Raw genomic sequence first — 142,201 nt, forward strand, 5'->3', positions numbered from 1 at the left:
GTGATCTTATCCCCATACTCAGCACTGCTGAGGCCACACGTGGAGCACTGTGTCCAGTTCCGGGCTCCCCAGTACCAGAGAGACATGGACATACTCGAGAGAGTCCATCAAAGGGCCACGAAGATGGTGAGGGGCCTGGAGCACCTGTCCTGTGAGGAAAGGCTGAGAGAGCTGGGGCTGCTCAGCCTGGAGAAGAGAAGGCTCAGGGGGCACCTCATCAATGTGTATCAATACCCAAAGGGAGGGTGCAAAGAGGATGGAGACAGGCTCTTTCCAGTGGCCCCCAGTGCAGGACCAGAGGCAATGGGCACAAAGTGAAACACAGGAGGTTCCCTTGGAACATCAGAAAACACTTTTTTACTGCGTGGGTGACTGAGCCCTGGCAGAGGTTGCCCAGGGAGGTTGTGGAGTCTCCACCTTTGGAGATAGTCAAAAGCCGTCTGGACGTGGTCCTGGGCAACCGGCTCTGGGAGTGCCTGCCTGAGCAGGGGGTTGGACCAGGTGACCTCCAAAGGGCCCTTCCAACCTCAACCGGTCTGTCATTCTGTGACTGCAGACATCATCAAAGACTGTTTGTCCTCTCTGCTGCCCACCTTAGAAATCTCTAGAAATCTCTAAAGGCACAAATAAGGAGCAAATCAACTTTGATTTGGATCCCAGTGAGACCCGTGTGTTTAAAGCGGACATTTCTGAACCACCCTTCAAGCTCTCCGTCTCTTGGACTGTAGATGAGGGGACTGATTCAAAATGTTAAGACAGTTTAGAAAAGTTCAGGTGCCTATTTGCTTCAGGTTTCCTCTTCTGAAAGCATCTGGTGAGCAATACACCATGTTGACGTTTCGTTGACATTGTAACAGCAATCAGTGATCAGATGAGAGGAGCAGGTGTAAACATCTTTTTGCTGAAGGAGATTTTCAGAACGGAGGAAAGGCTGTGAATTGCAAGATGCCAGACATTGTAGAATTGAGGAGAGCATCTCGTCACCTCTGTGGTGAACTCTGCACCGTGGCCAGTGTAGTATCATCACAGGAATGATTACAGTTCAGCATGAGATTGCCAAAGAATTGGTAAATTTCATTAGCAACATCAAAAGTCAGTTGGCATAGAAACACTCGGTAAGGATACTAGCCTTCCATTTTCTTACCCGGCTCCGAGCTTAACGCAGAGACGGGTATTTCCTACTGTGCTACAGGGCAGAAGTTTCCATGTTGCTAAAAACCAAGCCTAAGGCACCCCTGCCTGGAGATAACATTCTCCACATGCCAAAACACTCAAACTGTAAAACTTCTGTGCAGCCCCTGCAGAATTGGGCTTCCCGCCGTTCTGAAAGCCGGGAGGGGGAGCAGGCCATCAGGCAGGAGAAGCGGCCCCAAAGATGTCCATGGAGGGCTGGAGATGGTGGTCAGCCAGCACCAGCGCAAGGATGAGGCGTTTTTGATCACGGTCAAAACACAGACCGAGAACAGGCCAGCAAGACAGCAATCCCCACTTCTGGAAGGTTCCCAAATCCCAAAAGGGCAAACTCAGTGGAAGACGCTTCATTTTCTTTTCCCTCTTTTCTGCATGAGCTCTTCCAGTGTGGTAGGAGGAAGAGAAGCGATGAAGCAACAAAAAGTATGACTTGTGTTAAGCCTGAATAAATCTCAGGCATCTAACATTGCCGAGGGAGAGAGGCAGGGCTCTGGAGTGCACTGAAGGGAACGGAAGGTCCTGGGGGTCCACTGGGACGGGTGCACATGGGGCTCTGGGACAGCTGGAGAGCAACAGGGAACAGGAGGGCAAATGTGGGGCTTGGGGCAGCCCAAGAGGACGCAAGTGCCCGGGGCCGAGCGGGCCTCGTGCCACCCACAGGGGATATCCTGCCCCTCCCGGCCTGGGTGGCGGGTCACAGTGGTGCCCTTTGTGACGCGCCTCTGTGACACCCTGTGGCGCTGCATGTGGTCAACGTGGCCGCGGCCCCCACCCCACAGTGTCCGGCAGGACAGTGACGGGACAGGGCGGGAGCGTGGAGCTGGCGAGGAGCCCCCGAGCACAGCCCACGTCTTTCCCCGGCAGCCCTGCGGTGCCGAGGCATTTCGCCAAAGCTTCCCCCTTCCCCACCCTCACCCCTTTCCTCTGTCCCGCGGGATGGCGCAGAGACCCCCCAGCCGCCCCAGGCTGGCCTGGGAGCAGAAGGGGGCTCCCCAGGAGAGCAGCTCTCCACCGCAGCCCTACGAGCTGTGCGTGCCCAGGCCGCTGCAGAGCAGTAAGTGAGGGGCCCCGGCGGGCTGGGCAGGGCTGGGGCCAGCGACCGCACCCTCATCCACGTGGGCCAGGGTCCTGTCTCCCTGGCACACGGGCACTGGGGGTCCCACGGGCGGGGAGCAGGGCGCTGCCGGAATGCTGCTCAGGGCTGGGAGCCGCCCCCGTACAGCCTCCCCCAGGGCGGGAGAGAGCAGAGGCGACCCGGCTCCTGCTCCGCGATAAGATACGGGCAGCAAGAGGCAGCTGGCCTGGCAGGAGGCAGCGGTGCTGGGCGACGGGGACCTTTCCAGCCTGTCTGCAAGCGAGATCCTAAGCCCGCTGCACTCGTGGCTTTCCACGCCGCGCTGCGCTCCAGCATTGCAGCCCATCTGCCGGACACCCTGCAGCCTGGGCGCCCACGGGGAGACTGCGCCAGGGGAGCCGGCACGGTGCTGGACGGAGGGCAGAGCTCCTTCGTCTCCTCGCGTTTGCCTTTGGCCCCTCTCTACAGCCTTCCACGCTCTCCCCCTTTCCTAGGTGCCTCCTGGTGTGAGCGCAGCTGGCGGGCTCTCTGCAGACATGCAAAGCAATCGATGCAGTTCATCCGGGCTTTCCTGAAGAGCTCAGCAAAGGTAACCACAGCCATTCCCAGGGTCTCCTCCACAGCACTGCAGCACCAGTGCTCCAGTCCTGCTGGCCCTGTGCCTACCTTCTCACGCTCCCCGTTTGTCTCTCTGTCGCCCGGCTGCCAGGAGGAGGCCCAGAAGATGCGGTTCCTAGAGAGCGTCTGCACCCTGTGCAAAGCTGGCAGGCGCAAGGGCTTGTCACGGAGCCTGAATGCCTTCTGCCAGAGATTTGAGCTGGCAGAGAATATCAAGGTGAGGGGACAGCCGGCGGGCGTGGGGAGCGGGGCAAGGTCCCCAGGCACCGGTGGCACGCTGTGAGGACAGCGCATGGGCAGGGGGAGGGCAGGGACAAGCGTGCGTGGCCACTGAGCTGCCACGAGGGGACTCGGGTGTCGCCGAGAAGCCCTGCCAGCAGAGACGCCAGCACCGGGGGTGGCAGGGGGCACTCTGGGGACCGGTGCTGGGGCGGGGGCAGAGGGTGTCCGCCAGCCCCACCGCCTGGTGCTGCGTCTGCTGGCACTGGCTGCTGGCGGCTGCCAGGGCCCATGCCGCTTGTGCTCTGCAGGTGCTGCTGGAAGAGGAGCCCAGGGACCAGCTGCGCACAGCGGTGCGGCAGCAAGCCATGCTTGCCATCGCCGCCTTGAGGTACCTGCCCAGCCCCTGGCTTGGCTGGCACCTCTCCACAGCCCGTGGCCCTGGGCCTGGCCGGGGGCATCCCCCATGCAGGCAGAGTGCAGTGGTGCTGTCAGAGGGCCTCTGCTCTGCTCTGCTCTGCCCTGCCCTGCCCTGTTCGTGGCTCCTTGGGAGGGTGCAGGGGAGGGCCGAGGGCTCCTGCAGCTCCCCGCCATGCCTCGGCTCTTCCCCAAAGCGGGAGGCGGGAGGCTTGCCTGCCAGGACTGTCCTTTGGCCCAGGCCGTGGCGGGGAGGGAGGAGGTGCCTCCTGGCAGGGCTCCCTGCACACCCTCCATCCCTCTCGGGGACCCCTGCTCCAGAGGTCCGTGTCCACCTGCCCAAGGCATCCAGGCACCGCTCCCAGCGCCGGTGTCCGACAGAGCCCTCTCTCTCTTGGCAGCAAAGCGGGGACGGTGCTGGAGGGCAAAAAGAAAAGCCTCTTACAGGCCTGCTTCCGCAGCGTCTTCTCGCTTCCTGCAAAGGCGAACATGCAGGGCCTGGACGCTACTCTCTACTTGGACGTAAGTGCTGGCCACGCTCCAGGAGCCCCCGGTCCCTCTGGGCTGCTCCCTGGCCGCCGCGTGCTGAGAGACAAGCGGAGATCCAGGGCAGGGCAGGGGCTCAGCTTTGCTTTCCCACCCTCAGCCCTTCGGCCCCTTCCCGGGGGCCTGGCCACGTCCAGTGCCGCAGGCTGCTCTGCCCACAGCAGCTTGTCTGCCCCGAGGCCTCCCCTGGGCACTGCCAGGCAGCACGGCTGTCCTCCCTTGGCATGGGGAGTTCACATGTGTCTCCGGGGCTGAGAGGGACCGCAGAAAGACTGCCACAACCCTTTGTCCTCCTTGCAGACCCTGGATGCCATGGACACCATGCTGCGGACGTTGGTGCTCAGCTCTCCTGCCTCCGGCTTCACGGAGCTGCAGACAATCTTACAGGTCTGGCTTTGGCAAAGAGTGGGGGTGGCAGGGGCTGTTCCTCACCCTGGAGGGAAGGGAGTGTCCACTCTTGAGTGGAGGCTCCCCAGCCCAGTGCCACGCACAGAGCACACTGCAGGGAGGTTGCCCAGCTCCCTTGGGGGAGCCAGGGCTGGCCCACCATGCTCTGCTGGGAGCCCGCTGTCCCCTGGCTGCAGTCCATGGGCCTTCCCCTCTGCAGCCTGCTCCTGTGTCACGGCAAAGCCTTGCCCATAGCACTTGTGGGCCAGCTCCGTCCCCAGACCTTTCCTTGCACCAGAGCAGTGGGAGGCATTTGACCCCTCTGCTTCGGCACCACAGCGGTGGCAGCTCGTGCTGCTCTGCCCCTGCCTCACGGTGCCCCGTGCTTTCCTCCCCAGAGCTGACCGCGGCAGACGTCCACTGGGACCTGCCTGTCCTGCACAGGGAGCCCAGCCCTGCAGCTCTGTACGCCCGGCTCCCCAGGGGGCCGTAGCCCCATTCCCCCACTGCAGACCCCACAGGCAGGCTCCTGCCCAAACGCCAGCCTTGTCAGAGAGGAAACACAGGGCTGTGCTCTGGGGGAGGGCACAGAAAGGAGCAGACTCTGCCCTGGGGGTCGCATCTGCCTACCTGCCTGGCCTCAAGGACTGCACAAGTCCAGCCAGGACCTCAGCAGTGCTGCTTCTGCTGCCGCGGGCACTAGCTCCCAGGGCACATCAGCACTTTCTCTCCTCCCAGATGCTGCTGACCTTCGCCCAGTGCCAGAGCGCAGCTGTGTGTGAGAGGGCCGTCGGGAGGATTGGGAAGCTGAGCGATTTGCTGGCCAGCTGTTCCTCAGTGGAGGTAAGGAGCCAGGCACCCTGCAGCCAGGCTGTCTTCCCCTTCCCTGCACACCGGAGCAGCCTGCAGCTCAGAGACGCCTGCCAGGCAAGCCTGGGCACCGCTTGAGGCATTCAACAAGGCTCTGCCCTGGAGCGAGGGTCTGGGTTTCTTTCTTTTTCCCATGGTCTTCTCTCCCCAGCTCCCTCGCTGCCAGGAGCCGTCTCGGCCCCAGTCCTGTGCAGGACAGGACTGCCCAAGGAGCTTGGCAGGAGCCCAAGCCTGGCAGCTCTCCGTGCCCTGCTGCCCAGCTAGCTGCTTTGGGAGGGCCCTCCAAAGCTCTCACTCGCCGGGGATCCTTCCCAGGGCAGACTCGGGGCTTCAGGCCTTTGGTTGCAGCTGCTGCCCCTCAGCCCTTCTACCTGTCCTGCCTCCTTCACCCAGGTTTTCAGCATCTTTGGCGGAGACAATGACAGCCCTGCCTGCCACACAGAGATCCATATCCCCATCCTGGGACAGCTGCTGGGACGCCTCATCCTTTGCCGCACTCGCAAGGACTGGGAGATCAGCTGGGGGGCTTTGGATGCTCTTCATCACCTCTTCAGATTCATCCTGCAGCAAAAACGTAAGAGAAGCAGCTGTGGCGGGCTGCGTCCCTCCACACACAGCCAGCTCCTCATGTGCCTGCTTGTTTCCCTGAGGATTGCAACGGACCCTTCTTGGGCTTGCTGGAGGCTGTCCATGAAAGTCGGCCAGCTTCCCTGACCCCCTTTGCCCCTCACAGACGCTTCTCGTAGCATCCCAGCTATTGTTTTGCTGCAGCAGCTGAATGCTCACCAGAAGTCCAGCACCTGTTCTTTGCCGCTCTCCTTCCCCACTCCTCTCAGCACCTCTCACAACCCGGCTGTTTCGTGGGCCCCACAGCCAAAGCTACCATTGATTGCCACATCCCAGAAAGAATTCTTCCCTATTGGAGAGCATCATCACCCCACCCCGGCTGGTCCCTCCAGTGCCTGCAGCAAGAAGCTGTCCCTGACGCCCTCCAGAAACCTCCCTGACTGCTTGCGTCCTGCCATCTTGCAAGCAGGTCTCAGGGACGTTCGAGTTCCCCATGAGGATCCGGGCGTGTGACACGGACACTTCCCCACGCGCTTTCAGGAACACTTCACCCACATGCTCCCCCCCGAGCCAGGGGGTCTGCAACACGCTGCCACCACGATGTCACCAGCACTGCCTCTCCTCTGCTTCTGAGCCACGTGCTCTCTCTCAGGGTCTCGACCGTCCCGTATATCTGAGCTGCTCCTTCAAATACGAGGCACCCCTGCTCCTCCTCTTCCCCATCTCCCCCAGAGAGCTTGCATCCCTGCACCGCAGCACTCCAGCCGTGCGAGCCGTGCCCTGCACCTCAGTTATTCCAACAATGTTTTAGGTGTGTGACTGCATGCAGAGCTCTAGGTCCTTTGAAGTTCCCAGGCCATGAGCATTTGCACTTGAGGCAGGTGTAGAGACAGAGGTCCTTCTGCATCATCCCTGAGGTCCCTCTTGTTCCCTTTGCCTGTCACCCTTTGCTTTGTAGCCCTGTCCACCAGCACCTCCCCTGACTGTGGGTCGTAACCTCCCACCTCAGCCATTCCTAGTTCAAAGCTCTTCTCACCATTTGGCAAGCTTGTTGGCAAAGACGCTGTGTCCTACCGACTCTTCTGTCATCCCCTCCTGTTTAGGCGCGACGCTGCCCAAGGATAACCCAGAGTATCCACAGCGTCAAAGGGAATGGGAAGCTGAGAACACCTCCTGGCTTGCTTTGCCCAGCACCAGCAACATTACAATGGTAATGAGCCACTCCCTTGCTGGGACTCTTGGCCGCGGCATCAGCAGGAGCCTTGTGTGAGCAAAGGCATCCAGAATCAGCGGGCTTGGCATGGCCTCAGTGTCCCTGGGGAGAGGGTTGCTGCTGTCCCCGAGCAGGGACTACAAAGGGCTGCACTGCAGTGCCCCAGCAGCAGCTCCAGCCCTCCTGGCCGCCAGCAAGCCCTGCTCCTCTGTAGGGCCAGCACGCTGTGCCCACCACCCCAACCCTCCTGCCTCCCCCTGAGGGCCCTCTCTTCTCTTCCTCCACCACGCACTGACTGCAGCCCCTGCTTCCAGCTTTCCTGCAGGCACTGCTGCCAGCACTGCCGGGCCATCTCTGGCCAGAGCTGCTCTCACTGCTCAGCTAAGCAGCGCCATCAGGGCACTCGGTGTGACAGCTCTTCCCTGCCTTCCTTCCTCCCTCCCTCCTGCAGGCGTTTGGAAAGTACCTCCAGCCTTCGGAGAGGACAGGCGTCGTCCTCATGGCCATTGAGGCCATGAGAGACTCAAGCATCTACGACAAGGAGGAGGCGAGCAGCATCCTGGCTGTGGCCATGAGAGAACCTGCCTCCTGGCTGACGGAGGTAAGCGGCCTGTGGCTGCCCTGCCCCTGCCCTTGAGCCCTTTCAGGCGTTGTTCCTCCCTCCATCCCTCCCTCCCTAACCCAGGCGCCTCAGGCACCTTGAAGCCATTTTAAGCCAGCAGAGCAGGATGGCAAGGCCAGCACTTTCAGAGACAGTGGAGGAAATGGCTGCGCTCCAGTGGCAGCACCATCCTCACCTGTGTGCCCTCCAGGTGCCAAACATCGTGAGGGGCATCTATGAAAACATGGAGTGCATCCGCACAGTGTCAGCCCGGCACAGCTTGGACTTGCTGCTTCTCCTGATGACCGACCAGTGCCCCAGGGAAGCGGTCACAAGCCTCCTGAAGATCTCTCAGTCATCATGCGACAGGTGCTGACCCCAAAAGACTTTCTGCCTGCCAGACCCACGGAAAAGTGCAGGGCATCCCCGAGGAGCAGGGCCCTCCACGCCACCACGCTTTCCAGCCCTGGCGGGGCGGCCAGGCCCGCAGTAGCCAAAGCTGGCCAAGCCAGCCCAGAGCCCCGCCACGAGGTTCCTCCCTGCCCCACGGGGAACACTCTCTCAGCCGCCTCCTCCTTGCCCAGGCAGGGACCCGGGCACTCCAAGCCAGGGGGCGGGAAGGGCCGCGGCTGCAGCACAGCCTGGGTCTGGCGGGGCTGGCCCGGGCACAGTGTGGTGGCCGAGGCAGCCCCGCTGACAGAGCGCTCTGGGCCCGCAGTGCTGCTCTGGCCATGTGGGATGTGATGCTTTCCCAGCCCCACACGCTGGTGAAGGTCTTGAGGGAGCTGCTCAACAGGCTCGAGGACCAGCGGCTGCGCAGGATGTTCGGCTCCAACACAGAGGACGCCTGCATCCCGCACTTGGCTGTGAGTGACCAGACCAGTCCTTGCTCAGCCTCAGGGCTGTGCCTGCCTCTCCAGGAAAACAGGCACGGCCCTCTCCCCTCCCATCTACCCGCAAATGGTCACCTCCTCCAGGACATATGGGCACAGCCCCTTAGGGCCAGCGGGGACCTGCCCAGCACCAGGTTCCCCTGGGCGAGCCACGCAGGGCCACCCCAAACTGCTTGGGGCCCGGTGCACAGGCACAAAGCCCAGGCAGCCCCTGCCTGCCCAGGCAGCACTCTGCTTCCCCGCTGCCTGCATCCCCCCGCCCCGCTCTGCACACTGGAAACCTGGGGCAGGGCAAGGGCAAGGGCTGCCTCGGGGGCAGGGGCAGAGACGAGGCCATGGCCTCTGCACAGGCTGAGCGGGCTGCAAGGTTGGGGACAGGAGACACTCCTCACCACTCGCGTCTCGTGCCTCCTTTGTGGCAGCTCTTGCTCTTCGAGCGCTCCTCAGAGGCGTCAGAGCAAGAGGCTGCCGATGCTCAGAGGACAGGAGGAGCCGGCACAGACGACCACGTGGTGTGCGGCAAGGCGCAGGGCACGGGGGTGCCAAGCGGCCCTCCGCGGGCAGAGCTGCCCCCAGGACAGGCTGTCTGGCCCCGCTGCCCTTGCCCTGAGCTGCCGGGGGAACCAGGAGCCGCACGGTGCGGGGAGCCCTGCGGGCTCTGCCAGTCTCTCACTGCCGCCTTTGTTTCAGCTGCTGGCCTCCGGCGACATTAAATCAGAGGACTTTGCTGGCCTGTACAAAGTCCACAGGTACCTGAGGCGGCCAAGCCTGGTGCTGCTCTCGCTGGTGCTCAGAGGCCTCCTCACGCTGTCGCAGAGACCTGAGACGGTGAGCAGGGCAGAGTCAAGCGAAGCCCCACGTTGGCAGCGTGGGGCTGGGGCAGCGGGTAACACGCACGGGGGCTTGGCCTGGGCTGGCAGTCAGGAGGTGGGGTGACGGCTCCAAATGCCCTCGCTGTCCCCTTCCCGGGCCACAGGGTCCTTCAGGCTCGCACCTTGCCGCTGCAGCGCAAGGAGCAAGGCTCCCTCAGCCAGCTGCAGGAGCTCTCGCTCCTGGCGCATCCCCGCACTGTCGGGCAGGAGTTTCTGCTGCGCACCAAGGCAGCCAGCGCCAAAGTGCCTCGGTGGCGGGAGCGCTGTCCCCAGAAGAAGCGTCCTGCTGAGACGGGGACGATGAGGTACATACAGCCAATGCTATGGGCTGCCTCTGGGGCCTGGGGCAGCGGGCCTCTGTCACGAAGGGGTCACAGCCCGCTCGTTGCCAGCTTGGAGATCGCTGCCCTTCCCCGCACCCTGCGGTGCACAAGCCGTGGGGGTCCGCAGAGCGCTGCCATGGAGGGGCCTGGTGGCTGCCTGGGGAGCTTTCCAGGCCCGGAGGGTTACCAACCCCTGTGCCCGTTTGGGCCAGTTGGGAAAGGGGGTGGCTGAGCAGGGGACACGCAGCCTTTCTTCTCCTGCCCTAACTTCCCTCCCCGCTGCTATCCCCGTGTCCCCATCAGCGCGCCCATGGCCACCGCCTGCCAGGAGGCTGCTGCAGGGATTCCTGTGCCGCCTGCCCTGCCAGGAAGCCCGACGGGAGGCTGCTGCTTAGTGGCCAGAGCACTTTTGCCAGGGTGGTCTTTCACCGCTTCGCAACCAGGAAATTCTGTGCTTCACACAGGCAAGAAAAATGCTGGTCCTGCTGCCGGACATCCTGGAGAGCCAGCAGAACGCCAGCACTGACAACAAGAGGAAGGCCCTGCTTGTCTTCAGAAACGTCATGGGCCATATGAAGAGGAAGGAGGCCAGCCTCACCGCTCTGCAGCCGGCGGAGAAGCTCCTGCCGCTCTTTGATGACGTAAGGCTGCTGTGGGAGCCTGAGCCCCACTGACGGGCCCTCCGCAAGGACAACTGCCCGGCAGCCCAGCCCTGCGGCAGCCCTTGGCCAGGGCTCTTCCCCTCCTCACGCCCCCGGGCTCCCGTGGGGATGGCTTCTGGGCTCTGCAGCCCCGCACGCCTTCTCCCTGACAGCTTGATGCCTCCGGGCTACCTGAGCCCCCCGGGGCCATTCAGCCGTGGCTGCAGATCTGGCCCACAGCTCCTGTGTGCAGAATCCGACTCCAAAGCAGCCCCCCTCGCATCAGCCACGCTCACGCCCTTGCTCAGGGAGCGCCTGTTGCTTAAGTCCTCCTCTCCTCCTCCCTAGCAGGAGTCCAGCCAGCTGCGAGAGCTCTCCATCTGTCTCTTCAAAGACGTCATGCAGATGGTGGTGGGGAACGACAAGCGGCAGCTGAAGAAGAGCGTGCAGAGAAGCCTGCTCCCACTGTTCTTCCGCATGAGTGACCGGACCGAGAGCGTGGCCGAGGTACAGATTTCAGGCCCCAGTGGTCATGTGGAGAAGGGCGTGCTGACACCACAGGGGTGGCCTGGGCATCAGGGAGGGGCAAGGGCTGCTGGCAGTTGGACTCCGGGCAGAGCTCCCCTCCTTGCCTGCACCGCTCCCCCCACTGCCTTCCTCCTCCCTCTGTGCCTCCTGCTGCAGAGGAGGACAGGGAGGTGGGGTTCCCCTCCCATCACCGCTCCCCCCAATCTGCCCTCCTCCAGCACACCCCAGAGGAAGGCTCCCGCCATCCCCAGCGTGAGGAGGGGCGCAGAAGCTGGCACGGACATTTCCCACACCTGCCCTACCTGGTCAAGCCAGGCTCAGCAGCAGCCCATGGCCACCAAGGCCTGAACATGAGAGGCCCTAGAGGCTTCCCAGCTGCCCCTGCAGGTCTTGGAGGCCAGGCCTTTGAGCCCAAATCCCTCTCCACAAGCCCCCCAGTCCCTCTCCACAAGCCCCCCCCCCAATCCCTGTCCCCCTCTGCAGGCCTCTCGGGAAGCCCTACAGTTGGGCGCTCTGCAGGGACAGCTGCCCTTCAGCCCAGCCCTGTGGGCAGCACTCTGGCAGGGCTCCCCCCCTCGCTCTTCTTGCGTGGCCTTTCAGTGCTCTGGGGCCGTTCAGCTGCAGCTGCGGATCTGGCCCACAGCTCCTCTGTTTAGGAGCCGACCCCAGAGCACCTCCCCTCATGCCAGCCACGCTAACGCCCTTGCTCACCGTGGGCAAGGAGCGGCTGTTGCTGACGTCCCCCTGTCCTCCTCCCTACCAGGAGTCCAGCCAGGTGCGGGAGCTCTCCATCAGCCTCTTCAAAGACCTGATGAAGACTGTGGTGGGGAGAAAGAAGATGATGAAGAAGAAAGCGCAGGAGGTCCTGATCTCCCTGTTCCTCCACACGAATGATCAGGTCGAAAGCGTGGCCAAGGTGCAGTGACCAGCGACCACTGTGGTGGGGAAGGGTGTGCTGACGCCACAGGGGTGGACCTGGGCATAGGGGGCAAGAACTGCTGGACGTCAGAGTCTGGGGAAGTGTGTCACCTCAGTGTCCCACTGCTCCCCTCCTTCCCTGCACCGGTCCCACCACTGCCTTCCTCCTTCTGCCCTGCTGCCTGCTGCAGAGGTGGATGGGGAGCTGGGGTCCCTTCCCAGCCCCGCTCTCCCCATTCAGCCCACCTCCAGTGCAGCCCGTCAGAAGGGTCCCTGCAGACCCAGCACGAGCCGGGCCGGAGAGCCTGGCACAGACGTTCCCCAGACCTGCCCTGCCAGACCTGTCCAGTAGGGCTCGGCCATGCTGGCCCACGGCCACCGAACACACAAGTCCCTACAGACTTCCCAGTTATCCCTGCAGGTGTGGGAGGCCAGGGCTTTGAGCCCCAATCCCTGTGCAGGACTCCTGGGGGTCTCTGCAAGCAGTGGGGGTTCACATCTGCTCTGATTCCTTCTCTTGCAGCCCTCCTGCCCTTGAGGAAAGACACTCAACTCTCGGGCAGCTCCCTGGCAGCTCAGACCGTCTTTGTCCTGACAGGAGCCATACCAACATCCAAATGTTTGGGCCAGGGCACGTCCCAGCTCCCAGAGAGCAGGATGGCCCCAGGAACAAAGCCCTGCTCACCCAGCTCCCTCGGCATTGGGCCAGTGAACTTGGTCTGTGCAGAGGGGGGCAGCACTTACAAGGGGTGGAGAGCCAGCCAGCTTGTTCCCCAGCCTGGGGCAGGGACAATGGTGGGAAGGGAGATGCAGCCAGTGGCGAACTGGCCCTGCATCCTGGGATCAAAGCTCTGCCCACCTGGAGCCTGGGTGTGAAGGATCTGGGGCAGCCCCGGCTGGGGAGCCAAGCGTGCTGCTGGGGGATGTCCATGGGAGGTGCTGCTGGCTCCATCCTGCCCCGGTGTCTCTGGGACTCTGGCCCTCGCTGCCTACAGCTCTGGGCCCACAGCTCCTTTGCCCTTCAGTCTGCCCCATCCCTGGCAGCAGCTCAGCAGCTCTTGAGGATCTCTGTTCTGCTAGCCAGCAGCACAAGATACCTGAGGTGGTGGCTGCCTCATGTCCCTGCCCCGGGCACTGAGCCCAGTTCAGACTCTGTCCCTCGCTGCTTCTTCCCGTAAGGGGCTGGGAATGGCTTGGAGCCTGGCCAAGAGGAGGAGGATGCCAGGTCTCCTTCCCTGGGCTGCGGTGCCATCTCCCAGCCTCTGCTCCTCTGCAGGCCTCTAGGGACACCCTCCTCACCTGTGCAGAGTTCCTGGGGCGGAGGAAGCTCAGCTACCTGGCCGAGACAGGTCAGACAGAACTGATTGGAGAGTGCTTGGTAAGGACGACCCCCAAGCCCCAGGGCTGGGGCTGGACGAGGGCTGCCCCATGTGCCCATGGGGAGGGCTGTGCAGCTGTGCCTCGCCTGCCCTGCTCCAGCCCGGAGCCCACAGCCTGGAGCTGCATCCTCCTTCCCTGCCCTCAAGCATGGAGCCCCCAAGGGCTCTTCTCCACGCCCCTCTCCCTTCCCTGCCCCCAGGGTGCTGAAGGAGACCGTGGCACTTGTAAGCCCTGGCAGTGGGACAGAGGGGTCTCGGCACCCCCGGGGCCTCCCTCCTGTGCCTGCGGCTGTCTCTGAACCTCAACCCCACAGGGCTCCTGACTGGGAGACGGGAATCACGGGGAGGGAAGGGGGGTGCTGGTAGGAGGGAGTACTCTGGGCGTGCGGTGAGGGTCTGTACCAGCCCTGTGCCCTTGTGCTCTCTCCAGCTACTGCACAACAGGAGCAGGGTGGAAGAATGTGTGCGTCAGAGCCTGCAGTACCTGAAGACCACTCAGGCCACCTTGTGAGAGGCAGCCGTCAGGTTCATCAGTGAGTTACAGCCCCTGGGGACCCACTTCTGGCAGCCTGGCCCCAGTCCCCGCCACAGCACTGGCAGCACTTGGCAGCAAGGGGCAGCCCTGTGGCTCCCAGAGCCCCGGCTGCCCCGTGCAGAGCCCACCACACAGGTGGGCTTGCTGGGAGCCTTGCCCAGTCCCACCGCCCTTGGGTGGGGTCAGCCCTGCTGGGGGAGGGGAGGGTGCGCAGCCAAGCTGGCAGGGCCAGGGGCTGTGCTGCTTGTTGTGCGCGAGGGAGCAGAGGTCTGACAGGAGCTCTGTGCTTAGGGCTTGCCGCACAGCACTGGAGGAACCTGAGCAAGAAGGGTCTGTTGGATACCTGCAACGGTGAGTAGGGGGAGCGCTGTGCTGGCCGGGGCTAGTGGGGCAGTGGACAGAGCCTGGGCCTGGGCAGTGTGCTGCCATGCCTGGCCCTGCTCCAGGAAAGTGCTTCACAGGGCAGAGGAATGCGCCAGGGGCACATGGGGCATTCCTGTGCAGCAGCTTCCAGCTGGTCTGTTTGTCTCACCTGCTCCTCCTGGCCAGGGAACGAGATGGGTGGGGCTGGCATGGTCTGGAGGGGACTCCTGGGGGTCTCTGCAGGCAGTGGGGGTTCATGTCCGCTCTGATTCCTTCTCTTGCAGCCCTCCTGCCCTTGAGGAAAGACACTGAACGCTTGGAGAGCTCCCTGGCAGCTCAGACCGTCTTTGCCCTGACAGGAGCCATACCAACATCAAGATGGAGCCTGCAGTCACTGTGCTGCTGGCCCTGCTGAGCCTTTGAGAGATTAAATTCTCCTCTCGAAAATGGCCGTATTTGAATAATGTTGTTTGGGGTTTTTTTTAATAAAGCTGGAACAAAAAGCCCCGTCCCATGGTGTCCTTCTCGTGGGGACCACCCTGAGTGTGCTGAGCAGACAGTGTCATTCCTGGCCTCTGGTGGTGCCTGCAGGACAGCACACCCGGACCCAGGGGGTCCTTGCAGCAAAGCCCCAGCTGCCCCGCTAGACCGTAACACGCGGAGGGGAGGAGGAGAGAAGCTTTAGCCCAGCCTGCCCCTCCTGAGACATCTCGGGGCACGAAAAGGCACCCGCGCTCTGCCAAGCTGGCGAGTCGTCATTTGTGCCACCGTCAAAGTCCTTCTCTTGTACTGGGGAGCTGTGCTGGGTTTGCCTGACAGAGAGTTAATTTTCTTCATAGGAGCTAGTATGGGGCTCTGGTTTGGGTTTGTGCTGAAAACCGCGTTGATAACACAGGGATGTTTTTGTTATTGCTGAGCAGTGCTTACACAGAGTCACGGCCTTTTCTGCTTCTCGCACCACCCTGCCAGCAAGTAAGCGTCAGAACCAAGAGGTGCCCCTTGTTTTCAGGGTCCAAAACATCAGTTTTAGCGCCTAGCCCACCCTTTCGATGCCCAAAGCCTCCTTTTTCGGGCTGAAATCCTCATTTTTCAGGGGCCCAACCTGTCTTTTATGACCCACAGCCTTTCCTTAGCGCCCACAGTTCCATTCTGAAGGCCTAAACCCTAAAGGCGCAGCCAGCCGCCTGGCAACGTCTGCCCACAAGTCTGCGGGGAGCCAGTGGAGCCAGGACAGCCAATCGCATTTGAGGAGGCGGGGGCAAGGCAGGTGATTGATGTGTAAGCAGGCAGCCAACCAGAGGAAACATCCCCGCAGGGTAGGGGTGGGCCCCAAATGAGGGCAGAGTGCCAGCCCAGGTGTCCAATCAGAGGTCAGACCTCAGCTGAAGGGCAGGCACCGCGGCCCAGCAGCCTGAGCACCTGGGCCCAATCAGAGGCAGCATCACCTCAGGGGAGGAGGCTGACAGCCCTCCCAGCCAATGCCGGCGAAGACCGAGCTGAGGCGGCGGCCACCTCTGCCCCCGTCTGCCCCCTGCTGTCGCCAGCGCCCAGCCCTGCCAGAGGGCCGCTGTCCTCACCTGTGAGTCCCTGCGTGGCCAAGGCAGGGGAGAGTGGTGGCACTTTGTCCCGCAGCCTCATTTGTAGAGTCCAAAGGTTTTATTGGAGGGTCGAGAGCCTTACCTTCAGGTCCCAGTGCCTCATTTGCAGGCTACAAACCCTCATTTGTGAGTTCTGCCCCCGCCTTTTCAGGTTCAACGAGTCATTTTGAGGTCCCAGAGCATCATTTTGAAGGCCCCAAGTCTGATTTTGAAGGTCCAAAGCCTCAGCTGTAGAGGCCAAAGCCTTATTTGTAGGGTCAGAGGGGTTATTTTTAGCTCCCAAAAGCTCTTTTTCAGGGACCAAAGCCTCATTTTTAGAATTCAGTCCACAATATGGAGGGCCCAAAGCCTCATTTGGAGCCTGCAAAGACCTATTTTTTGGTGGGCAAAGCCTTAGTGTTTGGTACCAAAGCAGCATTTTAGGGCACAAAACCTAATTTCCTTTCCAAAGCCCAATTTTTAAGGCCCAAACCCCCCTTCTGAGGGTCCAAACCCTTCTTTTACAAACCCCTCTAAGCCTCCACTGGGGTGCCCAAAGCCCTGTTGTAGGTAGGGACTGAAGCTTCATTTCTTGGGGCCTTAGAGGAAGCAAGAGGTTCCCCTTCTTTGCAGGGTCGAAAGCCTCCTTTGTAGCACCTGCCCATCCTTTTTAGTGCCCAAAGTCTCATGTTTAAGGCCAAAATCCTCATTTTTAGGGTCCCAACCTGTCTTTTATTACCCAGAGCCTTTTTTTAAGGCCCACAGTTTCAGTTTGAGGGTCTAACCCCTCAGTTGTCGGGCAGAAAGCCTCTTTTTAGGCTCCAAAGCTACATCTACAGTGTACAAATCATCATGTTTAGTTTCCAAAGTCTTAGTTTTGGCTTCCAAGGCCTCCTTTTAGGCTCCAAAGCCTCATTTTTATTGTCCAAACTGTTATGGGTTTACGCACACAGGCCACTGTAGCAGGGTCCAAACCTAGGATCCCGCTGAAAATGCAAGGTCTGAGTGAAGGCTTCCAGTTACTCTTTTACTAGTTCTCAGGCTATAGCTCCATGCACTCTGGTTTGAAAATTGGAAAAGGGGCTTCTTGCTCACCAGCACCATCATATGCCCGTTCCTTCCTCAGTCAGTGGGGGGCCGGCAGCAAGCAGGCGGGTTCTGTGGGAGCACAGGGTCTGCCTCGTAGGTCTAAGGTAACTCTGGGGAGGTGCGTCAGGGCACCACACGGGCAGTGGATTTCTTTCTTTCTGGGATCTTGGCATTGCTGTCTTTTCCTTCCCACACTGCAACTTTCTTCACAGCCGCAACACTGCTCCCTCTCAAAGCATCCCACCTGGACCCATCCCATTTGTCCGCCTTTGGCCGTTCTGCCTTTTCAGCCCTCCAGGAGAGCCAGCCTTTGGGAGGCCCTTAGCTGTCCCCTCAGAAGGGGGGTTCACCACTGTTCTGGTCCTTTCAGGAGGAATGGGCAGGACCTTTTCACAGCTCTCTTTGCAGCACATGGCGGTGGGCATGGAGGACTCTCCCCTGTGGTGTCAGCACGCCCTTCTCCACATGACCACTGGGGCCTGAAATCTGTACCTCGGCCACGCTCTCGGTCCGGTCACTCATGCGGAAGAACAGTGGGAGCAGGCTTCTCTGCACGCTCTTCTTCAGCTGCCGCTTGTCGTTCCCCACCACCATCTGCATGACGTCTTTGAAGAGACAGATGGAGAGCTCTCGCAGCTGGCTGGACTCCTGCTAGGGAGGAGGAGAGGAGGACTTAAGCAACAGGCGCTCCCTGAGCAAGGGCGTGAGCGTGGCTGATGCGAGGGGGGCTGCTTTGGAGTCGGATTCTGCACACAGGAGCTGTGGGCCAGATCTGCAGCCACGGCTGAATGGCCCCGGGGGGCTCAGGTAGCCCGGAGGCATCAAGCTGTCAGGGAGAAGGCGTGCGGGGCTGCAGAGCCCAGAAGCCATCCCCACGGGAGCCCGGGGGCGTGAGGAGGGGAAGAGCCCTGGCCAAGGGCTGCCGCAGGGCTGGGCTGCCGGGCAGTTGTCCTTGCGGAGGGCCCGTCAGTGGGGCTCAGGCTCCCACAGCAGCCTTACGTCATCAAAGAGCGGCAGGAGCTTCTCCGCCGGCTGCAGAGCGGTGAGGCTGGCCTCCTTCCTCTTCATATGGCCCATGACGTTTCTGAAGACAAGCAGGGCCTTCCTCTTGTTGTCAGTGCTGGCGTTCTGCTGGCTCTCCAGGATGTCCGGCAGCAGGACCAGCATTTTTCTTGCCTGTGTGAAGCACAGAATTTCCTGGTTGCGAAGCGGTGAAAGACCACCCTGGCAAAAGTGCTCTGGCCACTAAGCAGCAGCCTCCCGTCGGGCTTCCTGGCAGGGCAGGCGGCACAGGAATCCCTGCAGCAGCCTCCTGGCAGGCGGTGGCCATGGGCGCGCTGATGGGGACACGGGGATAGCAGCGGGGAGGGAAGTTAGGGCAGGAGAAGAAAGGCTGCGTGTCCCCTGCTCAGCCACCCCCTTTCCCAACTGGCCCAAACGGGCACAGGGGTTGGTAACCCTCCGGGCCTGGAAAGCTCCCCAGGCAGCCACCAGGCCCCTCCATGGCAGCGCTCTGCGGACCCCCACGGCTTGTGCACCGCAGGGTGCGGGGAAGGGCAGCGATCTCCAAGCTGGCAACGAGCGGGCTGTGACCCCTTCGTGACAGAGGCCCGCTGCCCCAGGCCCCAGAGGCAGCCCATAGCATTGGCTGTATGTACCTCATCGTCCCCGTCTCAGCAGGACGCTTCTTCTGGGGACAGCGCTCCCGCCACCGAGGCACTTTGGCGCTGGCTGCCTTGGTGCGCAGCAGAAACTCCTGCCCGACAGTGCGGGGATGCGCCAGGAGCGAGAGCTCCTGCAGCTGGCTGAGGGAGCCTTGCTCCTTGCGCTGCAGCGGCAAGGTGCGAGCCTGAAGGACCCTGTGGCCTGGGAAGGGGACAGCGAGGGCATTTGGAGCCGTCACCCCACCTCCTGACTGCCAGCCCAGGCCAAGCCCCCGTGCGTGTTACCCGCTGCCCCAGCCCCACGCTGCCAACGTGGGGCTTCACTTGACTCTGCCCTGCTCACCATCTCAGGTCTCTGCGACAGCGTGAGGAGGCCTCTGAGCACCAGCGAGAGCAGCACCGGGCTTGGCCGCCTCAGGTACCTGTGGACTTTGTACAGGCCAGCAAAGTCCTCTGATTTAATGTCGCTGGAGGCCAGCAGCTGAAACAAAGGCGGCAGTGAGAGACTGGCAGAGCCCGCAGGGCTCCCCGCACCGTGCGGCTCCTGGTTCCCCCTGGCAGCTCAGGGCAAGGGCAGCGGGGCCAGACAGCCTGTCCTGGGGGCAGCTCTGCCCGCGGAGGGCCGCTTGGCACCCCCGTGCCCTGCACCTCGCCGCACACCATGTGGTCGTCTGTGCCGGCTCCTCCTGTCCTCTGAGCATCGGCAGCCTCTTGCTCTGACGCCTCTGAGGAGCACTCGAAGAGCAAGAGCTGCCACAAAGGAGGCACGAGACGCGAGTGGTGAGGAATGTCTCCTGTCCCCAACCTTGCAGCCCGCTCAGCCTGTGCAGAGGCCATGGCCTCGTCTCTGCCCCTGCCCCCGAGGCAGCCCTTGCCCTTGCCCTTGCCCTGGCCCTGCCCCAGGTTTCCAGTGTGCAGAGCGGGGCGGGGGGATGCAGGCAGCGGGGAAGCAGAGCGCTGCCTGGGCAGGCAGGGGCTGCCTGGGCTTTGTGCCTGTGCACCGGGCCCCAAGCCATTTGGGGTGGCCCTGCGTGGCTCGCCCAGGGGAACCTGGTGCTGGGCAGGTCCCCGCTGGCCCTAAGGGGCTGTGCCCATATGTCCTGGAGGAGGTGACCATTTGCGGGCAGATGGGAGGGGAGAGGGCCGTGCCTGTTTTCCTGGAGAGGCAGGCACAGCCCTGAGGCTGAGCAAGGACTGGTCTGGTCACTCACAGCCAAGTGCGGGATGCAGGCGTCCTCTGTGTTGGAGCCGAACATCCTGCGCAGCCGCTGGTCCTCGAGCCTGTTGAGCAGCTCCCTCAAGACCTTCACCAGCGTGTGGGGCTGGGAAAGCATCACATCCCACATGGCCAGAGCAGCACTGCGGGCCCAGAGCGCTCTGTCAGCGGGGCTGCCTCGGCCACCACACTGTGCCCGGGCCAGCCCCGCCGGACCCAGGCTGTGCTGCAGCTGCGGCCCTTCCCGCCCCCTGGCTTGGAGTGCCCGGGTCCCTGCCTGGGCAAGGAGGAGGCGGCTGAGAGAGTGTTCCCCGTGGGGCAGGGAGGAACCTCGTGGCGGGGCTCTGGGCTGGCTTGGCCAGCTTTGGCTACTGCGGGCCTGGCCGCCCCGCCAGGGCTGGAAAGCGTGGTGGCGTGGAGGGCCCTGCTCCTCGGGGATGCCCTGCACTTTTCCGTGGGTCTGGCAGGCAGAAAGTCTTTTGGGGTCAGCACCTGTCGCATGACGACGGAGAGATCTTCAGGAGGCTTGTGACCACTTCCCTGGGGCACTGGTCGGTCATCAGGAGAAGCAGCAAGTCCAAGCTGTGCCGGGCTGACGCCGTGCGGATGCACTCCGTGTTTTCATAGATGCCCCTCATGATGTTTGGCACCTGGAGGGCACACAGGTGAGGATGGTGCTGCCACTGGAGCGCAGCCATTTCCTCAGCTGCCTCTGAAAGTGCTGGCCTTGCCATCCTACTCTGCTGGCTTAAAATGGCTTCAAGGTGTCTGAGGCGCCTGGGTTAGGGAGGCGGGGCAGCCACAGGCCGCTTACCTCCGTCAGCCAGGAGGCAGGTTCTCTCATGGCCACAGCCAGGATGCTGCTCGCCTCCTCCTTGTCGTAGATGCTTGAGTCTCTCATGGCCTCAATGGCCATGAGGACGACGCCTGTCCTCTCCGAAGGCTGGAGGTACTTTCCAAACGCCTGCAGGAGGGAGGGAGGAAGGAAGGCAGGGAAGAGCTGTCACACCGAGTGCCCTGATGGCGCTGCTTAGCTGAGCAGTGAGAGCAGCTCTGGCCAGAGATGGCCCGGCAGTGCTGGCAGCAGTGCCCGCAGGAAAGCTGGAAGCAGGGGCTGCAGTCAGTGCGTTGTGGAGGAAGAGAAGAGAGGGCCCTCAGGGGGTGGCAGGAGGGTTGGGGTGGTGGGCACAGCGTGCTGGCCCTACAGAGGAGCAGGGCTTGCTGGCAGCCAGGAGGGCTGGAGCTGCTGCTGGGGCACTGCAGTGCAGCCCTTTGTAGTCCCTGCTCGGGGACAGCAGCAACCCTCTCCCCAGGGACACTGAGGCCATGCCAAGCCCGCTGATTCTGGATGCCTTTGCTCACACAAGGCTCCTGCTGACGCCGCGGACAAGAGTCCCAGCAAGGGAGTGGCTCATTACCATTGTAATGTTGCTGGTGCTGGGCAAAGCAAGCCAGGAGGTGTTCTCAGCTTCCCATTCCCTTTGACGCTGTGGATGCTCTGGGTTATCCTTGGGCAGCGTCGCGCCTAAACAGGAGGGGATGACAGAAGAGTCGGTAGGACACAGCGTCTTAGCTTGCCAAATGGTGAGAAGAGCTTTGAACTAGGAATGGCTGAGGTGGGAGGTTACGACCCACAGTCAGGGGAGGTGCTGGTGGACAGGGCTACAAAGCAAAGGGTGACAGGCAAAGGGAACAAGAGGGACCTCAGGGATGATGCAGAAGGACCTCTGTCTCTACACCTGCCTCAAGTGCAAATGCTCATGGCCTGGGAACTTCAAAGGACCTAGAGCTCTGCATGCAGTCACACACCTAAAACATTGTTGGAATAACTGAGGTGCAGGGCACGGCTCGCACGGCTGGAGTGCTGCGGTGCAGGGATGCAAGCTCTCTGGGGGAGATGGGGAAGAGGAGGAGCAGGGGTGCCTCGTATTTGAAGGAGCAGCTCAGATATACGGGACGGTCGAGACCCTGAGAGAGAGCACGTGGCTCAGAAGCAGAGGAGAGGCAGTGCTGGTGACATCGTGGTGGCAGCGTGTTGCAGACCCCCTGGCTCGGGGGGGAGCATGTGGGTGAAGTGTTCCTGAAAGCGCGTGGGGAAGTGTCCGTGTCACACGCCCGGATCCTCATGGGGAACTCGAACGTCCCTGAGACCTGCTTGCAAGATGGCAGGACGCAAGCAGTCAGGGAGGTTTCTGGAGGGCGTCAGGGACAGCTTCTTGCTGCAGGCACTGGAGGGACCAGCCGGGGTGGGGTGATGATGCTCTCCAATAGGGAAGAATTCTTTCTGGGATGTGGCAATCAATGGTAGCTTTGGCTGTGGGGCCCACGAAACAGCCGGGTTGTGAGAGGTGCTGAGAGGAGTGGGGAAGGAGAGCGGCAAAGAACAGGTGCTGGACTTCTGGTGAGCATTCAGCTGCTGCAGCAAAACAATAGCTGGGATGCTACGAGAAGCGTCTGTGAGGGGCAAAGGGGGTCAGGGAAGCTGGCCGACTTTCATGGACAGCCTCCAGCAAGCCCAAGAAGGGTCCGTTGCAATCCTCAGGGAAACAAGCAGGCACATGAGGAGCTGGCTGTGTGTGGAGGGACGCAGCCCGCCACAGCTGCTTCTCTTACGTTTTTGCTGCAGGATGAATCTGAAGAGGTGATGAAGAGCATCCAAAGCCCCCCAGCTGATCTCCCAGTCCTTGCGAGTGCGGCAAAGGATGAGGCGTCCCAGCAGCTGTCCCAGGATGGGGATATGGATCTCTGTGTGGCAGGCAGGGCTGTCATTGTCTCCGCCAAAGATGCTGAAAACCTGGGTGAAGGAGGCAGGACAGGTAGAAGGGCTGAGGGGCAGCAGCTGCAACCAAAGGCCTGAAGCCCCGAGTCTGCCCTGGGAAGGATCCCCGGCGAGTGAGAGCTTTGGAGGGCCCTCCCAAAGCAGCTAGCTGGGCAGCAGGGCACGGAGAGCTGCCAGGCTTGGGCTCCTGCCAAGCTCCTTGGGCAGTCCTGTCCTGCACAGGACTGGGGCCGAGACGGCTCCTGGCAGCGAGGGAGCTGGGGAGAGAAGACCATGGGAAAAAGAAAGAAACCCAGACCCTCGCTCCAGGGCAGAGCCTTGTTGAATGCCTCAAGCGGTGCCCAGGCTTGCCTGGCAGGCGTCTCTGAGCTGCAGGCTGCTCCGGTGTGCAGGGAAGGGGAAGACAGCCTGGCTGCAGGGTGCCTGGCTCCTTACCTCCACTGAGGAACAGCTGGCCAGCAAATCGCTCAGCTTCCCAATCCTCCCGACGGCCCTCTCACACACAGCTGCGCTCTGGCACTGGGCGAAGGTCAGCAGCATCTGGGAGGAGAGAAAGTGCTGATGTGCCCTGGGAGCTAGTGCCCGCGGCAGCAGAAGCAGCACTGCTGAGGTCCTGGCTGGACTTGTGCAGTCCTTGAGGCCAGGCAGGTAGGCAGATGCGACCCCCAGGGCAGAGTCTGCTCCTTTCTGTGCCCTCCCCCAGAGCACAGCCCTGTGTTTCCTCTCTGACAAGGCTGGCGTTTGGGCAGGAGCCTGCCTGTGGGGTCTGCAGTGGGGGAATGGGGCTACAGCCCATTGGGGAGCCGGGCGTACAGAGCTGCAGGGCTGGGCTCCCTGTGCAGGACAGGCAGGTCCCAGTGGACGTCTGCCGTGGTCAGCTCTGGGGAGGAAAGCACGGGGCACCGTGAGGCAGGGGCAGAGCAGCACGAGCTGCCACCGCTGTGGTGCCGAAGCAGAGGGGTCAAATGCCTCCCACTGCTCTGGTGCAAGGAAAGGTCTGGGGACGGAGCTGGCCCACAAGTGCTATGGGCAAGGCTTTGCCGTGACACAGGAGCAGGCTGCAGAGGGGAAGGCCCATGGACTGCAGCCAGGGGACAGCGGGCTCCCAGCAGAGCATGGTGGGCCAGCCCTGGCTCCCCCAAGGGAGCTGGGCACCCTCCCTGCAGTGTGCTCTGTGCGTGGCACTGGGCTGGGGAGCCTCCACTCAAGAGTGGACACTCCCTTCCCTCCAGGGTGAGGAACAGCCCCTGCCACCCCCACTCTTTGCCAAAGCCAGACCTGTAAGATTGTCTGCAGCTCCGTGAAGCCGGAGGCAGGAGAGCTGAGCACCAACGTCCGCAGCATGGTGTCCATGGCATCCAGGGTCTGCAAGGAGGACAAAGGGTTGTGGCAGTCTTTCTGCGGTCCCTCTCAGCCCCGGAGACACATGTGAACTCCCCATGCCAAGGGAGGACAGCCGTGCTGCCTGGCAGTGCCCAGGGGAGGCCTCGGGGCAGACAAGCTGCTGTGGGCAGAGCAGCCTGCGGCACTGGACGTGGCCAGGCCCCCGGGAAGGGGCCGAAGGGCTGAGGGTGGGAAAGCAAAGCTGAGCCCCTGCCCTGCCTTGGATCTCCGCTTGTCTCTCAGCACGCGGCGGCCAGGGAGCAGCCCAGAGGGACCGGGGGCTCCTGGAGCGTGGCCAGCACTTACGTCCAAGTAGAGAGTAGCGTCCAGGCCCTGCATGTTCGCCTTTGCAGGAAGCGAGAAGACGCTGCGGAAGCAGGCCTGTAAGAGGCTTTTCTTTTTGCCCTCCAGCACCGTCCCCGCTTTGCTGCCAAGAGAGAGAGGGCTCTGTCGGACACCGGCGCTGGGAGCGGTGCCTGGATGCCTTGGGCAGGTGGACACGGACCTCTGGAGCAGGGGTCCCCGAGAGGGATGGAGGGTGTGCAGGGAGCCCTGCCAGGAGGCACCTCCTCCCTCCCCGCCACGGCCTGGGCCAAAGGACAGTCCTGGCAGGCAAGCCTCCCGCCTCCCGCTTTGGGGAAGAGCCGAGGCATGGCGGGGAGCTGCAGGAGCCCTCGGCCCTCCCCTGCACCCTCCCAAGGAGCCACGAACAGGGCAGGGCAGGGCAGAGCAGAGCAGAGCAGAGGCCCTCTGACAGCACCACTGCACTCTGCCTGCATGGGGGATGCCCCCGGCCAGGCCCAGGGCCACGGGCTGTGGAGAGGTGCCAGCCAAGCCAGGGGCTGGGCAGGTACCTCAAGGCGGCGATGGCAAGCATGGCTTGCTGCCGCACCGCTGTGCGCAGCTGGTCCCTGGGCTCCTCTTCCAGCAGCACCTGCAGAGCACAAGCGGCATGGGCCCTGGCAGCCGCCAGCAGCCAGTGCCAGCAGACGCAGCACCAGGCGGTGGGGCTGGCGGACACCCTCTGCCCCCGCCCCAGCACCGGTCCCCAGAGTGCCCCCTGCCACCCCCGGTGCTGGCGTCTCTGCTGGCAGGGCTTCTCGGCGACACCCGAGTCCCCTCGTGGCAGCTCAGTGGCCACGCACGCTTGTCCCTGCCCTCCCCCTGCCCATGCGCTGTCCTCACAGCGTGCCACCGGTGCCTGGGGACCTTGCCCCGCTCCCCACGCCCGCCGGCTGTCCCCTCACCTTGATATTCTCTGCCAGCTCAAATCTCTGGCAGAAGGCATTCAGGCTCCGTGACAAGCCCTTGCGCCTGCCAGCTTTGCACAGGGTGCAGACGCTCTCTAGGAACCGCATCTTCTGGGCCTCCTCCTGGCAGCCGGGCGACAGAGAGACAAACGGGGAGCGTGAGAAGGTAGGCACAGGGCCAGCAGGACTGGAGCACTGGTGCTGCAGTGCTGTGGAGGAGACCCTGGGAATGGCTGCGGTTACCTTTGCTGAGCTCTTCAGGAAAGCCCGGATGAACTGCATCGATTGCTTTGCATGTCTGCAGAGAGCCCGCCAGCTGCGCTCACACCAGGAGGCACCTAGGAAAGGAGGAGAGCGTGGAAGGCTGTAGAGAGGGGCCAAAGGCAAACGCGAGGAGACGAAGGAGCTCTGCCCTCCGTCCAGCACCGTGCCGGCTCCCCTGGCGCAGTCTCCCCGTGGGCGCCCAGGCTGCAGGGTGTCCGGCAGATGGGCTGCAATGCTGGAGCGCAGCGCGGCGTGGAAAGCCACGAGTGCAGCGGGCTTAGGATCTCGCTTGCAGACAGGCTGGAAAGGTCCCCGTCGCCCAGCACCGCTGCCTCCTGCCAGGCCAGCTGCCTCTTGCTGCCCGTATCTTATCGCGGAGCAGGAGCCGGGTCGCCTCTGCTCTCTCCCGCCCTGGGGGAGGCTGTACGGGGGCGGCTCCCAGCCCTGAGCAGCATTCCGGCAGCGCCCTGCTCCCCGCCCGTGGGACGCCCAGTGCCCGTGTGCCAGGGAGACAGGACCCTGGCCCACGTGGATGAGGGTGCGGTCGCTGGCCCCAGCCCTGCCCAGCCCGCCGGGGCCCCTCACTTACTGCTCTGCAGCGGCCTGGGCACGCACAGCTCGTAGGGCTGCGGTGGAGAGCTGCTCTCCTGGGGAGCCCCCTTCTGCTCCCAGGCCAGCCTGGGGCGGCTGGGGGGTCTCTGCGCCATCCCGCGGGACAGAGGAAAGGGGTGAGGGTGGGGAAGGGGGAAGCTTTGGCGAAATGCCTCGGCACCGCAGGGCTGCCGGGGAAAGACGTGGGCTGTGCTCGGGGGCTCCTCGCCAGCTCCACGCTCCCGCCCTGTCCCGTCACTGTCCTGCCGGACACTGTGGGGTGGGGGCCGCGGCCACGTTGACCACATGCAGCGCCACAGGGTGTCACAGAGGCGCGTCACAAAGGGCACCACTGTGACCCGCCACCCAGGCCGGGAGGGGCAGGATATCCCCTGTGGGTGGCACGAGGCCCGCTCGGCCCCGGGCACTTGCGTCCTCTTGGGCTGCCCCAAGCCCCACATTTGCCCTCCTGTTCCCTGTTGCTCTCCAGCTGTCCCAGAGCCCCATGTGCACCCGTCCCAGTGGACCCCCAGGACCTTCCGTTCCCTTCGGTGCACTCCAGAGCCCTGCCTCTCTCCCTCGGCAATGTTAGATGCCTGAGATTTATTCAGGCTTAACACAAGTCATACTTTTTGTTGCTTCATCGCTTCTCTTCCTCCTACCACACTGGAAGAGCTCATGCAGAAAAGAGGGAAAAGAAAATGAAGCGTCTTCCACTGAGTTTGCCCTTTTGGGATTTGGGAACCTTCCAGAAGTGGGGATTGCTGTCTTGCTGGCCTGTTCTCGGTCTGTGTTTTGACCGTGATCAAAAACGCCTCATCCTTGCGCTGGTGCTGGCTGACCACCATCTCCAGCCCTCCATGGACATCTTTGGGGCCGCTTCTCCTGCCTGATGGCCTGCTCCCCCTCCCGGCTTTCAGAACGGCGGGAAGCCCAATTCTGCAGGGGCTGCACAGAAGTTTTACAGTTTGAGTGTTTTGGCATGTGGAGAATGTTATCTCCAGGCAGGGGTGCCTTAGGCTTGGTTTTTAGCAACATGGAAACTTCTGCCCTGTAGCACAGTAGGAAATACCCGTCTCTGCGTTAAGCTCGGAGCCGGGTAAGAAAATGGAAGGCTAGTATCCTTACCGAGTGTTTCTATGCCAACTGACTTTTGATGTTGCTAATGAAATTTACCAATTCTTTGGCAATCTCATGCTGAACTGTAATCATTCCTGTGATGATACTACACTGGCCACGGTGCAGAGTTCACCACAGAGGTGACGAGATGCTCTCCTCAATTCTACAATGTCTGGCATCTTGCAATTCACAGCCTTTCCTCCGTTCTGAAAATCTCCTTCAGCAAAAAGATGTTTACACCTGCTCCTCTCATCTGATCACTGATTGCTGTTACAATGTCAACGAAACGTCAACATGGTGTATTGCTCACCAGATGCTTTCAGAAGAGGAAACCTGAAGCAAATAGGCACCTGAACTTTTCTAAACTGTCTTAACATTTTGAATCAGTCCCCTCATCTACAGTCCAAGAGACGGAGAGCTTGAAGGGTGGTTCAGAAATGTCCGCTTTAAACACACGGGTCTCACTGGGATCCAAATCAAAGTTGATTTGCTCCTTATTTGTGCCTTTAGAGATTTCTAGAGATTTCTAAGGTGGGCAGCAGAGAGGACAAACAGTCTTTGATGATGTCTGCAGTCACAGAATGACAGACCGGTTGAGGTTGGAAGGGCCCTTTGGAGGTCACCTGGTCCAACCCCCTGCTCAGGCAGGCACTCCCAGAGCCGGTTGCCCAGGACCACGTCCAGACGGCTTTTGACTATCTCCAAAGGTGGAGACTCCACAACCTCCCTGGGCAACCTCTGCCAGGGCTCAGTCACCCACGCAGTAAAAAAGTGTTTTCTGATGTTCCAAGGGAACCTCCTGTGTTTCACTTTGTGCCCATTGCCTCTGGTCCTGCACTGGGGGCCACTGGAAAGAGCCTGTCTCCATCCTCTTTGCACCCTCCCTTTGGGTATTGATACACATTGATGAGGTGCCCCCTGAGCCTTCTCTTCTCCAGGCTGAGCAGCCCCAGCTCTCTCAGCCTTTCCTCACAGGACAGGTGCTCCAGGCCCCTCACCATCTTCGTGGCCCTTTGATGGACTCTCTCGAGTATGTCCATGTCTCTCTGGTACTGGGGAGCCCGGAACTGGACACAGTGCTCCACGTGTGGCCTCAGCAGTGCTGAGTATGGGGATAAGATCACCTCCCTCAACCTACTGGCAACAGCCTCACTGCTTACAGAAGCTCTCATTCACTTCTGACTTCCCTGGAAAAGAACTCTTATTATTTATTATTGTCCAGAGCTATGACAAAGGGAAGAAAAATGAGATATCACATGCCTCTGGGTTGTCTCCCTTGTTTTCTGTTGTCTTGTAGATATTAAAAATGCCCAAAGGAAAAATAAATGAGTTCATTAGAAGAAATGAGCCACGGGAATGTGTCCTTGTTTTACATCTCTTTGTCTTCAAAACGGTTTCAAATGACACTGAAGTTGTAAAGGGATTGGTCTGGAGTCATCCTCTTTGTACTGATGGGCTGAGAGTGCCCCTGCTAAGACAGCAGGTGGAAACTGGCTGTGTCTATACTCCCGTAGGGACTCTCCTTTACTGTCTGCTGACCAACATGTGTATTTACTGTGTTAGATGTCAGCTTGCTGTCCACTTACGAATGGCCCTCACTGCAGATCACAGACCTGAGCACAGGTCGCGCATCCTTTGGTTTGTGTTTCTTCTTGCTCTGTTTCTTTTCCTTCTGAACATCCTTGCCGAGATCTACACAGAAATCTGAGCGTGACATCAGTTTGCCATCACCGTGCAGAAGGACGCTTGCAGTCGCAAACACAATCCTCTGTCTCCCTCCAAGTGTGGACAGCTTGAGGTAGACTGGTAGAAGATACCAGATCTTCTCTGGATTCTGTTTCGTTCTTTGCTCGTGAGACATGTCAGTATTTTTTTAGATATTCCTTAGGGAGACCTATTTCTAGCTAACATTCCCAGGATAATGAGAGGGGTGACTCATCGCCCACCCTATTGCTATTTTTATATGTTTATTGCTATTTTTATAGCATGATGCGACTACAGGGGAAGGCTCTAGAAAAGGATGTTACATGACTTGTACGTTAAGCTAAGAAGCAGAACTTTGACATGAAGTGCCTAGTTCTTTCTCATTAGTGCAGGAGAAGTCTACCTCCATTGACTGGGAAAAAAGTCAAATCTAACCGCAAAAGCAAACTTTCAGATGGCAAAAGTTAGAAAAGATGGCTCTGCCCATGGTATTGCTCTCCGGATTCACAAGCACGCCCACCTTCACGGATCCCTCAAATGTCAGCGTGGGCCCTCCGTCCATCCAACATCCCAGCCCAGATGCTGGGCCTTCTCACTTGGCGTGTGCGTCTCCTCCTCCTTGCCAGCTAGTCCAGTTTGACCATGGTTGCCAGCAAACGGGTGCATGCAGTCACCAGCTTGTCTCCCAAGCGCCCGCACACTCCTGGATCCCTGGAGGATTAGTCCAGGCTCTCAGCCAGCCTAATACCCATTCCCAGACCCCGGGCTCCCCTACCCACATCAGGCTCAGGCTTTGAGGCTTTCCAGATACAGATTTCCCCCCTGCTCGCAGGCTAATCCACTATGAATTTGCGAGTGATCTGTGCATACACCCCCACACACATGAGGTTAAATGTGCTAAGGAAAAATATAAACTCAGCCAAGTCCTTCCCATGACTGGTCCTTGGACCTGGCACACATACGCGCACGCACCGGTCTCTCCAGCTGCTGACACGCAGAGCTGTGAGCCCTGGGACCTGTGGCCGCTTCTCCACTTGCTGGCGTTTGGGCCTAGCAGCATGCACAGCTGGGACAGAGAGTGAAATTACACAGACAGACAGTTAAGAAAGGACGTCATAAGCTAGGATACACACTGCAGTGAGCAGGCACAGGGCTGTCGGACAGAAATACTGACTGGCCACATGAGACTCTATTCATCCTCCTCTCCATTTTCCATGCCATGTTACTCCCCTCTCCTCCGCTCTGCCCACCTTCGACCCTTCCCCTAGCCATGTGTTAGCGTACTGTGCATGGTCTCACAGGCCACCCCCAACTCTCCGTAATCCTCACAGAACAGAATAGAATACAATCATTTAGGTTGCAAAAGACCTTTAAGACCATCGAGTCCAACCGCTAACTCAACACTGCCAAGGCCACCACTAAACCATGGCCCTAAGTGCCACATCCAGACCTCTTTTAAATACCTCCAGGGATGGTGACTCAACCACTTCCCTGGGCAGCCTGCTCCAATGCTCCATAAGCCTTTCAGTGAAGAAATTTGTCCTAATATCCAATCTAAACCTCCCCTGGCGCGACTTGAGGCCATTTCCTCTCATCCTCTTGTTCCAGCTACAAAGACCAGGCTGACCCTCCTCAAGGCTGTGCCTGTAGGTCCTTAACAGCTCCTCAGCCAATTAATGGCCAAAGAGTTTTGGTCTTTGTTAGTCTTGTGGCTTATGCCCTGTAGTCACACACTTGCTCCCTCCCCCGCTCCCAGTGGGATGGGGGAGAAGACAGGAAGGGCAAAAGTGGCAAGGTCAGAAAGGTAAAATGCAGAGAGAGGTTGGATTGTTGTAACTGCCATGGTGAGGAACTCAAGGCTTCAAGAGGAGAAAATCAATGGAAAAAGCAATGAGTTGGAAGACAGTGACCCGGCAAGACTTCAGATCAGCCCAGTGCACGGAGCAGCGGACCCCCATCCTTCACCTCCTGCCTGAAGCCTGCCTGGCCAGCAAAGACTCTGAAGGCTCTCCTTCTGGGAGCATGCTAACACCTCGCATAATGCCTTGCTACTCTGTCCTATCTTTTGTGTTCACTCAAAGTGTAAAGCAGTTTCTTTGATTAAATTGCGTAGGTCCTGCTTGCAAAGCCTCTGCACATGGCACGAGATGCATCAAAGGCACCCAGGAAGGGCAAGTGACATCAGGTAGCTAAAGTGATTTTTTTCAAGGTGGAGAAAATGCCAAGTGGCTTTTTCATACTTAGCCAAATCTCAATGCTCTTGCACAGTTTTTGTTTGGGTTCCGTTCAGCCCAAGCTCAGGGAGAGTTCACTCATGCAAGCCTCTCGCCATGTCTTTGCTGGAAGTCTTACTAGTAATAGTACTAGACTGACTACACTCTCTCTCCTCTGCATTTTCTCTATCAGATTGGACGGTTAGCTGACACCGTACACTAACAAAGACCACAAAACCTCCAAAACCCAGCAACAACCACAACAGAAAGAGCATGTTAACAAGCAGGAGAGAGAGAGCATTTGGAGACAGAGCTGCGGGAAAATCTCAGGCAGCACAGAAACCTGGAAGAAGTAGTGGCAAAACAGCAGAAGAGGTATGAGGCCCAGGACACGCAAGAGTTGGATACCGACGGTGACCAGGCCGCCCGCATCCTCTGCCTCCAAAACGAACTGCTGCTGCAGAGGAGACTCTTCCTAAAGTACATCTCGGAGTGGTTTGAGGGCAGCAGAAAACCCACAAGAACTTCAAAGATGCTCGCCTCCAGGAGGAAGGGAAGAGTTTTGCTAGATACTGTGGGGCAAGACTTGGTGCCGCACTGCTTGGAATCCCCGCCACCAGGAAGGACCTGCAGCGGGCGGTCTGTGGCGGAGAGGGGTGTTCCGACGGTAGGGCAGCAGGACGACTGGCTGCCTGGTAGCACTTACATCAGGCTGCTGGAGCAGAACGCCCACCTGCAGAGTGTCCTGAAGGAGCCCGAGAGGCAATGCAGTGTCCTTCAAGAGAACTGTCTTCTGAGGAAGGCAAGCTCTCCTGAAGTGTGGGAGGAAGTGGAGAGGCTCAAGCAGAAGACTGCTAAGCTGGGTCTTATATGCAGATGACAAAATGAGTTCGTGCAGCACAAGTGATAGCACAGGACGGGTGAACATCCTCATGTGCAGAGAGACGGCTGCAGGCTCAGCCAGTGTCCCAAAGGGCCATGTGTGTGGAAGACCTTTGCTCAGCTGACAGGGCTCAGGCTCTAAGTCTCTCTCCTGGCTGCGAGGTGGCTGCTGCCAGCAGCTGCCTGCCTCTTGCAGGGCCCAGGTGCCTGCTGTATCACACCACCACAGTCAGAAAGCCCATGCGAGTCAGTAAGAGCACAGGCACTGGTGGGCCCATCCCCACGGAAGGCCCAATTCCTTCCCCTCACAAGTCTGCTTCCCCTCCAAAAAGCCAGGTGTGGTGGGCCAATCTCCTCCCCACTCACAGAGAGAGAAGAAGAAAAGACCAAAATCTGTCCAGGCTCAAGAACTGCATGCCTGGAGATCCTGGCCTCCCCCCAGGAGTGCACGAGCCTGCTTTCCCTTGGGAGTGAGCAAGTTGCCTCTCTCCTTCCTTTCGCAGAGGGAGAGGTACCCCTTTGTAGCACCCCTGCCTCATCGGCTGCACGCAGGCATCTGGCGAGCATGCACTCAGTTGAGTCCCAGAGAAACTCTTCCGTTATGAACCGGGACCTGCCTGAAACCTCAGGAGCCCATAGGCTACCACTGGGGAACATCGCATCCTTACCGTTCTTGGCCACCCGGCCTCAGCTTTTCAGGGGCTTTTCCCCTTACCCACTTTCAACGCACACCTCTTCTGCTTGGGACAGGACTGTTCCCAAAACCCCACCACCCACCACTGCTCCCTTGCACAGCGCCAGCCTGCAGGACATTTGGAAGCACAGCGCACGTCGACTGCAGGGAAGAGACAGTGAGGTGTCTCAGCACTGCCAGAGACCCCTGCACCCCCATGGGGCAGCCAGCCCACTGGCCACAGACCCATGGCATCCCCATCAGCCGAGCGAGCCCGGCAGGAGTAGGGAGAGATAAAAAGGACCTTTGGGATTCAGCATGCAAAGTTGCTGCTAGCCCCAAAAGAAAGATCCCACTGCCGAGTGCAGATTTCACAGCCACCAAGGAAAGACCCACAGTGGTTTGCAGATGGGGCTTTACTGAACAGATGGAAGCGTTGCTGTTAACAGCCTGGCCGGCCGGCACTGACACTCATCCTGCTGCAGGAGGCTCTTGCTGGATGGACATCTCTCTCGGGAACCTCTGTGCCTGAGAGGCTCTCCTGGCACTCGCTGATGTGGGCTAGGTCTGCTCCCAGAGCTGAGGAGTTGAATACAAAGCTCTGTAGTCTTGTGTGCACAAAGAAGGAGCAGAGCAACACTACAAGTCTAGTCAGGACACATGTGGTGGCATCTGCTTCTGTCTGGAGTGAGCAGGCCTACGGTCCCTGTAATGCAATCCAGCCTGCTGCTCTCCACGCCAGGAGGGCTGTCAGAAAAAGGCCCTCTTTGCCCAGGGGCTGCGGGGAGTCAAAGGAACGAAGGGGACTGCCACGCAGGGGCAAACAGCGGGCATGTTTGGAGATTCTTACCTCAGGGACGACTTCTCACTAGCGTGGCAATGGGCTCTTCCCTCCACCTTCTCGAGGAGGCGGGTCACTGCTCCTCGCAAAGCCTGGTCGGTCCGTGGGGAAAGGCTCCTACCACAGCAAGGACAGAGTCTCACATCTCGACTGAGACCCTCCTGGTTCTCCCAGTAACCCCCACCTCCATGGTCCCATTCAGCCCCACAGCCCCCTCAGTGCCAGCTGTGCTTGGGGCTGCAGAGGGCACCTGGCATCGGGGACTGACCCGTGCCATTCCCATGGCATGAGAAAGGAGAGGATGCTGTCCATGTCCAGCCCCGTGGCGCTGAGATTTGCTTCCTCCACCCACAGCTGGGTCACCAGCCCCCCGCTGGCCCAGGTCTGGCCTGAAGCTGGCCCACACTCACCTTTTCAGAGGTGAGCACTCGGACAGGCAAAGACTCAACTTGTCCTCTGGGCTCTCCCCATCCTCCACGGAGGGCTCTGTTCTGCCCTCTCCCCACCACTCTGGAGTGCCCCGAATGCAGGAGTCCTGCATAGAGAGAGAGGGGTGAGCACAGGAGATGTCGCTGGGCAGCAGGGAGGGCACCTCGAGCAGATACAGCCCCACACAGGACGGTCAGCCCCCACGCTCCTAGGGCTTAGGGACCTTCCCACCTTGGCTTCCCGGCAGGAGAGGAACGCTCTTTTCCTAATTGTTTTTCACTGCCTGCAGTACCTGGGCCGCCCATTGCTCTCGCTCTTCTGCCAAAGCCTTCAGGGGTGCCGCTTTTGCCCTTGCCTTCTGCTGGCACTTGCGCAAGGAGTCCCAGAGCTTGCGTCCTTCCTCCTCCGTGCACACGCGGGGCTGCACCTGCAGGGCCACGGCAATGCAGCAGCAGGCAGCGTCAGTCTCCCTGGCCCAGGGCTGGGGCATTTTAGCTCTCCCCCTCCCTCCTGCCCCTTCTTTTCAGCCCCTCCATCAGCCCTGCTTTGCTCACAGGCCTCACAGGCCCCACTGCACAGCCTTTCTGCAATGACCCCTGAGCCAAGCGGCCATGGGGCTGAAAGCAACCCAGCTGCTTGCTATCCCAGACAAGCCTGGCAGTGCCATCACCATTACAAACACCACCAAATCAAGTCCTTGGCTGTTTCTGGAGATGGCAGAAGCAAAGGCTGTCTGCCAAACGGACAGAACAACCTGCTACCTCTCGAGAAAGCCCAGGAGAAGCGCTTCAGCCTTCAGCTAAGCACACGGTAAGGGGTCTTTTAAGGCATATCCTCCACATAACTGTGCTTTTCTACAGGCAGATACGACACAGTCCCTCCAGGAGCCCGTGCCACGTACCGCTCCTGCCCTCCTCTTCCCCGGACTAGCAGGGGGTGCAGCTTGGGGTCCAGCTTCCCGCAGTCGTTGCCTGCTGCGTGCCTCTTTCCCCGACCGCTGCCACTGCAGCACTGCCAGCTCGCTGCAGACACACAGCGGGAGGGAGCGGTGTGAGCACAGGGAGACCGCTCTGCAGCCGGGGCTGCTGTGGCTGCAGAAGGCGGCTCTGCTGAGAGGCCAGTGCCAGGCAAAGCGCCTCTCTTTCCCAGAGCTGCGGGGAGCGAGAGGAAGGGCACTGTGCAAGAGGAAGAACTGCCCGTGTCTGCAGAGATTTACCACTTGAGCTTGTCCTGCAGATCCATCTGGTCATCCCTCTGCCCCCTGCGCTTGCGGGCGACCTGCCCCAGGACGCACGTCACCACCTCCTGCAGGGCCTGGTGTGTCCGTGGGGAAAGGCTCCTGCAACAGCAAGGACAACGTCTCTCTGACCCTTCAGCTCTCACCCTCCTGCCTCTTCCCGCACCCAGCCCCACACGTACGTGGCCCCATTCAGCCCCACAGCCCCTTCGAGGCAGGAGGAGTTTCAAGCACCTGCTCTGGCCCCTGCCATCGGGCTCTAACCCAGCTCATTCCCATGGCAGGAGAAATCCCCGGCTGCTCTGTGCGGCCCCATGCCTCAGGGGTTGGCTTCCTTGACCCACCACTGGTGGCTCAGCACCACCCCACTCTCCCAGGCCTTGGCTGCAGCCGCCGCACTCTTACCGCTTAGGTGGGACAGCGTCGTCCCCGTTGACCGTGGGTGGCTCTTCTCTGGCCTCTTGCCACTCCTCCATCATCATCTCCAGGAGGTCGGGGCTGGACTCCCCCAACTCCGTGCTAGTCGGAGGGCTGACTAATAATTGCTCAGGGGACTTGGATTCCTGCACAGGAAGAGACTCTCACACAACAGCCCCACACCTAGAGGGTGCTCTTTTTCTGCAGGAATTGAAATTACCTGGGTCCCCTGCGTCTCCTTTTGTCTCTCAGCTTTTGCTTTGGGCGTCTCCTTCTCTCTCTTATCCTTTGCTTTGGTCCCTGGCAGGGTTTGCCGTTTACTTCTTTTGTCTGTTGTCTTCTTTTGCACGTCGTCCAAGTATTTCTGGATCTCTTCTGGAAGCTCCTGCTTCTTCTTCTTCTTCTTCTTCTTTGAGTGTTTTATCTGGAGGGTGACCGAAATGCAACAGCAGGCAGCATTAGTCTGGCCTGCAGAGGCTGGAGCTCTTTTCATTCCTACCCTCCCTTCTGCCCCTTCTCTTCTGCCTTTCTGTCCACACTGGTTTGCTCCCAGGTTCCTGCAGGCTCCACCAACGAGCCTGTCTGTAATGACCAGGGAGCTAAGCGAGCGACCACCAGGCTAAAAAACCACCTGGCAGCTGGCTATGCCAGACAAGCCTTGCAGTTACGCTGCTGACAGAAACATCCACAAGTAAGGTCTTTGTGTGTGTTTCAGGAGAGCAATGGAAGTGAAAAGTATATTCTCAAATGGCAGAGTAACCCGCCTCGCTTCAAGTAAGCACCAAAGCAACTGCTCAGTGGTCCCGTGAACACACGGTGAAGAATCTTGTGAGAAGCGGCATGCATGGAGCAACGCTTCTCTACCATCCAGTATGACACGCTCACTGCAGCAGCCCATGTCAGGTACCTTTTCTCTCCTCTCAAGAGCTCTGGCAATGAAGTCTATTGTTCTGGGTATGACCAGAGGAATTACTTTCTCTTTCTCTTCCTTTTCCTTCAAGGAGCTCCCCTGGATGGGCGGTAGCTGCCTGCAAAGACACAACAGTGTGTGTTGGCAGGAGTGCGCGAGGGGCTCGTTCCACATCTTGTGCTTCCAAGTGGCGCACCTGCTTCTGCAGCAGAATGCACTCTGCTGGCCTCCTTGTGATCAAGTCCACAGAGACGGAGAAGACCCCAAGCTGTCAGACCCAGATGTGCCCAGCAGCTCCACTAAAGCTCAGGATGCCCAGGTCTAGGCCCTCTCTTGCCGGAGCAACAAGAGGAACAGGGTCTGATGCCCGGACATACTGCTACACCCTGCAGGTCAGTGCACTGGAGTCTGCCCAGTGGTCCAAAAGACAGAGGCAAGATCACAGGGTCACCCTCATCCGTTTATGCAAGTGTCTTACCTGGCACGAGGCTCACTCCCCTCAGCTTTCTGGCCCTGCTCTGGCCTTACAGTCATTGCAGGTAACCGCTTTGGAGAAAGCCTTGCTCGATGAAGGAGACGCTTCTCGGCAAGATCCTCTAGAAACAGGAAATGAGACAAGTCTTCAGAACAGCATCTTGGTGGTGTTCTGCGAACGAGGTACCTATTGTGTCCCAGTTCCAGCGAGAGTGACGAGTAGGTGTGCTCAAGCCTGTGGTAACACTGATGAAGGTGATCCTTTTCATCCCTTTGGATGAAAGCCATGCTTCCTGGGAGGTCTCAGGCCTTTTCGACACAGTTTTTTTTGTCCAGCTCCTCATGCCTACAGAGCACCAGGATTCCCTGTGCTGAAATGGGGGGTTCCCTGGGAGATACTCGTGGTCTGCAGGACTCATTCTGGGGAGGGGAATCATTTAGCACAAGAGGAGGCGGCTCTTGCATTTCTGGATTGGTCCCATGCACACAGATTTGCTGCTGGCGCAGGTTCACACCAAAGGAATTGCTTCTGAGACATCTGAGAACATGCTGGATAGAAGCAGGGTTAGTGCTTTGCACAGTTTGCAGCCCAGGCTGGGGAGCGGAGGCCACTGGGAAGGTGTCCTTCAGCAGTCCCAGCGGCCATTTGTGGTGCAGGGCTGCTCTGAGACCTTGTTGCGCAGTGGGTCACTGGAGCTTTACCATGATGGGTACAGTCACAGGAGGTGCCTCTCCCTCTTCCAGGCATCCTGGGATAACCTCAGCTCTAATCCCCTCCACTCGCGGAGGAAGGAAAACCTACAGCCCTCTGCCAGCAACCCGCTGGTCCCTTACCTTTCTTTCCACTGCCACCACCTTTTCCCCAGCCCTGCTCTGGGGTGGCCTTCACATGTCCTGTCAGGTCTGCTTTCACTGTTGGCATTTTAGGCACAGTCTCAAGCTTGTACCTGGAAAGTTGAAGAAGGCACCAGGCTGAACAAAGGACATTGCGTTGTTTCCCAAGGCAGCCCATCCTGGAGGACCACAGTAGGAATGCCAGTGCCTGGAGGGGCAGGCGAGGCCTCGTAAGCCTGTGCCAGTGTTTTTCCATCCTTCCCGTGAGAATGGCCGTCCTCCCACAAACCCCCTTGCTGCTTCCGGGGAAAATGATTCCTCTCTTACTCATACCGCACATGGAGAGCAGACTAAGATCTAGGGCTCTGATTATCCAACACCCTTCTGAATTCTGATCTTGTCCTCCAAGTTTCTTGTAGAGCCTTGACAGCATTGTCTCTCTGCCATGTTCCTCCAGATGAAGGCAAACTGAACAAGAGCAAGCAGGGAGTTCCCTGCCAACAGGGCCTCTGAAACAGTCCCCAGTGCCATCACGAGTACAGTTCTCGGTGCCTGGCAAGGCAGCCCTCCCACGCATGAGCTGAGAAGCTGCTCGCTCTCAGCCAAGAGCTGCCGGAGCAAACACACCTTGGCAGGATGATAACACGTCCAGAAGAGGTCTGGGAAGCAGCAGTGTCATGGCCTGAGATGACCGAGTCCCTCATCACTGGCATCTGCAAGGAGGACGGAGGCAGGTGATGGGAGATGGGGACACTGGGAGGGGCTGGCTGCTCAGTCCGCCTTAGAGCAACGCAAGCAAAGAGCCAGAGCAGCCAAAGGGCTCTGGCCTCAGCAAGCCTTGCTCTGCCTGTGCCTCTGCTCCTTACCCCGAGGGTGGGGCAAGCAGCGCTCCCCACCATCAACGCTGGCCTTCTGTCACAAAGTCAGGCCCCTCTGGGGGTATCTCTTGCAAAGCCAGACCATTGCACGCAAGGGAAGTGCTCTACAGAGAGCCTGCTCTACTGTAGACCACGAGGAGCCCAAGTGGCTGAACAAGGCACAGCAGGCCAGGAGAAAGCAGCCCCCAACCCCCATAATGCATCTCAGAAGAACCAGGAGTGCTGCTGGGAAACAGAAATCCTACCATGAGAACCGCTTGCAACATCTTGTCAGTCCCATTCAGCCTTTTCAAAAAGTCTGTGTAAAATTTCATTTTTACGTCTTTTCCCTGGATGATCAGCATGCCCACGTCCCTCCAAACCAGGGCAACGTTCTTCCTGTTCTCTACGCAGACAAGGAAAAGACGCGTGGTCCTTTCCATGCAAAGCTGCACTGTGCCCTCAGAGACGGCATTGTCTGAGGCTATCTGAGCATATGGCAGCGGCTCAAAATGTTGATGACCTGAAAAAGAAGAGAAGAGGAACACGTGGACTTGCAGAGCTGCTAAGCAGGCTACAATCAAAGGTCTGCAGCATCCAGGCCCTCAGGCAATACATTGCTACTGAGCTGTCTGCTACAGAGCCTGTGAGGAGAAGCTCGGGTCTGTCGCCCCTTCCCGTTAGAAGTGGAAAGTGAGGTGCAGAGCGGACAGCTCTGGTTTCTCGGATACAGAAAGGGAAAGAAAGAGTCTTAGGCGCTTGGCAGCAAGAAGAGCCATGACTGCAGGAGGTGGTGTGCAGATAGGCACCAGGCCTCACAGCAAGCTGGAGGGTGCCAGGCCATTAGAGCCGTGCCCACATTCGGTGCTCTCTTTGTCATTAGAGAGAAACGCACCCCAAATATAGATGCCAGCTCTTGGTGTCCCCCAGGGTCCTACTGCTGCAATGGCAGCAGCGACTAGAAAGCACAGGCATCATGGTCACTGGGGCTTGGAACGAACCATCTTTTGCCTTTGCAAAGAGGCTGTGAGAGCTGGGAAGAGCACTGGCATTTGCCTTTAGGAGGTCTAGAGCTGAAGCTGTTCTCAGGACTGCGGCGGGAGCTTGGTACTCCAGAGGCTCAGTCACCTCTGCACACCAGAGCACACCTCCCCACTCTGCTCAAGGGCAAGTGCTGCTTTCAGTCTGTCTGCTTACCAGGAATGTCTATGCAACCATATTGGAGGTCATGTTCCCGTGCAATAGCGTTTGCAAGACGAAACACAGGTCTCTCCACAACCACCAGATCCTTCTCCTGGCTGGCTACTCGTTCTCTGACAACCGCAAAAGTCCCAAGTCCAGGAATGTGGACAGCCTGAAAGAGATGAGATGGCAGATCAGAAGAAGTCTTGGAGGGACAGACGGATGACTTGTCAGAGAAAGGTGACGGTGCTCAGTGCCCTGCCTGAGGTACAAAGGAGCAAGATGGGCTCTTTGGAAACCTTGGGAGAAGACAAACAGGGTCTGTGCCTTTCCCTCTCACTCCCCTCCATCTTCACCTTCATGAAGAACCAGATAGTTCAGGAAAAGCTGACAAACACCCTTTGGCTCAAGAAGATGAAAGGCAGGGGGGATCCCACACTTGGAAGAAACCCTGAAGTGTCACAGGCTTCCAAGGTTTGTCATGCAACTCTGACCGTGGCAACTCCGGAAGCCCCAGAAAAAGTCCAACCCCTTTTCTGACACTAGGCCTGGACCTTATGGTACATCTGAATGGACAGAGGAGGTGGTCCGTCGCACATCTGTGCATTGTAATGTCGTGCTGGGGCATTGTTTGTGCTTTCAAAGGAGGGGAAGAACAATTGCACTCCATGGCAAAAGGCTGTCAGGACTTCATCAACTTCCTCAGGATGTGAGGGGAGGAGAAGGAGGTAAGTCCCACCTGGTGGAGAGCCAGCTTTTGGCTGAGGTACCATGATGCGCTGGCCCAAATCTTTGCAAACTCTGCAAAAACAAGGGAAAGAGGTGTCATGCTCTGAGGCAGCAACCTCAAAACCATTCAGCCCACTCCTGTCCAAGGACTGATGCCTTTCTAACACAAGCATTTCACATGGTCTCTCTAGAGCCTGGCAAGAATCAAGGACACCTCAGCCTGCCTCCGGGACGGCTCCTTTCCTTTCAGGTGCAGCTCTCCAGGGTGTGACCCACTCCCACAGGAAACCGGCAGTGGATTGCCATGCCAGCAAGGGCACGGTGCTGTGCTCCACAGAAGTCTTGGAGGCTCAGGACAGGCCCTGGTGGCTCCCCAGCAGGGGCCAGTCTCCTGTGTCGCAGCTCCAAACACACTGACTCCGCACAGCCCACGAGCACCTTCAGCTCTTCCACTCAGACATGAGCTCAGGGTGGGCAATGCCCACCAGCAGGCAAGGAGCAGCCCTTTGGGGCCAGGGACTTCTGCCTGGGGTGCCCCAGGAAGGCAGGGGCTGTGTCAGGAAGACAACCAGGAGCCCTGGCTGCCAAATCAGCTCCTCAGCCCTTAGGGATGGCCAAGCAGGTCCCTCCCTCAGTCACCAGTCCTGAGCCACCACCTCCGCAGCCCTCAGGGTTTCCACGCCTGTTTTCAGAGACGTCCTTGAGCCAACAACACTCATGAAATTGGGTCTCAAGGCCTTACCAGAACTCTTGAGCTTCTCAGTTGTTGGAGACAAGTGAGGCTGCAAGAAGAGGTCTTTTGCCATCTTACTTCCACTCTTGCTCCAGGTCAACAACTGCAGCAGGTGGCTGGCTGATGGCTTTCTTGCTCGCTGCAAAAAGCCTCCTCCTCCTTGCTCTCCTCCTCCTCCTCCTATGCCCTTCACCACCCCCAGTGCTGTTGTGCTGCCTCTCTCTGCCTTCTGCTCCTCGCTGCAGTGCAGCTCCTCCAGAGCAGAGCGGTGGCGCGAGCAGCCCCCAGCGCCTGGAGTCCCCTCGGCCTCGCCGGGGTGTGTGTGGCAGATGCTGGTCACCACGGGGAAAGGGGGGCTGTCCCCACTGTGATGTGGGGCTGTCCCACTGTGACTGCAGACCATGTCACAGAGGGGCTGCACACACCCGCCCCCCGTCCCCACCCACCCAGGCCCTGCCAGGGGGGCTCTGCAGTGGGGAGGGGCTTCAGGGAGCTGCCCTCACCTCACTGTCTCCTGACCAGGAGGGCTTTCCCCAGGCTGGGGCTTGGCCCTGCCATGTCCCCACAGGGGGACATGGGCTGTAAGTACTTATGGGCTTCCTTCTACCCTTCGCTGCTTCTTCCTGCCTGTCTTACCCAACGGGTCTGCAGCGAGGAGCGGTGGGCTCCCCTGGCTGGCGGAGCTTTGGCAGGCGATGGCTGCTCACGCCTGTTTCACAGCTGGCTGGAACTTTCTCCCACCAGCCCCAGCAGCACCTGACCTGCTCCCACGCGGGTCCTGCTGCAGCTCCCGCTGCTCACCCCTTGCCTCCCATGCCCAGCACAGAGCAGCCTTGCCCCTGCAAAACACGTGTTTAAGGAGCCTTGGGACACGCATCCGTTAGAAACTCCGCCTTTAGTGCCCTCACAGTGGAAATGAACTGCACCCCTCTGCCCTCAGAGCAGACCACAGCAGTTACTCCTAACAGTGGGGCACATATATTGCTGAGATCCTCCCCTGCAAACCCAGCTGCGGGGCTCAGTGTCATCACAGCCCTGAAGTTCATCAGCGCCCCGGACACTTTTTCCAGGGTTGGCCCCACTATTGCACTGCCAGCCTCATCCACCATGCTGATCTCACCTCTCTTTCCCAGCATATTCCTCTCCAACACAGGTCACTCCTTGACTGTCCGGGCATCCCACCACCTCATCAGGCATTGCCAGAGGGGCATTACCTGTGTCTTACGGCACACAGGAATGGCCAACAGCTGTGACAAACCTAGGTGCTAAGGGAGAGCCTCTCTGTGCCCATTTTACTTCAAAAAGAATGATAACTGGATTTTTTGGATCCACTCCAAATGTGCCGGGGAGACTGCACCATTGCCAAGAATAGAGTCGGCAAGGTTTGGAAGGAGAAGGAATACATTTGACTGGGAGAGCTTAGGGCTCTGGGATTTTGGCGTTTCTTTTTCTAGCCATATCAGTCCAGCTAATAAAACATGGCTTCCTCTTTGTATTATTATTACTTTTGTTGTTGTTGTTGTTGTCCTTGTTGTTCTTATTATTAGTACTACTGCAAACAAGTTCAAAGCTAGAAAGATTAGAGTGCTGTACAACACTTAGTAGCGCAACATGTAACCTTGAGGGCACCTGGTCTCTCCCAGAAAAATCACAGCCTTGAGCTGGGAGCCTAGGCTTCTGATGTGCTGCACGAGAACAATTAGATACCCAAGATGATACCCATGCGTGCAGAGCAGGAATCAGCCCCAGGAAACACTGAGAAACAAGTTGGTCTGCTCTTGACTTGGCCTTAAACAATTTATCCTGGGCTTCACAGGTCTCCTTCTTCCTTGGCAAGGAGGAAGTCTCCAAGTCTCCACTGTCGGAAGAAGAGACTATTTCCATGAAGTGCATGTAAGGAAACAGAGAGAGTAACTTTCTTTTATCTAGTAGCTCAGTATTGAAAATTCTCACCAAGATACCACAAAACTAGGATCATTTTCTTCCTTTGCCTGAGAGGTTGTAAATCCGTATCCCTCACCTCTTACAAACACTCTAACCACCACAGGAATTCAGAAGGGAGGACCCTTCCTGCCTCTTCTTGAATGGGAGTGCTCCTACTTCCATTGCAATTCACATAACATTTCCTTGGGTGATACGGAAGAATATATAAGCATAGCCCTTCCTAACTTGTCTGCTTATCGATTAAGTGATTTGATAGCACTCTGACACATTTATAAATTGGATTTTGGTTCTGAAAAGCCATCAGCGTTCCTTTAAGTATATCATAGGTTACTTTGCCTCAACTTGCCAACAAAAACAAGAGGCATCAATGGTAAGAAGCTGAGCTAGATGGAGCTATGGCTTGACTGAGCTATCGCATGCTATATCGTTTCTGACCTACCCAAACAGGTATTCTTTCATTAAACATACCACATAAACCCAACGTGATTAGATGCAAATAAAAATGGTAGTTTAAGCCATTTGAACAAGCCCTACCAGTCTAATTTTCCTTCAAAAGCATATCTAAATAACCGAGGACGTGTTATAACCCCGGGTGGATTAAACCTTTCCTCTCACCATGCCATAGTGTCTCAATTTCTTCTTTTATGTTACTACAGCAGTATGAATAGGAATTATTCATGCACGTTTGTTAAAATAAACCTAAACACTGGTGCTCACAGCATCTCCCAGCCTTTGTAAACTACAGTTAGCTGAATATTGGTGACAATCATCTTCTATAATTGACGTCTTTAGGAATTTCCTGTCATTGTTGTTTTCAATGGGCAGGGCACTTTTCACCCATTGAGGCTTTCCTTAAGGAACATTTTAATTTTTCTTCCATTTTTAAATTGTCTCTCCAGAAAATATTTAATGCTGGATTAGAACAGCCTGAGTTAAGGCACTGTGGCTTCTTAGACAGTTTCCAGTGATCCATTTTGCGTGACCTGATGAAATGCCTCATGAAAGGCAGGCCTGGGTTCCCATGCTTCTGTTGGCCTTTGTGGTCTAGGTGTGGTACGGTCTTAGCTGCGCTGGCTGCATCTCTCTTCTTGTTTTAACAACATGGAAGGAAAACTCACAATAGCTGTTCCATATGGAAGACTATAGAATCATAGAATTATAGAATCGTTTAGGTCGGAAAAGCCCTTTAAGATCATCCAGTCCAACCATTAACCTAACATTACCAAGTCCACCACTAAACCAATTAAGGGGAGAGAAGCAATTTCATGTTTCCTGGCCTGGTGGCTGGATTATTTTTAATGAAAGTAAAAACTAGGAATCATTAAGATTGGAAAGGCCCTCTAAGATCATTAGTCCAACCATCAACCCAACACCCCCATGCCCACTAAACCATGTCCCAAAGTGCCACGTCTGCCCGTTTTTTGAACACTTCCAGGTATGGTGACTCTACCACCTTTCTGGGCAGCCTGTTCCAATGCTTGACTACCCTTTCCGTGAAGAAATTTTTCCTAATATCCAATCTAAATCTCCCCTGTTGCAGCTTGAGGCCATTTTCTCTCGTCCTATCGCTAACTACTTGGGAGAAGAGACCAACACCCACCTCCCTACAACCTCCTTTCAGGTAGTTGTAGAGAGAGATAAGGTCTCCCCTCAGCCTCCTCTTCTCCAGGCTGAATACCCCCAGCTCCCTCAGCCGCTCCCCATCAGCCCTGTGCTCCAGCACCCCAATGTCCTTCTTGTGCTGAGGGACCCAAAACTGGACACAGTATTCCAGGTGCGGCCTCACCAGCGCCGAGTACAGGGGAACAATCACCTCCCTGCTCCTGCTGGCCACACTATTCCTGATACAAGCCAGGATGCTGTTGGCCTTCTTGGCTACCTGCGCACACTGCTGGCTCATGTTCAGCCGGCTGTCTACCAACACCCCCAGGTCCTTTTCGGCCAGGTAGCTTTCCAGCCACTCTTCCCCAAGCCTGGAGTATTGCGTGGGGTTGTTGTGCCCAAAGTGCAGGACCCGGCACTTGGCCTTGTTAAACCTCATACAGTTGGCCTCGGCCCATTGGTCCAGCCTGGCCAGGTCCCTCTGCAGGGCCATCCTACCCTCCAGCAGATTGACACTCCCACCCAGTTTGGTGTCATCTGCAAACGCCAAGCACTCCAACTGTGGCATGCTCAAGAGGAGAAACTGTCAGACCAAGATGGAATGAAACATGTCCACATTTTAAAGTTCAGTTTTCTCAGAAACTTTCATTTCAGGAAAAAAGAATGCTTTTTTGACTCCTCATGCTGATTAGGGATGAAAGGAAGATTTTAAATGGAATTTTCCTTGCAATGTAAATTGGAAGTTTGCATAGCTCCCTGCAACATTGAAAGATGTATTATGTGCGATTTTAAACTTCTTGCTGCACTCCTGTGGATAAAATGAATTACTTGGGTAAAAGCTTGGCGGCGGGAAGAAAAAAAACAGAACAGGGAAATAACTGTTTTCCTAGAAGGTAAAATCGAGATAAATTAATAAGATCTACTTTCTTGGAATATGAATGCTGATTCGGCTCCTCAAGAAAGCTGTTGAAATCAGGAAAAAATCAGATTTAATCTGTCACACTTTTCTGTATAATATAGACTACAGTTTAGCAACTGAAGGGCTGGCTGTGAAGATACAATTAATAAAGTGTCTTAAAATCCTTAGAAGAAAGCCAGACACAAGTGCAAAACATTTTTATGGAGCACACTGATGCTAGACCAGGCTTGTGATCAAACGACAAGTTCCAGGATGCCAGGAAACATGGACTTAATCAGAGTAAAGTTCTTCATGTAAATTTTTGTCCAAAATGGTACAATATTTTTTTTAAAATAGGTTGTGGAGTTTAGAACCCAAAGCATGAGTGCAAGCCTGTAGGGCTGGTGTTGCCAATCTCTTTGACACGGCTCAGAGTCTCACACAGACCTGTCACTGTTTGGTTGGGTTGTGCTAAAACACAAATGGAACTACATCAATTTTCTGGGGCTGAAGACCATAGAATCATAGAATCATCGAGTCCAACCGTAAACCCAATGCTGCCGTGTCCACCACTAAACCATGTCCCTAAGTGCCACATCAAGACCTCTTTTAAATACCTCCAGGGTTGGTGACTCAACCACTTCCCTGGGCAGCCTGCTCCAATGCTCCATAAGCCTTTCAGTGAAGAAATGGTTCCTATCACTTGTTACTTGGGAAAGGAGACCGACACCCACCTCACTACAACCTCCTTTCAGGTAGCTGTGGAGAGCTGTGGTCTCCCCTGAGCCTCCTTTTCTCCACGCTAAACAGCCCCGCTTCCCTCAGCCACTCTTCACAGGACTTGTGCTCTAGACCCTTTTTTCTGGTAAGCTACATAAGTCACACATGGCAACAAACAATTCTGCTGTTAATTGCATGGGAAATTCAACAAAAAAATCCAAGGGGAAACCCCACCAAACCCACAGAAGCCAAACACAGTTGGTTGTCTCCTCTGTTTCCAGCTGACATGACTTGGTCACCACAGTCCTCGCTGAGAGACCGTCCATAACAGAGCTTGATTCTGTCCAAGGCATTTTCGACTTCCTCTACTCAAACCAGAATAACCAGAAGCATCTCCCCAACTACCGCAACATCTCCAAAATCAAAACTGCCAGGGGAACGTACCATTGGGCTATGCCTGCAGCTCACATGCTTCATCCTTCTGCTGCCAGAGCTGAGGGCAACCCAGGGAAAACGCCGGTGTCAGAGGGTGCAGCCTCCAGCCCTCCAGCTACAGCCTTCCCTCAGCCCAGGCCGTGCTGCTCGAGAGAGCGCAGGCTCAGAAACCTCCTCCAGGGCTGGAGGCAGCGGCCACGCTCCTGAACCCAAGGCCCAAGGGCTACCACAAGACCAAATCTATCACTGTCTCAAATGCCCCAGGCGTCACGTTGAGTGCCGCGTTGCTCCGGGGCTGACGCGGGCTGCCAGAGCCTGGTGACTGAGGCCGGGAGAGAGACAACTGTCCTGCCAAGCCTCTTCCACCTCCTCTGTGCACCTCAACTCCAGTTTTGACGTGTTCTGCTCGTAAAAATAGTGCCCCGCTGAGATGAACTCTGCTAAGGGGGTGCTAAAGATACCTCTCAGGGCTCTTTTGGGTGTGATTTAGGGACTGGCTTGACTACTTCAATCAGCTCCCATAAGGCCTGACCCCCCAGTACAGGCCCAGTCCCCCCCAGGACTGGCCCAGTACCGGCCTAGTCAGGCACTGCCCCAGTGAGAACAAACCCCCCGACATGGGTAAATCACCTCCAGGGGCAGATAACCCCCCATAGGCAAATCTTCCCCCCGCAGCAAATACCCCCTGCCCAGGTGCATCTCCCCTGGCCAGGGGCAGATAGTCCTTGGGGGCAGATAGCCCTTGGGGCAGAGATCCCCCCTGGGCAGATCTCCCCTCCCCACGTGTAAATCCCCCACCCAGGGGCAGATCCCCACCCTGAGCTCTGTCTGGGGCAGCTGAGGGGGGGAACGCCCCCTCCCTGGCCTGGGGGGTGGGCAAACCCTCCCCCTGGGGCAGGAGCCAGGGGCAGAGCTGGGGGCGGTGGGGTGAATTGTCACTGCAGGGGTCAGGACAAAATTGGGGAGAAATTTACAATAAATGGTGACTGTCAATACCGTAAATGGATCCATTTGTAATAAATAAATAATTATTTTTAATAGCTTTTAACAACTTACAAAACCATTTATAGCAATAAACACTTTATAACAATATACGACAACACACAACAATTTTATTGTTACAATAAACAATTTAGACCTATTTACAAGTTTACTCTAACACATGAGGGGGACGCCTGCATCCCCCATGGCAGGGCTGGGACTCCTGGCTCCTCTCTACCTTCCTTGGAAGAGTCCCGGCCCCACAAGGAACATCACTGCCATATTTAAAACAGCAGGAAGGTGACACCTGTGGGGACAGAGGGGACACGAAGGACACGTCGGGGGGGACACACAACTCACTCACCCCCATCCCCAACCCCTCCATGGTGGACCCAGGCATCTGGGCCCCCTTACCCAGGCAGAGCAGGGCCAGGTCCCCCCTGAAGGTTCTGTGTGGCCGGATGCTCAGAGCAGCTCTGTACATGGCCAGGAAGGGATTTATTGGGAATAAGGGCTGGGGGGACACAGAGGTCAGCGAGGGGACCCAAGCATGTGGGGACTGGGGGTCCCAGTGGGACCCAGGAGCTTGGGCAGCCCCAGGCATGCATTGTGGGGACGGGGAGCACTGGGAGGGCTGGGAGCTGGGCACCAGGGATTGTGGAGCAGGGACCAGTCAAGGCGGCGAGAAGAACCTCAAGGCCACTCCTCGCCACCGGTTACCTGCCGCCAGTCACTACAGTGATGACGCATTTGGCTGGAGGGGGCACCAGGGCGGGCAGCAGTGCTCGGGCGTGAGGGCTGGGCAGCGGGCAGGGGCAGAGTGGCTGGGGAGACTCAAGGAGAGCCGGGAGGGAGGAGAGGTGCAGGGCGATGCCCAGGTGATGTCTTTTTAATAGGACAGCTCCCATCCAGATGTAGGTCCAAAAAAAATCAGCTTTCCATTGGTGTTGGCCTCCCGGGCACAAAGACGTGGTCGGCGCTGGTGGCAGGGACAGCACCAGTCCTGCCTGGTCCATTCCTCCTCCCTCATCCCCTTCCTGGTGCCCCCCGGGCCAGGACGGCTGTGGGGTCTCCAGGCTTGGTGGGGCCAATGGGTGCTGCCGTAGGGGGGAATTTGGGGGTTCAGATGAGGTTGCAGGATGATTTGGGGTTAACATCGGGGTGCTGCAGTTGGCTGGGGGCAGGGGTACTGCTGGGGGGGGCTTGGGGGGTCAGCTGGAGTTGCAGGGTCAGGGGCCAAGGTGGGGTGTCCAGGCTGAGTGGGGGGTGCTGCTGGGGGATTGGAGATTTGGGGGTGCAGCTGGGCCTGCGGGGTTTCCAGGGGGTGGCAGCTTCTGTCGGGGTGCCTACGCCTTGAGATCAGCCAGGCGCTCCTCCAGCTCTCTGGTCCTAGGATGACACTGGCCAGGGTGCCACTGGTACTCTGGGGGGAGATGTGTCACCCCTGGCCCCATGGGGACCCCATGGAACCTTCCATGCACCCCCCAAAAGGAACACCTCTGCAGACAGACCTCCCAGTGGATGCCCCCAAGATCCCACACAGATCCCTGTAACACCCAGACACCCATATCCACCTGAAAGCCCCCCAGATCCTCTGGGACTTCCAAGACACACACACACACACAACCCCCCCAATCCTCCCAGTGACCCCCCCAGGTCCTCCCTAGACAGCCACCCACCCCCAGGACACCCAAGGCCCTCTGCAGAAAATCCCCTGGGACCACCAGGGAACCCACCCAGTCCCCTCCAGGGATCCCCTGGCCTCTCCATATCCCCCCTGCAACACTGATTCCCCCCCGGGACTATGCAAAGACCACCCCAAGTTCCCTTGGGACTCCAATCATGTCACCCTGTGATCCCCCCCCAAAAAGAGTCTTGGGGCTCCCCCATCCCTCACTGGGACCCCCAAATCCCCCCTCACCTTTGTGGGTCTCCTCCAGAATTTCAATCACCTCCTTCTCTGTAAGCTGCTGGAGGGGCACCAAGAGCTGGGGGGTGGCATTAATGAGGACCCTTGTATGGGCACCCCCACAGGGCCCCCTGCACCCCAGAAATGCAAGGTGTCACCCCCCACATATAGGGAGATGATAGGGGGATGAGGTGGAAGAAATGGGGGCAGGTTAGGCTATGGGTTTAGCAGGGGGCTGAGGGGAAGGGGCTTTGATGGGGGCAAAGGCATTCTGGGCCCCAACTTACGGTTGTCCTCAGGTGCTCGTCCAGGTCCCTCATGAGCTTCTCGTGCTCTGGGGATACACAGTCAGTGGAGCCCAAACGTAAGGTCTGCACCTGTAATATAAAAAAAATTCTAAAACCAAACAATTTATAACAATTTACATCAATAAACAATTTATGAAAAATATACAGCAATTTATAGAAATAAACACTTTCTAACAATTTCTAAAAATAAACAGTTTATAAAAAATGTAACAATTTATAACAATATGTAACAATTTATAACAACATGTAACAATTTATAACAATAAAGAATGTCTAACAATTTCTAGGAATTTCTAACAATAAACGATTTACAACAATATGTAACAATTTATAACAATAAACTAGGTACAACAATATATAACAGATAACACATGCGGGGGACGCCTGGGTCCCCCATGGCGGGGCTGGGACTCCTGGCTCCTCTCTACCTTCCCTGGAAGAGTCCCGGCCCCACAACGAAGACCCCTAACAGGACAAAAAGCAGCAGGAAGGTGATGCCTGTGGGGACAGAAGGGACACAAAGTACACGTGGCGGGGGTTGGGGACTCACTCGCCCCCGTCCCCAACCCCTCCGTGGTGGACCCAGGTGTCCGGGCCCCCTTACCCAGGCAGAGCAGGGCCAGGTTGCCCCTGAAGGTGAGGTGTGGCCGCAGGCTGAGGGTGACTCCCACCATGGCCGTGTACGTGTTGAATCTGGAATGAGAACATGAGTGTCTTTCCGGGGGGACAAAGGCATGTGGGTGCAACAGCATGTCTGGGCCTGCACTCCAGTGAGAAAGTATATAATCAAATAATGATGTATTAAAAATAATAATAATTTTTAAAGTAATGATTTTAAAAGTAATAATATAGAATCATAGAATCATCGAATCATTTAGGTTGGAAAAGACCTTTAAGATCATCCAGTCCAACCATTAACCTAACATTACCAAGTCCACCACTAAACCAATTAAGTGGAGAGTCATAATTAACTTCATGTTTCCTGGCTTGGTGGCTGGATTATTTTTTAATGAAAGTAAAACTATAATAGAATCATTAAGTTTGGAAAGGACCTCTAAGATCATTAGTCCAACCATCAACCCAACACCACCATGCCCACTAAACCATGTCCCAAAGTGCCATGTCTACACGGTTTTTGAACACTTCCAGGGATGGTGACTCCACCACCTCTCTGGGCAGCCCATTCCAATGCTTGACCGCTCTTTCAGTAAAGAAATTTCTCCTAATATCCAAGCTAAACCTCCCCTGATGCATCTTGAGGAATAAAAGCAAAAAATGAGGTATAAAATTTTGAGGTGTAAAACCAAAATAAACTAACATAATACAATCATATAATAAAATGCTAATATGACCCACCTGGAACCTTCTATGTGCCCCCCAGCAGGGGCAACCCTGCAGAACCCCAGTAGATGCCCCCAGTAGATACCCATGAAACTCATCTACGACTTCGCACTCAGACCAGTGAGCCCAAAACCTCAACTGCTACCTCCCCATATCTGGGGTGGCAACGTCACCTTAACGACACAGTCACTGCCCTAGATGATCGACAGTCCAATTCGGGAAACTTTTCATTGCAGCCACAGTGTAACTTCAACTTCAGGCGAAAAATATAATCCTCAGTTATCTATAGGACAAACTACTCAGGTTAATCATCCGCAAAAAGGAAGTTTTCCTTGCATATTACAGACAGCCCTTGGAAATGCCACAGGGAAGGTGCTTGATCCTGAGGGAAAAGAACGTCTCACTTCCGAGTGGTGGATATCCAAATTATCACAGAATCATAGAATCATAGAATGGTTTGGGTTGGAAGGCACCTTTAGAGGACATCCAGTCCAACCCCCCTGCAGTGAGCAGGGACATCTTCAGCTAGATCAGGGTGCTCAGAGACCCATCCAACCTCACCTTGAATGTTGCCAGGGATGGGGCATCTACCTCTCTGGGCAACCTGTGCCAGTGCTTGACCACCCTCATCTTAAAAATTTTTTTTCCTCACATCTAGTCTAAATCTCCCCTCTTTTAGTTTGAAACCATTACCCCTTGTCCTATCGCTACAGGCCCTACTAAAAAGTCTGTCCCCATCTTTCCTATAGGCCCCCTATAAGTATTGAAAGGCCACAATAAGGTCTCCCTTATTCTTCTCTTCTCTTCTCCAGGCAGGACAACCCCAGTTCTCTCAGCCTGCCCTCATAGGAGAGGGGCTCCAGCCCTCGGATCATTTTTGTGACCTCCTCTGGACCTGCTCCAACAGCTCCATGTCCTTGTGCTGAGGGCCCCAGAGCTGGACGCTGGGCTGCAGGTGGGGTCTCACCGGAGCAGAGCAGAGGGGCAGAATCACCTCCCTCAACCTGCTGGCCATGCTGCTTTTGATGCAGCCCAGGATGGGGTTGGCTTTCTGGGCTGCAAGCACACATTGCCAGCTCATGTCCAGCTTTTCATCCCCCAGCACCCCCAACTCCTTCTCCGCAGGGCTGCTCTCCATCCTTTCATCCCCCAGCCAGTATTGATACCGGGGGTTGCCCCGTCCCAGGGGCAGGACCTTGCACTTGGCCTTGTTGAACCTCACGAGGTTCACATTCAAAGTGAACAGTGCTGAAGATGGATACACACACATCTAAACCCATTGTCACATACTCGTCTCATTACCATACATATGTTGCCAGACGCAGGTACGAGGCAAGTGTTTCATACTGCACAATTCTGGAGCTTTAGGCATCGTAGGGCAGGGCCACCCTTCACTTGATAGCCAGTAGGTGCGACGTTTACTCATTTCACAATTAGTATTACAATGCAGACGATCTCCTGCCACTGTAGGTACCCATTGCACTCTATTGTCAAAACCAAAAATAAGCTGCACGTAGCTTCTCGTACAGTGTTATTACAAATTGTTAAATTTAGATCAACTTAGGGTTAGTGTAACATTATTGCCTGCTATCAGTCCTTGACCTCATGCTATTACAGATGGTATTCCTCCTGCAAATATAGTTCTAAAGATGGGTTGCAACTTATCTTGGGAGTTGGACTTGATGATCCTTATGGGTCCCTTCCAACTCGAGATATTCTATGATTCTATGATCTTCAATATCTGAGTTGTTCCATGGGCAACATGGAAAGGTGGAACCAGTTAGAGACAGGTTTTGGATGTACGATCCAGTTATCAGTGCTCCCACGGTGGTAGGGAAACACCACATTTTCCTGTAGGAGAAGACACCTAGGTCTTGGACATAATCCAAGCCTCAGTTATGGTAAACTTAGCGCCTACAGCATCCCATGCTCCTTCTCCTTCGTAAAACGACCGTCACCCAGATCAACCCCTGAACTGGGTATTTAACCACCACCTCATCTCCAGGACTTCGATAAGGGTTCATTCCCTATACCACTAATTATTTCTACTCCTGGGAGGATGTATTTCCAGCCTTCCTGGTGTTCGCTATAAGGGACCAATATGATCTCCTTGTCAAGTTTCCCAGAGTCATTTACCTTGCTTGAGATTGGCAAACTGTTGTCCTTTTCACCTGTACTGCACCACTGTTTGACAAAAATGGAGATGTTCTTAGACTGACCTATATCATAAATATATAAATAAATGTGGTTTCCCCCGTGTATCTCTACCATTTACTTGCCGGTTGGTTTTCATGCAATCTTCCATTGTTTTTTCACCCAAGGTTTTTCACTGGGCAGCACCTGCTCATACGCCATATCAGTCTATGTATAGACACAAGTGGCTCCATGCTTCAGGGCCATCTCCACCACTCCGAGCTCTGCCGAAGCCATCGATTCCTTCTGTGAAAGCTTCCCTGGGCTCTACCAGTTATTGGGGAGGGGGGCGGCTGGGAGTACTCCACGGGCATCCCAATTCACTCTCCGCTCTCCCATAGCTTGTGTTCCGTATTCGTCCCATCACTTGGCACTCGGTGATGTTTAGACAAAGCCTGTCACTGTACCGCGGTCTCCTGCACTACCCTTAGGGGTGATGGCTTTCTAGTTAAAATTGGTTTTAAAATAGGAAGAGGCACACATAATTTATCTTTTTTTGAGTTAATGGCTCAGTAGTTGGCAGCCCTTCATATGCCACTAGTAGCACTTTCTGAAACAGTGAGTAATTCCATTGGGAGCCTCGCCAGGATTGAGAGCCAAAGGTAACAGGGGACTTCTTTCCACCTTGCACATCTTGCTGCCATCCCCTTTGATAGCCCTTATCAACTATGCCTATATGTAACATAAACGGGTGCATAGGGTGGATGGGTCCCACAGAATATAGGGTGGATGGGCCCCACGGAGTGCAGAGTGGTTGGGTCCCACGCAGTGTAGTGTGGAAGGGTTCCATAGAGCAGTAAGTAAAAGTTTCATCTTTTAAAGCAGTTGATGCTTCATGATTTTTCTGATCTCAATTCCATACTGTGTTTTTTTTCTTTTCTATTTTCTTCTTTGTTTCTTTTTCTTTTATTTCTTCTTCTTTTATTTCCTCTTCTTTGATTTCTTCTTCTTTTTCTCTTCTTTTCTTCTCTTTCTGTGCCGGGTGGCACAGTTTTCCCTCCTCCTATCCATCAGGTACCTAAAAATGTAACCTCTTGACTTGGTCCTTGCTGTGTTGAGTCAGGAACGCTAATATTTAATTCCTGTAAACGTTCATACTTTGGCCAAACGCTTCCACATCTGGTCCCCTCATCAGAAGATCATCTATGTATTGTAAAACTGTCACTTTGGGTGGGAGGATGACTGATCCTACTTCTTCAGCTAACATGGCACGAGCAACGGGGAGGCTGTTAATCGCCTGGCGGTAGGCAATTAAGGGCGTGCTGTATTCCACCCAAAGTTTTGCTCTTGCATTGGGGTCATAAGGAAGAGATCTTTTACATCTAACACATATCTAGCACATTCATTTATTGCATTAATTGTGTCTACCAGGCTAGGAACAGCGGCTGCTGGAGGGTCAATGACTTTATTTAAAGCCCTATAGCCATGTGCCATGTCCCATGGGGTTTTTTAACGGGCTGTACAGGGCTGTTATACGATGAATGTGGTTTTATTGTCCCCTATAATACCCAAATTATTACTCTAATTGTTTAATTCTGTTACAGGTTTCGTGGCAGGAGCAGTTTATTGGTTTATTATTTGGCAAGAGGGCTCTCTGAAATACGGATTTACATCCACTGCTGCAAATGATAAACCTTGCCCTAACTCTATATCGTGCCTTGAGAGGTGAGTTAATGGTCACATGAAGGAGGGTGTAGTGAGGGTGGTGTTGGTCTCTTCTCCCAAGTAGCTAGTGATAGGACGAGAGAAAATGGCCTCAAGCTGCAACAGGGGAGATTTAGATTGGATATTAGGAAAAATTTCTTCACGGAAAGAGTGGTCAAGCATTGGGACAGGCTGCCCAGAGAGGTGGTAGAGTCACCATACCTGGAAGTGTTCAAAAAACGGGCAGACGTGGCACTCTGGGACATGGTTTAGTGGGCATGGGGGTGTTGGGTTGATGGTTGGGCTGATGATCTTGGAGGGCCTTTCCAACCTTAATGATTCCTAGTTTTTACTTTCATTAAAAATAATCCAATATTTTAGGGACCAAAAAAGGTTGGAGACCACCCTCGGGGGTGGGGGGTGGGGATGACGTCAGGGCTCCCGTGCCCACGCCCAGCACCCACCTCCCCGGTGACGTCACCTCTCCTCCCACGCGCGTGCGCAGGGCGGTGGCGCTGTCCCCACCCCCTCCCACCCCACCCCCCCAGCCCCACCCCCGGCGCGGAGGATGCGGGGCCGCAGGTGGGTGCGGGGGGGGGGGTCTGGGGTGCTGGGAGGGGGGATGCGCGCGCGGGAGGGGGGATTTTGGGGTGCAGCCGTGGTGGTGGTGGGGGTGCACGCGGCGGAGGGTGCAAGGGGCGTTGCTGTTGCGTGCGGGCGGGGGGGGGGGCATGTTGGGGTGCAGCACGGGGGTTGCAGGGAGGTGCGGGCACCCCCGGGGGCGCGTGCACGGCTGGGGGGGGGGTGTGTGTGTGTGCATCGGGGGCGCGCCGCCGTGGTGCATTGTGGGTAACGCAGGCATTGCGGGGTGCGGGGGGGGGTGCGCTGGCGTGCAGGCGCGGGGGAAGAGGTTTTTGGGGTGCATCGTGGTGCAAGCCGCGGGGTAGGTCTGGGGGCGCGTGCAAGGGCGGGGGGGGGCGCAGCGGTGCATTGTGGGGGGTGCCCGCATTGAGGGGTGCATTGGCCCTTGCGTTGCCGTGCAGGAGCGGGGAGGGGGGGATTTTGGGGGGTGCAGCACGGGGGTGCTGGGGTGCGGGCACCTCGGTGCACTGGGGGGGTGCCCGTGTTTTGGGGGCGGGGGGTGTGCTGCGCATCAGCATCCGTGCAAGGGTGGTGCATTGTGGGATGCGCAGGCGCTGCGGGCGGGGGGTAGGTGCTTTGGGGGCATTTGGGGGGGTTTGAGGGGGATGAAGCGGGCGGGTGCACGCCCAGGGGGTGCATGGGGGTGTGCGTGCGCAGAGCTGCATGTATTGGGGGGGGGGGCACGCAGGCACGGGGTGCAGCGTGCGCAGTGCATGCGTGTGCAGGTGTGTGCATGCACGCCTGCGGCTGGGGAGCTCGCGTTTGGGGGTGCGTGTGAATGGTGCAAGCACGTCGGGGTACGTGGTGCATGCACGGTGCGCGCGCACGGGGATGCATGCAGGCACAGCGGTGCGTGCGTGCGCTAGGTGCGTACCTGCGCGGTGCGCGGGGGGGGGTGCGTGCATCCACCGGGGCACACGCGTGTGGAGGGCGCACGTGTGTGCAGTGTGCGCTTGCAGCCCTGCGCAGGCACCCACCCCAACACACATGCACCGCCGGAGCACGCATAGCAGCGTGTGTGCGCCGTGCACACGTGCATCTTCATCTGCGCGCACCCCTTGCACACGTGCATCCTCATCTGTGCGCACCCCTTGCATATGTGCACTCCCACGTGCGTGCACCCCTGTGTGCCTGCGCTCTTGCATGCGTGCGTAGAGCTGCACATCTGCAGAGCTGCAGGCAGGCACAGGGTGCGGAGCTGCAGAGTGCCCGTGCGCGGGGTGCATCGTGCGCGGCGTGGGTGTGTGCATGCCCCTGTGTGTGTATGCATGCCTTGCACAGGCGCACCATGACGTGCGTGCGGCATGCGTGCACCGTGCATGCGTTCACCCTCAAGTGCGTAAGTGTGGGGGTGCATGCACGTGCTGCAGCCCTGTGGAGGTTCATGCACACCCGGTGCTGCACGCACGTCGGGGTGCACGCGTGCGCGGTGGGTGTGCGGACACACTGCACGTGGGTGCAGGTGTACACAGGCAGTACTCAAAGCCCCAATCTGGCCGGGTTTTCCCCCAAAAGCTGCAGCGGGTTTGTTCTCTCCTCCCCCTCCCCAGGGGAAGCGTGACCGGGGCTGGGTGAGTGGGTTGGGGTAGTGGCACCTTTACGGGGCTACTGCTGACTTACTGCTAGGTTACTATTTGCTTGCTATGAGGCTAACTGCTAAGATCCTACTGGGATACTTTCAGTAACCTTCTGAGGTAGTAGTGAGATACTATCGAGACACAGCTGAGATACTGTCTGGATACTACTGGGATGCTACTAAGATGCTCTCAGGAGTTTACTAAAACACATTCAGGATACTCAGCAGACAGTACTAAAGCTTTCTCAGGGTGGCACTAAGATACTGTCAGGATACTATGTGGATGCTACTGGGATACTGCGAGGACACTGCTAAGGTATTATCAGGGTACTACCAGGATGCTATCAGGACAATAATAAGGTATTTCTGGCATCTTTCCAGGGTTGATACTGAGATACTATTATGAAGGTACCGCTGGGGCAGTGCTAACACACCACCAGGGTACTCTCAGGATACTACAATAGATACGGGTAAGATGCTTTCAGCGTAGTAGCATGGCACTAAGGTAATACCTGGATATTACATTGCACTACCAAGATACTATCAGGACACTACTAAGATAATAGCTGTATACCATTACACCACTATTAGGGTACTATCAGGACACTGCTCGTATACTACTGTGATACTATCAGGGCACTGTTAGGATATAACTAGGATGCTATTGGGATGGTCCTGACATAGTATCAGGATACTACTACCTGTGCTAGTACAACATCGAAGCAACGCTGAGCTATTCACTAGCTGCTACTAGGATACTCTCAGTGTAGCTGAAAGCTACTATCAGGATGCTGCTAAGATGTTATCAGGATACTGCTGAATACTCCAAAAGATACCACTGGGATACTTTCACAATACTGTCGAGGAACTACTAAAATACTACAGGGCCATTAGTAGGATACTACTGAGATAGTATCAGGGTACTACTATGACAATATCAGGATATTATCACAACCCTCGTAACGTGCTATCAGGACGTTACTTGTTTCTTAGTAGGATGCTGTCAGGATGCTAGTAGGATATCAGTAGGATACTTCTGAGATACTACAAGGGCACTAGAAAAGATAGTGGTAAGATACTGCTGGGATACTCTCAGGGTAACACTCAAACTTGAGGAATACTGTCAGCACATTACTGATACTAGTATGATACTTTCAGGCCACTACTAAGATTGTGATGTATTATTAAGATGCTACCAGTTCAGCAGCTTTATGATACTTTTTATATACTATCAGGGTAACACTAAGATACTTTTGGGCTGCTATCAACACTTTGTTGCTGCTAGTAAAGTACTACTAGTGTAGTGTCAGGATATCAGCGTATTTCTATGAAGACAGTACTAAGATGCTCTTGGGATACTACTAGGATACTACAGAGATACTGTTGGTGGTGTAATAGCCCTGGCAGTAGGGTTTCAGCCAGCACGGCAGCAGCAAAGGGAACGGGGAGCCCTGGTGTTGTAACCTGTGAGTAGCCCGGTGCCTCACGGGCACCCTCTCCCCGCAGCTAAGGCGACGTGTCGGCGTTGAGGAGGATGGAGGCGCCCCTGGTAAGCCTGGAGGAGGAGTTCGAGGAGGGGCCCGGGGATGATGGGGGGACCCCGCAACGCACCGTGGACCCGGCGCTGGCCGAGCTGGAGAGCTTCTCGGCCGAGATGATGAGCTTCAAGTCGATGGAGGACCTGGTGCAGGAATTCGACGAGAAGCTCACCGTCTGCTTCCGCAACTATGACGCTGCCACCGAGGGCCTGGCCCCCGTGCGCGGGCGTCTCCAGGCACAGGAGGAGGAGGAGCGCCTCCAGGATGAGGAGTGAGTAAGGCCCCCCTACTCCTGGGGGGCCTCCTTGCACACCTGCAAAATCCACCGCCCCGCGATGCAAACCGGCTCCCTGCATTGCAGTGTGGTCATGCAACACAGCCAAGTAGTGGCGTAGTAACCTGTGAGTAAGCCACCTTGTGGTCTGTGCGCCTCCTTGCGCCCTTGTGAGACTGCCCTGACCAGCTCCCTGCATCGTGGCATGACCATACAACATGTCGGGAATAGCACTGTAGTATCCTATGAGTAAGGACTCCTTCAGAGTCTGCATGCCACCTTGCATGCTAGCAAGGTACACCCCACATGCAACTCAGCTCCCTGCATCACGGCATAGTCATGCAGCAGTGTGGGGTAGCTGTGTAGTATCCTATGAGTAGCTGTATAGGATCCTTGGAGTAGCTGTGTAGGATCCTAAGAGTAGGCCGCCCTTGGACCTGCATGCTTCCTTGCATGGTCATGAGATACACCCCATCCCACGGCATGCGGACCAGCCTAGCCCACTGCAGTGTGGTTGTGTAGCCATCAGAGTAGCGGTGTAGTATCCTATGAGTAACACCCCTCTGGAGCTTATTGCACCTCCTTGCATGCTTGCAAGATCTCCACTGCATGCAAATCAGCCCCCTGTGCTGTGGCGTGATCATGCGGCACCTTGGAATCGCTGCGTAGGATCCTTAGAGTAGCTCTGTAGCATGCATGGAGTAGCTGTGTAGGATCCTTGGAGTAGCTGTGTAGCATCCTACGAGGAGGCACAGCGGGGTGCCCCATGTCGCATTGCACGGGGGTCACAGCAGGCTCAGCCTATGTGAGGAGAGCCCCCGGGGGGGTTGAATGTAAACCTTGAGTAAGGTGTGAGTAGAGCTTAGCCTCCTGCTTGCAGCCTGCAAGCTCTGCACCAAGCCGGGGGCAGCCAATCTGGGGCAAAATCCCCCCAGCCTTGCCACAGGATAGTGGCGTTTGCATTAAAATCTAAGTTTTCATTAAAAGCATTGTTTTTGGTTGCAAAATACCATTTTTTTGCCAAATTTGTGTGGTTTTTCCCAGCGATGTTTATACATTAATGCCTTTCTAATGGATTTTTTTGTTTAATTGGGATTATTCCTCAGGCTGACATTCCTCATACTCATTTTTCACCATGCAAAGCGGTTGTTTTCAACCCAAAAGCCCCCAAATCTGTTTGTTTTTTGTTTTTTTTTTATTTGGTTGCTTTTTTCCCCACCAAAATCCACTGAGGCCAAATTGCCTTTCGGAATTGGCCAAATTGATGGCTTTTCAGAGAAAAACACATTTCAGCCCAGTGCCGGGAGCGCCGCGCTGTCGCCGGCAACCGGCTCGCAGCGCCGCTTTGTGCTGCTTATTGTGTTTTTTTGGGTCAGTTTGGGCAAAACAGGGCTTTTTGTTTTTTTCCTCCCTCTTGAATGGGCCCTGTGTGTACGGGTGGGGGATGGGCTGGGGCCTTAAAGGCACGGGATTTCCCTAATTATTAACCGATTCTTGCCATAATTAACCCAGAAGTGCGCTGCTGCTGCTTGCCTGACCCCGCAGGGTGCTGGCCCTTTAAGAGTGGGGGGAAAAAAAGCACATTTGGGGGGGTAATCCCTTGGTTTTTCCTTATTTGCCGCATTTTTGTTAAAAATGGGAATAGAGCGGGGGTTTTGGCATGCGCATTTTTGCGCGTTAATTTGTGAAATACGTGATTTAGGGGGGAATTCAGATCAGGTGAGGAGGGAGAGGCGATAAATACCCCAAAATGAGCAGTTTTGGGGGCCGGGGAGGGTTTTGGGGTGATTTAGGGGGAATCGGGATGTGCGTGGCCATGGCACCGTGTCAGACTAAAAACGCCATTTCTGGTGGGAAAACGGGGGATTTTGCCGTCGTTGGGGAGAAATTTGCTAATCTCTTTTTGTGCCTTTTCCCCCATTTTTGACCTTTTCCCCCATTTTTGACCTTTTCCCCCATTTTTGACCTTTTTCCCAATGTCGCCATTTTCAGCTCTTTTCTCCCATTTTCCCCATTTTTTCTTCTTTCTCTCCCTTTTCTCCCTTTTCTCCCACTTTTCCACCTTTTTCCCATTCCCCCATTTTTCCCCTCATTCCCCCCTTTTTCCTTACATTTTCTCGTTCCCCATTTCCCCTTTTCCCCCCATTTTTTTCCTTTTTCCCTCTTTTACCCCTTTTCCTCCTTCCCCTATGCCCCATTTTCCCATCTTTCCCTTTCTCCCCCCTTTTCCCTTCTTTCCCACTTTTCCCCCTTTCTCATTTTTTCTGCCATTTCCCCTCCTTTACCCCCATTTCCCTTCCCCCATTTTTCCTCATTTTCCCCCTTTTTGCCCTTTTTTCCCATCTTCTCCTTCTTTAGCCCCTTTTTCTCCTGTTTTCCCCGTTCCCCCTCCTTTTTTTTCCTTCCCCCCTTTTTTCCCTTCCCACCCTTCCCCCTCTTTTTCCCTCATTTCCCCCTTTTTCCCCTTTCTCTCCTTTTTCCCCCTTTTTTCTCCTTTTTTCTTCTTTTCCCTCTTTTTCCTTTTTCCACTTTTCTCCCCTTTTTCCTTCATTTCCCCTTCCCCCGTTTTTTCTCCTTTTCCCCCTTATTTCCCTTTTTTCCCCTTTTCCCTGCTTTTTCCCCACTTGTTCCCTTTTCCTCCCTTTTCCTCCCTTTTCCTCCCTTTTCCTCCCTTTTCCTCCCTTTTCCTCCCTTTTCCTCCCTTTTCCTCCTTTTTCACATTTTTTCACATTTTTTCACATTTTTTCACATTTTTTCACATTTTTTCACATTTTTTCACATTTTTTTCCATTCCCCCTGCCCCTTCCTCCCCCTTTCCTCCCCTTTTTTCCCCCGGTCCCCCTCCTTTCCCCCATGGACCTTTTTCGGGGTGAAATTGGACAATATTGGTCCAGCCCTGCGGGGGGAATTGGGCACCGCAGTAGTGCACCGAGGAGGGGGGTTTGGGGGGGTCAGGGCAGTTTTGGGGTGTTTTGGTGCATTTTGAGGGATCAGGGCCATGCTTTGGGGTGGTTTGGGGCAGTTTTGGGGTGGTTTGGGGCAGATTGGGGGTGTTTGGGGGCAGTTTTGGGGTGGTTTGGGGCAGTTTTGGGGTTGTTTCCAGGTGTTTCAGGGCTGTGTTTTGAGGCAGCATTTTGGGGTGGTTTGGGAGGTTTTGGGGGGGTTCAGGGCAGCACAGCTGGGGTTTGGGGGGGTTTCAGGGTGTTTTGGGGCATATTTTGGAGCAGCATTTTTGGATGTTCCAGGACTGTATTTTGGGGTGTTTCAGGGCAATTTTGAGGTGTTTCAGGGCTGTTTCAAGGTGACAATTCGGGGTGTTTCAGGGTGGCATTTTTGGGGTGCCATGACTGCATTTTTGGGGCATTTCAGCATGTTCCAGGGCAGCATTTTGGGGAGTTTTGAAGCATTTTGGGCATTGCAGAAGCGTTTTGAGGCATTTTAGAGTGTTTCTGGGCAGTGTTTCAGGACAGCATGTTGGGGTCTTTCCCAGTGGCATTTTGGGTTGTTTTGGGGTGTCAGGGCAGTATTTGGCAGCATTTGAGAGCTTTTTGGGGCGGTGTTTTTGGGACAGCATTTTGAGATGTTTCGGGGTGTTCTGGGGCAGCGTTTTGGGGCATTTTAGAGCATTTTGGGCCAGTGTTTCAGGAAAGACTTTTAGGGTATTTCTGGGTGTTCAAAGGTGGCATTTTGGGATGGTTTGTGGCACTTAAGGGTATTTGGGGTTTTTTTGGGGGGGTGGTGGTTTGGAGCATCTCAGGGTGGTATTTTGGGGCATTGTGGCTTTTGAGGGCATTTTTAGGTGTTTCAAGGTGGCATTTGGGGGCATTTCGTGGCATTTTGGAGCTTTGGGACCTTGAGGAGCATTTTGGGGTGTTGCAGAAGATCATTTTGGGACATTTTTGTGCGTTTCAGGGCAGCATTTTGAGTTTTTTTGGAGCCTTTCAGAGAGTCCTGGGGCTTTGGGGCACTGTTTTAGGAGGATGGTATTTGGGGGGCTGTTTGTGGGGCTTTGGGGGCATTTCACCATGTTTTGGGGCATTTTAGGACGTCATGGTGATGTTTTGGGGTGGCATTTTGGAGCATTTCAGGGTGGTTTTTTGGGGCATCTAGGGACGTTTTGGGACATTGCAGCAGCCTTTTTGGGGGTATTTTGATGGCAATATTTGGGAGCGTCTCAAGTGCTGGGGCAGCATTTTGGGGTACTTTGGGGTATTTCAGGGCAGTATTTCATGATGATATTTTGAGAACCTTTGGGGTCTTCTAGGGCAGCATTTGGGATCTTCTAGGGCAGCATTTGGGGTCTTTTGGGGTATTTCAGGCTTCTCAGTGGTGTTTTGGGATTTTTCCAGGTAGTATTTGGGAACATTTCAGGGTGTTTCTGGTGCTACGTTTTGGGGTGTTTTGAGGCATTTTGGCATACTTTTTTGGGACGGCGTTCTGGGACACAACATCTTGGGATCGCCGCTCACCACCCACCTCCCTGCAGGGTCTGGGATGCTCTCACCGATGGCTTCGCCCCCCGGGGCTCCCCCCGGCCCTGGCTGCTCCCTGGGGCTGAGGCCCCCGACGACACCGACCCCCAGGTACGGCTATGGCCCCCGCCTTGGCTCCCCGTCCCCCATCCCCACATGGCCCCCTGGTGATGCTTGACAGCTGTCAGTCAGTCCCAAGGCTCAGTGACCATCAAGGCACTGCAAACTACCCAAAACCAGTATTTTTGGGGTGCCGCAGCACCAATACAGTGGGTGTCCACATTTTAGGAGGAAAACACACTAAAACAGGCAAAATTAAGTGTTTGGTTTGACAATCTGGTCTTTGCCAGTCTACTCCCAAGCCAGGGGTGAGATGGTGATGTATTTTTTGGGGTAGAAAATAGTGTTTTCTTCGTTGTAGTGAGTTCATGCTGTGAATAGCTGCATTTGGGGTTGTGGGAGGGCTGCAAGGATGCCCCAAAATCCACTGAATTTAACCCGTTTGGATGTTATGCAACCTGGTGCTGAAGGGGGAGGAGAAGGCAAATTTCTTGGGTTATTTTCTGCTAAAAAGGTGAATAATCTGTGGAAGGTGGTAAAAAAGAAGATGCCTTCCCATCCAATGTCTCCATGCATCACCTCCCCATCCAGCGTTCCCCTCTGACATCTCCTCATCTCATGTCCCCATCCAATGTCTCCATCTGGCCTCTTCCCCATTCAGCGTCACCATCCATCGTCTCCCCATCCAACATCCCCAGCATCTCCATCCAGCATCTCCAACACTTCCCCATCCAATGTCACCATCCAATATATTAATTAAAACATCTCTCCATCCAACATCTTCATCCAACATACCTGTACTTCTCCCTGTCCAACTTCCCCGTCTAATGTCTCCATCCAAGAACTCTTCATCCAGTGTCTCCCCATCCAACATCTCTGTCCGTCTCCTTGCAACACCTCCCTATCCAATGCTTTCCTGTTCAACGTCTCCCTCTCCAATGTCTCCATCCAGCATCCCCATCCCGTGTCCCTGTCCAAAGTCCCATCCAGCATCCCTGTCCAACATTTTGCCACCCAACATCCACATCCAACATCTCCATCCAACATCTTCATCCATCCCTATCCAGTGTCCCTGTCCAACATCCTCCCATCCAATGTTCCCATCCAACATCCCCATCTAACATCTCCATCCAATGCTCTCATCCAACGTTCTTATCCAACATCTCCCCATCCAGTGTCTCCCTGTCCAACATCCCCATCTGATGTCCCCATCCAGTGTCCCCCCACGCAGCGTGTCCCCCTGAGCTGTGTTCCCTGGTGGCTCTCCCTGTGCCAGGGCCAGGGCCATGTCTGTGTCCATGCTGGGGCCATGCCTGTGCCGGGCCGGGCCTGCTGTGCCACCAAGGCCGCCCAGCCTGTGTCTCATGCAGCTCTGCGAGAAGGAGGAGGAGGAGGAGGAGCTCACTGAGAGGAGTGAGCAGGACTCGGGCATCAACGAGGAGCCGCTGCTGACAGCTGAGCAGGTACCCCTGGCCCCCGTGGGCACGTGAACGCCTGCGTGTCCCCCAAAAGCCAGGCTTTAGCCCCCCAGCATGGCCTCAGCCCACCCCAGCCCCATGGCTCTGTGCTGAAAGCACAAAAAAAAGGGCCAGATCCCATCATCTTGGGATGCGGGATGCAGGGCACGGGATGCAGATTTGCATGTAGACGGAGGTGCAGGTTGTGGGTGCCAGTGTGGGCTTTGGGTGCAGATGGGAACGTGGGGCGTGGGTGCTGGGTGCAAACAGGTGGCACGGGATGAAGGATGAAAACATGGGGGGCAGCGGTGGGATGCAGATGTGGGATGCAGGATACAGGTGCTAGGTGCAGGGTGCAGGTGCAGGGAAGGGGATGCGGATGCACGGTGTGGATGCTACGTCAACGGGCAGACGTGGCACTTTGGGACATGGTTTAGTCTACCTTTAATTGGTTTAGAGTGGACTTGGTAGTGTAGGTTAATGGTTGGACTGGGTGATCTTAAAGGTCTTTTCCAACCTAAACGATTCGATGATTCTGTGCTGGATAGCGGGCGCAGCTGCAGGTGCAAGTAGAGGATCCAAGATGCAGGTGGAGGATGCGGGGTGAAGGGAGCCAGAGGCACGTAGGTGTAGGATGCGGATTTGGATGTAGATGCAGGTCTGGGACCTGAGTACCCGTGGGGGTGTGTGAATGTGGGATGTGGCATTTGGATGCAGATGGGAACGTGGGATGCAGATGCAGGATGCAGGTGGAGGACGCAGGGTACAGGTGGATGTAAATGCGGGTGCCGGTGCAGGATGGAGGGAGCAGGATGCAGATGTGGGTGCAGGACGCGGATGCAGCGTGCAGGTGCAGGTGCAGGATGTAGCTGTGGGCTGCAGGGTGTAGATGTGGGGTGGAGGTAGGATGCAGGTGCAGGTGGAGGACACTGATGCCCTGCAGGTCATCGAGGAGCTGGAGGAGCTGATGCAGAGTTCGCCCGACCCCGAGGCCGACCCGGAGGGTGATGAGGACGAGGAGGAGGAGGAGGAGGAGGAGGAGGAAACTGAGGCCGATGCTGAAGGCGAAGGTGGTGGCGGGGGCACGGAGCCCATCCTTCTGCGTGAGCTGCGTGCTTTCTCCCCTGCCTTCAACAACAACTGCTCCCATGAAGGTACGGCCAGCGAAATCCAGGCCAGTCAAAATGCAGCCCCCAAAAAGGGGGCAAATCCAGCCAAATTGGACCATTGAGTCTCTCCAGGCTTCAGGGCTGGCTTGCCCCAGTGTTTACAGTTTGGCCGGGAGGGGCCTCTTGGCAAAAAATTAAGCCCACGTGGCTCTTGCTTTTCATACTGCTTTAAATGCACCCAGGCTTTCGCCAGGAGCACCCTGCGTTTTGCAAAACGCCTTGTGCATCAGGCGTTGCGCTGAATGCCTTGTGCTAAAGGCGTCGTGCCTTGCCCTGAAGCACTCGGCGTTCTGCGAAACGCACTGTGCTGTTGGTTGCATGCACCGTGCCTTGCGTTGGCGGTGTTGCGCACTGTCCTTTCTCCGTGCGCACTGAGCTTTTTGCTACCTTCACCGTGCGTTCTGCAAAAAAGCCTGGTGGGCTCTGCATTTTTGCTGTTTGCATCCTGCATTTCGGGACGTGCACTTCCGTGATGGCATCATGCCTGTGACTGAACGTGCGGGGCGCTTCACTGCACTGTGCATGGTGCATGCTCCAAGCTGCGCTGTGCGTTTTGCTGAGCGTTTCGCTCGCCCTGAGTGCACCCAGTGCCACTAAATGCACTGCGTACCGGGCATTTTCCTGATCGCACCAGGCATTTTCCTAAACACGTGGAAAATAGGGTGGTGCTTTTCACTAATTGCATTATGCATTTCCCCAAGAGCACCGTGTGTGCTGCTAAGCACACCACGCAGCATGCGTTTCACTGGTTGCACCGTGCAGCATGTGGTGCAGTTTCTCTACATGCACTGCACCGCACGCTAGACTTTTCACGGATGGCAGGGTGCAGGTCGCAGTGCCCCAGGCCCTTTGCTAATTGCTCTGCGCGTCCCCCTGGTTGCACAGTGCGTTTCATTTATTGCACCATGCACGTCACTAGTTGCAGCAGGCAATTCCATAATCGCTCAGGGCACGTCATTTATGGCACCGGGCATTTCGGTAATTGCACAATGTATTTATTTATTGGTGGTCCAATAAATGCACCATGCATTCCATTAATTACGTGATGCTTTTTAACAGTTTCAGCGTGCCTTTCACTGATTGCACTGTGCATTTCATTAATTGCCCTGGGAATTTGGCTAAATGTAGCCTGTGTTCACTTGCACCATGCATGCCACTAATTGCAGAGGCACGTCGCTAATTCCCCTGGACGTGCCAGTACTTGCATTGTGCATATCGCTCCTTGCACCCGGCGTGTTACTAATCGCACCAGGCACGTCACTAATTGCATCAGGTGTTTCACTCATGCACGATCCATTTCACTGGTTGTTCCAGGCATGTCGCTAATTGTATCAGGCATTTTACTAATTGCACCACGGAATGACACTAATTGCGCCAAGCATGACACGAACTGCACCAGGAAGGTCACTACTTGTGCTGTGCATTTCACTAACTGCACCGGACATTTCTTTTGTTGCACTGGGTATTTCCCTAATTGCACCGGGCATTTCCCTAGTAGCAGCGCTCATTGCACTTACTGCGCAGGGTGCCTCACCCGTTGCACCGGGCAGGCCAGTCATCACCCTGTACGTCTTAATAATCGCAGCGTGCATCTCACCAACCGCATGAAGCATTTTGCAAACATCAGCGTGCCTTTCCCTAATTGCACCATGCACGTTCGTGAATGCACTGGGCACGTAACTGGTTGCAACGGGCATTGCACTTACTGCACTGTGCATTTTACTTACTGCACTGGGCATTGTGCTTACTGCACTGGGCATTGCACTTATTGCACCAGGCGTTTTATTTATTGCATAAGGTGTTTCATTTATTGCACAGTGTATTGCACTTACTGCACCGGGCATTTCATTCATTGCACTGTGCATTTACTGTACTGTGACTGGGCATTTCATTTATTGCACTGTGCATTTATTGTACTGTGCATTTCACTTATTGCACCGGGCATTTCATTTATTGCACTGTGCGGCATTGGGCATTTCATTTATTGCACCGGGCATTTCATTTATTGCGCTGTGCATTTATTGTACTGTGCATTTCACTTATTGCACTGGGCATTTCACTTATTGCACAGTGCATTGCACTTACTGCGCTGTGCATTGCACTTACTACGCTGGGCGTTTCATTTATTGCACTGTGCGTGTACTGTACTGTGTATTTCACTTATTGCACCAGGCATTTAATTTATTGCGCTGTGCATTGCACTTATTGCGCCGAGCATTTCATTTCTTGCGCTGTGCCTGGCACTTACCGCACCAGGCGTTTCACCAATTGCCCCGGGCAGCCCGTTAATTGCCCCGTGCATCTTGAGAATTGCCCTGTGCACGTGTCTTAACGGCATGGCGCATCTCTCTGCGGGCGCGTGCCCGTCTCTAACCGCGACGCCTGGGCGGCAGGGCTGGGGCGGCTGTCGGCACGGGAGCTGGCGGCGGCGGCGGGGCGCGCGGAGGCGGCGAGCCGGGCACTGTCGGCGGAGCTGGTGGCGCAGTTGGCACGGCGGGACGAGCTGGCATTCGAGAAGGAGGTGAAGACGGCGTTCATCGGGGCGCTGCTGGCGGTGCAGGGGGAGCAGCGGGAGCAGCGGGAGGCCGCCCGGCGCCGCCGTCGTGACAGGGGGCTGAGCCTGCAAGGGGGGCGTCCCGAGCGCGGGAACCACATGCCCCGGAAGGTGGGGGACACGGCGGCCACGGGGACAGCGGGACATGGGGCAGGAGGATGTGTGGATAGGATGGGGGACACAGGGCAGGGGGTCGAGGGATGGGGTGACGTGGGATGACAGGATGTGGGGACAGGGGATGGGTGACGGGACGGGGCTGAGGGATGTGGGATAGGGACGTGGGGTGGGAGGATGAGGGATGGGGGGACAGGGGATGGGTGATGGGACAAGGCAGAGGGACAGGGGACGGGGACATGGGACAGGAGGATGTGGGGATGGGATGGGATGGGGGACACAGGGCAGGGGGATGAGGGATGGGGGGATGTGGGACAGGGGACGGGTGATGGGACGGGGCAGAGGGGCAGGGGACGGGGACATGGGGCAGGGGGATGAGGGATGGGGGGACGTGGGACAGGGGACGGGTGATGGGATGGAGCAGAGGGACATGGGGCAGGGGGATGAGGGATGGGGGGACATAGGACAGGGGGTCACGGGAGGGGGGATGCAGGCACAGGAGAGGGGATGGGGCAAGGCGCTGGGGACATGGGGACAAGAGGGTGGAGGGACATGGGTTTGGGCGGATGGGGAACATGGGGACACAGAGGGAGGGGGGGGATGTGGGACAAAGGAACCGGGGGGACGTGGGTGGGAGTTAGGGAGCCACGGGGGATTTTGGTGGTGCCACGGGTGATGTCCGTGTCCCCGGGAGGTGACAGGGTGATGTGTGTGTCCCCAGCGCTTCAGCATGGAGGGCATCTCCAGCATCCTGCACTCCGGCCTGCGCCAGACCTTCGGCCCTGCCACCAACGAGAAGCAGGTGCCCTTCTCCCCTTTTTCCCCCCAAAATTGCCCAAATCTGTCCCCTTTCACACCCCCCCCCGCACAGCCCATTCCCCTGCATCTCCCAAACCCCTTTCAAAATATTTTTTAATTTTGCAACCCCAGTCTGTCCCCTGCACCCTGGTAATCCATCTTGCAAAAATCACCATTTTTCACCCCAAAAAATCCTCCCTAAGCAGGGGTTCGCGTTTGGGTGGGTTTTGCAGCATGCAATTGGTTCAGTACCCCCCCCCCCCCAAAGTACCTGCAAATTAAATGTAATCACAGGAAAATCGCAGACGTATTCGGCTTTTGCACCAATTTGGGGTGATTTGTCTCAAGGCGGTGCAAAAAACGTGCAGTTTTGTGCCATCTGGGTGGTTTTGGGGGTGGGTTTTTTGGGTTTGGTTGGTTTTTTTTTTGCAGTACCTGAACACGGTGATACCCTACGAGAAGAAGGGGTCGCCGCCCTCCGTCGAGGACCTGCAAATGCTCACTAACAGTGAGTAGTCCTTCAAGCTGCGGTTTTGGGGCAGAATCGGACGTTTTGCATTGCCGCGGCGTGGTGGATTTGGGACGCAAACGCGCATTTTGCATTGCTGCGGTGGCTGCGATTCGGGTGCTTCACTGCACCGCAGCCCGTTTGGGGTGCAGTCCCCTTTTTTTTTTTTGCGTTGTTGCAGCACGGGCAATTTGAGGTGCTATCGCCCGCGTTGCATCGTTGCAACGAAGCCCATTTTGGGGAGGAAAGACCCCTTCTGGAGCATGGCAGCACAGCTGGTTCGGGGCGCGATCACCTCTTTTGCATCGCCGCGGCACAGCTGATTTGCAGCAAGCCCTGCCCCCCCTACACCAGCACCGATATGGGGGTGCAACACCCGTTCTGCATTGCTACGGACCGGCTGGTTGTGGGGGAACGTGCTTGTTTTGGATGCTCTCAGGCCTGGTGCATTGTGGGAAACTCCGGCAGTGTCTCCGTGGCGACTGTGGGGCTGGTTTTGGGGGGGGGAGGGACAGTTTGGGGGGCAGCGGGGCCAGGCTGACGTCTCCGTTCCCCTTCGCAGTCCTCTTTGCCATGAAGGAGGGGAACGAGAAGGTGCCCACACTGCTCACGGACTACATCCTCAAAGGTATCTGCTTGCCCCGTGCGTCCCCCGCGCAGCCTTCATCTGATTCCTGTGCAGCCCTTGTGCCTCTGTGCATCCGCCATGGATCCCTTCTGCATCCTTGTGCATCTCCTTTGCATCCTTGTGTATCTCCCTTGCATCCTTGGTGCATCTCCCTTGCATCCTTGGTGCATCTCCCTTGCATCCTTGGTGCATCTCCCTTGCATCCTTCATGCATCTCCCTTGCATCCTTCGTGCATCTCCCTTGCATCCTTGTGCATCTCCCTTGCATCCTTGGTGCATCTCCCTTGCATCCTTCATGCATCTCCCTTGCATCCTTCGTGCATCTCCCTTGCATCCTTCGTGCATCTCCCTTGCATCCTTGTGCATCTCCCTTGCATCCTTGGTGCATCTCCCTTGCATCCTTCATGCATCTCCCTTGCATCCTTCGTGCATCTCCCTTGCATCCTTCGTGCATCTCCCTTGCATCCTTCGTGCATCTCCTTTGCATCCTTGTGCATCTCCCTTGCATCCTTGGTGCATCTCCCTTGCATCCTTGGTGCATCTCCCTTGCATCCTTGGTGCATCTCCCTTGCATCCTTCATGCATCTCCCTTGCATCCTTCGTGCATCTCCCTTGCATCCTTGTGCATCTCCCTTGCATCCTTGGTGCATCTCCCTTGCATCCTTCATGCATCTCCCTTGCATCCTTCGTGCATCTCCCTTGCATCCTTCGTGCATCTCCCTTGCATCCTTCGTGCATCTCCTTTGCATCCTTGTGCATCTCCCTTGCATCCTTGGTGCATCTCCCTTGCATCCTTGGTGCATCTCCCTTGCATCCTTCATGCATCTCCCTTGCATCCTTCATGCATCTCCCTTGCATCCTTCGTGCATCTCCCTTGCATCCTTGTGCATCTCCCTTGCATCCTTGGTGCATCTCCCTTGCATCCTTGGTGCATCTCCCTTGCATCCTTGGTGCATCTCCCTTGCATCCTTGTGCATCTCCCTTGCATCCTTCCTGCATCTCCCTTGCGTCCTTCCTGCATCTCCCTTGCGTCCCCCATGCGTCCTTGTGCATCTCCTGTGCATCTTGTGTGCATCCCTCATGCATCCTTCAGGCATCGCTGTGCATCCCTTACACATCTCCAGTGCATCCTTCGTGCAGCCTCTGTGAATCCTGGGTACATCTCCTGTGTGTCCCTCCTGCATCCATTGTGCAGGTCTCATGCATCCTCACACACCTTCGTAGATCCCTGTGCAGCCTCCCTGCGCCTCCCTTGCACCGTTTTGTGGCCTGTCTGCTCCCTTCATGCAGCCTCGTGAACCCCTGCGCACCCCTTCTGCATGCCTCCCGTGCACCCCTCGTGCATCCCTATTCATCAGCCTCCGTGCATCTCCTGGGCATCCTCGTGCATTCCTGTGCATCGCCCGCACAGCTCTTGTGCAGCCTTCTGCATCCTTGTGCATCCCTCAGTCGTGTGCATTCCTCGCACATCCCTGCCATGTGCCTCCTGCATCCTCTGCGCATCCCATTTGCAGCCACTGGGCAGCCTCACGCAGCACTCAAGTGTTTGTGCATCCTTGCGCGCCCTTATGCATGCTCATGCATCCTTTCTACATGCTTACGTGCGTGCCCTCGTGCATCATTGTGCACCCTCATGCATCATCATGCACCCTTGCACCATCATGCACCCTTGCACACCCTTGCAAATCCCAGTGCAAGCCTGTGCATCATTGTGCGCCCTCGTGCATCACTGTGTGTGCTCATGCATTGTCGTGCATCCTCATGCTCGCTCATGCATCATCACGTATCCTCATGCATCCCTGTGCACACTCATGCGTCCCTGTGCACTCTCATGCCTCCCCGTGCACACTTGTGCATCCTCATGCATCCCTACTCACACTTGTGCATCCTCGTGCATCACTGCATCCTCATGCATCCCTGTGCACACCCGTGCATCATTGTGCATCCTCATGCATCCCTACTCACACTTGTGCATCCTCGTGCATCACTGTGCATCCACATGCATCCCCGTGCACACTTGTGCATCCCTGTGCACACCCGTGCATCCTCATTCACACTTGTACATCATTGTGCATCCCCATGCACGCCCCTGCATCCCCATGCACACTTGTGCATCCCTGTGCACACCTGTGCGTGCCCGTGCATACCTGTGCATCGTCGTGCATCCCCGCGCAGGCTCGTGCACCATTGTGCACCTGCGTGCAACCCCGTGCGTCCCTGGTGCATGCTTGCGTGCCCCAGTGCACACCCGTGGCCTCTCTCTTTGCAGTGCTCTGCCCAACCTGATGCGGCGCTGCCCGTGCGCCCCCCGCCACCCCGGTGCCCCCGAAAACGGGGCCAAACCCGAGGAAAATGGGTCGCCCACGGCCCCCCTCCCCCCCCCCCCCCCCCGCACTCCCCCCACCTTTGCACAGCTGGGAAATAAATAATTCGTTTCATTAATTAAGCAACCGGCCTCCGGCGTCTTCATCCCCCGCTTTGCACCGGTGCTTTGCAACTTTTCCGTAGAAAAAAAAAAAATGCACTTTTGGGGCAGACAGCACCGCCGAGGAAATTTTGCTGGGGCGCTCAGGAATATTCGCTGTTCCATACAGGGTGCACATTTCTGGGTAATGAGCTGCTGGGTGCTCAGCCGGCCGCAGCGCCGCAGGCAGCCACCGCCATCATGGGCAGAATTCGGCTGCAAATTCCATTTTGAGGGGACTTTTTCCCCTTTTTAGCTTTTCCACGGCCCCATTTTCTGCTAAAAATTGTGGAAAAATTACTTTTTTTCCCCCCCGAAAACCAACCTATTAATTAGCAATGGCTCATTAGGGGAGGGGGGGAGCTTCCATTTTGGGGATAATTGCTCAGTTTGGGGGTTTGTTGCTGATTTGGGGGGACAGTCCCTGATTTGGGGGTCATTGCTCATTTCTGGCAAGTGCCATTTTAGGGGCAGATTCAGTCATTTTGGGGAAGTCGCTTACTTTGGGGAGACTTACTCATTTTGGGGAGTATTGCTCATTTTGGGGGAAACGCTTGGGTGTTGAGAAGATCATTTTTGGGGCACCACTGCAAAAAAAAATTACTGATTTTGGAGGGGAGACACTAATTTTGGGGATCGTTGCTCGTATTTGGGGGGGGCCTTCATTTGGGGGAATATCGTTCATTTTGGGGAAATACCACTTTTGGGGGGAAACACTTCAATTTTGGGGAGCAGCCCTTGTTTTTGGGGAGTGTAACAAGCTTTGGGGCAGCATCACCCATTTTGGGGTGGGTCACTCCTTTTTGGGGAGCATCACTTATTTTGGGGGAGCATCACTCATTTTGGGGGACAATCACTCATTTTTGGACAATATAACCCATTTTGGGGTGAGCCTCATTCATTTGGGGGGAGAATTTTTTGGAGAACACGACTCATTTTGGGGTCAGCATAATTCATTTTGAGGAAGAATCACTCATTTGGGGAGAATATAACTCATTTTGGGGTGAGCATCACTCATTTGGGGGTAAGCATTACTCATTTTTGGAGGAGTATCACTCATTTTGGGGGAGAATCACTCGTGGGGGGGCATCACTCATTTTTGGAGAATACAACCCTTTGGGGGGGAGCATCACTCATTTGGGGAGGGAATCACTCATTTTGGGGGAGTATCACTCATTTTGGGGTGAGCATCACTCATTTTTGGAGCATACAACCCATTTTGGGGTATGCATCACCCATTTTAGGGGGGCCGTAACATTTTTGGGGAGCATCACTCATTTTGGGGGAGAATCACTCGGTTTTTTGAGGCTATAACTCATTTGGGGATGAGCATCATTTATTTTAGGGGAGGGTGTAACATTTTGGGGCTGTATCACTCATTTTGGGGGAGCATCATTCATTCTGGGTTAAAATCACGTTGGAGCTCATTTGGGGGGGGCATCACTTTTGGAAGTACAAATCCTATTTGCGCCGCATCACTCAATTCTGGATTTGGGTCAATTCACCCATTTGGGGGCTGATTTCACCTATTTGAGGGGAGTTTTGCCCATTTTAGGGGGTTATTCACCCATTTTGGGGCTTCTCCGCTCGCAGGAAGAAGCTGCCAATAAAATACAGCTGCAAAACGTCATCTCGTAGCACTTTATAATAAATGGCCATGAATTAATACTAAATAACAATGAATCCTTTATGAAATTACAGATTACATTCACGCCAGATCAGTATCGAAAAATAGGCTTTTCTGCCCATTGCATCACTCATTTTTTTTTCCCCCAGCTGCTGTTTTTGTTGGGTTTTTTTCTCAACTCCTCAAGAGCCGAAGAAAAAAAAAGGACAAAACTGGCAAAAAGCTGCAAAAAAAAAAAAAATCCTTCTTACAGAAACCTGCATTTACAGGAGGAACCTGCAGAAGAAAATTCCTTTATTATTTTTGCCCCGCATCACCCCGGTTTGCTCTTGCATTTCCCCTGCGCCACGCTTTAAGGCGAAATTCGCCCTTCTGCTAGCATTTAAAAAAAAAAAAAAACCCAAATACGTCGGGTTTTTTGCAGAGCCGCCCTCATGGCTCATTTGGGGTAAAACTCCACCATTTTCCTACGCGGGTGGACAATATCAGGGAGAAACCATCTTTCCAGCAATAATATTGAATTTCCTTCCACCTGGGCGAATCTTGGGGGTCGCCATTCAATTCTGGGTGAAAATCTGCATTTTTTATTTTAAACCCATTTTTTCCCCATTTTTTCCTGACTCGGTGCCGAAACACCCTGGGAAAGTCTTGCTCCCAGCAGGCTTTGCCCCAACTCTGTATCCAGTCTCAGCCCTTAAGGACGAGGATGGGGTGTTTTTTTCCCAGATTCGACGGGTTTTTAGCACATAAATTAAAGGATTTGGGGGAATTTCCTCCCTTTTTCAGAAAGTTGCATCCAGAGTCACCAAACGGCCGCAGCATCGGGGCCAAAACAGGGAGGTTTGGGCAATCTGATGGGTCAAGAGCACGAAACCCTCCTCAGATCCGACCTGAAGCAGAATTTGTACTCGACGATTTCCCCCCCCCCGTGTGCCGATATTTATGCCTGTGAAACATCTTTTTGGGGAAAAAACCCAAAAAGCATCAGTCCTGGGGTTATTTGTTTTTTGCACCAAGAAATCCAAGTGATGGACGTGGTGGCCCACGGTGAAAACCTGGTGTCACCCAACAGCATCCGAGCATTGTGTGGAGAAAACAGCTTCCCCTAAAAATGCTTTTTCTTACCAAAAATGAAGGGAAAAATAAGAATAAAACCTGAAAAAAAAAATTAATCTGGCCACAATATGTGCCTTGTAAACATGTGTCCTTCACTTCCACGCGCCGACATGGTGGTCCCCGTGCTCCCGTGGGCAGCCGGGGCATCTGCCAGTGCCTCCAATTTGCTTTTTTCTCACCAATTTTGTTTTTGTTCTTGCCGGTTTTTTTGGCATTTTGGGGGGAGGTTTTTTTTTTCTGGTGCCGTCAGTGATTTGGGGAGGGCATGGGAGGAGCTATTCCAACGAGTCACTGTGGTCCAAGCCGAGGTCAGTGCCAGGTGCTGCGGGGAGACCACCAGGCTCTTCCTCCAGCTCTTCCTCCTCTTCTTCCTCCTCCTCCATCTCGTCCTCGTCCTCCTCGTCCTCCTCCTCTTCCTCGGTGCCGTCGAGGGAGTCGTCGTGGGCCGCCAGCATGGCCTGCTGCATGGCCATGGTGGCCGTGGCTGACGAGAGGGGTTGCAGGTTGTCCACGCTGAGCGAGCCTGAAATTTAAAAAAAAATACAGGAATAAGGACTTCCCAGCTACTGTAAAAAGGACCAAAAAGTGCATAAACCAAGAATAAGCCAAGCGAAAAGCTGTACCCAGACAGAGCACCCTGTAGGGTGTCCCACCTGCCCCAGCCACTCCCCAAGGTCCAACCCTTAATTTTTTTAGCTAATGTGTCTTCATCAAATAACAAGAAACCTAAATTTTTGAGCAAGTAGATGCCCAGATTTGTTGGGCAGATCTTCTCTTCATCTGCTCTTAATTTCCCCCTTCCTTTCTCTTCATCTTCTCTCATCTTGTCTGGTCCATGCTCATCTCTGCTCTCTTCACCTTCTCTACTCCTCTTCATTTTCATCCTCTCTCTTCCCATCTTGGCTGTCTTCTCATCTCATGTCATCTTCATCTTCTCTTTTTCTCTTCATTTGCATCATCTGTTCTCTGTTCATCTTCTCTTCATCTTCCTTCCCATCTTGTCTCATCTGTCTTGTCATCTCATCTTCATCTTTTCATCTTTTTTCCATTTTGTCTCCTCTCCCCATCTCCTCCCTTTACCTTCTCCCCGGCACCTCAGGAGACAGCCAACGTGCTGCCCCATAGTGGGTGATCTTTGAGGGCTGTTCCTGTGCCAAGGAGATGGTGGTTCCCCACTGCTAGTGCCCTTGTGCTGGCCAACTGGAAGGACCTTCTTGCATGGGCCACCTCTTAAACACGTTTTTCCCCAATGGGTGATAAAGGGCTCTAGAAATCCTTAATAACCAACATCGGGCCATAATTTAATGCGTGGCCACCCCATCCAGGAAGGGCAGGAGCCATCAGGGTTTGCCCTTACCGTCAGGATTTGTCCCCGAATTGCCACCCTGCTGCTGCAGGACTCCAGCGGCAATGGAGTTGGGCCAGAACCGCTGGGTGGGCCGGTGCTGAGATTTGATTTTCTTGGCTTTGGGGGCTGGGTCCGGGTTGCTGGCGTCAAGCATTGGCTGCAGGATGCGCCGCCGGGCATTTATGAACCTTTCCAGGGAAGACAGAGACGATTCAAGTAAATAAGAGTCATGACAACAATTTTAAGTTAAAACAACAGATATTATAACAATTAGATGAGTTGCAATATCAAACCCTTCTGAAAGTGGCTGCATAGTCCAAAAAACTGGAATTTTACCCTATTTTATTTGTGGCATGTTACACCATTGCATTAATTTTTCCAGCTCTGAGTTGGAGGCTGCTACATACTGGGTTTGCCAGGAGAGGGCACTGAGACATCGCAAACGAACGCCATCAATTAAACACACCCAAGCCCATCTCCCAGAAATCATCCCTAACTGCCCAAGTTACCCACAAAAAAGCATTCTATAGCACCAAAATAGCATGAAAAAAAATCTCTAAAGCCAGCAGGACGACTGCATGGGCCACCGATGTGCTCACCAGTTGTTGACTTGCAAAAGCGTCAGGTTGGTTTGGGCGGCGATTTGCCTCTTCTCGTCCTCTGTGGGATAGGGGTGCTGGAAAAAGAAGAGATGGGGCAGCAACATGACATCCCTGTGTGCCAAATGGCAACCGTGAGTGAAAAATAAATGAAAACACGCCCCCCCCCCCTTTTTTTTTTTATTTTCCCACCCCAAATTTGGTGGCTTCTTGCATTTGCAAGGTGCAAGGCTTAAGGGCGATATCTGAGAGCATCACGGTTTCCCTGGCGTCCTTAGGGCTTTTCCAAGGCTTTTCATTCAAGGCTTTTCCTTATTTTTTTTTTTAGTATTAGCGATTTTCTAATAATGGTTGTTGGCAAAGGTGGGATTTGGGCTTCAAAACCCGCTGTCGCCCACAACGCCCCTTGTCAGGTGCATCAATAAAACACCCTGAAACATCAGCAATAGGAGGCTACCAGCACTCAAAGCTTCAACAACTCCCTCCCAACTGTGTTAAAATCCTCCTTTCCAACCCCCCAAAATGAAATTATTATCAAACCAGCCCCACGTGTCATTTTCTGGAGCCCCAAGACAGAGCCAGTGTTGATTCACATGACTTGTTTTACAGCTGTTTGCCCCCAAAATAGTGTGATTTCCTTAACAAAACCACCAAAAGTCATGGCATACAGGTGACCCCCCATCCCACCGGGGTTTCAGGGATGCCAAAGTGGTTAAAAATGTCTCTTTTTTGGCAAAAGTATCTCCATTTTTGGCATATTATTTCCAGGATTCCTTCCTCCTGCTGGTGCTACAAAACTCCCAAACGCTGAGCATCGATGCTATTAGGTTAAAAACCACATAATTTATCATGCGAGATGGAGAAATCTCGTGGGGAATCCCAAGCATCTTCTGACCACGAGCACCAGGCTGAAAGCAAAAGGTCCAACCATCCAGTAGAAGAACAATTTCTTTTAGTTTTTCGATCCAGTTTTGGAAATTTCAAACCATGGAGTTCTCCTAGCACTTGGCAGAAAATTGTTCTTCAGCTTCTGGTCTTCTGATCCCTTTTCTGCTTACAAATCTGCAGTTCAGCCCTCAAAAAGCATGGGAGATGCATGACGCAGCTTGGGATGGCAGCCCAACACAGCAATGCTCTTGTCCTCAATGTAATAAATCCAAAATTTCCCATTAAAAATAAGGCTGGAACGTTCCCAACCAGCTGCTGCTCCACGTCCCGGGTCATGTTTTACCCCAAGTTGCTCCTTGGAGCTGTTATTTTCCATCTTGCTGGTACCTTGAGGGTCTCCCACCTTCCTGAAGACCCTCATGCAACTCTTTGCAACCAGCTTCTGAGTGATTCCTTGGCCAAATTATCCAGAAAATAAAGGGCTATTTTTAGCTTTCTGCCTTTCTTCCATCTGATCGAAGAGCAATCTCTTTGCAGGAAAATATCTTGGTTGCATCCTCTGAGCTCCCTCCACCTACATCTCCATCCCCCAAAATGGGGCGATTTTGCAATTCTGCATTTCGACCGATTGCTGATGTGCCACAACCATACCTGCGGGGCAGCTTTCACCCCCTGGCTTGCTGGAAAATGGTATTTTGGAGCTGTTAACTGGAAAAAACCACTCCATTACGCATCCGCAGTAATTTGTGGAAGTCCCCCTCTGGTTTTGTTTGCTTCTTCATGCATTAAGGGAGTTTTCTTGCCACCTGCAGTGAATACGGTCATCCCCAAAATACTCCCAAAATAAAACCAAAGCCACTTTGTGCCTCTGAATATAAATTCAGGCAAACCACCACCTCGATTTGTTCATTTGTGGGTTTTTTTTGCCTTTTTTTCCAGCTTCGCAGGGTGTTTTGGTGGCTACAGTGCTCACCATGAGATGCTGGAAGAGCCATGAACGCATGATGTTGGTGGCATGTTTGGGCAGGACGCCCCGCTTGTTCTTGGACTTCTTGTCCTCACCGTCGAGGAGGGAGGTGAGATCCAGGTTCACCTGCCGGGGTAGAGGAACGGGGAGAGAACTGGATGAAAACGGTGATGGACAACCCAAAAAATGAGCAAAACCAACCCAAAAAATGAGCAAAACCAACCGAAAATGGGAGTGGGGCGAGTGCAAAAACCAGGAACTTGTAGGGAGCATCCAAAACCCATTTCTTCACCCAAAAATTTGCATTAAATCCCCATTTTCCCGCAGGATCTCTATTTAATGTCTCTGGTTTTTTGCCATGGGCAAATGGGCTTTTTCTCCCTGCAGTGGCACTGGCACAACTGGGGACTGTGGTGTCAATGCCACGACCATTTTCGATGTGTGATTAAGGGGGAAAAAATTTTTACCTTAAAAAAACCAAACAAAAAAACTGCACAAGGATGACTTTTAAAACCTGAGGTTAAAACCCTTGCAAACCTGCGTTCCTCACCCAGCTGATTCCTACCCCGAGGAGAAATATGCCCATTGAGCGAATATTTGCATTTCCCCCCCCCCTAAAAATAAAAAATAAACATCTTGCTGCAAGAGAAGTTTTAATGAGGTTGCGGGAACCAAGCTGAAATCTCAGCGCTTGAGTTAAAAAGAGAATTTTTTTTTTTCCCCCCCAGCTCTTCATCAAAACACTTCTCCTGGATGAATTAAACATCAGGCCAGCAGGTCCCTGTGATTCCCCTGGGCTCCGGCTGAATAAATCATGCCGGCAGCACGAGAAGAGCATCCGGAGGTGCTTGTCCGGGGCTCTCTCCCTGCCCCGATATTCCCTGCGCACGTGTTTTTCGCACCACGGAGGATTCTGCTGCAAGATCCAAGACCATGACTGAGAGATATTAAAGAAAGAAGGGGGGAAAAAAAAGCATTGCACAGGCAAGAAAAACCTGCCAGGGAGGTGCCACGCACTTCCAAAATGCCTTTTTTTTTTTTTAAGAGGCTCCTGCAATTAAATTGGGGTGTTTCAGAAAAAAATTTGCATGGGGGGATTTTTGCTGATCTGCCCCCAGGAAGCAGCATAGCAGAAATCAGTGGTTTTTTCCCCAAATTCCTGGGGAATGGGGGTTTGGAAGAGATCACAGGCAACGCAGCCAGCGGGGATAGCAAGTTGTCCTTAGAAATCCATTTCTACGCCAAATTGTCAACTTACTGCAAGAATGCAGCCACACGGGCAAACCCCATGTAGTTAATTGCAATTACAAAAAAAAAAAAAAAAAAGGAGTAAAAACAGAGCCAACGGCTAAAAAAATAGCCCAAAATCCATAAAGCAAGGAAAAACATGAGCCTTTCCCATGAGCGCTGTGATTGCTGTACCGGACAGGTGATGCCGGCGATCCCAGATCCATAATATAATAGAAATAATAAAGATAAGATAAGGTAAGGTAAGGTAAGATGAGATAAGGTAAGATAAGGTAAGATGAGATACATGTTATAATACTACATAATATAGCAATAAAATATGTTATAATTTTTAGGTACCCCAAAGGCACCTGGCAGATGGCTTTAATCAATGTTTCTTGCTAATTAAAAATTTAGGATACTCCAAGGGTTGAATTTATGGAGAACTTGGGGTTTTTGCCTGCTGCAGCAGCACAAAATATTGCGTAAAATGGAAATTTGAGGTGGGAAGGTCTTACCTGGGCGTTGGGGATCTGCAGGGCACCGGGGGCGATGGCTTGGGCGAGGACCTGGCCCTGCGACGTCACCATTGTCACGGGCTGGTACAAGGCTCCACCTATGGAAAAAAAGGCTCGGGGGGGTACCAACCCCCCAAAATTCTACACCCCCCACCCCAACCGGCATCTGCCGTGGTCCCTACCTGGCACGGCGGGTGAGCCACTGCCGGCGCTCATGGCCAAGTTGCCTGGTGGTAGCGCGGCCGCCGGCACCACGATGCCCGGCGGTGGGTTGGAGGCGGGCGGCAATGCTGCGGGTGAGCTCTGCAGCATCTCCTGCGAAAAAAAGGATTAAACCCCTGAATTTAAACATAGAATCATAGAATTGTTTAGGTTGGAAAAGACCTTTAAGATCACCCAGTCCAACCATTAACCTACACTACCAAGTCCATACTAAGTCAATCAAGGGTAGACTGGACTGAACCATGTCCCCAAGCGCCACCTCTGCCCGTTTTTTGAACACTTCCAGGGATGGGGACTCCACCACCTCTCTGCGCAGCCTGTTCCAATGCTTGACCACCCTTTCTGTGAAGAAATTTTTCCTAATATCCAACCTAAACCTCCCCTGGCACAGCTTGAGCCCATTTCCTCTCGTCCTATCGCTAACTACGTGGGAGAAGAACATGCAAGGTTTTAATTTTCCCCCTCCAATAAATACGCCCTGTTGCCCTCCCCCTCCACCCCCCCCCAGGTTGTTCCACAGGCAAAACTGAAGAAAAAGGGATTTTTCAGTTTGTTGCAATTGAAAAAAAAAGGTGGAAAAATAAGGATTTACATTTTGCAAAGCTCCCACTTAGCATCTTCCCCAAACTCATCCTTCTTGTGCAGCCAGTACTTCCCATAAGGAATAAGGAGACTAAAAAAGAGCACGACAGACAAGAAGGAGTTTCTTCCATCTTCTTCTTCTTTCTACAAATTTCTTTTTTTTTTTTTTTTTTTTTTTTTTTTGTCCTTTGACTGGAACTGGATGAAACGGCACTCGCTAAAAGCTGGGGCAAGCGCCACGGTTTCCCCTTGCCAGAATAACAGTAAAATGATGACAATAATAATAATATAACCCAATTTTATATTATTCCTTGCAGCTTTAAGCTAATTTCTTGCAAAAATGGGCATCTTTTTAGCTGGGAGTTGTAATCTTAGTATCAGCCCCGGCTCTGGAGCGGCTTCTGCATGTGAGAAGCCATTGGGAAAAGCCCGAATTGAATGATTATTTGAGTTTTTAATGCAACATTTTGGGAAGGGAAGGGTGCCACAATTGAGGATATGGGGGACTACAGGGCGATGTACCACAATCCCCCAGATGGGCAGGATTTTTGTGTGTTATGCCAATAACATTCAGAAAATTATAATTTCAAAATAAGCCCAAGATAACTATATATTTCTAATTCACCCAGCTGTAATGGAAATAAAACTGCACTCATTTCTTGCAATAAAAATATTTTTCCCCCTTTCCTACCCATTTCCCCATTCTGCCTCACTTCCCTGGTGTCTGGCTGGTTCTCAACTGTTGAACAAAATGCCAACAAAAGGGATTTTTTTCACCTTTTTATTCAATTTCCCTTAATTTTGATGCATTTCTTCAAGAAACCTATTTCTTGGCTTAAGAAAAGAGGATTTCTCGGGACTAGTGACATGCAATGACACTGGAAAATGTGACCACGCAAACATGGCTGGGTCAGAAAAAGCTGTAGCTCCTCTTTTCCTTGCAATAAAATGACAGAGATGGAAATTTGAATGCAGAAATCAATTCATTTTACATCAAGAGATGATGTGGGTGCATTGTTGAGCAGGGAACTGGGGTACCCTTGTGTCCACGTTGATGCATCTCCCATTGCTGGGGGAAAAAAAAGTCATTTTTAGTCCCTTTTTTTTGCTTTTCCCCATTACATTCATGCTTCCATCAGCTTCTCCCCATCAGTCACCAGCAATTTGCCTGTGCAATGGTTCTGAATAAACTCTGATTTCCCTGCATGCTTTTGCTATTAAAATCCCTTGCTGCATTTTCCCATCCCTCCCATGATGCCAAGCCCAAAATGTTGCACCTGACGCCTCTGCCACATGTTATTTTTGTCCTCTCCATTGATGATCTGAATATTATTTATCCGGGAATTTTGCTGCAATTGCTGTGAATTTTAGCTTCGCCTCCCAGATATTCCTTTTCATAGCTAGGTTAATTTAAAAAATGCAAATATGACCACAAAATACTTGTACATTTTTTTAATATCCTTTGCCCATCTCCAGCCTTTTTGCGGAAATGGTTTTCGATTTGAAAAATTAGGATTTCTCAGGATACAGAAAGCACAAATCGGTTGCTTTTGCATGCACTTGGACTTGGCTTTTGCTAAGCGTCCGGCTAACAAACACAGTGGAAATATTCATATAAAACCAAATGCGGTCCTTGAAGAACCTCAAGAAGCAGTCTGATACAGCCAGGGGTGACCAGAGATTTGGACCAGCCTGAAGACCTCCAACTTTCCTCTCCTGCCTTGTTTTTCCATGATTCCTCCAAAAGAAGGACATCCAGAAAGTCACTGGAAGTGTATTGGGAAGAAATAACTTGGGATATCGAAAATAGGAACAAGAAACTGCCACTTCCAGATATAGTGGTCAAAACCCTTTTCAACAGCATTTTATGATGACAAATGTTGCATTTTTTTTGGTGGCATAGAGGAAAACTGTCCCAAAACACCAGCTCAGTGGTGTCCAAAAAGGTAGAATATTGGTAATTATTAGAAAAAGATATGAAAGAAATTCACAGTGTTTCTGCGACATCACTGTGAAACCAAGGGTACCCAATGAAAGTGGAGGCTGTCCCTTAAAATAAATATAGATATCTCCAAGAAGATTTAAAAAATATATTTTTGCATACTAATTGCCTTGGATCGCAAATGCCAGCCAAATGATATTACACTTGTGATTTTGCTGCAGTGGAAAATGTTTTATATTTTAGGACTCAAAGAAGTTGAAATGTTTCCGGCAATTCTGAAACTTGAGTGTAAAAACTGTATCACTAGGTGTCTCTGCAGATCCACATCTTGGCACTGACCTTCCGCAGCTCTATGGCAAAACATGATTTCTCTGAATTAGAAGTCCCTTTAATGAAGAAAAAGACCTGGTACATATTGCATTGCCCCAAAAAACCCCCCTTTCTCGCAATAAGGCAAGTGTCAAAGACCAAGTGTCCAAGTGTGAATAAGTGCCAAAATTCAACGCTACTTGGGCTGATGTCCTTCTCCTTGTGCTTTATGATACAGCAATTTCTTTCTGGGTGGCACGCATGCACAAAAATTTCTGTGTCATCCCAACTTTGTGAAATTTCTTTGTGCTTGAGTTAAGCTGGGGAAAATTGGGGTTAGTTGGAGAAAAAAGAAACCTATGAGTTTGACGAGAAAGAGTTGACCAAACTCAAGTAAGAGGATTCATAGGAGCTCCTTCGTGGATGGATGAGTGGATGGATGGAGATGAAAAAAGTTTGCTTTAAATAACAGAAATCCAAGCTTGTCCACAGGGCAAACTTGGATAAATTAAGATCAATACAGAGAAGTACTGCATTGAGTCAGGCCAACCCAACCGTCAGCCTCCAACCACCAGCAAGATGGGGAGGAAGAGAAGAAGAAATGCTGTCCTGAAAATGCCCATATAAACACTGCCAATCTGCTGCAACTTAAAATGAGAGCTGAAAAATGCAAGACTGAATCCAATTTAAACATCCCTGGCAGTGCTGTGGTTCCCAGTATGACTGGCTTTGCCGTGGGTTTTTTCTTGCCAGTCAGCTGGAGAGCAGTGAGGACCACTTCAATGTTGAAGCAAAGTTGAACTGATTTACTGTAAGTGTAGGGTTAAATTGGCTTTCTCCCCCCACCATGCAACAAGCACCTCCCCTCTCCTATCCTTGTCTGAAAAACTCAAAAAATATTCATTAAATGGAGGCAGTTAAAAAGGGTCTGATGAGGACTCAAGGGAGAGGAATGAAGCCAAGTGAAAAACAACCAACAAAAATGGAAGAAGGGGAACTGCTTGGTGGATTTGCAGGCCAAAGAGGCTAAAACTCCTCTGCAAAACCAAGTGGAGCACACAATGAGAAAGCGATGGAGAACACGCGGTAGAGAGATGTCTATAAGGTAATGGAGGTTCAAGGGAGGCGCACCACATAGGAAAAAAACCTAACTTTTCACCCAAACTTGGTCAACACCAGGAGTCCGTCTCCAGGCTTAGTGTCACAAGAAGATTTCAGCAACAGTGGAAATGCCTCTGTTTGCCCAATTTTCCCATCATGCACCTGTCTGGTGCTCGCTCATCTTTCCATCACCTCCAGGCATTTTTGCATTTCCAGAAATTCTTGCATTTTTCATCTAAGAAAGCACAAATAACACCAAGCTAAGGGCCATCCTTTCTGGATACACCAACTGCGATTCTCCTGCAATAACATTTTGACAGCTCCGGCCATTGTCATCTTAGTTTTGGTTGACATCCTTGTTATTGTGTATCCATAATTTTTAAGCAGGCTGTCCCATGCTAAAAAACTTTGCAAAAAATTGAAATATTTCACTTTCATGACCACCCTGGTGTATCTGCTCATAAAACTATCAGTGCCCCTCCCATACCCTGAGAAAACCTATTTGCTGAGAAAACTCGTTCATTGATATTAATTGCATTTCCATTATTTAGATTTTTTTTTTTAAATTCCCAAATTAGTGGCCCCTTAGCTGTTTTACCTGCCCTCAGCATGAGATTAATAGGATTATAATTAGCAAAATCATCCCACTTGCCATTTTTTAAACACTGATCCCATGATTCTTCAGCTCTCTGGAACACCCCCAGCCCTTAAAACTCAACTGATGGATATAGAGTATTTCCACCCATTTTTTAAATCTTATCCATGCAAACTCAAGTATACTCAATGAGTCGAAGCACTCGGGCACTTGACGTTGCTTAGTCAGATAATTTAGAAAAAATTTGCCGTTATATTATCACTGGTAGGTCATCCTCATCCAAGGACCAGATGAGATGGTGGCTTCTTCTGGTCTATCACTGTGAATATTTCGGCTCCTGTTGCCTGCTGAAAATCCCTTCGTTGCTGAGCAAGCATTTCCCCTCCAGTTGGGTATTTCCTGGGTGCGTTCCCATTTATTTAGCAACTGCCTCCAAATTCTCACTTGAATTTCTCAACTTCAGAGTCTTGCCCGGAAGGGAAACATCGGCAACTCCGGGTTTGTAGGAATCAGAGGCGCTTGGTACCTCTCCATGGGCCTGATTGTTTTCCAAAGACTTGTGCTAATTTTCTGATACGATCCCCACCTCTTTGTGAAGCACTAAATCCTCATTACTTTTCCTGACCGATGCATTCTAATTAGATCAACACTTTAAAAAAAAAAAAGGAAAAGAGGAAAAAAAAAAATCACAATAGCCACAGGACGGCTTTCCATCTCATTAACTCCCTCACTTATTATTTTCATGAAAATTACTGATAAAAAACGTGCATCTCCATTTGCTGGGACCGGGAGCTTCGTCGGCTCATATCTAACATCTCTCTCATCACCCGGGATGCGAGCTGTTGCCATGGCGACGCACAATAATAGAAACTAATAAATTACAAACGAGATGCTCGTTGAGCAATTATTGTTCTCTTTTATGCAAGTGTCTTGCTAATTTTGATCATAAGGAATGCTACCATAAAGCAGCAAAGGGATAATAAGTCCATTTCTAGAGATTATTAGAAAATAGAGAGAGGCTGGGTTTTTTTAGATCAATGATTAAGTGGTTTGGTGCTTTCAGGAAACCCAAATAAGAAATAAAACTTTTTGTGGGGCTTTTCCCTCCCCGTGCTGCGGGAAGAAAGTGGCCACAAGCGTTATATCGGGAGCTTCGAACTCTGCAGCACTTGGAGCTGAGCTGCTAAAATCACTTTTTTTTTTCCTTTCCACCATCCTAAAAATGCCCTGAAAAGCCCTAAAAAAGCCCCTACCACCTGCCTCCTTTTGGGGGATATCTCCAAGAGCTGCCTGGAGATGCCCTGGCTTATTCTGAGTTGGCTGCAGTTATTTCTGGTGGGATTGTGCAACCCCAAATTTCATTTTCCCCCCAAAAATCCAGTATCTCAGAGAGAGAAATCCCTAAGGGACACCCAATGTTGCATCAAGGAAGTTTTTTAGGATGCAATCAGCCAACATTTATTCCCTGTGCTGCAAATGCACATGAAAACCCCAACCCATGGGCAACTTTTTTCCAAATGTTAAAATCCCTTATTTTGCCCCCAAAGCCACCAAAATGCAACTTGGTTTGGCCATTTCAGTTGATATTTATGCAGTTCTTGGGCATATCCTTGTACTTTCCCACTGTTCTTGAGGCACCAAATGTTTTCTTCTCCCAGCTAAAACCCAAATTATGCAAAAAAAAAAGTCAAGGTGGGAATGTTGATCATGCTGGGGGAGAACTGCAAGATGTGCCAGGGCAAAAAAGGAGCAGTGAAGCCAGAAAGGGTTATCTGAAAGCCAAAAATCTATTCAGCTGCCTTGAAACAAAGACAAGAATGGGGAGAGAGGAAGTGGTGGAGAAAGTCATGGTGTTTCTGTCCTCCCCGCCAACAAACAGTATTTTTTCATGAAAAAATGCAAATTTCTTGTCCATTTCCCCATGCGCTTGCACAACTTCTGCAATTCCTTCCCCCCACACTTCATTGCTGTAACATAATTGTTTAGGAGAAGTCCTCATCTCTCCGTTTTGCACAGACACAAACATTGGGGTTGCAGCTCTGCCAAACCCATGGAAAACAAAGGCCATGAAAAAAACATTTAAAAAAAAAAAAAAATCACCGCAGCATCTTTTATTGAACCCTATGAGCAAGATATGGGTTATTTTTAATTCTTTTCCTCGACTGGGGATGGGTTTTGATGAATTTCCAGGAGACCACAAGAGTTGTCCAGCAACCCCCCAATGTCATTGGCCCAACTCACCCGTTGGCCAACGTGGAACGATGGTGATTACAGGCGATTTTAAGACATTACCTGGGGGTGGAGGCTGATGGAGGAGGGGTTGGGGGAGTAGGGCCCCCCCAGGTCGTTCCTGAGTAGGTTGTCGCTGTGCATCTTGGTTTTGAGGCAGGTGATGTAGCGGTTACAAAAGTCCTTGCACAACTCGTTGACCTTCTCCAGCTCCAGGAGGTGGATGCGCAGCACCTGGATTGCCTTCACCATCTATGCAAGGACACAATGGCAAAGTTAAAATAATTTTTTTTCCTCAATGAATAAAAAAAAAACAACCCCAAAATCAATATTCTCACCCAAAACAAAACCTGGAACTGATCCCTACAGTAGAATTAAATGCATTTCCTTTCTCAACACACCAAAAAAAGCTAAAAAAAAAAGTCAATATTCTCGCCCAAAACCCATCCCAGAGCTCATCCCTCTGCACCTCCGCTTTCTTTTCCATCCCCATCATTCATACCTCTGAGATCTCAAGAGGTGAAAATTCACAAAATTTACCGTTGCCTTCATGGGAACTGCTCCCTGTTCCCAAAAAAAGGCCAAGCCAAAGCCCTGGCTGTCGAAAAGTGTTTGGTTATTCTCTGGAGGCCACTTCTTCTAACAAGATTATGGGACTGCAACTCCACCGTAAGCTGTTGCTGGTGCAAAGCCTGGGCCTCATTAAAATGTACCCCATAAACGTTAAAAAATTTACACATAAAACATTCCTCTCGCCGAGCTGAAACCTTAAGTTTTACAGCCGCTGTTTGAAATCTTGCATAATATATAAAATTTCAGCTATTCACTCCGGGGCAATAAATCGGGTTTTATGTAACAAAGCGTCTTTGCATTTCAAAGGGTGTTTTTAACTTGCAAATTTTAGTGGTCATCTTTACAAACTGCGAGTCGCCACGGTTGAGAAACACCCTGAAAAATCCAGTGCCAAACTCGGGTGGCAGCTCCACGATGGACAAACCAAATTTTTGGTTGGCAAACAACAAGGATGACGGGTTGTGGATGGAAAAATTCTTCTTTTTTTTTTCTTTTTTTTGGCCTTTTTTTGGCTTTTTTTTCCTCCTCCGCAGTTGGCGGAGGCAAAGCGCAAGGTGGAGGCGTTGCGCCCCAGCTCTCCACATCCTCCCAGGGCTCAATGGCCATGAAAGTCAATATTCAAGGGCAAAGGCAAGAAGACCTGACACATATATGTATAAAAAATAAATCTCTCAATTATCTCAGCTCATTTGCTTAGGGTCTCATTTTATGTCCCTGCTCCGCTGCGCCGTATATCTGTCCGGATAAAGAGTTACAGTCCGACGGTGTACGTGCGCGGGGTTGTAAAAAATACAGATGCTGAATTAATTGACTGTGTGGCACTCGGCAGCTGATTGAGTTGATAATGGTGAGATCTGACCTTTTTCTAATTTCTAATTATGTGCATCTCGGCGGTGAGGAATACATGACTCTTATTCTAATGATAGCTAATGCTGCTGGCCTTTTCATCCCTGCTTTGCCATCACCGATTTCCGGGGAATCGGTGGCGTTAAAAAAAACACAAATGAAAAAATAACCAAAAAAACCTGACAATGCAAATAGTGAAAAAGTGTCAGCTCAGGAACAGGTGGAAATGTTGAGTTTTGAGCACCGCAAGACTTTTTCATCCAAAATTCCGTCCAGCTGGCACTTCCCACCAACAGGAACCGTCCTTCTTCAGCACTACATTAACCATCTCCTCTGTCTTGATGGAGGCCAATCGCACTGAACAATTTGGATGGCTTTTGGAGAAGTTCTGGGCATTGGATAGAATATATACATACAGATATGTCCTAGAAATAGGGAAAAAATACATATGTATAGATATATATATATGAATATGAATATATCCAGTGCTGCAAGGTCATACATGGGATCAACGCAACTGCCCATGGCCAAATTTCACTTCAGCAGCAAGAGTTGCTCCAAAACATGCCCAAAAACATGATTGGTGTGGGGTTTTTTAAGAAACCACCAAAAAAACGGTGAAAATAGGCTCTGTGGACACATCTCCTGCACTGACCATTTGCTGGAGATGTTTCACCTTGATATGTGTAGGAATAGGTTTTCCTCTCCCAGAATTTTAGATTCTTTTTTATCTTCAGCTGGCTTCATCTCTCTCCTCTTGCTAGATCATTGCACCGTTTTTATGTCATTTAGTGCGATAGGGTTTTTTTGGTGCACCTCAACATTTGATGCATGTTCAGTTCCAAAACTGAAATAATCCAAAACACTGGGTTTTTTGGTTGCTTGTCCCAAAGTGATTTCTGTTCTTGGCTATGAGACGTTGCAGGGCGTTGCATTGCCTGTAATTTTTTGGAGGGCTTTCCACAGACTGCTAAGCCACTCTTGATTTTGGGATGTCACAAAACTCTCCTCCATGAGCTGAAATCGGGTATAAAAGATGCGGGATTTTAATACATCTTGAAACTGTTTCTTGCGGTTTTAGGAAAGTGGTAGTTTTTGCACTCGGATGAGCACTGCTTGTTCTTCTTCCCTTCATGACAGGTTGTTGGACAAACTCACCTCCTTGGTATCTCCAATATTCGGAAAAAGCTGCCTGTGAATTGCCTGGTTTTGCTTCTCTTCTGGGATGGAAATCCCTCTGCAACACATCCTAGGGGGCACACCATCCCTCGGGCAAGGTGTTTTGCTCTTTGCATCATCAGAAGTCGGTGAAATTGCCTCTTTTGACCTTAAAAATCTGCTTGGTGAGCGCTGGGAGGGTGCACCAGCATGGTGCCATGGACCTGTCCTCCCACACACTTGCCATGGAGACCACATGTGGAGGCTTCCTGGACAAAATAATGGGATTTGGGGTTGTTTCCTGAGGTCCCTGCAAGACGAAAGCTCCATCCCAAGCAGAGTCTTCAGAGGCACCTTCCAGCAGCAATGGGTACGGTAGGAAATTTGAGTTGCTGTGACAGGGAAGCCACCAAAACCAGTCCAGAGTGTCCCAAACCACTCATATGCAGCACCCTTTTTGGAAAAGGGTGCCTTGTTTCTAGGACAAGAGCTGGCGATTACACTTGAAACAAGATGGTGCCAGACAAGAACGCAGATGCTATTGCATGTTGCACTGAAAAGCAGTAATTCCTGCAGATTGCAAGTTTTGGGGCACAAACCAGCCATCGGTCTTGGCTGTTCCCATGAAATGCATTGAACCCATGGTGTTTGTGTGGGAAAACTAGCCAAAAATTGGGCAGGGGTTTGTTCTCACAGGCAATCTTATGGAAAAGGTCTCAGAAAAGGTCCTGGAGAAGGTCTCACAAGGTCTGTGGAGAACATTGCCAAGATGGCCAACACTACAAACAGAGCCCCAAGACGTTGCCCAAGGTGGTAAATCTCCATAGTTTGTTCCTCATCCCCTTCCCACCCCGCAAAAACCATCTGCCAAGCCCCGGCCGCCTCTACCAGGTTGTCCAGCTCAGGGTCATCGCTGAAGAAGGGCTTGTGCTCCTGCTCCTGCTGGTGGACGAAGTTCTCGATGTCGACGTCGAAGCTGGCCGAGGTGATGCACTCGGAACCCTGAGTCGCCTGCTCACACTTCTCAAAGAGCAGAGTCAGCAGCGGGAACAGCGGGTGCCTGCAGAGGACAAAAGAGACCCCCCCCATAACACCCATTGTTTGAGGTTCCATGCACATTTTTACCCCACACCATCCATCCGTTCCCTCCCAGCTTGCAAGAGCCTGGTGGTGCAAATTTCACTCTCAAGCCAATGCTGGAAGTGCTCCCTCTAGATCTTTTCCAACAACAAAAAAAGCTTAAAAATTGCAAAATTCACTGTCTTCTCCACCAGGCAATGACTCCCAACGTCTTGGTGCTTTCCATCATTGCACCAAAGCTGGCATTTCCAAAATGTTTTGCCACGGGCAAAAAGGTTTGGCTTCGGGGTGGTGTCTTGGAGCCATCTGCTGTCCTGGTGGCTTTGCATTTTGGGGATCAACCCCAGCACCCATTCATCGATGGTAGTATTTTACCCCCAAATGTCTCTCTTGGTTGGAGACGCCGGATGGGGATGAGCTGGTAAGTCCACATGCCTGCAGCATCCTTTGGACCGACCTTGCTATGGGTTGCTCCTGCACCAAAAGGTCTCTTCGTGCCTCCATCAAGCACAGCCATGTCCATGCATGAAGTAAAAGACGGGTCAAATCCCACTTCTTTCCTACCACAAGATGACCCTTAGAAAAACAAATATTTGCAATTCTTCTTGCAAATCCACAGTTTGCTCTAACGATGATGCTAAATCGATGCAATATAAAATGCAAATATCCATACAACATCAAAGCACGTGGAGAAGAAGGGGATGAAGACCATGAGTTAGTGCAACCCTCAATGAACCTCTCCAGCTGTGCAATTTAAAAAAACAAAAATAAAGTACTCATGGAAGTCTTTCAGGGGAGAAATGCAAAATGCTGCCCCAGGGATGGTCTCCCCCAGCACCCCAGTTACCCCAGCGCAGTGGGATTTGCTCCACCATGTTACCTCCAAAAGATGGTCCAAAAGATGGTCCAAAAGATGATTACGAATCGCTTCCCTCCAGTCCTTTCCAAGCCAGTCAGGCGAAGGGGTTAAACCCCTCGGCTAAGTCTTCATTTGCAGCCGCTAATACCGCAGCATATTATAGTTTAATCTGTCCTGATCCCGGTTTAATGCAAGATTCGCCGAGGCTGGAGCAGAGAACGGAGACGGGGGGGGAAATAATTTCATAATTTCGGCAGCCCCGCCAGGGCTTAGCCGAGGGATATGAAAGGCAAATTCCAGGCAGCGGGCCGAATTATTGGGACTTATGAACCGGCGGCTCAGCGGCAGGTGCCCACTGCCATTTCCAGAGCCGCTCCATCAATTAGGAGCAAAGGCATGGAATTACCCCAAGGATGGGTCTTTTTTTTTTGGGGGGTGGGGACTGCAGCCCCTGAGCAATTTGCAGCTCACTCGCTTTGAGGGGTTGCATCAACCAAGGAGGGGATTAAGATCGTTGCCGGCATCACCCCGCACTACTCTGCGTTAATAATTGGGGCAGCGCTGCCACTGCCCCCGGTGAACGTCTGGGAGCGCCGGCAGGGAGGAGGAGGGGGTGGCACGTGGCCGAGGGGAGGACGGTTTGCTTTTCAGCCGGGGAATAAAATAAGATAAAATAAAATTAAATTAAAGAAAGCGGGAGAGACGAGACTAAAGTAAATAATAAAAATTAAAACCCAAACCAAAATAAAATAACATAAAGTAAAATAATAAAATAAAACAAAACAAAGGGAAGGTGCAAAACCCCCAGGGACGGGTTAAGGGAGAGCACCGAGGCTCCTAGCCAAGCGCGGTGCCCGGGAGCTGCGAAATTTGAGTTTCAGCCACAAGCTATACGCTGAATTGTTGTTGCAATTTTTTTTTTTCCCTGTTGCATGAAAAAAAAAAAAAACCGCAAAAAAACAAACAAAAAAAACCCCCAGCAGTTTTCTCTATTTCCAGCTTTCCTGTGGCCATGATAGGCTGGGGAAGGGAATGGCCACCACGGGGGTTTGCAGGCGGAGGTCGTGGCATGGAAATGGAATGGGGAGCTGGAGCCCATCCTTGCTATGAAATTTGAGCGGGGGAGGTAGGTGGATATCCAGGATGCACAGGGAAACAAGATTTTCCCCACCGCAGGTGGAAAATCACCCCTATGGCACAAGGAAGAGTTTTGGGGTGAAAAAATCTGATTTTGCTGAATACGGTTTTGCCAAAACCCCCTTTTTTTCCAGGGAATCCTCCAAATAAAAGGGCTAAGCCAGCGCTGACATTTTCCTGCAGGAGAGAGGTCGTTCGCAGCCACTAATAAAAAGGATTCGACACGGGCTAATAAAGAGGAATGAATTCCTCTAATGGCCTAATTTCGCACCTTCAGCAGGGCTCTGCCCGCGAGCCGGCAGCACCGTGGGCACATCGCAACATGCTTTTTTTTTTTTTTTTTACCCAACTCTAATATACACCTTTCCTCCCTCAAAAGAAAAAAAAAAAAAAAAGAAAATTAACTTAATGCAAAGAAATCCAGCCGTTTCCCACTTGGAAAAATCCCGTTTGAGGTGCTGGGCCGCTTTAGGCATTGGTTCCCACAGGAGCATCATCTTTACTGGTCCAAAATCCATCAGGAATTCCCAGCCCCGCCATTGCATAACGTGAATAAAATGCTTTGGGTGGGAAAAAATTGCAGCAGAGGAGTGATGCTGCTGGACCAGTCCTGGCAAAGGTGCTCCCACACCAAGCAGGGAGGGGGAGGATTAATTTTTTTCCTTTTTTTTTTCTATTTCTTTAATGGGTGATAAACCTCCCGCTAGAGCATAAAACCCGGCGGGGTGACTTGTCCAGCGCTTTTTATATTTCCCATCGCATTTTCCCAGCAATTTCCCTTCAGGTTGATCGACCGATGCTTACAGACGATGCCTTCTGCCTTGGTGCAATTATTGAAAATTAACAAAACCCCAGCGTTTCGGGGGGGAGGGCGCAGCCCTGGGAGGGCTAAACCCCCCCGCCGCGTGCATTGGCTAGCTAATGACGTATGCACAACCCGTATCAGCCGCTGGATAGGTGAATATTCAGGTTTGGCATGCAGCGAAAAAAAAAAAGCTCATTGGGTGAGAGTTTAACGAGAAAAATCTATTTGGGGGGTAGTTTTGGCTGGTACCCAAAAATAAGCATCCAGGTTGGAGCAACCAAGTCCATGCACGGGACCAGCCAACAATTTTTTCCCCACTTTTCTGGGTGGGAAATACTTCCAAAAAGGTATTTCTGGCATTTTGTTGCACTTCAGATGAAGGCTGTAAAAACTCCAAAGGGGTTTTTTGTTTTCATTATCCCATGAACACTGCAAAAAACCTCACAGAAGTGCAAAGAGACAGGGTGGGGGTTTTATTTGCATGACCTGTTTTGCCTTGAGAAAATGATTTCCAGCACTGGAAAAAAATCTTGAGACCCGCTTCGAATAATCCTTTGCGTTTTCCTGGGAAACCAGTGGGTTTATTCCATGCCTTCATCCACCTTTCCAGACCTTTTGGACTGATAATATTTGAATATTTGGAGTCAAAATATTTTAATTCCTTCACTTCCGAGTTGCAATTTTTTGGTTTACAAGCCCCCACAGCCCTGGCTGTTAACAGGGGGTTAATCCTTAATGTTAAACGTTAATCCTAATTATATTAGAATATTATACATTACTGTTACATCATTACTGCATACATTGTAATACTGTAAATAATTGCATATCACTTATATAATTATATATTACTTATATAATTATACTATTTACATAATTATGATGTTACTTATTGCAATTATACGACAACAGTACTGCATATGTTACAATATTATATATTATTATCTCCAAAGTGACAAAAAAAGGGGACTGGAGGGGCTCATCCATCCCGCGCCCATTGCCGCCCGCATCCCGCAGAGACGCATGACCCTCCTATTTCAGGTTAATACGTGACTTCACTCCTTCTGGGTGCTTTTTCTGCCCCAAATCGCATGGGTTTGCCAAAAAAAAAGGGGCTAATTTGGGTTTTCTGAGGAGATGAAGATTGGGGGGGTTGGTGGCGCCGCAAAACCAGACCCGCAAAGGAGCTCCACCGCCCTGCGCTATTATTGAGAGTTGTTACTGCTAACGAGGGGCGAATTGCTAATCCCCCCTATTCCTGTCTGTTAATTAATGCATTTGAATAACAGCAGACTAATAATGCATTTTAATATTGACTGCATCAACGAATCGATGCATTAACCAATGCATTAAATATGGCGTCGTCGCACGGACACGTCGATAGCGTGTTTGGAGTAGCCAATACGCTAATGAAATCAGGCATTAATTACGGCATTAATTAATTCATGCACGCTGGTATTAGCTTGCATCACCTGTAGACGGCTCGCTTGTCGGCCTCCAGCTGCGCCTGGGGGTCACCGGCTGCGGCGGGTACCGGCGCGTTGGTGGCCGCCGCCGGCGTGGCAAGATGCACGGGCTGTGCCTTGGTGGGCTGCTGGGCTGTGGCCGTCATCTGGCAGGGGAAAGAAAAATAAAAGGAGTGGGAAAAAAGGAAGAAAAGGAAACAGGAATGAGGTTTATTGCACTTTTCCACCGAGTTCTGCAGCCTTCTGCGTCAAAGTTTTAAAATTTAGGAGGAGGCAGCCCCATGATGGGGCTCTGAGCACAACGGTTCGCAGGGTGGGTGAAAACGTATTTGCATTTCACCTCATCCTGGAAACAGCAGGATTCGTTTTTTTCCCACTTTTTCCACTTTTTACTTGGGGAAAATACAGGAAAAAAAATCTTGACATCCTTATTCCACCACGAGCAAAGCAAAGGCGGGGGGGTCATTTATTAGAGAACGCTTTGCAGAAGCCCTAGATTAAATCAGCTGCGATGCTCAGCTCCTCCTTGCCGCGATTTTTTTCAAAGCAGGTATTATTGTCTAGACACACAGGCATTTTAAACTTTCTTCCAAATTTACGTGAGCCTCTTCCAACTCGCCAAGCCCAGAGATGAATCATTTTTGCACCGCGAGAAGCCAGCCAAAAAAAAAATCAGCCTTTTTTTTTTTTTTTTCCCATGCCAAATTACCTGCCTTTACCCCCGATGCTGCCCCAGAGCGTCGATGCAATGGGAATCGCAACGCGCCAGAGCTGGAAATCTACGGGCAAAATGACATCTGCTACGTGATAAATCATTCTGCGAACTAACATCTTGCTTTTTGAAAAACTGCAATTATTTTAGTTACATACATGTAACTAGAGAGAAGATGAAGAAGAAGAAGTGGGATGCGCGCGTGCCAGTGCACGTGGCAAATCACTGCGCATCCTTCCGGCATCGCCCCCAAAACTGCCACCCCCACGTGCAGAGGATTGCACGCGTTTAGGGGCCACTTCCACTTAAAATTAACAATCGTATTAAAGAAATCTGAATTATTTGCTGCTGGGCTGCAGACGGGTCCGACGTACGCGTCACGATGCATCGCTTTATCTCCACAAGATTTGGTTACGAAAAAAAAAATTCAGGGACAATTTTGATCGGTTTGGGTTCAAATGCATCAGCAACCCCCCAAATCTGGTGGGTTCAGCTCAAAATCGCGGTGGAAAATTAACGCAAAGTGCTGCTTTGGTGTCGAAATGGTGTAAAAAAATTATGTTTTCACCGGTAAATCTTCAATCCATCCTTGAGCTTGGTAGCAAAAGGAAGCCTCTGCCTCTTGCTAAATATTGTAATTTATTTATTTGTGTAATATACTTATATATTCATTTCTGTGTTTAGTTACATATAAATACAGTATCTATAATTTATTTATTTGTGTAATATATATTCATTTCTGTGTTCAGTTATATATAAATACAGTATCTATCTATATAATTTATTTATTTGGCTAATATACCTACATAGTCATTTCTGTGTTCAGTTATATATAAATACAGTATCTATCTATATAATTTATTTATTTGGCTAATATACCTATACATTAATTTCTGCATTTAGTTATATATAAATAAAATATCTAATTTATTTATTTGTCTGAGATATTTACATATTCATTTCTGTGCTTAGTTATATATAAATAAAATATCTACATACTCTTTATTTATTTGTCTCATACGCTTATCTATTTATTTCTGTGATTACATATATATAAATAAAATGGGTTTATACCGATGTATCCGCATCTTTATATATAAATACATCTGTGTATGCCCACGGTCTTCTCCAGCCAAACTCACCCTTATACTCCGGTTCTTGGCATGAAAAAAAAGCAATTTCTTGCTTCCCTTAAAAGCTGCATAAACCCAAGCCAGGCCAAACCCACGGCCCCCTTTTGCTTTTAAAATGTTTGACTTTAATATCTCCTGCCTGACCTTTTGCTGCTGATACGGTGCTTTTTTTTTCTTTTTTTTTTTTAATCTCCTTTATTGTTCATAACTCCAAAGTTTGGCTCCGCCACCTGTAAATTCACCCGGCGCTATTTAATTTCTAACTCTCCCAACCCAGACGCGGGCTGGATTTCCATCCCTCTTCCCTTCCCCAGTACGAAACAAATCAGTGAAAATTTGGGGTTCCTATCCCAGCAGTTTGGATTTCTCCTTCTCCCCCCCATTTTCCGTCTAAACCCCAAACGCAAGCAGATTTTGGGATGCTCCAGCCATGCCACTGAGTATCTCCCCACCCTCTTTCTCTTCTTCCCCCTTTTTTTCCCTGTTATCTCCCTTGAAAATTACTTTTTTTGGGGGAAAAAATGGTTCCCCCACCACCACTTTTTTCCTTTTTTATTTTTTTCCCCTCGTCACACTCATTTACCGGGCTGCCGAAGCCCTTTTCGCATCCTGCCCCAAAATCCTGCCAAGTTGGCTCCTTCCAGCTGAGTCTGCAACTAATTGGGCTGTTACCCAAAAGAAAAAAAAAAAAGCCTCCTCTGCGGCTGTTTCGAAGCCATTACCTCACCTTGGACAAAAGAAAATAATAAAAAATAAATAAAAATAATCCCAAGGCGGTGGAAAATGAGGCGAGAGGATAGTCGGATGCGAGTATTTGCACACCGATGGGGACGCGGGGCAGGGAGGAAGGCAAAAACGCGGCCAAAAAAGAAATGGCTTTATGGGGAGCAGGTGGGGATGGGAAAGGAGGAAAAAGGCAGCAGGTTTCTGGCTCGGGAGTAGGAGTGTCTCGGCGGTGGGAAAATGGGGAAATACGGGGGAAAATGGTCTGGGTTTGGGTATGAAAGATGCAGGCGTGGAAAAAAAATGCAGGGGGGGGATTTTAGCCCCGCCACCCCCCCCAGAAAATGGCCAAAAATAGTTGCAGGAGGGGGGGGGGGAAGTAAAAAAAAGAAAGTAAAAAAAAAAAAAGAGGTACAAAAAATTATGTTAAAAAATGTTAAAAAAGTAAAAAAGGTTAAAAAATATGTAAAATAATGATGCAAAAATATGTTAAGATGTGTAAAAATATGTAAATATGTAAAAATGTAAAAATGTAAAAATAATTATCTTAAAAATATGCTTAAAATATGTAAAAAAGTAAATGTAAAAAAAGTTAAAAATGAAAAAAAGTTAAAAATGTAAAAAAAATTAAAAGCTTTTCTAAAAAAAAATTTTTTAAAGTTTAAAAAAAGTGTAAAAAAAGTCCAAAAATCCCCATTGTTTCTGCAAGAGTCCCGGTTAAAGCAGAGATTTTGAGGTGCCGCTTGCCGAACAATGCCCATCGCCTCCCAGTTATGTTCCTTTTTCTATTTCTGGGTTTTTTTGGCTTCTTGAGGAAGAAAATCCTTTGTCAGAGTTAGCGGCGCTCCCCAGGTGATGGGGGGGCTTCGCACAGGTTTAAACGCAATAATCCCCTTGCTTTAGGGTTTTGTTGAAGACTATGGCCAAATAGGTCGACTCTAGAGAGCAACCATGGCGAAGGTCTTCAGGGCAAGAAAAATCTCCTAAATCAGCGATATTTACCCTACTGCTTCGTGAAAATTCACAGCCAAACTTCTCTACCACCGTCACACACACTGCAAACAGCGGCTCTGAGCCCAAAAACGTGCTGAGGACACTGGGAGTTGCGGGTGGGGCGTTCACTGATCCTACCGGAAAATCAACACCTCCACCCAATTTTTAATCTGCGACTTTTTTTTAAAAGTATTTTTGTAATTAAAAAAAAAATTGTGTTTTTATCATTTTCCATTTTCGTGCCTGACGTAACCACCTAGAAAGCACTTTTTGGGGGCGCAAAGCTGCTTTTATTGCTTTCTGTGCTGAAAATGCTGAAAAATCAACATCTCCACTCAATTTTTAATCATTTTTAAATATATATCTATATAATAAGTAAACAAACAAATAAAATTTTATAATTTTTTTAATTTTCCATTTTTGTCCCTGATGTAACCACCTAGAAAGCACTTTTTGGGGGCGCAAAGCTGTTTTTATTGCTTTCTGTGCTGAAAATGCTGAAAAATCAACACCTCCACCCAATTTTTAATAATTTTTGAATATATATCTATATAATAAGTAAACAAAAAAAAAATTTTATAATTTTTTTAGTTTTCCATTTTTTACCCTGATGTAACCACCAAAAAAAGCACTTCTGGGGGGCGCAAAGCTGCTTTCATCGTTTTTGGTGCTGAAAATGCCTATTTTTAAAAGAACCTCTTTTTGCTAACTTTGACAGTGAAACAGCTGAAGACTTTCCCTTGGCTTTTTCCTTTAATTTATTATGGAAAACATATGGATTTTTACGCAGACTCTTTAATTTTCAACAGGTAGAGCAGCTTGGCGAGCACGCTATAAATGATGTTCCCTATTACACTCCTTTAGCAGAACCAGGTGACAGTTAAAGCATTTTTTTCCCTCTGAAAAGCAGCTTTTCCCATCATTTCTGCTTCATTTTTGCACATTTCTGACAGCGAGGGTGATCGCTTGCACAGCCTTTGCAGTAAAGTATTAACGCAAAGCTCCCCCAAACCCCATTTTTAGGGCTTTTCTCCCCAAAAGAGTCTGCTTGATGAGGAGCTGGTTGTAGCTCTAATAATTTTTTGGTTTTATTATTTGTCACCCACCCTCCTCATCTCTTCCCTGTCTTTGGGGAGAGGAAATTTGTGCAATTTGCTTTTCCAAACCTTAGAAATCCCAAATTTTTAGGTGAAAAGCTCACAGCGGTCACAGCATTGCGTCAAAAAAACCCAACCTTGGCTGCAGCTTTTCCTCCAAACCCACTAAACTGGAGGAAAAATGCTTGCGCAACCCCCTCAATAGGGAAAAATAGAAGGGTTTGGTCAATGATGCTCCTCAGGTTCCCCAAAATTCAACGTATTAAAACAGGGGGCAGATAAGGGACAGGGATGGGGAAGGTAGCGGGGACGTCTCTGTAGGATGTTGCAAAAAATCTTGGCTATTTTAAAAGTCCCTTAAATTGCCCATTAGGACTAAAACGGCGTCGCGGCTCCCCGCTGCGTAAGTGAGAAAGGCGGCATGTTTCGACACGGGGAAAAAAAAAAAATTGGGAAAAAAAACCCTCTCAGAGCGGAGCAGTGAAGCGAGCAAATGATGACACAGAAGTTGGAGGAGCCATAAAAACCCCACCGAGGTGTCGTTTGCAAGAAGTGACCTTTTCCCACCAAAGGAGACGAGCGGAAAGGAGACCCGGGTGGCTTCAGGGGGGGTGTAAAAGTCGATTTATTTATTTTAGCTTGCAGAGAAGAGGCTTGATTTTTTTTTTTTCCCTGGGAGGGGAGTTTTTTCTGCTTTTGCAGCCAAGATATGCAGCAAATGGAGGAAAAAGTCAAAATTTCCCATACGAACCCCCCCAAAAAGCTGCTTTCAACTGAACTCGGAGCCCTCAATCCAGATCATCCCCATTCGTCATTGTAGCCGGGAAAGGGGTAACGTGATGTGGATCTGCCCCCCAAAACATCTCAGGATGGGCTGCAAGGCACAGGACCATCTCCGAAATCCAACCTCAACTCCCACGTCCAGCCCATTGGGGTGCTCCAGTAGAGTTTCTCTTGGACAAACTCCTCTTCTTATAACTTAACTCCGTAACGATGCTCGGAAAAGTTACTCGACCCCTTAGAGCAACATTGTAGATTAAGTCTTTTTTTCCCCCCACCACGGGATGCCAAAAAACGCCATAAAAATAAATCAAAAGGCCATTCCTACAGCTAAACCCATCCCGGTTTAGCCAGACATTTCGTCTTTCCAGCTTATTAACCTGCTGGCTGCAAACACGCCACTGCGTCAGCTTTCCAAGAAGACCCCGCAACCCCAAAATAAGCCAAAAAGGGGAAAAAAACCCATAGTTTGTCCCAAAACCCTTCAATCCTGCAGACTGTGTCAAGAAGGGTTTTAATTTTTGCCAGTCTCTGAAATGAGTTTTGGGGTGAAATACTTCATAATGGTCATTATTTAGCAAGGGAGGATAATTAATGCAGGAGCTGGGGGTCATGAGGGGTCTGGAGGAGCCCGTGGTGCTGGGGGACACTCACCTGTGGGGTGTCTTGGTAGGGAGGAGGGGGCACCGTCTGGGTGGCCATCATCGTCAGAGCCGGTGCCGGGGAGACATGGTGCATCCTGGGTGGGAGTCACATCGAGAACCTGCGGGTGGGAGAAATGCTGCTGGATTAAGGGAGATCTCCATCCCAAAAAATCCCGTGGAAAGGAAAAAAAAAAGGGACACAAAGGACAGGTGACGTTCCTCGCACAAGCACGCCAGCACAGCGCTCCACCGCCCAGTCCCTGGAAGAAACCCGAGATGATTTGATGACCTTATCATAATTGGACGATTATTTGAGATTTGTGATTTTGGATAAGGAATGCATTGGGGGTGAAGCGAAGAGGGTCGCTGGCAAGGAGATCTTCCCCGGAGAGCAGCCACGCAAGGGCTCTTGGAGATGACTGCTCTTGGAGATGATGGCTGTAATCAGTGAACCTCATTATATTTTCTCCTTGTGAACCTTGGAACACCCAGGGCATTTTCTTTCCACCACTTATGCCTATAACTGCAGTGCTTAAATGGGGATTTCCATCCCCTTTCCAGTTACTCCTCCTTTTTGGAAGCAGGAAGGAAAGTCAGAAATGCAAAACCTTCAATTTTCTGAAACTATACACCAAAAAAACCCCAAATGATTTGCCTCTTTGCCTTTGGCCACCGGGGATTTCATGCTCAATCCAGAAGGGACATTGAGTATCCAATGTTGAGTTGACCGACACAGTTGACTCCTACATGGAGCTGACCAACCCAGTTGACTCTTATGTTGAGTTGACCGACCCCACGGCGACTGAATGCGCAGAAGTGAGGAAAGAGGGGTCAAACCCTTGCTTGATTTGAACCGGGGAGCAAACCCTCATTTTGCACATCGCATATAAACATCCTTGAACCCAGGAGGCAGCCCGAGACATGCTGCCTTAAACCTTTCGTAAAGTTGCTCTGCTTTCTGTAAATGTATACTTATTCAGGGGGAAAACAGGCTCTTTTTTGGTATCCTCTGGTCCCAAGGTGATGGAGAAAGAAGAGGGGCATCGGGAAGGTATGAATTTGTAGAGGAGCTCTTGGCTGGATGACTTGGGAAAGGGTAGACCTGGTGGCAGAGTGTAACCAAAAATCAGCTCTTTGCCCCAAAATGCCTCCTGTCGTATTATTTCACTGCAACTACCCAGTTGCTTCAGAAGGAAAGCCAATAATCTTGCTTAAATCCTCAAAAAAACCCCATCCTGGGTCCTTTCTGAGGCTCTGAGCTCTGGATTCAGCAAACTCGCAAAGCCACCTGGTAAAATCTCCCCGGAGTCTCCAGAAGTGCTTTTCTCCCTGCAATGACTCATTTTTGTAAGAAGGTGACATCTCTTGAAGGGTTCGCCCGGTTGCGATGCCCATCGTTGTGTTGGGTTCCCTCTTGGCTACTCATCTGGAGAGGAGCTGCCGCGCTGTCCCGTGGAAAGCAGAAATGCAACAAGTTATGCACAGCCCTCTGATACAGTGAAGGGATCTACCAAAACACAGCATCGGCGTTGCTTTTGCCATGAAATGGTGACATGCAGGAAGAAACACTTTTGCACAAGGCAGAGGATCGGGGATACCAATGAGCTCAGTAAAAACCAAGGCGCATTTGGGGTCTTTGGATCAATCTCCTCAGTTGTTTGGGGGAAGATTCGCAATATTCTGGTCTCCTCCATGAGGTCCATGGTTGTTTGGGGGAAGAGTCGCAATATTCTGGTTTTCTCCATGAGGCTTCGGGCTTCCCAGGCACCACCAGGCACCAAGAGAATAAATGCACTGAGCCCACATGGAAAGCCAAGTGCTAGATGCACAGGATGAGCGTCAACCACTCTTACTATTTTGCACAAATAATTTAAATTTTTTTTTTTTTTACTTTGCACTAGTATGGATGACCCATGAACTGAGTATTATGACAGAACACCCAGAATCCTGTGCATTAGGAAGGCAGACCGGGGTCCTTACATGCCACAGACCTCTTGCAGTGAGAAGGATATTGCATTTATGGGATTAAAACGATGCTCTTCATCTTTATTCCCTAACAGCAAAATAGCAGGAGGCAAAATTCTCTGCTCCTGAGTGAACTCACGGCTTAAAATCTTTGGCGTCCGATGTCAAAACTCGGCTCACAGCTGCAGGCATGTCCTCGAGGGGTAACACCAAGGGGAAATCTCCCCACCAGAAATAGCTGCAGCTGGAGAAAAGCAGAATTCAGCACCGTGACGGTCTAGACATCTCAGTGGGAAGCTAAAAAAAATAAGAGATTGCTATTTTGGGAAAAAAAAACCCTGCTTGGCATCTATTGTTCATGCCAGGGGCGAACCTACCTCTAGCGCGTGGTGATTTATTGCAGGGTGCGAGCTTTTCGGACGAATACATTCCCAGAAGGTGGCAGTCCGGAGCCCAATGTAATTGCTGAATATCATCTAACCTGCTAAAATCAAGCCGTTCGTTACGGCTTAATGGGCGTTGATTTGTTTGGAGAATAGGACTTATAGCCAAACGTTAAAAAAAAAAAAAAAGGGATAAAAATGAGAGACAGCTGTTGCAGATAGCGGTATATTTATCTTGGGGGGAACAAATGCACTCGGGTGCCGTAAATATCCAGGGAAGCGCCTGGCGCCCATGGGAAAAGCCGGACGGGTGTTTCACGCAGGAGCCCCCAGCCATGAATCTTGGGATAACGGTGCAAAGCTGTCAGCCCCACGGATTTATCGGCAGCCAAAAGCAGGGAAGGGTCGAAAGCTGCTATTTTATGCATTAATCCTTTCTTTTTTTATATATTTTTTATTTTATTCATTAATCCCCTTCTTTTCTATTGTTTTTTCCCACCTCTTAAATCAATTTAGCTGCGTGAGCTCTTGACCATAGGCATCCAGATGACGAAAGGAGCAGAGCGTCGCCAAACCCCTGCCAGCCCCTTGCAGATCAGCTCAAGGCTGATCAAATCTTGGGCAAAGAGTGAATTTGGGGGGGGCTGGGGGTCGAGGAGGGCAGGAATTGCAGCCAATTCCTGGGGCGTTTGCACAGAGGAAAGAAATGGTGAGCAATAAAACCCATAAAGGCTCTTTCATTTCCGGAACCGGCAGTACTTTAAGTTTTGGCAGCGTCCTGAGATCAAAGTATCCTAAATTTCCTTATGAAATAAAATTATTTCAGCTATCGCTGAAATATTGCCATTAAGTTGAAAATGTATTTCCCGAAGAGCTTGCCCTACCTAAAAGAGTCTCAGATTTATAGGCTGCTTTTTTGCCAGCAATATATTACCTCCTCTTTCAAATAAAAATAATTAAAGACTAAGTTGAGGAGTCGGGGTTTTTTTTCAGCATGGTCACTGATGCCTTAAGACATTTAAAAAATCAACGTATTGCAGACAGTTGTCCACCACCCCCCAGGTGAATATGACCTCCTTGATTAATAAAACAGCCATAAAACCATATTAGAAGTAGAGCTGAATTGCAAAAAAAAAAAAAAAAAAAAAAAAAATCACGTTGTTGGACTCCACATTAGCATTTTCAGTGGATAACGTTAATATTAGCTTTGCGAGGTGCAACTCTTGTTTCCAAATCAATAGGAAAATGGGGATAGTTTTTTCTAGCTCATTCAGCAGCTTCTCCCCTGCAGCAAAACAGGCATTTGACAACGGAGGATTCAAGGTGAGAAATCAGAAAATCAGCTTTTCAGGCATTTCCTCTTCTCTACCCAAAGTTTCAAAATTATTAGAGATACTTGAGGAAGTTTTTCCAGCCGCAAGAAGGTATTTTTCTGTATTGAGGGAAAATTGCCTCTCCTAAAGGGTATTTTTTTTAATTTTTTTTTTTTTTTTTAGATTTGCAATGATGCCGGGTTAGTCATACTCCCTCTGCAGTGGGCTGCGAGTTTTTTATGCCACCATCTTCACGGAGGGCTTGTGCACGCTGAAGTTTATGATATATGCATTCATTATATGCATATATCTAAGTTAAAATGAAGAAATATAGCTGAGGGGAAGGGAGAGGCACCTCCAGAGGACAATACATCTCGCTCTGAACCGCCAGCGAGGACAGGTTCACCCTCAACGGGTGATGCCGACTCTTCATCGGCCATCAAGTCAATCGAGAGCGACCCTCTCGCTCTTGAACGTCTCATTTCTCTCTGCCAACCTTCACCCCTTCTGCTTGTCTTGACTGAAATTCCCCCGTTACCCTGAAAGATGAACACCAGGTTTTCCCAAGCTATTAAAGGAACCCCCTTATGCCACCCCGAGTGCATTAAAAATAAACTGAATGCTATTAAACAGTCAAAAAAGGGGAAGAATCCCATTTTTCAAGACATCGCCCATTCTTGGTCATTCCTCACATTCGAGGCTGCTTCCAAGCGGGGTCGTGTGATGCCTCAGCTGAGGATATCAAGACCGTTTGTGCAAGAAATACCCCTGCGCCACCAAATATTCTTCATTTTTTTTTAGGAATATTTGGTAGCCAAATTTCCTCTATCCAAGCCCAGGAGGGTTTTTGCACTGGAAGCATCCTTCACTCTTGGCCAAGGTGCTGATTCCCTAAATGCTGACCTTCGTACCCTACCCAGCATCCAGTCACCCAGTTACTTCCCAGTAAAAAAGGATGAATCGAGTCTGTGCTTCTGCTACAACCATGGGCTAAAGCAGACAGAGATTTCATATTTCTGCAGGATAAACCCTGCACCAGAGGAAACCCCTTTTTTATTTTTCTCCTAAAAAAGCTCCTGGTCAGTGCGTAAGCACTGGGGTAAAAGGGAGAGGGAAACGCCATGTCAGACAATGCCAAAAAACTCTTGCCAAGCACAGGTTTGGTTTGTCACTGGATGGGGCGTCTCCCCTGGGTGCGGGGGAAAACAGCATGGATTTATTTAATATTTGCATTTATTTATTTAATATTTGCCAATCCTCCTCACCAACTCCAGCTCCACGGAAAGGGGGGAGCTGCTACAATGAATTTCCAATGAGAACAACAATTACCGCTAAATATTTCTCTCCTCTCTGAAGATACCCTTCCCTAAAAGGCTCCAGGGATATCTCTGCAACATAAACACGAGAATAAAACCTGCAAGAGCCAGTCAGAGCTTTAGTAGACAAGGTTAATGTACCTTGAACGGCAGCATTAAACAACTTTGTTCTTTTTTTTTTAAGTGGAGAGCTGAGATACCTACCTACATTTTAAAGTGTTATTTTTATAGAGGGAGACCATTAAAGCACCTTCCAAAACAAACCAGTGCAGGGAAACATCAAATAAGCTTCTTCAAAGTAACCTGAAAATACTTACATTTTGTGCAAACCGGCCCCCGGCCCAGCAGAAGTTCCCAAAAGAGAAAATTGTGAATTTTTTCAGAGGGCAAATCTAAAAGCTTTGAAGTGAAACATAGCTGAGGAACCCAAAAAATGTGCAAACTTCCTTTTGCCAGACACAAATTGTCCAGGAAAAGTTTCTGATTGCCTTGAGAGTGCTTGGAAAAAACAGGGAGCAGATTAATTTTCCAACGGTTCTTCGCTGCGAGCAATTAACTGTGAATAATTTATAACCAAAACCTTGCCCGACGCTTTCAAACCTTGCCTTGCACACTTGGCTTTCCATTGCATCCTAATCCCATGAGCCAGGAATCACTGAGCACCCACTTTTCCATCATGCAAACACCAAATCTCAATCCCACGCCAGTCCTGCAACGGGAAGGTCCCATCCCCAAGGTCTCAGCCAGATTCAGAGGAGCTTCTTGGAAGACAAAGAAGATGATGGTGGATAAACACGGTGAATTTTGGAGACAGGGGCCGGAAGAATAGGCTTAAGTAGGGATCTGAGATGAATGAGGTGCTGGGAAAATGGGAGATTTGTGGGGTTTGCGCTGCTGCTGTGCCACCAGCGAAGGCAACATCAGAGCTGTTGCTTCAAGGATGGGCAGCCGAGAAGGAACATGCCCCAGAACAGTCTTCCTCAGCAAAAATGTAACCATCAACCACATTTTTCCATCCCGAATTGACAGCTGCTGTCCTTCCCCAATTTCTCAGCCAGCACAAGTATTGCAAAGTGCAAATCAGACCAGCGCCAGCACAAAACCCACCCACAACCTCAGTGTAGACGTGCGAACGATTCCAGCAAGGAACCCACCACAAACTATGCAATGACTTTTTGCAGCTGTCGTTGCAGTCCGTAAACCCCCCATGAGCAACAATGCGATTTTTAATAATGCCTTTTTGGGGTGGTTATTTTGCAAATCAAAGCCCACAGGCTTCGTGCAAATCTCCCAACACCTGTACAAGTAATTGCTCTGGGTAAACACAAATGGAAACCTGCTTTTTGGTGGGCTTGCGGGATTTGGTCTAAGTGGAAACCTGCTTTTTGCTGGGCTTGCAGAAATTGGGCTACAACCAGTGGACCTAACCCAACGGCAGAAACACGGGTGAGATGTGCACGGGAGTGTGCAAAGATTTCCCCACCTGTGGGACAGCCCCAAAACCAGAGCAATGCCGCAGCACACCTAATAAAACTCTCTCCTCCCTTAAATCTGCCTTGTTTCTTGCTATATCCTGCTAACACGCTTGCAAATTTTCCCTTCGGGAGAGGGAAAGAAATCCCTCTGGAGCCGGCTGTTTTCCTCTTTCCCATATGGCAGATAAATCAGAGCTCCGAACTCGCCGAGTTTCCGCTTCACATCCCTCTCTTGCAGCTCTCCGGCTCCTCCCGGTCTTACTTCCCCCCTGAATTTCCTTTTAAAATGCAAAATTCCCAATGAGAAACGACTCTATAAACCAGAAGACAAAAATAAGGTTTTCCTTGAGGCACGCCAAGCTTCATGGTATCGGCAGAGAGTTGTCCCCGTCGAAGCCCTGAGCCAAGACTCCGAAGATTGCGATGTGAGCTGCTAGACTAATTGCCTCAATTTAAACATCTTTCATTTGCCCATTTGAAAGCAATTTTTTTGCCATATTTCCAGCCTCGGTGACAAAAGAGTGGTTTGAGACATGACTGTGTCGGTGATTTATACAAGCGCCAGCTAGCTAGGGAGTTACAAATAGTTTTGAATTCCTTTAATTACGCTTAATTACACTTGTCTTCTCCATTTACTCTGAATGGTAGGCCCTAAGATATGTTCAGCCTGGGCTGAACTCAACACAATGAGGAAACTGGGGACAAAGAGGGACTGGGAGGTGTTTACGGTGTGAGACAGATGTGCCAAATTTTTCTGCAACTTTTTTTGCACAGCGACAAAAGGTACGACCTGGCCTCAGAGGTGCATCTCTGTGAACATACGGGCTTCAGGAGGAGGAAGGCTGAAATGGTTTTGTGCCTGGAAAATGGGGGGACCCACATACAAGGTGGAAAAGGCCAAGAGGAACCAAGTTATTTCTCAGAAGATGTCTTCAGGATAAATAATTTCTGTCATTAACCACTTCAGAGCAATGCTAGCCTTCTGCTCCAGAAGGTAATTATGTGGACACCCATCACCACATCTTTCTGTGCCTTTAGTGGGAGGCACCTGGACCTTGTTGACACAGTTTGCTGAATAGGTTGGGTTTAGTCTTCTTGCTGGAGATGCTTCCCAGGCCAGGTTGCGCTTGTGTCCACCACAGACACATGGTCGTGTCCTCCACGGGCTCAGTTTCCTCCAAGGGGAACAACCCAACGAGCCCAAATTGCATCGCAGGGCACCGAGCCCTTCCACACATGCACCGGACGGCTCACATCAAAATACTGATTGGAAAGAGGGCATCAGGGCAGGGAGGATCTCCCCAAAAAGAGGCCCTTGTGGTGACCCTAAGCCCCACAAATCCCCCAGAGAAGTCATTTCAAAGCGAATCCAACCTGTACCTTTATTAGAGAGGGGGCAAAACCAGACTAATGAGAAATTCATCTGCTTCATCGGATCCTTAATCCTGGGCTTTTTTTGGCCAAGGGAAGGTCACCAGCAAGAATCAGGGCTGAAAGGGCAGCCTGGGGGAAATAATCCTGCCGTTATTGGCTGCTGTTTATTAAAAGGGACTTTCAGAGGAGGCAAGACTCAAAGAAAAGATGCTCTGCTCTGCCGTGGGCCGAATGAAGCTTTGCTCCAGGATGGAAGAACAAAAAATAGCTTTGGCGTTTTCCCCTGAGATGCCCCCACCCTAAAAATCACGAGTTTAGGAAGAAATCAGGCACTTTTTCAGGATATTTGCAAAAATTGAAGGTGGCACCTCCATCTTCAGTGACCAAAGATTTCTCTTTGCTCCTTTAGGAGGAAAGTTGCAGTCAACAGGGTTTTATTTTTTTTGTCACCTGCTGGGTGCCTACGGTTTTGGCACAGATCAAGCACACTTGTCACTCTGTCAAGCCCTAATTTTAGCGATCGGGGTTGACTAAAGGACTGCAAGACCCTCGGTTTCATGTACATCTTATTTTAAGCTCTGCATTTCAGTTATTTTTAGCTGGTGACCATTTCTCCACATCCTACTGCTGTGCCAAAATTTTGCAGTGACAGCAGCCCATATTTCAGGGTATTTTTACAAAAATATATCTGTGTTTTCCTCCAGGCTGGCCATGGCTTGTAGGGCTCATAACAACATGTTTTCAATACTTGAGCTCTAAAGCAAGATTCCCTGCACAGCCTGATTTCTAAAAAACAAAGAAAAACACAGCAAAAAAGGATAATTCCCCCGTAAATGCTTACTGCATTTAGGGAAGGGGTGGTACAATTTGGGTATACTGGAAAAGAACAGAAATTCCCCCCAAAAAAGCCCCACAGAGGTCATGACTCACCACATCCCGCTGGATTAATAAATATAATTGCCCAATTAATAGATATAATTGCACAATTAATATAAAGCAAAGCAGCCTTACCGTTTGGGGGTGCTCAGGGAGCCGCTGCCCTGCAAGCGTCCTCCCGCCGCCCCGAAAACAGGATTTTCTGTGTAGGGATCACAACCTGGGAAAGCAAAGGATGAAATACTTGAAAATCGAGAGAAAATGATGAAACGAGAAGGTGAAATATTAAGCAGAGGATGAAGTTTTCTGCACTAGGAAAGGTCTTTTGGCAGCATCAGAGAAGCCACAGTGGGCAAGTCCGCTCTTAATGCACTTTTTTTGCGGTATAGTGGGGAAAACAGGAGGAATCAAGGAAAACTTAGGTGGGAATATCCCCTTGGAGGTGAGAGCAGGGCTGATGGCTGAGACCGCCGGCGTCTGCCCGGGCGGGTTTGAACATCTCCAAGGAAGGACAGAAAATAAATCAGATTTTTAGAGGTCGAACCGAGATGTGTCCAGAAAACGAAGGCGTGCTCGTTGCCAGTCTATCCGCAAAGGATGAAGGCTGACGCAGTCCTGGCCTGTCCTTCTCGGCTCCTGGAGGGCAGCGAATCCCCAGCACGGGTTCTCACCGAGGGTTAGCGGTACAATCCGGGTCTGAAAAAGAGAAAAAAGGGAAAAAGCAATGAAACAGCATTGCCGCTGGCCGTGCCCCCATTTCACGCCGGCTGTCGCCATCCCCCTGGTTAAGTATAATCTTCGCTTGAGTGTAAATGTGCTTTTACACTCGGGCTCAGATGGCGTGAACTAGGGAAAAGCCATTAACTCAAGAAGAGGGGAGCTCCCAGCTGTTATTTAATAAGCAAAAGTCCACACAGATGTTAGAGATGACACTGCATCTACCAAGGATCTGGCCTTTATGGAGGCTGAGGTTGGGGTTTCTAGACCCATCTAAGCACATCCAGTGGAAAAATGAAGACGGGCTAAGCAAGGATCAGCACAGCCACAGGGGTGTTTTATGTTTGACTGAAAAAAAAGGAATAAAAGAGAGAAAATTCTCCAGATCTTGGAATACACATCACTTCTAGCGAGCCCCTCAGATCTCCAATATACGTCTGATAATTGTCCCTCGATATATATCACCTCCACATATTACCTCTATGTTAGGTGATAAACATCACCTGAGATCTCCAATATACGTCCGATATATCTACCTTGATATATATCACCTGGTAGAGAGCTCCTCAGATCTCCAATGTACGTCTGATGTATGTCCCTTGATACCCATAATCTCTGTTGAGCTCCTCAGATCTTCAGTATACATCTGATATATCTACCTTGATATAAATCACCTCTAGACAGCTCCTCACCAATATACATCTGACATATACATCTCTGATATATGTCGCCTGACTGGAGCTCCTCACATCTCCATTATGTATCTGATACATCTAGCATGGTATGCATCATCTCTAGGGAGCTGCTCAGATCTCCGATATATATCTGATGTAAGTCCCTTGACACAAATCACCTCTAGAGAGCTCCTCAGATCTTCAATATACATCCAATATATCTACCTTGAGATATATATAACCTGCTACAGAGCTCCCAGATTGCTGATGTATGTCTAGTGTGTATATATATATACACCTTGATCTGCTGAGCTGCTCAGATTTGAATGTACATCTGATATACACACTTCTAGATACACATCGCCTCTAGAGAGCTCCTCAGATCCCCAGTATACATCTGATATATCCACCATGATGCACACCGCCTCCAGAGGGCTCCTCAGATCCCCAATATACATCTGATATATCCACCATGATGCACACCACCTCCAGAGAGCTCCTCAGATCCCCAATATACATCTGATATATCCACCATGATGCACACCACCTCTAGAGAGCTCCTCAGATCCCCAGTATACATCTGATATATCTACCATGATGCACACCACCTCCAGAGAGCTCCTCAGATCTCCAAGGCACACCCGAGGGATGCATCTCTGCTATACGTCACCTGCAGAGAGCTATGCCTCGCGTGCTGAGGCTGTATGGGAGATCCAGGAGAACCGTTTCCCCAGGTTTTAATTCCATCCCAAACCCCTTGCAATAACAACGCTCACATTTTTGTGCCCTCACAGCCTGTATCCATCATCACAGCCAGGAGTATGGGTCCAAAAGACAGGTATATGGGGAAGCTTGCATAGGAAGTGCCATTTCTGGAAACCTGGACGTCACCGAGGTCATTGGCCAAGGACAGATATGGAAGCAACTGGGTGATTTCAGGGCAAAACAGGGCAGAAACTCCCGAACATGGAAAACTTGGTGAAAGGAGAGAAAGGTCAAGATGCCCCTTGACTTCGCAGACAAGCGTAGGTCCTGCCAAGACACGGAGAGACCTAATATAGGTTATGCTAAATGCTCAGAAGAGGCTTGAGTCCAAAACTCTTCCACTGCAACAGCACCTGAAATATCATTAAGGATATTGATCAAGAATAAAAAAACCCTATGGGCTGGTGCCTTGGAGGAGCATGCATGGGCTGATGCCAAATGCATATCGAGGACCCAGGACTTGATTTGCATTTGATTTCTCCTGACAACGCTATGAAAAGCTCATGTTTTGCAGCGATCCGTCATCCCTGTGAAGACTTTTTTCCTCCCACGGGAGAGACTTTTGTCATCTGGGCTCGCTGTGTGAACAAAACATGAGGACTGGAGGAAAAGAAGCAGATAAATAAGGCTCTGGCAGTGCTAAAAGAGCTCTGGTAGTCTGCTGATTTTCATTCTTGGAGGTGATCAGGGCTGAGGTCTTGGGTGCTGCATGCATGTAGGACAAAAATATGGGTTTGTGCAGCTTCTGCACAGAAGATGGCATTTTTGTCCCCATCACGAAAAGCACCAAGAGCCAACCCCACCAGGGACATTTCCCTGAACACCCTTGCAGAGGGAGATAAGTCTTTTTGAGCCAGCACACACTTTTAGCGACTTCAAAAGGCATCCTTTGAAGTTTAGCAGAGGCCTTTGAAGTCCTCCCGACGCGAAAGGGAATGGAGGAGATGTCTCCTTCAAGATGCTCCACCGCAGGCAACGCAAGCCAGCAAGATACATGGTGTCCTGGGCACCCAAGGCAGCTGCCAGAGGGTCACAAATGAGACACCATTACTGACAAGCTATCAATCCCCCAAAATGCCCCAGTTAATCCCCAAAACTGCCCTAAATCCTGATCTACTCAACCTGAATAACATCCAACAGAGGAGATGGGAACCCAGCATCCCGGGATCTCAGCCTGTACCCAGGCTGCAAAAAGCCAAGGGCATCCCCGTTAATAAGGATTTAATTAAGTATAAGGGAATGCTAATAAAGCTGACATTTAGCAAAACAAGATCCATAATTTTTGCAAAAAGTCTAGGATTTTAAAGCAAGAAGGCTTTTCCCAGTGTGTTGCCTTATTTCCAATGTGAGCAGATCAGGATGCTTCCAACCTCATCATAACAATGCTGTTTAATTGTGACTATCATTTTTTAATAAATTTAATGCCAGCTCCTCTGACTTAAGTAGAAACAATGAATGGCGAAACCCCTAAAAACACTGCTGGGTTTTGCTGAATTATTTTTATACCCCACACTAGGCCTGGGAGTCCATCACAAGCTGTACTGGCCCCAAACTCTATACCCACGGGGAAAACCGAAGAAACCCTGTACGCATGAAAAAATAGTATAAAGGCAGAAATCAGAGCTCAAATTTCAGTTTAGCTCTTTAAGGAGCTCCAAGGGGCAATCACGACTTTCCAAGCACTTTGGCAACACCCGCTGCCATCTGCAATGAGGACTATTGCCATAAAAACCTTTGGTTTGTTGGGTTTTTTTCCCCCTACGGTGCAATTTTTGTAGGATCTCCAGCCTTTGACTCAGGGCCGGGACTGGATGTTGGGGAAGCTCGAAGGTGCAAATACCAATATGGTATCATCCTTCTACCTCCCCAGTCCCACAAATTAAACCCGGTGATGCACTAACCCCATCCGTGCTCAGAGAGAGTGAAAAGATTTAAGACATGCCCTCACACATGCAATATTTCTGCATTTCTGCAGAAGCAAAGCTGTTTCGCCGCAAAACACGGTCCTGGAGAGATGAGTCCAGCGGTGGAGCCCCGCTATAGGCTCTTTGCATTATCCGAAGGGGGCACGTATGGAAATATCGGACACCTCCACTCCCGGACGTGCACATGTGCGCACATCTGGGCCCAGGGAACAAAAGAGGCCTCGCTATGCCGCGCCGATAAATAATGGAAAGTCAAAGTGCCCCGCAGAAGCGGCACCATACTGTTCGGCCTCAGGCGAGACGGAGGAAATTTCCGTACCCATGAGGTCTGGAACAGTGGGATTAATAGCACATCAATTTTAATGCAGGGTGGGTTGGGCATTCCCCCCCCCCCCCCCCCTTTTCCTTTTCTTTTTTTTTTTTTTTCTGCTTCACAAACAGCAAAGTGAATGTTTGAGCATCTCAGCGGGGGGTTAATGAGGACTCTGATTAGTTATTCAGATTTGCCGATGCTGCCTCCATCCATCCTCGGATGGGGGAATAACAGGAAAGGGTTTGCAGAAAAAGCTCTTAAAGACAACCTGCTTGGCTTTCGCTGTTCAGGCGGATGCAGGTTCCAGGGGGCTGATGCCGCAGGGGTCCCCGAAACCAAAATCCTAATGCCAGCTTTAGGGCGGAAAAGCAGGTTTTTCCATCATTTGAGGGGGATGTCAAAAGCTGCTGCATGTTGGACCACCTGATTCCTATAAAGGCTCAAGGGAAAATATTTGGATTTGTGGGGTTTTTCACATGCAAAACAAATCCCTGGGTGCTTTTAATAAAATTTGTGTGCAATTATGGTCAGAGGTACATGACCAAAAATAACGGACGCATGGATGCATGGATGAATAGATGCATGGATGCAAGGACGCAGGGATGCAAGGATGCATGGATGAACAGATACATGGATGCAAGGAAGGATGGACCATCCTGTAAGCCACCACTGGGCTGCAAAAATGCAACACCTTCCACTGTTGCAGTATTTTACACTGCATCCCATAAAAGTCTAATAGTGCTTTACATCCTTCTGCAAAAGCAAGGAGCTCACCTCTTTGCTCCTTGGCCCAGAAATATTTTAAGCAGGTTGAGCTCACCCACTGCTGGTGTATTTTGGGGTTTATTTCCAGATTTAGGCTTTTGTTCTTCACCTGCATCAAAAAAAAAAAAAAAAAAGGCAACCTGAGAAAATAGATGGCAGGTATCCCAAATGATGTTGCAAAAAGGCTTAAAGGATGGAGCCAGAGTAGCATTTCATGGCAAAGGGGGCTTATCAAAAAAACTAGGCAGTATTTTAGGATTCACTTTAGGATTCATTATTTCTTTGTCAAGAAGAAATATTTTAAGGATGGACAGAGTGGGGAACAGCACTCTCTCAACGGTGAATTCATCCCAGCGACGAACATCAGCACTTTATTTCTAGTTGGGTCTAGAGACCCAGTTGAGTCTTGCTTTGAGCGTTGCTCAACTTAGCATTCAACAGGGGTTCTGTGGGGATAAACTCCCCAGTATTTGTGTCATCCCCCACAACACAGGGAATGACGGGGATCAAACTGGAGTTATCCATCTGATTTTGCAAACGCCAGGGCTCTCCATCCCAAACAGGGGCTTTTCCCCGGGACCGCCTCCATATGCTTCGTCTCTCCGTTGTAAACGGCACGTTAATTGTTCTGAATTAACAGCTCCAGCTGGAGGAGCAAACAAGCAATTTGCAACCTTAAGATAATGCCCAACTTATCTCAAGTGATTTAAGTTGGGGTTTTTTTGAGGGGAAACCTCCTTTCTGGTTGCGAATGCACTGCTCAATGCACTGCTCAGAGCTTGGCTAAAATCACATCACCGAGAAGATTAATGCACCCATTTAGCAGAAGTGGCTATTAGCCCATAGCCACAGGAGGAGGTGGGATGGTAGGAAAAAAGAAGAAATAAGAAATCTCCACATTTGGCTTTACTTTAGAGACAGGAGAAATATAATCTGTCCTCCTCACTGCTGGGCAACCCAATGATTGCAGTAGGGCTCATGAATATTTTCTCCCCAACACACTTTTTTTTCATATTACATTTACATTTTGTTTCAAAATATTCACTGTCTCAAAAAAAAAAAAAATTTTCAAGCTTTATCCCTTTGCTCTCTTTCATGTCTTTTTCCCTTTTCTTTTTTCATTTGCTGCTAGGTAGAGAAGGTGAGAAAGACAGACCATGACGATTATTTGTTTACAAGCCTGGTTCAACATCGATAGATTTTTTTTTTTAAATTGGCATTTTCACCACTTCAAATCCTTCCTAATATCACCCAGCATGTGGGATTCAAGAAGCAAAGTCCATCCCCATCTCCCCACCCTGCCATGCCTTGTTTCAAGAGGAACAAACGGTGCTGGCAGTGAGAAGGACTCTACAGAAATGTTATTTCTCCTATGGGAATGCATAAGGGCTTTGGAAATGCAAGAAAAGCTGTCTATGATTACAACCAAGTGTCTGCTGCCAGATTGAGTGGAAACTCCTCCTGCTACCCCAGCCAAGGTTGAGTTGGGAGCCAACACCCATTGACCCCCAACGGCTTTCCAAGAGCATCAAGGTTGAGTCCCATCAGATGACCGGTGCTGTGGATGGAGTCATGGTCCTCCATCAAGGTTTTCTGCTGAAGCTGGGACAGTTTGTCTCCGTTTTACAGGAAAAAAGGGGTTTAATCGTGTTCTGAGGACACCAAGAAGGGACACAAAGGCAATCCTCAGTATGGACACTGCACTGAAATGCAACGATGCATTCTTCTCCAACGACGGGAGGTACCTCCAAAATACAGACCCAACGTCCAAGGCCATGGGTAACGCTGCTGGGACTTGAGCAGCCTTGGAAGCCTGGATCCCTGGGGCTGAGCCGCACTACCTGACGACCTCCTGGCTCACGTATAAAGTACCAGGAGAAGCGATAAATCACTTTGGCACCTTCCCTGGGCACGGCAGCCCTCGATAAAAGACCAAAATTCAAGGGAGGCAGCCTGACACCACACTATTCCCAGCACATCCCTGTTACGCAGATTAATCCTTCTTGATGGAGAATTACAATTAGGGCTCCGTCTTAAGGAGATATCAGCAATCAGATATCTTATCAAATGCCACCTCAATTATTCAAATAATCCCTGGCTCTTAGATTTGGGTGCTGTTTAGGGAAAGCAGTCCGATTAATGTGCTGACACTTCCCCATCACGTCCGACATCCTCAACTTCATGTCTGATTACGGAATTTGCATTCAATTTAATTTTTTCCATCTGGAGTAAATGAATAATCCGAGTACCTACCCCAGCCTTAATTACATTTGTTAAATTAAAAACCCGGGATGTGAGAAATTTAAATGCATGTAGCTCCACGGCCAGACAAACCTGCACATTCAACTTGCTGCAGCCCTGCCATCTCCTGCTCCAATTTCTCTTCCTTCCCCACAGCCGTGCATCAAAGAAATTGCAACTAGAAAACAAAAATTCTTTCTAAACGATGAAACAATAGATGATCTTTTGACATTTCCAGTGCTGTTTGCAGGGGAATGAGATAAAATGTAATAAATTCATATACTTCTGTGTGTTTCTTGGCTCCAGCAGCTAAAATTTCCATCTCTTTATGCAGGAGTCCTGGGGAGCAGAAATCCTTGATAATGCCAAACAATTCGACACTTTATTTTCTCTTTACTCCGCACCATGCAAAACACAGGCTTCAAGCTGCCAGCTGCTGGGAGTGAAACCAGATGCCACAACCCTTTTCCATATGGAAACAGAAATCGCCCCGTCTGGGGGCGCGCGTGCTCCCCTCCGTTGCAGCCCTCCATGACCCTGGGGTTGCTACTGGCACACGGCAAAACCTCTCCCCAACAGCAAAAAAAATCATTGCAATGGTGCAATTGAAATTTTTAACGCTCAACCTGGTTCAGGCCAGGTCCTGGTACCATCAGCCCCAGAGAATGGCAGGGAAGATTTGCCCCGATCCACCAAATTTCCTGATTTTAAAATAAAAAGGTAAACAGGGGTATGGAAATAAAACCAATGAACTTGACATTTTTTTAATTAGCTTTGCAGAAGCTTGCTGAATTTGGGATTGCTAAATCCCTTCTTTTGGAGGAGATGAAACTTAGAAGGCTGGAATTAATAGGTGGACTCAAGGTGGCAGTGAGAAAAGTGGCTGAATAATTAAACGTGAATGGAAGATAAAGCATTTCCAGCTCTGGCCGTTTTAGGAGCAATACTCCATACATCGCGTGATGCGAAATGTCAGATAAATATATTTGGGTGTTGATCGAGATGTCAGCGACAATAAAAATGTTCAGGAAAGTCTGTTCTTAGCACTCCCAAAGACTGAATTGAATAACTTACATGTGAGTGAGTGCAACGGCAATAATCGCCCCCGGTTTGGGGCTTGCAAGACCGGTAATAAAACACGGCTAAAAATATTCAGGAAAGCCACGCTTGGGTAAAGTGAGACAGGTGAGAGCAGAGCCGAAAATAGCTTTTCCCTTTGCTCCCAGCATGCTCATGGCTCAAGCGACATTTCTGCACTCCGGGGAAGCTGGACTTGACTCCCCACCCCCAAAAAAATCCCCTCAGAGGGGTGTAACAGAGCGTCCCTCCCCAGGCACAGCGGCAGGATTTGGCTATCAGAGAAATCCCCGCCAAGCAGGCGGCTCGGATGCCGTCTGATGGACGCCGCGGTTCCTCACCCTTTCTGGCTTTCTTCTGCTTTGTTTTGAGTTAACAGTTATGGTGCCGGAGGAGAAAACATCATGTTTTAGCAATGAGGTCCCCAGTGAGGCTGTTTAAAAATTAATTAGTGCCATGCAACATATTAGCGATGAATAGTAATTTTAGCTTTTGTACCTACTTCATCGCCTTCTACACCGCTGTTATTCCAGCTTTCCTACGGTCCTCCCAGCCAGCCAGCACCTAATATGGAAGGTAACCACGAAATTGTTGCCTGTGTCTCCTGGAAATACCCCATTCGACACCAAACACACACCCCCACCATGTGTTTTCTGTGGAGCTTTTAAATAAATTAAAGTCATGGTTGCTGAGCCTGCCAGAAGGTAGGAACCTGCTCTGCTCACGGAGCAGGCTCCTGTCATCCCAAAACTGCCATCATCCAAGGGCACGAGCCTGGCTAGACACTCCATGGCTTCTGTGCAAGGTGGGTGTTGTGGTATGGAGGAGGTTGTGGGTCCTGGCTCCATCCAGGATGGAGGACGGAGGTCCTCCCTCTATGGATGGAAATCCTCCATGGGTGGAGAGCGCCCAGCCCTAAGGTTGGAAAACCTTCAAGGATTGAGAGCCCCCATCCCCAAGGACAGACATCTCCAACCCCAAGGATGAAGATTCCCCCCCAGACCCAAGGAAGAAGATCCTCATAACCCAAAGGTGGAGACCCTCCTACTCTGAAGGTGAAGATGCCTAAGCCTCAAGGATGGAACTCCACAAAACACAAGGATGGAGATCCTCCTAACTCCATGGATGGGAATCCCCCCGACCTCAAGGATAGGGATCCCCCAAACTTGGAGGATGGAGACCCCCAAACCTCGAGGATGGAGATCCTCCTAGCCCCAAATACAGGGATTCCACCAACCATGAGGATTTGCATCCCCAAAACCCAAGGACCCTCACAACCCTGAGGACTGAGATTCCCCAGACTCCAGGGATGGAGATCCCGCAACCTAAGAATGGAGACCTTCCAAGGAGAAAGATCCCCCCCCAGCCATGAGGATGAAGATCCCCCCAAACCCAAAGGATGGAGACTGCCCCCTTCCCCAATCCCAAGGAGGGCGATCACCCCCTGGGACCTCACTGGCGGCATCCCTCACCCCACCCTGCACTGGGCAGGACTTGGGGGCATCACCCGCTCTGGTGATGGCCACCCCCCCCAAAACTGCAACCCCAAATGAGCCACCATCCCACTCCTTTGGGCAATGAGTGAGGCGGCAGGGACCAAGGAGCCTCGCCGCGTCGGCCACCTTCAGGTGAACGGCGAAGCTGAGGGGAATTTGCAGGGACATCTGGAATATATTCATTTTATGGCATGTTTCATATCACAGACAGGTACTTTGAAGCAGTTAAGTAGTAGCAGGGCGGCACGTCCCCCTGGGTGGGCTGCGGTTTGCGCTTTCAGCCCGAGCTGCCCCGGCATGACAAAGGGGCTGGGGAGAAGGAGCTGACATTTTCCAAACACAGCTTTGTGCCTCTAGGGGCAAATCCAGAAAGAAATTAAAACCCAAAAGGCCCCCCCAAAAAAAAAAAAGAAAAAAGAAACCAACCCCCACGTCTAAGTGATGTTGATCCCCATATCAGGCTATTAACAGTCCCATCACAAATTGTAAATGACTCAGATAAATTAAATGGCTTAGCAGCTGTGAGGAAAGGCCCTTCTGAAGATTCATTTGTTTTGCGGAAAAGAAATTAGTCGGGAACTTAAAATCTTTTCCAGCAGCTTGACGCAGACACCCTGCCAAAGCCCACATGTTGCTGCTCGCGCAGCCCTGGGACGCGGTCGGCCCCAAAAAGGGAAGGTTCTCTGCGAGCATCCGAAAGCAGGGGGATGCAGGCGTGCTCCCGTTAGCGCGCCGCTAACGATGCCGCGCCTCCTCCCAGCAAACCTATTAAAAGCCTCAAGTGACAAAGAGGCCTGAAAATGGGAAGATTGGACCCAATACACCCCCATGGTGAGGGAAACCCAGCGACCAAGCTGCAGTTAAAAAGAAAGGGGGACAGTAACACAGGGAGGGCTCGGAGCGGGGCAAGAAGTTGGGGTTGCGCCCCTGGGTGCAGTGAGCCGCAGTGATTCACCCCCAGATGCAGTGAGCCGCAGTGATTTACCCCCAAATGCAGTGAACCACAGTGATTTACCCCCAGATGCAGTCAGCCGCAGTGATTCACCCCCACATGCAGTGAGATGCAATGATTCACCCCCACATGCAGTGAGCCACAGTGATTTACCCCCAGATGCAGTGAGCTACAGTGATTCACCCCCACATGCAGTGAGATGCAATGATTTACCCCCAGAAGCGCTGAGCCACTGTGATTTACTCCCAGACGCAATGAGACGCAATGATTTCCCCCAGTTGCAGCACACCCCAGTGATTTACCTGATGGCTCCCCACAAACCCCAAACCTCCCCGCTTTCCTAATGCTTCCAAAAGACGCGCTCACCGCAGACGCCCTTTCTCCAGTGTTAACACATGAAATTAATACGTTGAACCTCCCCACGCTTGCTTCGCTGGCAAAGTCCTGCTCCCCATCCAGGTCCCTTTTAGCTCATGCAAAATTGAGGGGTTTTTTTCACCTTCAGATGCTATTTTGCAGGCAGCAGCACCTCAAAACCCCTTTCAGTGGAAGTTCAGAGGTATAAAAGATGTAAAACACCCCTAAATTATTCACAGGGTGTTTCAATCGAAGGCCTGCGGTGGGATAAAGGGAAGGATCTGGTGCAGAGCCACAACCCTGGGATGTCTCCTGGTCTCTGTTTGGAGGGAAAAACCTTCCTTGTATTTACTGGGGAGAAGGGAATGGGGGAGAGGATAAAATAAAAGGGTTTCCCCCATCCAGAAAAGGGCTGGAGATTGAGGAAACGCAAGGAGCCCGTGTTTTTCAGGTGCATCCAACCAGAGCAACTCAATTGCATTTGCCCTTTGGCAACACTGAAGCTTTTCAAAACTTTTACAGGACCAGAGCAGCAAAATTAAAGTGGGGCATGAGAAAATAGATCACAAGCCAAGAAACCCCACCACAGCAAGAAGGGATAGAAGCAACCAAAAAAATGGTGAAAAATGAATAAGAAACTCAGAAGTGATTTTGCATTTCAAATACAGGAGGTTTTCAAAAAGGCAAAACCCTGAAAGATCTTTCTTCTTCCAGTTTTCCCTCTCTATTTTGCTTCTTCCTGTTTCATTGAGCATCCAGGTGCTCCCGAGCTGGGATTTTCATTTCTCCGCCTCCTACTCGGGGCAAAACCCCAACAACACAGTGCAAAAAAAAAAAAAAAAAAAAAAACCCACCCAAAAGTAGGACACCAAGCCCTGCTCAATCCAAACTCAGCTTGATGCTCACTAATTACCCAGTAATAGTATTTATATGCTGCTGGCACGCTTGGAAATGCAGCTCCTAATAACCGAGGTCCGCATCAATATTAATGTCCCGGCTTGACTCTCGATACCCGGGGACCGACGGGAGATAAAGAAACATCACAGCAAAGTGAAGGAGGGAAGAAAATGAAATAAAAAAATATTTTTTCCATGTTTGGCAGGAAGGGAGTGCTTGAGATCAAATGATGGGATCCCCCTTTGGCATGTATCAGCAATAAAAATAAATATAAATTGTAAGTTCCCATCTCTGGGGCATAAATCTTTCAGCAGCAGGAAAATTTTCACCATCCGTAAGCCTTTCCCTAAACTTTGAGCTTCCCCATATGTAGGAGAAAGCTGGAAAAACTCTTCTTTACTTGTTATGGGAATGGATTTCTAAAATTGGGGGCTTTCCCCTTACCTGAGTTACTCCGAGACGATCGGCTTCAAGTATTCATCCCTGCAAACTTCAGTCCGCTTTTGGTTGCTCATGCAAAACCTCAGGCTTTGGGTTGGCTTAGCACGAAATGCCGCTTGAAACGAGCTCCTGAAAAGCATTTTTTTTACAGCAATGCTTCGATCCTTATGGAAAGAGGGAGCACAACCCCCAGAATCCACCAATATTATATTGCACGTGAATATGCACATGAATATTTGCAGAAACGTGGCTACGCAGGGCACGGCGCGAGTTGCAAACATGCCCCGGCGCCACTCTGTAATTCGATTAAAAACCTCTTTTCTTAATAATTTCTATGCAGAGACACTTGGCACACTGGGAGCTTTTAGGCAGAGTTTAAATGGAGTTAATAAACTATTAATAGCCTGCAGTAAGGCTGTGATAGATTTGAGCTGCATGTGCTCCTCACGCCTCACTACAAGGTGTTATTACCAATGTCTGCGCTTGGCACGCGTCAAAAAAAATCACAGAGGTCTTCCATGAAAAATGCAGTTCCAGGAAATATGACATTTCTAAGGGAAAGATGCGTATTTTCAGGATTTTTTCCACCAAGATGAAATCTGGCACTTTGAGAGTAAGCACAGACGTGGCGTTTGCCCCGTGGAGCATTGGGTGTGGTGTTAACCCGCATCGTTGACCCATTAATTAGTGTTGATCCTTGCTTGTTGGTTATTAATATTCAAAGAAAATGAATGCAAGCCATAAAGTTCACGTCCAGAAACTCAACATTAGGCTGTTCCCTGATCATCATCTTTCGGTATTTTCATTTCCATGGAAGTCAAGAATTTCCCTATTTGTAGTCAAATTCCAAACGAAAACAAGGCAAATTCTGGAAAGATCTTGAAAATGGATGTTCAAAACCAACAAACCACGGTTATGAACCATTTACTGACACCGATTTATTTAGGCAGTTATTAAACAACAGCCATGAGTAATGCGTTGACCTTTCAGAGAAGAGCCAACCTTGCACTGATGACTACAACAGCAACAAGTAGCGCGTTGACCCTTCAGAGAAGAAGCCAACCTTGCGCTGATGACTACAACAGCAACAAGTAGCGTGTTGACCCTTCAGAGAAGAGCCAACCCCGCGTTGATGACTATGCTACGTAGAAGCAGGACTCAAGCCTGAAGACTGCCATAAAAATCAAATGCTGCTATAAAGTGACTTCAGATACTGCAAGAAATCCCCAGAAAGAGACTATTTATAACCTCGTTTGGCAATTTGGGCTGGAAACAGCGCTCTGCAGTTATAGGCTTGGCCATCAATTCTGGTCAAACTCGAGAAGATCTTTCTGAAGTGCCATTGAGTGACCCAGTGGAAATGGCAATTTTTCATACAGAAATTTTCCCAAAGCTTAAATCACCTCTTTATTAAATATTTTTTAGTTCTAACTTCTGGGAAGAGGCCGTGAAGTCTATTCCAAGAGGAGCCGTCTACGAGAAGAAGTCAGAGGGTAGAAACGAGCCTTTCTCAGGGAAAAAAAGTGAGGACTTCCACTCAAGAGATGCTGACTGGCACCACCGGAAGACCCAAAACCAAACCCTAACAAAGAAGTTTTCTGTCTGTCTTTGCTGGGGTGATGGAATAAGAACCATGAGAAGCAGCAAAGCCCTCTTCCAACTTTGGCTGCAGGTGCTCATCACCTTTTGGGCATTCAGAAACACCATTTCTCCAACCAAAAACACGTCAAACCAAGAGAAGACCCTTCCCCACTGCTTCCAACCATGACGACCGAAAAGGAGCGCTTTGCCTCAACCTTTCCATCAGCACCAGAGAAAACATACAAATCACCACAACTTGCAAATCCCTCCCTGCCTTTCCCCCAAGGAATCTCCAAGATGCCCCAAATCATGACCTACCAAAAAAAAGAAAAACCCACAATCAAAAGAGAAACGGAGCCAATTAATTAATTCGGAACCAATGCAAGTCAACACGCCACACGATCAACTCGCCGTATGGCCGCCTGTGCCAGACATGGCTGGTTTATCAGTGCTCACTGTTGGCCCCCATTTTATTTACCATGAAATGGGAGCCCCAAGGACTGGGATAAAGAAGAGTAAAAGCGATCTTGAGGGTCGCTGTAGCCTTTCGGCTCTCCGTTGAGATGTTATTGGCTGATCTCCTACACAGCTGCTCCCCACTGAATAGGCGCATCCCACCTCCAACGCCGTTGGCCATCAACCAAAGTGGGAATAAATACAAGTTGGGTTTTTTTTTTTCAGTTGATGTGGCTTATTTGGGGATTTTTTTTTTTCTTTTTTTTTGGAGGAATATGCGGTGATTTATCCGATATTGCGGTTAAATGGAAAAAAAAACCTTCTTTGCTGTCTCATCTCCACCGAAGTCGGCAGCCAGAGGGGGTCCAGCGTGGTGAACACTGTCGTGCAGTAAAGTGGGTTGGGACTATTTAATACCAAAACTGGGGGGAAATATTTGATTTCTTTAGCAATAAATGCTCCTTTTACCAAAGCGCTAGTACAGAACGGAGAAAAGCATTAAGTTTTGAAATGCCTCAATGAAATTTAATTTTTGGTTTGAATCAACAGCTTCACTCGGTGCCATTTTAATGCTATTTTAAGTTGAAATGTCAATTGGAAAGTAACATTTAAAAATGTCAAAACATTTCATGTCTGCAGATGGAGCTGATAGTTTTTTGCTTCCATGTGTCCAAACAGAAAGCGCTTTTGGAATTTTACCGTGCAAAAAAAAGAAAAAAAAAAAAAAATCAATATTTTGACTTCTTGGAATGAAAACAAAGTTAAAATATAATATTTCCTCCAGGATGCAAACAATATTTTCTGACAAGCTGTAATCACCAAAAAGTAATCTGAACCAAATGTTTGCTACCACGGTCTGTTATAGCTACACGGGAAGAGAAGAGAAACAGGGATTTTTGTTATTGTAGGCTCTCTGAACCCTTTTTTTGCCTGTTATTTCCATATTTCCACTGCTTTTCTCTATTATAACCCAACAGGATAAAATTAGGGCGCGGGAAGCCCATTCCACCACCCAGAACCATTTCCAGCGCACTGATTTTCCTTAATAGTGGGGAAAAAGCCTGGAAAAAAAGATGTTTTTGCTCCTCTAGAAGAGGCAACATTTGGTTTTGGGGGGATTTTCACTGTATTTTGCATTAATGACACCCTCTCACCCCCATCAGTTTGGGGGGATTTGGGGGGGAAACAGCACAGGGAGTGTTTTCCCATGCTCACGCAGGCTGTAGGGAGCACGTCCATTGGGGGGTGTTTTTTTTATCCAATATAAACGTCATTTTCCAGTGATCTCACCTTTTAAATTTCTGCCTTGGCCACGCGTTGCCAAAAAAAAAAAAAAAAAAATTAAAAAAAATGGGAAAAAAAAAGCAAAGCAATTCGGGCCAGTTGCAGTAAAACAAAAAGAGGTTTACTGATTTTTCTGGTTCCACGAGCAGCGTGTAAAAATGCAGCATTGCAAAATGGGATGAAAACCAGAGGTTTTTGGAGCCGTCACGGGGCCGCAAAGCAAGTTTTTGGTACCGAAGCTCCCAGCTCCATCATCCTCAACGGAGCGGCTCGGCTGTCCTCCATCACCTTTGCATCTCCCCCAAATTTCTCGGTTTCTCTTTTTTTTTTCCCTGAGCCCGGGCTACAGCCCCGTGCGGGGAATAAGCGCAATTATCTCGTCTCACCACATTTTTCCAGCCCTGCCTGAGGTTTAATTAAAGCCAAGCGAAAAACACAGAGGAGAAGCACTTCGTTCCGATATCGCCCCATTGCATGCAGCGGGGGGGGGGGCAAAAATAGGGGGGGAAAAAAAAAAGGAAAAATATAAAACCTTTATCGCAGACTTTAAAATTTAGCATACCTTCCTGGATATTGCTCCTTTATTATATTTCCTTTAAAAATATATATTAAAAATATGTATATATACAGGTATGCATGCGCACGAGTATATATGCATATATATATGTACACTAGGATAGACACGCACCCTCTCTATATAAAAAATATATATATAAGCGTACCCTAATCCCCTGTAATCTCCTTGAATTACACCTAAACCACCCTCCTTGCAGGTGACCTTTCCACAAAAGGCTGTTTCTATGCCAACAGCATTGTTTGAGTCAGGCGAGAGAAAAAATACGGCACAATAATCTTTAATTTTCGCTTAATTCGGCGTTTCCACCGACGGCCAGAAGCCGGTTGATACCAGAACCCCCCCGTCACAGGAAAAAGATTAATATTAAAAATTCATTAATATACATAGGGTTTGAATATTAGGGGGAGAGTGCAGTAACCTCAACTGAGTTCTGGTTTTGCCTAAATTCCCGGCATCATTTTTGGGTGAAATACCCCTTGTTTCAGGGTTTAGGACCAAAATCCTAGAGTTTTAAGGTCCTTTTCACCTGAAAATCTCTGCTTCTATCTCCTTCCCCATCTCGCCCTGCAAACGTGACCGGCAGGCATCGGTTCGTACCGAAAAGTCCAAATATGTAAAATCCTGAAAATCCCCAATTTTTTCCATTTTCCCTGACTTTTAGGGAATTCCAGCAAGGCGCTTGTCTCCAATGGGAAAAAAAAAAAAAAAAAAACATTACAATAACTGGCAGACCTGAACTCCAAAAAATTCAGAGAAATTGTCAAACAAATAATCTGAATCACACCAGCGAGTGAGCCCGGGTAATAAGGCGGTGATGAGATTTGGCCGAGTAAAAGCAGGTCCATATAAATAATTTTCTGTAGATAAAGGCTGGTTTGGGTCTGGATAATTTTCTTCCAACGAAAATTTGGGATATTTTTTCCTCGCTTCCTTAAGTGCCAACTCAGCCCACAAAGCTGCATCCCAACCCGGAGCGTTTAAACACGATTGTCCTGGTGGCTAAACCACGACAACGATACAGAGAAGAACAAATAATATTTTTCCCGCACCAATTCTCTGTTTTTATTTGTTTCTGGGTTTTTTCAGTTTTAGAAAGTGGCGCAAGGACCTGTGGCTCATCGGGGAGCAGCATCCCCCAAATTCCTTTTTTTTTTTCTCACGGCGAGAGGGACGTCTTCTGTATTCCCGTGTATTATTCTTTTATTGGCAGGCGGGGCTATATTTTGCTTTTTCTTCTGACCCGACCCCAACACCTTCGCAGGTCTTGGGAAGGAAGATATTTCCCGACGGCTCCATCTCGCAAGGCGCCAAACCAAGAGGATAAAAATACCAGTTGCCATGGGAACACAAACTCTGGAGTTTGAAAACACCGGAATTAAACCTTGCGCTAATTTTGGTCCTTAAACCCCCGTTTTTGCATCCGCGCTTTAGTGGGTTTGGGCGTTTTGGAGGAAAAAAATCTGAATTTCAAGCAACCCAACCGGAGTTTAACACCTTGACCGATGTTTTCCCACAGCTGGATGCCACCCCGAAAACCAGAAGGAAATTTATAAAGAATTTTTTAAAATTAAAACCAAGGCTTAATCCCGGCTTGCGGAATCGCCTCTCGCCATCCGGCCTTGGAGCCGTCGCTTCGCATCGGCCCCGGGGCGAGGAGCTGAGCGTCCAGGGCCAACAGCTACGATATGAATTTTTGCCCATCATCCAGAAAAACCGCTCGCGAGGCTTGATTTTATTTGCTCAAAACGCGCCGCCGTCGCTTAAGAAATACTAAATGAGAGTAATAAGGCCCCAGTGCTAACGAGGTTCGCTCAGAGCGTCCCCCTTCCTGGCGGCATCAACAGCTTCCAGCACGCTTAAAGCAACTTTTGGAGTCGGCGTCTGCAAAACTGCTCAGCCCGAGCAGGGAAAACCCCACGTTCACAGGCAAAAAAATCATTTTTGACTTCAGAAGCAGCAAGAAATTCGGGATCGCAAGCGCAGGGCTCGGCAGCAGGGCACAGAAGCTAAACGGTAACAAAAGGATTATCAATTAAAAGGGGGCAGGGGGAATCCTCGGGGCGCAGAAAGATTCCCATCATTACACTTGAGTTTCCAAAGGCAAAACAGAAGAGGGAATGCATTCCTTGCGTCAGAAAAACACGGAGTTACTGGAACTGATTTGCTGGCGAAGGCAATAAATCGGCTCTGTGCTGGCACCTGAGGAACTTTGCAAGTGTGAAGGTTTTGCAGTGCAATGCAATGCGCATGCCTGCAGGTTGTGCAGCACTGTGTGTGTCTGCAGGTTTTGCAATGCGATGCAATGTGTTTGCAGGTGTTGCAATGCGATGTGCTTGAGGGGTTTGCAATGCAATGCAATGCGTTTGCAGGTGTTGCAATGTGATGTGCTTGAGGGTTTTGCAATGCAATGCAATGCATTTGCAGGTGTTGCAATGCGATGTGCTTGAGGTTTTTGCAATGCAATGCAATGCAATGCAATGCGTTTGCAGGTTTTGCAATGCAATACGTTTGAGGTTTTTGCAATGCAATGCAATGCGTTTGCGGGTGTTGCAATGCAATGTGCTTGAGGTTTTTGCAGTGCAATGCAATGCAATGCAATGTGTTTGCAGGTTTTGCAATGCAATGTGTTTGCAGGTTTTGCAATGCAACGTGTTAATAGGTTTTGCAATGCAATGCGTCTGCAGGTTTTGCAATGCAATGTGTTTGCAGGTTTTGCAATGCAATGCGATGCGATGCAATGCATTTCCAGGTTTTGCAATGCAATCTATCTGCAGGTTTTGCCATGCTATGCAATGCAATGCGCTTGCAGTTTTTCCAGTGCAATGTGCTTGCATGTTTTGGCAACTCTGCAATGTGCTGCCTTGCAGCTTTCCAGTGCAATGTGCATTTGCATCTTTTTGCAACTTTGCAATGCAATGCCCAGTTGCTTTCTTTTTCAACTTTGCCTGGACCTTCGCAACTTTGCATCGCTCCAGCCACTTGCGCTGGAAGCACTGAGTTGATGCGACTATCTCCGGAACACAGATTAAATTCCCTGCAAAATTCAGGCCAATGCTTCCGAAACCACCCCCAATCCAGGCTGCAAAACTCCAGGTGACAGGAGACAACGCGGCACCCTGGTGTTGCCGCAAATGACTATTTCCACTCTCGGTTTTCCCCAAAATAAGGGGGTTCGGCGCAATTTAATTTCTCTCGAGCAACCAAGCCGTGAGGCCGCTGCATTTTGAAGGGAAAAAGCTCGGGTTTGGGGCATTTGTGGATGTTAGGGGGACGCTCCGCCGGGCGCAGAAGCAACCGCAGGGATTTACTTACCCAGGCGACGCTTTCCTTTTGCAGCAATATCCCTCCCCCCCCCCAAAAAAAACTGATTTGGGGGAGAAATGAGCCTCTGTGCCCAAAAGGGGTGTTTTTCACCCCCAATTCCTAGGTGGGAGAGGAGGCTTGGCCGCTTGCACGCCTCTGCAAAAAGAAAAAGCAGGGAAAAGCAAAAGAAAAGCAAGGCAAGAAAAGGAAGGAAAAGTGGGGGGGGGGGGGGGGAAGCAAGGAAAGGCAAAAGAAAAGAGCAAGGAAAACCAAGAAAAAGCAAGCGAAAAAAGGATTGAAAAGCAAAAAAGGGCAAGGAAAAGCAAAAAAAGGCAAGGAAAAGCAAAAAAAGGCAAGGAAAAGCAAGAAAAGGCAAGGAAAACCAAAAAAGCAAGTAAAGGCCAAAAAAAAAAAAGCAAGGAAAAGCAAAAAAAGCCAGGAAAAGCAAAAAAAGGAGGCAAAAGCAAGCAAAAAGCAAGCAAAAAGCAAGCAAAAAGCAAGCTCGTTCGAGCAGTTTGGGGGAAAAAAGGTTGCAATGAGCTTTGCCGAGCGCTTTCCCCGTCGCCCCATAATCCCTCGCTGTCCCCCAGTGGGCTTGAGCAAACAGCATCCGACCGGCGAGCGGCCGGGCTCCGGCCACGCTCCTCCGAGCTGGGATTTTAAATAAATACCGTGCAATCTGCTGCGGGCGCAGGGCAGGGAGAGAGCTTGCACCCAGGGTCCCCGCTCCGGCAGGGGAGCTGCATTTTGGGGCGGCTGAGAGGCGGCTCTCGGGGGGATCTGTTGCTCCCCCGCGTCGGAAAATACGATTTTCCGGGTGGCGGGGGAACAGGCAAGTCTGCTGTCGAAGGCAACGCAAGCGTTGCGAATGGATTGCGTGGGGCGTACGCTGGAGGCGGAATTCATTTGTCGGCTTTTTAGTAACACGGCCAGAAAACGCAAGGTCTGGGCACGGCAGAGAGAGAGGGGGACGCCCCAGGGTCACCTAATTCCATTAGATGGTGTATATTGTATACTGTATACTGTCTATTATATATAATATATTGTATACTGTATATTGCCTATTATATATAATATATTGTATACTGTATATTACCTATTATATATAATATATTGTATATTGTATTGGACATTGTATATAACATTGTCTATAACATATTGTATATGGCATTGTATATTGTAGCTGGAATATTGTATATGTGTTATATGTTATATAATATATGGGAATAATATATAACGTCTTGGTTATTATTCCAAGAATATATTCTATATTAATCCCACATATTATGTATATGCTCTGCTATGTATTATGTATGAGGACAATAAATCATTTTTTCTCTATTATTCCCATATATGGATATATATTATATGATGGGAAGATATATTATTCCAATATATATTATCTATTATTCCCATGTATTATAGTATGTGATATATATGGTATAGATGATATATATGCTATGCTATGCTATGCTATGCTATGCTATGCTATGCTATGCTATGCTATGCTATGGTATGGTATGGCATGGCATGGCATGGCATGGTATGGCGTGGTGATATCGTATGATACGATATTATGATATGATATGATATGATATGATATGATATGATATGATATGATACGGTACGATACGATACAATACAATACATATGGAAAAAGATACTATTCCCGTATATGGCAATATATATAATATAATGGGAATATTACAGAATATATTCTATATATTCTATAGTTATATACATTTTTATATATCATATGTATGTATTTCTATCTGTCATAGATATGCAGTGATATATATGAGAGCTTCGTTCTTTTTCTTGGGTATTTGAGGGGGAAAAGGTCATTTCGCAGCAGCACCTGACCAAAAACCAGGAGATTTTCCGTACTGACCACCGTCCTCGTGAAAGGGAGCCAAAATCCGGTGCTTTTCCCCCCCCCAAGTTTGTACCTGGACCTGTTTTTCAGCCCTTCCCTAACAAAAAACAAGCCAATAAAGTGAAGATGAAAATATATTCATTAGGATTGATAACACTCATTAAAACTGGCTGGGTAGGAAAGCATGACTCCGCTTCGGAGAAGGAAGGGGGAAAAATGCAAATTCTTCTGCATGAAAAGAGGAGATTTCCCTAATCGCCCCAATCAAACGCCGGCGCAATTATCTGTGGCCAACCCAACGGGTTAAAATTATCCTCTTCATCTCCGGACACAGTAAGGAGCCGAAAAATGTTTCATTTTAATAAAAATGAAATCTGGACCCTGCAGAAACCAGCTTCGCTAATGACGTGTTTACACAGAAAAAGACAATTTCTATTTAATGGTGATTACTAGCGAGAAGAAATTAAACTTCCCGGAGTATATGGGTTAGAGATAATGGGAAGAAAAGAAAGTTATTGAGGGTGTGTAAATCAGGAGAGCTATATCCGCACGTGCTGCTCGCCGGGCATGGGTCTCCGCATGCAAAAACCGTGCACGTTCTGCTGCGAGGACTGTTGCGCGCCTGCATGTGCCTGCATACATGCAAATCTGCATGTGTAGGCACAGGCAAACATGCAACCACGCGTGCAAGCTTGCAACCGCGCGTGCACGCGCAAACACGCAGGTGCAGATGCAAACACGGCCGTGCAAAGGCAAACACGCACACGCATGCGAGCGCACGTGCAAACACGCACATGCAAACATGCAAACGCACCCGTGAACACGCACATGCAAACATGCAAACGCACACGTGAACACGCACCCGCACCCGCAAACGTGCACGCCGCGTGCAAAGGCGCACGCAAGCACGCGCATGCGAGCGCACATGCAAAGAGGCAAGCAGGCGTGCACGTGCCTGTATACAAACGCACACGCAACCGTGCAACTGTGCAAACCCGTGCAAATGCCCAGGAGTCCACGGAACAAGATATATACGGGGTTTGCATGCTAAACTCGCCAGGTTTTTTCGCTCCCACGTCGGGAGAAAAAAGTGCAAAACAGGGTTTGATCGTGGAAATTCAGGGGTTTGCCGTGCCAGGTTACCCATGATGATCCTATGCATTTTTTTTTTTAATATTCTTTTTTTCCAGGTGGAAAATTACTTGTTTTCCAAAAAAAGCCAAGGCCGAGACGAGGTCTTTTCGCAGCTGGCTCCTGCATAGGATGAAGTTAAAGTTTTCGGGTTCCTCTTTGTGCCAAGGCCATTCCCATCCCGCGCCGACCTGTGCAAGCCCATCCCGGGGCAAAACCATTTCGACGTCGGGCTTTAATGTCTGCTCCTTTATAAAGCAGAGCAAACATCTGCAGAACAAGCCCAGATGTGAGTTGCGTCGTCCCCCCCCCCCCCCAATTCAGGAATTTCAGCTCCGAGGCACATAATAAGGCAGCGTCTGGGATGGTTTAATCATAGGAAAATTAAAATTGTTACCGAAGCATAATGAAGAATGCGCTTGCAAGGAGGTTTGCGAAAAAAAAAAAACAAAAAAACAAAACAAAAAAAACCCCTGAGCTGAAATCTCTGGGGAACTGTTGGTTCAGAAGAACGGTAAACAACGCGCAGAAACGCAACTTAATTATCTTTACGACCAGCGCACGCGACCGGCTGCTGCAGCTTTCGAGGGATGCGGGAGCCATGCTGAAGCCTGAGCATCCCCCTGAAACAGCGAGAAAAAGACACTTTCGCAGAGCTCAGCTCAGATTTTCAGCAAATCGAGAAGCGCGGCAGCTCTGGCGTGGCGTTGGGGACGCTCAGCCTGATTTCTCACTCACCCGGGCGAAACGCAGCTCCTCGGTCATTTTTTTGCTCAGGTTTTTTATCTCATTAGGGCAAGAAAAGCAAATGCTTGGCTGGAACTTGGGCAGCTCTCGCCGCACGCGCGACCGCCATCCCCCCCTGCACCGGCACCCGCCGGGGCTTGGCCGCCCATCGCTCGCCGGGAAGATCGACCATGAAAAATCAGTGAAAAAACCGGGCATGGCCAACAACGATGCCTAAAGTCAGCACTTTACCCACTGCTCTAGAAACTCCAGTCGCGGCTTGAGTTTCTTCTGAAGCACAAGCCCTTGCGCTGGATTTGCGCATCAGCTAAAGCTGAAACATCCACGCCAAAACTCGGGCAGAAGCAGGAAGGTGCCACGCCACGGCAGATCGGGGAAGGGAAGGCGCTCTGGTTTTGCAAGGACTTGGTTCGTGCAAGAGCTGCTCGGAAGATGCTGGGTGCAGCGGGCTGCACCGGCCCCGTCGCAGCAGCCGGAAAATATTTTTATATACGTATATTTATATATTTACAGATATAAGCTGGAAATGGGGTTAATTGAAACCGAGGATGCTGGCTAGGAGCAAAGCAAGGTTTAAAACCCAAGCCTGGCGACTGGCTAGGGTCAAACCAAGGATGCCGGCTGGGATCAAGCCAGGGATGCCGGTCAGGATTGGACCAAGGACGGTAGATAAACTCAAACCGAAGATGCTGGTGAAGGCCAAAGAAAAGCTGCTCCGTAGAAAGGAGCCAAGGACATCAGCTAAAATCAAAAAACGCAAGGACGCTAGAAGCAAGGCATGGGTGCTGGCTCTTACCAAACCACAGCTGCTGGCTGAATACAACCCGAGGATGCTGGCGAGGGTCAAAGCAAGGATTCTGGCTAAGATCACCCCAAGGACGCAACCTAGAAGCACGCTGAAAACGATGGCCAGGACTGAGGCAAGCTAGAGTCAGAGCAACGACGCGGGCCAGGCTGCAACTAAGGCTGCTGGTTAAAATCAAACTGAGGATGCTGTCTTAAATCAAACCAAGGGTGCCTCAAGGGAACCAAGGAAACGGCCTCAAGCTGCGTCAGGGGAGGCTTAGGTTGGATATTAGGAAAAATTTCTTTACTGAAGGAGCGGTCAAGCATTGGAACAGGCTGCCCAGAGAGGTGGGGGAGTCCCCATCCCTGGAGGGGTTCAAAAAATGGGCAGAGGTGGCACTTTGGGACATGGCTTAGTGGGCATGGGGGTGTTGGGTTGATGGTTGGAATGATGATCTTGGAGATCCTTTCCAACCTTAATGATTCCTGGTTTTACTTTCATTAAAATATAATCCAGCCACCAAGCCAGGAAACATGAAATTATGACTCTGCCCTTGATTGGTTTAGTGTGGACTTGGCAGTGTGAGGTTACTGGTTGGACTGGATGATCTTCAAGGGCTTTTCCAACCAAAACGATTCTACGATTCTATGCTGGTTAAAACCAAATCAAGGATGCTGGCCGGGACTGAGGCAAGGACCCCAGCTAAAATCAAACTGCAGACGCTGACTAGGACCAGCGAGGATGCTGGCTAGGGCCGAACCACGGACGCTGGCTGAAATCCAACCAGGGACGCTGGCTAGGCTCGGACCAGGGCAGCCAGCTAAAAGCCAACTGAAGGTGTTGGCTAGGACCAAAGCAACGACACCGGCTAAAAGCAAAGCTCAGCGACTCTCCCTTTTGATGCAACTTTAAAAAAAAAAAAAAATGCGAATTTTTACATCTCCCCAGGCTGCCAGCAGCCCGGCGAGGCTCAGCGCCGCTCCGCGGCCCCTCCGGCGAGGCAGCGGTGGTTTTTTTTATTAACCTGACTGAACTAGCTGGGAAAAACCGAGACACTTTCTGGCGTGGTTTGGATCCCAAAAGGTCTGTCCCGCTCCTGGCTCCGGAGCTAAGGGCAGCCTCGGGCTGTCTGCATCCCGCCGCCTGCGTGGTACGGGCACGCCTGGAAGTTGGTTCAACTTCCCAAACCCCCACGGGCTGTTCCTTACCGTGGCGGGGTTTTTTCTGCAAAACTCATTCGCTGCCACCGTTTAACTCATCGCACTGCCCCGGCGCACGGATTCCGCGATATTTCGGTCAAAAGGTGCTTTTTATCCCCAATTTCTTGCGCTGCTAATAATTCCTCTACAGGGCTTGGCTGTTAAACATTGATGTCGCTTTTTGAGGGAGATTCAGCTTTTATCAAAGGCTTCCAGCAACCCCAAATCAACCAAATCCCCCCCAAAAATCTGTATTTTGTTCCCGAGCTCGTAAGAAAATTTCAAAATTTGGGCTTTTGGGGGGTTGGGGGTTTTCTGACACCTGTTTGTATTGGTAAATCAGCTGTCCCAAGTGCAGAGTCATTCAGCCTGGCCATGTCCTTGTCCCACCCTCAAAAAAAAAATAATCCTCATGCTTTGAAATTCGATTAACTGCTTTTTTTTCCTGTTTTTTAAAAAAGGGTGATTTTTCTCAGAAACATCTGATTTTTCGTCACTCCCTCAGGACACCTGAGCTAGACTGAACCCCCAGAAGTAACTCCAGGACAGAGAAAGCTGCAAAAAAATGGTGTTTTCCCTGCAAATCTAATAGCGATGCAACAGCTGGAGGGAAAAAAATGGTCCCTGACCACACGCCCAAATTACACCCAGTTTCCAAACAGGACAGAAAATAATTCCTCTGCTGAGCTTTGAAGCCAATGAAGCTGCTTTACAACATTTTTCTGCCCCAGAATGACGATAAATTAAGCCCCGGGTGTCGCTAAAGCCCCGTTCAACGTTGCATCCTAAAAAAATATTAATGGCAAAAGGGTTTTATAATTATTTTACTAAGTCTGCGGCTCCAGTACGATGAGACGTGATGCTCTGCAACCACACCGGGCTTTTTTTTTTTTTTTTTTCATGCGTTGGAGTGCCGTCACGTTGCGATTCGGGCGCGCAGGTGTAGGAGCTCTGCGCTTAACGACGGGCGCCGAAGGAAGGGCGGGGAGCGCCGGCTTCGTCAGGAGATCCTGCGCCAGGTCTGCCCTGGGTTTTTTTGGAGGTGAGCAGCCCCGGCCGTCTGGTCGCTCGTCCCAGCAAGGTCACGTCCACAATCACGAAGTATCCCGGCTCATCGGGCTGCACCGCCCTCGCACCGTCAGGGCTGCTTTCTGCTCTGCGCCAAGATAATCCCAAGCAATATCCCGAATGATTCTGCCACTCGAGCTGGCATTCGTGTTGCCAGGGAAGGAAAAGCACGTGGAAAACCACGGCTGCTCTTAAATCCCTTGGAAATAAAGCGGGATGAAAGCTCGGAGGGATGCAACCCGCAAGCATGGGTGCTAAATAGGGTGAGGATGAGGATGTTTGTAAAATGAGGCCGAAGGCGACGGCGTGCATCCGTCCCGGCCGGGTGGCGAGGAGCCCCGAAAGGACAGGGCGAAAATGAGCCAGAGCCATCAGCTTAACGACGTGGAGGTCTGGTGGCATCCCAGCGCGGGGTTAATGGAGCTCTGCGGCAGCAGCTGGCAGCCTGCCTTGGCGAAAAATGCAGGGTTTTGCCCCAAACCAGAGGCTAAAATGCGCTTTTGGCGCAAGGCGAGGGCGCGAACGGCGGCACGTCATGGTGGCCGGTTGCCGGTCGTTGCTTTTCCCCCTCCCGGCTGCACAAACTCCCGCAAAATCTATTTTGGGGGCGGCTTTTTGCAGGGAGGGGGCTGAATTTGCGCCACATCTCGGATGCTTCAGCATGGTCCAGCGCGAGCTGCCGCTGCTGCCCGAGGTTTCGCCATCCCGATTTTAGAGGTTTTTCTGCTTTCTAAACCTAAAATCGGAGCTCCGGCCAGCTAAAGCAAATCTAAAGACGCATCGTGAGTCACTCCGATTTTGCCAAGCTGTTTGGTACCCAGACGCATCTGCGTGCCAAAAAAAAAATTGCCATTTTTATAGGAAAAAATCCCACCGCACGCACCTCGCTGGAAGGTCAGGCTTGAAGGTCAGTTAGTTTGTTAAAAAGATCAATTTTGCCAAGTTGTTTTTGAATGTGTTTTATCTCTTTTTATCCCACAGAGGGAATAAGGGGGAGCGGCCCCAGGCTGGGGATAGCAAGCGGGAATTTCTCACAGCTCCCTGAAGGATGCGCGGTTCAGGATTTCCATTATTATGTAGAAAGATAAATATATTTACAAGGAGAAACCTTTGTTCCTATGGCAAAAATTATTCTTTTGATTTTTTTTTTTTTTTTTAAAAAGTTTTGGGGGAAGACACTCGACGTGCGCAAGACGGAGCTAAAGGAAAGCACGGGATGCGGGATGCGATGGTCGGCGAAGGATGCGGTGCCGGCCAAGTGGCTTTCAGAGGCGTTTGAAAGAAAAAAAGGGATTTTCCCGGGATATTGCGAGATTTGCTGCCCCGCTTTGGTGGGTAAATCCGTATTGCAGTGGTTTAACAGCCAGAAGAATTGAATATCCCAACGGGAGCATCCCGGCGCCCTACGGACCGGCGGGAGCCCCCGCGCTGCCCTTCCCGCCCAGGCGCTGACCCCCAGTAAATCCGGCACCCCCCGCAACAGCTGCAGCTGCCTTTCACTTTCCATATAAAATATATATGTGTCTTCATCCGCATTATCCAGTTATATCCATCCAATATATTTGTTATTGGATTAGTGTATTTTACAGATGAGATACCTATGTCTTCACCAACATTACCCAATGATGTCCATCCAATATATATACTGTTGGATTATTATACCTATATTTTTTTTTATATATATATGAGATATATATGTCTTCACCAACCTTACCCAATTATGTCCATCCTACATATATATATTATTGGATTATTATACCTATAATTTTTTATATATATATATGAGAGATATATATGTCTTCACCAACCTTATCCAATTATGTCCATCCTATATATATATATAATTGCATTATTATACCTATATTTATATATATATATGATATATATGTCCTCATTCACATTATCCAATTATGTCCATCCAATATATATGATGCGACTATTATACATATATTAGACATATATATTAGATATACATGTCTTCATCCACATTATCCAATTAAATCCATCCTCTCTCTATATATATTATTGGATTATTATATATATTAGAAGGATATAATTGGATAATGTGGATAAAGACATATATATAATGTCTATATATATAACCATCCAATATATAGAGAGAGGATATATGGGGGGGGAGAGGATATATAGAGAGAGGGTATATAAAAAATATATGCATAATATATATAGGATTGATATATTGGATATATTATACTATAGTCATATAGTCATATACTATAGTCATATAGTATTGGATATATTATACTATACTATAGTCAATGGATTTATTATATGGATATAATAGTATGGATATAATATTATATAGCTATAATATAGCCGATGGATACATATAATATATCCTGTGCATGGATATAATGTAATATATCAAATATATCCTCTATATATCAAAAATATCCAATATACACACCCAATATAATAGATCCAATGCATGGATGTAATGTAATATAGCCAATATAGCCAATGTATATCCTATGTATATATATAAAATCTCAAATGTATCCATCCAATATAACAGATGCAGTGGATGGATGCAATGTAACATATCCCATATATATCCAACGTATATCCAACATACATATCCCACCTTCTGTAAGCCCTTCCTGCTGCTGTTTTTCCTCTCCTTTATCAAACTTCTGCACTTTTCTCAAAAAAAACCCCCTTTTCTCGAGTTTTTGGCTTTTCCCACTCCACCGCGACGGCGATAATTCCACTTTCTCTCTGATCGCTAGGATTAAAGCATTTTCCCCTCCGTTTTGGGGTGCCCCTTGCTCCAAAAATGGCTATTTTTTGCAGAGTCAGTAGGCATCAGGCTTACGAAGGCGACATGGCCATTTCAACCCAGCTTTGACCCTTTTTTAGACGTTTACCCAAGTACCCGATAATTCTGGTGGTGGGTCTGGCTCCGAGTATTTCACCTAACTGGGAATTTTGCTTTTTCAAAGGGTTTTCCATGAGTTTCCAGCTGAATTTTACTTTGCTGCGAAGCCCCATGCCTGTGCTAACGATGTCCATGTTGGGGCGCTTTGGCCCTGAGCATCACACTACGGCCAAGGCTTCCATTTTGCCTTTTTTTGCAAAAAAAAAAATCAAGTCCTGCTGGGAACTGATTCATTTTTTGCCTCCTCAAAAAAGTCCCTGAGCCGTGGCGCCCGACCCCGCGTGGTAGCAGGACGGATCCCGGCTCCGTCCCAGCACCTGGACCACATCCGCATCCCATGAAAGAAGGGAAAATGCAGAGGAAGGATGGGAAGGAGAAAAAGAATTTTTAAAAAGCTTTTCTAAATAAAAATAACGCTGAAATAATATCTGCTAGAGGAGCAAAAAGAAGACCCAATGAGTCTTCATGTTTCAACCAAAACCCAAAAAGCTTTGCCTCTACCCCTGGCCGCTGGGCAGATCCGTCTGGTAGCAGAAATGGGTATTTTATAGTAATAAATAGACTATATAGCAAGATATATATATATAGCAGCATGATTATTGCTACTGTAAATAATCTGTGCTATAAAATATATAGCAATATAGTCATTATTAGCAATAGAATCATTATTAGCAATAGAATCATTATTAGCAATACATTATATCACTATATATCAAGCATTATATATCAATATATCAATATATCAATATCAAGGGATACATTATAGATTTCTAGAATATGTAATGATATAATGTAGTTATTCAATTATTTATTAATATGGCCATGTATTATATTAATATATTATTGTATCTTATGTTATACAGCAATGTTATTATATTGCTATATATCACATATTTCTATAAATATATATATTTTATAGCAATAAATACAGTGTATCACTCTATATATAGCAAAAAAACAGAGGGAAAAGCCACCTTTGGCCCGCCAGCAGGAATTTAGAGGCCAATAATTTTAAGAATCCCCCCCCAAAACCGAAAAGGTTGACGCCTGGCTACGGGGCAAACCCGCAGACACCTTGACGATGCCGCAAATACAATGGTCATGACACCGACCCCGCACCAAAACCACTCCCAACCCCCTTTATACCGGGGAAAGTTATCCCGATAAAATAAAAGAAGCTGTTTAAATATCTTTTTTTTTCCACCCCCCCCCCTTTTTTTTTTTTCCCTTTTTTTTTTCTTTTTGCCCACAGAGCTGGAGCTGGGA

General features: G+C 51.0%; 2 protein-coding genes across 5 annotated transcripts; one reads left to right on the top strand and one right to left on the bottom strand.

The window, feature by feature from the left end:
* The first annotated feature begins 58,930 nt into the window (after nucleotides 1-58,930).
* On the top strand, nucleotides 58,931-73,666 carry FEZ1 (fasciculation and elongation protein zeta 1). The gene is made up of 9 exons (XM_075723393.1): nucleotides 58,931-59,205; nucleotides 63,695-63,791; nucleotides 65,111-65,203; nucleotides 66,141-66,351; nucleotides 68,760-69,031; nucleotides 69,756-69,836; nucleotides 70,265-70,340; nucleotides 70,903-70,968; nucleotides 73,563-73,666. The coding sequence occupies exons 1-9, from the start codon at nucleotides 58,931-58,933 to the stop codon at nucleotides 73,664-73,666; spliced, it is 1,275 nt and encodes a 424-aa protein (XP_075579508.1).
* Nucleotides 73,667-76,450: 2,784 nt separating this feature from the next.
* On the bottom strand, nucleotides 76,451-102,799 carry PKNOX2 (PBX/knotted 1 homeobox 2). 4 transcript variants are annotated; one of them, XM_075723304.1, is made up of 10 exons: nucleotides 102,716-102,799; nucleotides 96,630-96,769; nucleotides 92,168-92,339; nucleotides 88,766-88,954; nucleotides 81,905-82,037; nucleotides 81,723-81,820; nucleotides 79,984-80,103; nucleotides 78,123-78,199; nucleotides 77,533-77,711; nucleotides 76,451-76,698 (listed from the first exon to the last, which is right to left on the bottom strand). In XM_075723304.1, exons 1-10 carry the CDS (start codon nucleotides 102,797-102,799, stop codon nucleotides 76,451-76,453), a joined length of 1,440 nt encoding a protein of 479 aa, XP_075579419.1. The 4 variants fall into 4 exon arrangements, with proteins under 4 accessions (XP_075579419.1, XP_075579420.1, XP_075579421.1 ...); XM_075723305.1 differs by having other exon boundaries at nucleotides 81,905-82,025; nucleotides 102,716-102,781; XM_075723306.1 differs by lacking the exons at nucleotides 81,723-81,820; nucleotides 81,905-82,037 and having other exon boundaries at nucleotides 102,716-102,781.
* Nucleotides 102,800-142,201: the final 39,402 nt, after the last annotated feature.

Source organism: Pelecanus crispus, chromosome 19, assembly GCF_030463565.1.
Source record: "Pelecanus crispus isolate bPelCri1 chromosome 19, bPelCri1.pri, whole genome shotgun sequence".
NCBI lineage: Eukaryota > Metazoa > Chordata > Aves > Pelecaniformes > Pelecanidae > Pelecanus > Pelecanus crispus.

What these genes read in the sequence shown, in the direction of transcription:
- FEZ1 (XM_075723393.1), top strand. Translation starts at nt 58,931, where the DNA reads ATGGAGGCGCCCCTGGTAAGCCTGGAGGAGGAGTTCGAGGAGGGGCCC. An exon ending in GAGCGCCTCCAGGATGAGGA is followed by an intron (nt 59,206 to 63,694) that starts GTGAGTAAGGCC and finishes ACCTCCCTGCAG; the next exon opens with GGTCTGGGATGCTCTCACCG. An exon ending in GGAACCACATGCCCCGGAAG is followed by an intron (nt 69,032 to 69,755) that starts GTGGGGGACACG and finishes GTGTGTCCCCAG; the next exon opens with CGCTTCAGCATGGAGGGCAT.
- PKNOX2 (XM_075723304.1), bottom strand. Translation starts at nt 102,799, where the DNA reads ATGCACCATGTCTCCCCGGCACCGGCTCTGACGATGATGGCCACCCAG. An exon ending in TGGCTCACCCGCCGTGCCAG is followed by an intron (nt 81,821 to 81,904) that starts GTAGGGACCACG and finishes TTTTTTCCATAG; the next exon opens with GTGGAGCCTTGTACCAGCCC. An exon ending in TTCGGGGACAAATCCTGACG is followed by an intron (nt 76,699 to 77,532) that starts GTAAGGGCAAAC and finishes TTTAAATTTCAG; the next exon opens with GCTCGCTCAGCGTGGACAAC.